The 144,179-nt window shown below is 44.1% G+C and overlaps 1 protein-coding gene across 2 annotated transcripts; it reads right to left on the bottom strand.

Annotated features, from left to right (window-relative positions):
- Positions 1-39,268: 39,268 nt before the first annotated feature.
- LOC126194893 (uncharacterized) lies at positions 39,269-106,452 on the bottom strand. 2 transcript variants are annotated; one of them, XM_049933244.1, is made up of 3 exons: positions 106,299-106,452; positions 69,087-69,313; positions 39,269-39,772 (listed from the first exon to the last, which is right to left on the bottom strand). In XM_049933244.1, exons 2-3 carry the CDS (start codon positions 69,259-69,261, stop codon positions 39,444-39,446), a joined length of 504 nt encoding a protein of 167 aa, XP_049789201.1. In that variant the 5' UTR covers positions 69,262-69,313; positions 106,299-106,452; the 3' UTR covers positions 39,269-39,443. The 2 variants fall into 2 exon arrangements, with proteins under 2 accessions (XP_049789201.1, XP_049789200.1); XM_049933243.1 differs by lacking the exon at positions 106,299-106,452 and adding an exon at positions 104,293-104,448.
- Positions 106,453-144,179: the final 37,727 nt, after the last annotated feature.

Raw genomic sequence — 144,179 nt, 5'->3', positions numbered from 1 at the left:
AAATTTGTTAATGTTTATAGTTTAACGCCTTTGTTCTTTGAGAATATATTGATGCTTCACTGTACAGAAAATCTATGCTTATTCTTTTCTTTAAATTAACCACAAATAATGTTTATGTTTAAATGAACTTTGTTACAGGTTCGCTCTTTATTGCGGTGTCTCGATTGTATTTGGGAGACCATTAATGTGTTCAATTTCCGATCTGACAACTTTTTTTTTACAAAATTTCACTGTTTTGCATTCATTTCCAATTTTTTTTATTATTCAAATAGGTCCCTTAGGTAATTTCATTGAAGAGTGAAAGCAATCCGGGTTAAGAGGTCATTTGAGAAACTATTTTCACGCAATGAATCCGTACGTCTCCTAAACACAATCGAGAACCGACGCATCGTCGATAATTCATTAATTTTTCTCTCTTTCCAAGTCGTACCAAAAAACGGCCAAGGAGAACTGCCGTGAGTACGCAATCTAGTGTTAAAAGGTGGCATTCTTTATCTTGTCGGCAAACATTGCCATGAATTATCATCATCAATGTTATATTTGGTTAAATGAGAAAAGCAAAAAACTTTTTAACGTTAGATCACCAAGATACATAGTAGTTGATGCATCACATCCCAGGTGCAAAATGGCTGTTGACTAGTGTAATGTTAGCGATTCTTCCAACACAAAACTTCACCTCCCTATCTCCGTTTTCGTCATTTCAGTTTACTTCATTTCAATTTGCATAATCGTAAAACCATTTCTTTGTAAAACTTCTGTAAAGAAAGTAAAGTTTCTTGTTTTCTGTGAGTTTTATGTTCTTGTGACATAAGATTTCAAAATGCAGCATTGTCGTTATAATGAACGGATTAGTATTTTCATTTCAAGTAGGAATTTTTATTGTTGTGAGAAAACCATCCCAATCTTTCTCGCAGTAGCTTAGCTCTACTCTAGCATATCTTACCAGGTGCGATTTCTTCAAGCTGTACTGTTGCTGCTGATTATGCCTTAATTTTTCAGATGATATTATTTTCATATTTTGTTGGTTCTTTCGTTTCTCATCTCACGTTTACATTGCGCATTTTCTCTTTGTTATTGAGATTTAAAAAGGGGCAATGAAAGGTGTGTTTCATAGTGTTGCTACTTTTCTTTTGGTGTCTCAATTTTCCGTTTCTTTGCACAGTTTGATTTTGGTAGTGGTTTTTGAGTAACAGTTTTGATTTAATTTCCTGCTAAAGCTTTATGTAAATGTGTACATTGAGACACGCTGTTCGCAATAGTAATTTCAGTTCAATCTTCTTATAACATAGGACAGTACATTCAGTTTTGAGTAAAGAGCAGGCGAACATTTAAGGCTCTTTAATGAATGAACGATCGAGTCAGAGCAAATATCTTTCACTTGTCTGCCGCTTCGTTGAATAGTCTGCTGGCACTTTTGAAAACGAGTCAGATATTTTCTTTTCTTCTTTTGCTACCCCACACAGCACAGTGCACGTTTTATGTACTAATAATTTCATGTTTCTTTCATTATAGATATTTTTTGTGTAATTGTTACACCTGAAACTTTCTATGTTTTCATGTAGTATAGCAGCCCTGTAGTGACTGAATGATACGTGTACGTATATAATGTCGTTTTGTAGGAGATTCTCGAATACAACTGGCTAACAAACAGCGCCTTGGGTATCATTTCAGTTACAAATGGCTAAAAGAAACAAATTTTTCGGGGTGGTTTTCGAAACAAAATGAATATACTAGATATTGTAAAACATGTCATGTAAGTTTTAAAGTGAAATACGACTCATTGAATGAGGTAAAGCATCATGCCGATACCGAGACTCATATTGAAAAGGTGTGGGATGTGTAAAGGAACTCCACTGTTCAAAGGTATTTCGTGCCAGCGGGAACTAGTCAGGAAGAGCAAGTGTCAGCAACGGAACTAACATTAACATATCATGTAGTGAAATATTATCACAGTTACCTTTTACAAGACGCTTGTTTCAGGATTGGAAACTATCATCCAAAATTCACTGTGGACAGACTAAAGCTGAAGATAAAGTAGAAAATGTTATCTGCAATAATCTCTGAAAAAGATGGTACAACTCCATTCTCGATTGCATGTGATGCTTCAAACAAAGGAAACGTGAAATTATTGAGAGGTGCTGTCTAGTGATTTGACCAAGAAATGGGAACGATTTCAGCTGTTTTAGATTTTTGCGAAAACGTTGACGAAACATCAACTTCCACTGTAAAGAAGCTAAAAGAGAGCGTCATTAAGACTAGTCTTTGAGGATCACAATTAGTTGCTTATGGTGCAGGCAACTGTTCCGTCAACTACAGGAAAAACTAAAAAGTTTTCGTAGAGTTGAAAAAAATGATTGAAGAACCACATCTTATTGCAGGACATTGTTACATGCGTTTACTGCACAATACTGCGAAATGTGGACTAAAACTACTGTCATACGATGTTGAGTCGTTAGTGGTTAAAGTATTTAACGAGTTAATACGATGTTGAGTCGTTAGTGGTTAATGTATTTAATGTGTTTTCTTCAAGCGCATAGAAGGCCAGTGAACTGAACAACTTTTTTTGAGTTCCTGCAGCCAGAATATTCAACACTACTCCGGAATGTTCCTACACGCTTTTGGACTCTGTTTACTGCTGTAGATAGGTTGCTCCAGAACTGGATTTTGTCGAAGTGCTATTTTCAAAGCCAGGGTAAAGACAATACCACCAAGCTTATTTAGACATTTGTACTCCATAAAAACGACAGTGAAGTGGATGATGAAGTAACGCTGCCAGAGGCTTACATTTATTTTCTCCATAATGTTATGCATTTATTTAACACAACCATAAAACACGTGAAAAGTTATTATATACAGATTGCTGAAATACACTCCTGGAAATGGAAATAAGAACACCGTGAATTCATTGTCCCAGGAAGGGGAAACTTTATTGACACATTCCTGGGGTCAGATACATCACATGATCACACTGACAGAACCACAGGCACATAGACACAGGCAACAGAGCATGCACAATGTCGGCACTAGTACAGTGTATATCCACCTTTCGCAGCAATGCAAACTGTTATTCTCCCATGGCGACGATCGTAGAGATGCTGGATGTAGTCCTGTGGAACGGCTTGCCATGCCATTTCCACCTGGCGCCTCAGTTGGACCAGCGTTCGTGCTGGACGTGCAGACCGCGTGAGACGACGCTTCATCCAGTCCCAAACATGCTCAATGAGGGACAGATCCGGAGATCTTGCTGGCCAGGGTAGTTGACTTACACCTTCTAGAGCACGTTGGGTGGCACGGGATACATGCGGACGTGCATTGTCCTGTTGGAACAGCAAGTTCCCTTGCCGGTCTTGGAATGGTAGAACGATGGGTTCGATGACGGTTTGGATGTACCGTGCACTATTCAGTGTCCCCTCGACGATCACCAGTGGTGTACGGCCAGTGTAGGAGATCGCTCCCCACACCATGATGCCGGGTGTTGGCCCTGTGTGCCTCGGTCGTATGCAGTCCTGATTGTGGCGCTCACCTGCACGGCGCCAAACACGCATACGACCATCATTGGCACCAAGGCAGAAGCGACTCTCATCGCTGAAGACGACACGTCTCCATTCGTCCCTCCATTCACGCCTGTCGCGACACCACTGGAGGCGGGCTGCACGATGTTGGGGCGTGAGCGGAAGACGGCCTAACGGTGTGCGGGACCGTAGCCCAGCTTCATGGAGACGGTTGCGAATGGTCCTCGCCGATACCCCAGGAGCAACAGTGTCCCTAATTTGCTGGGAAGTGGCGGTGCGGTCCCCTACGGCACTGCGTAGGATCCTACGGTCTTGGCGTGCATCCGTGCGTCGCTACGGTTCGGTCCCAGGTCGACGGGCACGTGCACCTTCCGCCGACCACTGGCGACAACATCGATGTACTGTGGAGACCTCACGCCCCACGTGTTGAGCAATTCGGTGGTACGTCCACCCGGCCTCCAGCATGCCCACTATACGCCCTCGCTCAAAGTCCGTCAACTGCACATACGGTTCACGTCCACGCTGTCGCGGCATGCTACCAGTGTTAAAGACTGCGATGGAGCTCCGTATGCCACGGCAAACTGGCTGACACTGACGGCGGCGGTGCACAAATGCTGCGCAGCTAGCGACATTCGACGGCCAACACCGCGGTTCCTGGTGTGTCCGCTGTGCCGTGCGTGTGATCATTGCTTGTACAGCCCTCTCGCAGTGTCCGGTGCAAGTATGGTGGGTCTGACACACCGGTGTCAATGTGTTCTTTTTTCCATTTCCAGGAGTGTATATTCTGTATTCCTAAAGTTGCGTACAGAAATGTTTGATAAACAAAGAAATAATTTCTTCGGATTCAAGATATTACAGGAGTTGAAAAAATATGATCACGCAATATTTGTGACAGAAGCTCTGAAAGTCTATACTAGTATTCAGGAATATCTAGAAACATAGTTAAGATTCATTTTTTCAAGTTTTGCTCTCAGCTAAATCTTGAAGAGCCTCTTAAAATGGAGTACATAATGAAACTTACAGATTATTTCAACAAAATATAAACAGTGAGGAACTATTTTCTGAAATACGTGCACTGAATGACGTCTTGCCTTTCATTAAGGACTTACCAGACCCAAACACTTCAAACAAATGGATGACATTTTTTAAGAACTGCAAAGTACATAATCTGCTGAAAGTTGCTGAATATGCGCTAGTAGCGCCACCGTCCAATGCGTTTGTAGAGCGGATTTCTAGTGCATTGCTAAATATGAGGAGCAATGAAAAAAGCAGACTGAAAATGGAAAGGTGAAAGCCAAACTGTTTGTGAATTTGCTAAATTTGTCAAATCCGACAACCGAAAAGAACTTGTTGAAGCTGTGAAGTCAGAAAAGAAATATAACTTCAAAATATAACTATCAGAGAAACTAGAGGCTCGCAGAAATGGCTGGATTCGTGTTAAATAAACACATGCTTCCTATTGTAGCAGCTGTAATATGTGTATTGTTTAACGTGTTGTGAATAATAATAATAATAATAATAACAGTAACATAATAATAATAATACATTTTTGAGTTTCCGGTTTTGGCTCTAGTTTTAGTTGACAACGCTAAACACAGCGAAAACATGTCTTTTAACTCATTTAATAATGAGCGGTAACCGATACAGAACGTAATCTAGTTATGCAAGTACAGGGAACTGTGCCTACAACTGAAATAGATCAACAGTCCGAAACGAGCGATAGTTGTCAAACCGAAGAAGACTCTCTAGGCGATAAGTCGCCAATTTACTATATATAAACCGAACCGCAAACAATGAATAACGCGGATGTGAATATGCAGTTGAATAACAGAGATTCAGATTTTGCGTCGTTTGTTTCCGGTAGATCAGTCTCTCTCATACTCTCACAAGAGCAAACTAATGAGCAGTTTAAAGAGACACAAGAACAGATACAAAGCTTATCAGACGAACTCAAGGAAGAAATAAAGAAAGATTTTCAATCAATGTTTGACGGTATTACTGACCGATTACAAGTTTTAGAAACCAACACTGAGGAAAATAAAAACTCACAAAGAACCGACCGAGCAGAAATAATAACTAAAATCAGCGAGGTGATCCCCAACGAAATAATTACAGAGGTAAAAGAGCAGACAGCATTATTACAAGATAATGTCAAGGAAATTACAAAAAAATTAGAAACCTGACACTTACGATCAGAAACACAGAAAGAACAAATAAGTAACATCACTGAATAAATAGCTGAACTATGCACAAAAATGACAAATTTATCTGCCAACAATGATCAAAATTCCAAAGAAACAGTGCGTGTGCACTTCGCGGACACAGCCGAATACCTATGTTTGAAATATTTCAAGGAAAATCAGATATTAATCAATAAACAACAATAGAATGGCATTCCAGTCTTACAGTCACAACTTTCGCGTGTTGAAGAAAACCTGAACAATAATAAACATAACAAGGGGTAATACGTAATAACACATGTCCACACTATGAAAACATAGACGGCAATAGTAACTTATGGCGTTGGGGAGATTACCAAACTTGAACCTTTTTACATGTAAAGTTATGACAGCGAACAGGAAGCTTGACGCAACCGCAAAAACTCTGCGCCACGGTACAAAGACACATTTGATTACAAACACTTCCTCACTGTAAGAAAGTTCAAGTTTTCTAAAATTTTACTAACTAAATTCATCCTATGTCGTGGCTTGATCAATTTATCTATGCGTTACCACCAAATTGGCCCCTTAAACACAAACTACAATTCATGTGCGAATACCTATAAAATGAACCAACAGCCAGAATGCGATCGACTATAACAAATTGTCAATCAGAAGAGGACTTTTACCAGGCATTTTTAAGTGCACACTGGTTCACTTCAAAGCAGGATAGAATCATAGTATAATCATGTTGAATAGTTGCGAACAATAGGATATCGCAAGTCCAGTACAGTACTTACAGGACATGATACGGCGGAACCAAAACCTGTACCATCCGCTCAGCCCACTTGTTTGAATTAGAATTTGTCTCAAGAAATTACCTACCGGTTTACGTCAAAAAATCATGGCAAGCAGGTGTAAGGACGATTTAGAAGAATTTCTGTGCCTTTTGCAAGAGTTGGAATTAGACAGTGATCATGCGATGACAAGTTTGATAGCTACGATTGCTCATATTCACGACATAACCGTAGGAACAACGGTGGATGATATAATAAATTTCATTGTAAAAAACAATCACGGATGTGATTATAGACCCCTTCCTTACGACACACAAGTCTGCCACCAAAACAAGTACAAAGACAGGTGACAGGTGCTATTTCAGAAGCCAACACTCAAATTCTTATTCCTGAAATAGACATCGTTTTGGAAACAGTCATAAAAATAATACAACTACAAGAATAATCACGGAGATTCATGTAATCAACAATGTAATCAGTCGGGTCAAAACATCACCTAGCATAACCATAGAAATATTGGCAACAACAGATATCATGATGTGGTGACGATTTACCAAAGTTCTACTATATAGACTTGTTTTGTTGACTGTTGATTCAACCAACGTTCTACTATATAGACTTGTTTTTCTGACTGTTGATTTAACAATCAGAAAACCACGTCTGTATAGTAGAACTTTGGTAGATCGTCACCACAATGGCAGGTAGAGATAGTGGAAGTTAGATCACTGACACCTAATGACAATCAGTGACAGGGCAAAAAGAATAGACAATGACTTCAGGTCCCAGCATCTGAAGGGAAAAGACAGAAAACAGAGGACTCTCCTGCCTTAACTATTAACGTTATGTAATTCGAAGACGTTAGGGACATTTTTCTCCAGGAAAACAAGGCTGGACCAAAACGTATTGTACATCCTGTAATCAACATTTGCATTGTTAATAATAATTTTTCCGCAGTTGTGGTCTCAGGTAGTGCAATTTTAGTTACCAGCAAGTCAATGTGTAATAACTGTACGAGAACAATACTTTGTGTGACAATATTTCTTAGGAAAATTAAGACACAAGATGCCATTTCGGGAAAAACTGTTGATGATAAACATGAGACCTTTCTGGAATTTACTTGTCAGGGACATAGTTTTGTTATGAACCCTCTCACTGCGCCGTTGCTCTCTAATCAAATAATTTTAGGTGTCAATTTCTTCAGTCAGTGCAAAGCAGCAATGAATTTTTATGACGCAGAAATTAATCTAATATTTTTGGATCAGTATGCCGTTTTAAAATTTGAAGACTTGTTAAATGGACAGGAAGGAGAGATCAACCGCCTGTATTTCCTGATAATGATTCTTTTCAATCCTCACCCAATTTTGCCGACAATAATACAGCTTATCATCAAAGAAACGAAGACAGTTACGATCAGGTAATGAATTTAAGCACACTAATCCAGCACAAAAACGAGGAAACAGAGAATTGTGATGAACATGTCAGGAAAGAACTTAGTGAAATTTTACAAGAACGTTCGTCGTGTTTACACATAGACCTGGCACCATCAAGGGATTTCAATACCATTTTTAGGTTAGAGGACACAACAAATTCTGTGTAAGACCTTATATAACACCAGTTCATTACCAAGAAAAGGTGACGGCTGAGACACAATCGATTTTCGAAAATGAGTCATTGGGCCAGCTGTCAGTCCCTGAAAACGTCCATTACACGTCATTGAAAAAATAGATGGTTCAGTTAGGTTGGTCGTAGGCTCCTGTCAGACCAATACTATCATTCTTCCGGAAACAGACACATGACGAATTGTTACAAAATTTCTATGACATACAAATATTGTCATCTGCAGATTTTCGCTCCAGTTTATAGCAAACAGAGTTCATCCTGGCTGCAGGAAGTACACAGCCTCTTTATTCTTTGGGATGTGTTACTAGTTCTGTAAATTGCCTTTTGGTTTAAACATTTCATCAGCAGCATTTATTCGTGGACTAAACACTATTCTTCCAGACCATCTAAAGAAACACACCACCACCTACGTTCATATTTTGATAGCAGAACGAACTTGGTCAACACATAACAAAATTTTAGAAAATTTGTTGGACATTTTTGACAATACAGGTTTGACAGTAAACTTATAAGAATCACAAATCGGTAAGACGAGTGTAAAATCTTTAGGCCATGTCATTCCACCATAAGGTATTGCACCTGAACCTAAAAACTACAGGCAATCAGAGAAATCCCACCACCTACTACTAAACGACAAGTCAGAAGCTTTTTAGGAGTAGTAAATTTTTACCACAGATTTTTGAAATTGAAAGTTTGACTACACCAACGTCACGTTCTATGACAAGCATACACATTTGGCACTGGAATGATGTAGCACAATTAGAATTCGATATGCTAAAAAGAGGCACTGCTCACCACACCTATTTTAGCTCATCCTGATCTTTCAGAATATTTCTGCGTATCTACAGATTCTTCCAAAATAGGACTTGGTAATCATCTTTTCCAAGAGAACATTTAGAATGGAATCATTGTCCAAAAGAGTATTGCATTTGGCAATAGTGTGTTAAGTAAATCAGAAGGAAATTACTCAGTCATAGAACTGGATACCTTAGCCATTGTCTGGACGTTTACGAAATTTAGGTATTATTTACTTGGTAATCATACAAAAGTTTATTCAGACCACAAAGTCTTACATTTGTTAACAACCTCTAAGTTCAATCATGAAAGATTACGTCATTGGCCAATGACCTTGCAGGAATATAATTTCACTATCAATTAAATTCTAGGAAAAGACACCATCATTGCTTTATCTCGTACCTCAATTGGTTTAGCAGATAACAACAGAGATACTCACAACCATAGGTAGAAGCATAAGTGGCCATAGGCTCTACTAGCTAGGGAATAACCACCTATGGCAATCTAACACATGCCCACAAGCGACAACATCGGCAAGCCCCTGCATATCAGCAACGTTGACTGGATATGCCAGCTGCTATTAAGGATACAGGGTACTTTTCTGGCTCAATATTACGTAAAAATCAACACCTATTTCTTTCAGGCACTGTTTATAATGTATATGTCTTACAGATTTATTGTTTATATCAGGCAATGAAGCACACTTTCTAAACGAATTAGAAATACTTTGAATATTTTTGAATCTGTATAGGGTTATTAAAAATTACAATTAAATTGATGCAATTTTTTCCAAAATGCTTCTTCAAATTGAAGTACCATTTAATCCAATGTTATATATTTGTAGGAGACCAAATTTTTCCCGGATATACTTGGCATGATGCCTGAGGTACTAGACCTATTTAATTCCACTTATTATGTATTTTACAAGGATAAAAAAGTCGCATCTTACATTTTAATTTTTATAATTTTTTTCTAATAGAAATGTTATTTTTTTCTGTAATTTAGTTATTTCTGTAATAAAGTTTGGTCTACTGCATACTACATAAGTACGGGTTATTTCAAGCTACAGAACAAAAATTAGAGCAAAGCATTATAAACTTTCTTCCTATCACTCCATCATTGAAACATATCACTGCATCTAGTACACCAACGTTTAATGTATTTAGTCCTACAAAAAGATTCTTGGGTAATCTTTCCCATATGCAACGGGAAAAGATTCTTGGGTAATCTTTCCCATATGCAACGGTTGAAACTTTCATTTGTATTCTGAGTGCATCCATGATGACATTTACTAAGCCAAACAGGGTCACTCAGGCCTCTAAAAATTGATTTTATTTCATTCATTGCAGGCTCAGGAATAGAATGCTTTTGATGGTATATTTGACCACTTTCTCTTTCTTTTTGGTAACCACACAAAAATCTGCTCCTTCAGGGCAACGTCCATGGACAGGGTGGTCATCTATGGCCCATACAGCTTTTCTCATTGCTGTAACATTATTCAGAGGTGCAGTTAGTCTAATGACGAGTCCATAATAACTCTGAAGAAGGTCTATTTCAGTTTCTGTCAATCTGCCTCGGCCAGACAGAGATTTTCCATCAGATAGCAACTTTCCTTTCATTTCCCTTCGTAGCTTCCTCAATCTGGCACCCATCCTCCTTTTCACAAGTCCACAACACCCCAGTTTTGTTACCAAGGTATCACCAAAAACATTGAACTCATTAATTTTATTTAAAGCTTAAGAGTCCCCATCGCCTAGGTACTTCGTATATCTAACGTTATAAACGGGCACCGACCTCTGAATTATTTGTAGAGCTCAATCACACTCCATACTTCCACTGTAACCATCATAATTCTTAGAACACTGATGTTCAATATGTCCTTCACTGTTACCATGGCAGGTGTGGCAGTACTTAGATAAGCACTCAACATCAACAACTCTTCCATTCTCCAGAGAAGTAGCACTTACAACACCATTCAGGGAACAATGACCTCGATGTTGCCATGTCTCATCAAGTGCAACAGCAATGTCCCTGCTTCCACTAATATTTACAGTTTCTTCTACTGCAGGTTTCATAGATGCGTTAGACACAGCCGTCAAGGCACCTAAAAGTATTTTTATGTAGTTGCTGAACCTAATGGGAGGAGGAGGAAGGTCCATCAAACGACATACCGTTTGAGCATCCTTTTTTCCTTTTTCTGTTGCACGCATTGCATACACTAACTTAAAATTCACATCATACGAACTATGCACAATGTTAGAAATTTTCGAGGTAGTTTTATTGCAGGATCTACACAGAACAACTTATTTTGGCGCTAACCCCTTCCTGCTACTTTGTTATTCAGTTATTTCTAGACAGCCTACACTGTCACATTGTTCACATGTCGCCATAAAGAAGATAAGAAGCCCACATCAACAACAACAAATCCACTACAAACAGCATCATTGTTAACACAAAAATTTCAATCACCAGGAGGCATGCCATATGGGAGTTTCTTCCCTGAACAACTGATACATAGGTTACTTTCAACAGTGTGACTTGCTTTGTTTGCGAACTGGTTACCACTGAATTTCCTTTTACTGAATTTCTTGATGTGTGGCATAGTTAGTATTTATTTAACACTAAAGGATATGTAATTTCACAAATATATGTAGTATTTGCGCAACAAATATTCAGTAACACGTGAACAAACTGCTTCAGCGAAACAAAAGTAAATAACAGCAAAGATAATCATTTACAAACACCTGAAACCTGCACTGTTACCAACATATACAATGTATCATCCGTATAATCGCTGCAAAACAGAAAGTTCACAGTTTTTTTCGAAATAATACTGGTTTCTGAAACAGAAATAAAGGGCGCGTGGTGGCATACATGACCATAGGTTTAAAATTTGCTATATCTAGGTCATTTTTCATTTGAAACCCTATAATGTATACACCAATGTAATCAAGAAAGACTATATAATTTAATAAAGTCATAAAAATTTCGATTTTTCCACCATTTATAAGTACCCTGTATCCTTAAAGCTGACTAATAGGCTAAAGCAGGGAAACCGACAACCTCACACACTGATGCACAAACAAACCAACAACTTTACGCTACAATGTGAATCTTATATGTGACCTGTCGGACACAAAACGATGATGAACCTAACTGTTAGACGTATGCTGACGCTGACTGAGAACCCAACACAGGCAATCAGCAGAAACTGCCGAGTAACAGCACCACACAACGTCAAAGGTATCGATCTGCAAGATACCCACTAATAAAAAAGCCTACCTTTGCGTGACCTGTCTCAGGCAGCAAGAAAACCGCTACTGCTCTTACAACCCGACCCAACTATTGCAGAGGTTTGTTTCCCTTGGTCTTGCCTTGGCACTTTATTCCCTCTGCCCTTCAAACCGCTACCTTTCGTTCAACTTTCCATCCAATCTATCTCCAGATACGCCTGTATTAATGGTTGACCTTAACCAGACTAACGCCAACATCGCAGTAGCCACATCCAGTTTAATGAAAACTAACCCTTTTGCAGAGATGGCAGTAGACGTTTTGTGTTGGCCATCAAGCTGGTGTTGGCGTGGAGGAGCTCCACATCTATTAACAAAAAACACAGATATTTTACAGGACATAAATTTTAGCTTGCTTTATCTACAAAAAGTAGCTTTCAAAAACTTTTATCTCAAATTCATTACTTGACATAGCAGAAGAGGAAAATAAAGGTCCCATTTGGAATAACGGCAAACAGAAATGGAAAGATAGAAGAAATACAGCTATCAGACAGTTTTACTTGGTCAGAAACAGTATCCTCTTTAAACATAGCACTGTATATGGTATACTTTGGCCGGTATGTACTCCAGAGAAATTCGTCAGTAAGTTGATATGATACACACGTTTAAGCTACGCGCATTTTGGCCCACGGAAGTGTTTCCACAATTACGGACCACGTTCTATTTTAACACCATAGAGAAAGAATAAAGAAAGTAGTTGCTAAGTGTAAACTCTGTCAAAAATCCAAACATTCCACCATCTCACATTTGCCCCTCAGTTTCCAGTCATACCATCCTAGATAAAAAATTAGCAGGCGTATATTTACTAGGATCACTAGTTAGATCCAGAAATGGTTTTTCTTATGTTTTCGTAGCAGTGGAATTGACGTCCAAATTTGTATAATTCACCCATTTGCATAAGGCTACAGATAAAATACTGTCCAAAGCTTTCATTAAGAACTCTTTACACCATGTAGAACATGTTGACAAGGTCATATCAGATAACGTTCCTCAGTTTTGATCCAGTGTTTAGCCACTTGCATTGAAGAGAGACAAAACGAAGCCAATATTTGTTTCATTTTATTCTCCACATTCAAACCCAACAGAACGTATAATCAAAGATATTAACAAGTTGTGCAGACTTTGTTGCCACCATTGACACAGAAACTGGGAAAGGTATATCACTTTATTTCAGGCTATCTCAAATGAGTTTCCTCATGACTCAGCCTCTTCGCTATCAGTCTTAGCGTTAAAGAATCGACGACAGCCAGACAAAATTAAAGAATTCGCACAGTTTCCTCACACAAGAAAATTTTGGCACAAAGATATCATATAGCAAGTCTTAACAAATATTGCAAATGAGTTGAAAAACTCGGGAAATCTCATAATTTGAATGGAGAAGTTAGGAAATTCCACGTGAGACGAAAAGTTTTGGTCAAATCTCATCCGATATCAAGTAAAGTTAAGTCTCTTAGCCAGAAATTTTTCCTTCTAAACAATGAACACTACAGAATTAAAAGAGTAGCATACGGGAATGCTATCTAAATTGAAGCGCTATGTACACAGAAATCCTAAGGAATACGCCTCATATCACACATAAAGCGATTTGTTGAGTAAATACTATATTGGCAATACCTGATACTGTAGAAGTGATACGTATGGAATTTTGTATAACTCATCAGGCATGCAATGAAATTTTGTTTTCTACTAAGTTGGTACATGATAGCAAACTATATTAAGAGCGTCGAATACAATTTCATAAAAAATGTGAGGTGACAGTGGTAAACATTAGACAAGTTTCTTGGTTTTGAGTGAAGAATGGAAGTAGTACTACACTACTGGCCATTAAAATTGCTACACCACGAAGACGACGTGCTACAGACGCGAAATTTAACCGACAGGAAGAAGATGCTGTGATCTGCAAATGAATAGCTTTTCAGAGGTTGGCGCCGGAGGAGACACCTACAACTTGCTGACATGAGGAAAGTTTCCAACCGATCTCTCATACACAAACAGCAGTTGACCGGCGTTGCCTGGTGAAACGTTGTTGTGGTGTCTCGTGTAAGCAGGAGAAATGCGTACCATCACGTTTCCGACTTTGATAAATGTCGGATTGTAGCCTATCGCGATTGCGGTTTATCGTATCGCGACGTTGCTGCTCGCGTTGGTCGAGATCCAATGACTGTGTACAGGATGGGCGTATATGGGCAGGCGGTGGGCGTTATGGAATAATAGGGTAATTTTTAGAGAAATGCCATTTATTGGCTAAAGCATGATGAAAAGGGGCTACATAGGCCTAGGGAGGTGAGGGTGAGCCAGAGCTTACAATTTGGCGAACATTGTTCGCGAAGCTACCGGAAGTGGTTGTCTGCCAAAACTAAGTCCACAGTGCCGCAGCACCGGGAGAAGCGGGAGATGTTCAATGCTACAGGTCGCGCATCCGACTCGCGGGTGAGCAAGAATACAAGAGAGCGGGCCCGGCGACGGGCGGGCGGGTATGTTCGACGCACCACGCGGCTTCCTCCGCCCTGATTGGTCAGGACGGAGCAAACCGTGCGGGCGGCATGGAACTTTCCAGAGCGTTGCCTGCTAAGCGACGCCTGGGACGGCGTTACCTCGTCAGCACACGAGAGAGGCGCGTGAACAAGGTGCCCTTTCTCGGTGCTGACTTCCTGTTACTAGACCGTGGGACGAAAGAATTTACAGGCAGCTAACACTGCCGGCCGTGGCTTGGCCGTAATGGAAAAATGAAGTTACCGGTTTGAGGCTCATATAATAAAGTAAAATTTTCTACTGTCTGGCTCATCCTTTACATTCCTCCCCCTTCCGTGGGAGCGGAGAACGTATGCGAATTCGCTCAATGTAATTAGCATTTAAATGTAAACAAATTTAGCTTGCAAAACAAAGTAAACATTACTTGATTAAGAATGGCGCTCACGGAAGACGGCAGGGGTCTTAATCTATGGGAGGGTATAGAGACTCTAAAGACCTCCTAAGGGTCGCAAGGGGACTTACACATGTCAACAATATTGTGTGTATACAAGAATCATCATAAAACATCAAAACATCATAAAACATCAAAACATCATAAAATATCAAAACAAAATTAGAACAAAACCTAGCAGTGTGAATTAGATAAACATGTCAAGTGTTCTTGCTGCTAAGTTGAAGTAAAAATGTCTTCTTTTTTTTTGCTTTTGTTAAAATGAGTTGAAAATGTAAACATATCACCACTGATGAGTCACGGCGTGGGCGAGTGGCACGAGGCGGCGTGGTGTGTTGTGCTCAGCGGGCAGCGCGTAGGCTGCCGGCGGGAAGGGGGCGTGGCCGTGGCCAGGTCCGTGCACTGCAACTCAGCGCAGGGGGGGGGGGGGGGTATGAGGGGAGGTCCACATGTTTCAAAACACAGTTGAAAAGGGAGTTATCACTAAGGGAACACTTCACTACACTACACTAGTTTTTCCACATTAATTGATATCTCAGTTTCACTCTTAGAACTAAGGGAGGGCACATGCCTGATAGGTTCTTGTTTTCTATTTTTTGTTTAGTTCGTGGCTGTTTGCCATTAATTTAAGTGTGCAAACAGGCGAAAGTAAGAAATTTGTCCTTTTTCAATGTTTTAGCAAGTCATCAATTGACGATAAGAGGTGATCATTTGATTTATTAGTTAAAACTTGAACGTTAGCTGACAAGGGAATCATGAATGAGCTTTCAGGTATAAAAAAAAACATAATTAAAGAGGCGCGAATACTAATTGAGTAAGTCATAGTGGCATGAAAGGTTATTAATGGTGTTCCAACAGGAACCGTTTGCTGAAGATCTGCACGGAGGCTACGTCAGAGTAGCAGCTGACTGCAAGGCCGAATCTCGCGCTACGTCAGAAACAAGCGCGGCAGATAATTTCCAAGGGCAGCGCGGCGTCAGGGCTGCACGCGGCAGCTGAGGGGTCTACGACTGTCAAATGCCGACTGTCAAATGCAACAAAATAGAAGTGGGATTACGCGTGTCATCACGCTAGATGTGCTGTTACAGCGGGTTCTGTTTAAATTACATTATGCCGTAGTAAATTACTTCATAAGTGACAGATACGTCACAACCCCATAACATAGGTGCTACGAAATCCATTTTAGCCCAAACATAATTGTTACAAAAACATGAAAATATAAAAATAAAGTACTCAAATATCATATCACATTGCCACATATGCTATATCAATAAGGAAACAAAGTTAAATGCTTCTTTGGGCTAACCATACAAGTGTAATAATGTTCACATTGTGGGAGGAAGTTTCTCATGCATCAATATATTTGCTAAATACCATAAAGTGAGATTGACAAAGAAAAATGATACCAGTTTGGTGCAGGTGGGGTGTAGATTGTGTCGTTGGATGTCAACGCTGTTGTTAACGAGAGGAGAGAAACAAAACTCAACGAGAATCTAGAGATTTCTATAGTGGATACAGAAAGCGTAAGGAATTGGATTAGAAAAGACTAAGTTGAGCGTAATTTCTGAAGGACTTTTCCTTTATGAAGGTATAGTGCACGGTGCATCGTCGACACGACGTTATCGCCTAATTAACTGTGTATATGACAATTCTGCGACTCCAAGATAGCTGCTACCTTCTTCTTCCTAAAACACGACTTCTCTCACTTAAAACAAAACTTCACTGCGCGACAAAATTCACCGTCTTTATCCTCTCAACATCTTGCGACTAACTTTAACTTTGCGACCAAATTCGCCGTCTTTATCCTCTCAACATCTTGCGACCAAATTCGCCGTCTTCATCCTCTCAACATCTTGCGGCTAACTTTACTTTGCGACCAAATTCGCCGTCTTCATCCTCTCAACATTTTGCGACTAAACTCGCCGTCTCTATAACTCCATGGTGCTGGCCTCATTGGGCCCGGCTGGTTGCTTAAAACTCCGTCTATCCTCGGTTATCTCGCAGTGTCCTGGGACACGTCATACCGTTAACTGCTACTACTTCAGTAGTCGGTATTCCTTCGGAAAATACAATGGGGAAACAAGGAAGGCTCAAGGTTTTGAACAGAGATTTCCGCTTACTGGCGTTTAGCTGCGGGCTAGACGCGGTTAGCGTCTGATGTTGCCTGATCAGCTGTCGTCAGAGAGCACGGAACACTGTTCTCGTGAACTCTTCTTCGAGATGGAAGATCAAAGTCTGGGCTGAATAGTTTTGTGTCTGTTGAAATTTGACAGATGAAAGTGGGTAGGTTGGACTATGTCGCGAAACGGAAAAGTGAAGAAACGACACAGACAGCTAAGGGACCGCGCGGGTGCCAGCCGCGTCACGTAAGGTGCGTGCCCTTGCGGGTGTGGTTCTCTTGTTCATCCAACAGACTAGGTATATGGCCAAAGCTTGCTCGTTCTGTGGGTGTGATTCACTCTGTTTACGTTATCTATCACGGGGGTAGGCATGTGGTATGTCCCTCCAGATAAACATTCAAATACAAATCAAAATAAAGCATGGTTACATCCTAAATTACCCTTCCAAAACAATTTATTACCTAAGACATCATTATTATTAAACAAATAATTGGCAGTACTCGGGAACTTACTCTAGCATACTTGCAATCCTACAAAATGATTATCCTCATCAATATAGTAACACAGTGACACATGAAAACACTAGGTTGATACAAATACTAAATTACTGGTGCTGGCAAAACTTTTGCAAAATTCTCTAAATAGGTAGTAATAAAACCGTCAAAATGAACAACAATAAGATAATACATGGACTTAAGTAATTGGACACAAGTAATTAGACATAAGTAATTGGCAACTCGTCATAGTGATCCAAGACATGGCAAAACCGCAACAAAAGCAAAAGTTTAAAATATTATTTCTTTCAAACAAAACTTCCTTATCCTCCAGTTACATTTCGTAGCAAAATGAATGTAAGCATCCCCTGGTATTCCTTTAGGCTCTCGTTTGTATTTTCATTCCAACTGATCTTTGGTACTTTTACCTAGAAGGAGACTGTCTTTACGTAATGGCAATGTTGTGTGTAATACTGTGGCATAGTGTAATGTCACATTAATACTTCCTTTAACGAGACTCTGATAAAAAGTGGTTTTGTGTCGCCTTCAATGAACAGACCAATAATTATTAAACATGTGATATGCTGTTTGCTGTGTTGATTTGTTTTTGCAAATATTTGTGATTATCAGTCACCCAGTCAATCGTTCAAGGATATGATTGTTGTTCCTTTTGTTAATTCTCTCACTTACCTGCTTCCATATAATCAATATTGGTGGCTCGACGAAGCTGGTTGCATCTCGAAGACGTCGATATGACTTACCTGTCGGTGCTTTGGTTTTTAATAAAATTAGAGTTGATTTGTCATATAAAAAGTGTGTAGGGAGCAAAGTATGTTCCTTACTATGGAAAATGTGCGCAAAGTTATTCATAGGGTTCGTTATATAATGGTTAAGAATTTCTGTGTTGAGATTCAGTGCAGCTTGAGGTGCTAAGGTGCGACAGGCGTCGCGCTCGTGAGATTGTAAGTTGCTGACAGTGCAGCTGACAGTACGGCTGCGTCCGGTTTCACTGGCTCGGCGGCATAACTGGCGTTCACGCTGGGTCCGTCCTCTTGCTACGCATGGAGTTTAGTCTCTCGGTACGGTCACAAAACTTCCTTACAGAGTTATCTTATGTTGTTCACGACAGTTATGCATGGAGGATGTTCTTTTCTAAGGGACTCTAATAACTTAAATCGCTAGAGGTCACAAAACTATCGGGTTCCAATTATTTTATTTAAGCACTCTGTTCTTCTAAAATTTAGGTAACTGGCAGGCTTCTATAGGAACTGTATTTTGCAATGGCATTCCAAACCCAACTCCTTGGCTAACGCGTTTCCCACACAGCGGTCGTTTACAGGACAGATATAGCGACAAGTGCCGGCTTCCTTGGCGCCATATAGATCCGTTTATTAACCGTGGTGGTCATACAACATAGCCGGAGATCGATCTGAAATTCCAATGTTTTCTAATCCTGATGGCTTAGACAATGCGTACCAGGAAAAGTTCTCTCTCACGATTTTGTTCCTTACTGAAAACTCAAATAGACAATACACATAGATTCCCGTCTTAGATCAGGCTAGTAAAATCTGTAGGGCAATATTAAGCTGGTGAATTTATTCCTATAACTATCACTTTAGGTTCGCCGTTTGTACGAAGGTGTGCGTGGCTGACGCACGTGGCGTGCAGGGTGTATGGAGGATGGGTGGTGGGGCGAGGGGAGAGGAGCAGAAGCTGCACGCACCAAAGATAGAGGCGGGGGGTGGGGGAAGAGGGGACTGCAGTGGCCGCTCTCTCGGCAGGCTGGTGAGAGGGGAGGGAAGGGGGCCGCGTCGCCAGCTGACAGGGAGGGGCGGGACTCGCCGCATGTGAACAGCTGTAGACAACAGCGGTGGTATTTACGCGACTCCTTCCGTGGCATTTAATATACCGAAATACGTGATACCAAGAAAACTTACCTTGTTGTCTGTTCACATCGCATCATGAAAACAATAAAATAGCACTTGAGGAAGACTCCTTTTACTTTAGAGTAACCTATTTGTTGTTTAACTTGGACATACTTATTCTTGTTATTATCGTTGTGTGATCATTTAGCAAAACATACATGTAATAGGGCGTATTTCAAAGGACAGGTAGACGGCAGCATGTAGTCATTGATCTACTGGCAGTTACGAAGGAGTATTACTATTATGTTTTTATGGTAAAGCTTTAATACCTGTGTTCGTGCACTATTCACTAAATTAACAGGTGAAATGTGAATCCCTTTGAAATATACAAGATTAACTGATTCTTTCTCTACGTGTTCTTTTGACAAGGACAACTTTCCCCTTAATTCCATGATTAAAGAATGTTTGTGTTTTTAATTCTCGACTGCTACGATAACATTACTGGAGACGTTAAATGACACAAGACAAAATGATTACATAACTTCAATCACTTCCATTAACATGTGATGTCATAAATTCTATTACCAGTTACCAATGGTTGCCAATTCTTATGTCTACTTAGAACTAACATGCACAACTTAATTAAAGCTATAGTAACGACGGTGTTTTCCGTCTTCCTGCCCAGGAATAACGGGCGGCTATTCGGCAATTTGTGGCGCGAAGGCCGTTATGACATGCCTGCAGGCTATCGTGACATTGTGCGATAATCTTGGAACGTAATTCTTTCGGGATTACTGCCTGTTTACCCAAGTGGGTCTTTCGATATAAAATTCCATCTTCAACTGAAAACTCAGGCAAAGCCACATATTTCTGACATTCGACGTCTCTTTGCTGTGCTTCCCTTAATTCTTCAATAGAAACGTCATTAGCTACGATCACTCTGACCTTTCGGCTTAATGCGTCGGCGTTCTGATGTAACTTGCCCGGTTTGTGTTTCACCTCATACTCAAATTCGCTCAATTTCAAAGCCCAACGAGTTAGCCTACTACTAGGGTCTTTTAAGCTCAACATCCACTGTAACGCGGCGTGATCAGTGATGACAGTGAATTTTCTCCCATACAAATAACATCGGAAATAAGTTACACCAAACATGAGTGCTAGAAGTTCCTTCTCAGTTGTGCTATAATTTGACTCTGCTTTATTAAGCTGTCGAGACGCATAACCAATTGGTCGTTCTTCGCCATCTATCTCTTGTGACAGGATGGCTCCTACAGCATAATCTGAGGCGTCCACTGACAGTATGAATGGTTTTTCAAAATCCGGGTACGCTAGTACAGGGGCTCTAGTTAAAACATGTTGAATTTGTTGCATAGCTTTATCACATTCCTTGGTCCAAATAAAACTAACTCCTTTTTTCAATAAATTAGTCAGGGGCTTAGCAAGGGTGGCATAATTATTCACAAAACGTCTGTAGTAGTTTGCAAGGCCTAAAAATGACTGTAGTTCTTTGACATTTGTCGGTGTTGGAAATTCCTTTACTGCGGTGGTCAAACGGGGGTCCGGTTTGACACCTTCTCCACTTATTATATGACCTAAATATTGTACTTGTGACTGGGCGAAAGCACACTTTTCTAATTTTACACTCAAATGAGCTCCTTTTAACCTTTGCAAAACATCCCTCAGTCTTTCTGCATGTTCTTTTATCGTTTTAGAAAAAATAATAATGTCATCTAAATACACCAAGCATGTTGTAGGTTTCAACCCACGCAGCAGCAAGTCTGCAAATCTTTGAAAAGTGGCAGGGGCGTTTCTCAATCCAAATGGCATCCTTACAAATTCATACAATCCTGTAGGTACAACAAAAGCAGTTTTATGGCGGTCCTGGGGTGCAACAGGGATTTGATGGTACCCAGAACGCAAATCAAGGGTGGTAAAATACTTACAGTTGCCCAATCGGTCCAATGTTTCATTAATGCGCGGTAACGGATATGTGTCTGGTGTCGTTACCCGATTTACTGCCCGCATATCGACACATAGGCGATAGGCTTTCTCCCCATTTACTGATTTCTTTGGCACAACGACCACGGGAGACGCCGACGCACTCGAGGAGGGTTGTATGATTCCTGCAGCTAATTGCTGCTGAATCGAATCTTCAACTATAGACTGCAAATGATATGGTATACGGTAAGGTTTTTGTGCAATGGGCCGAGCTTCTCCGGTCGGAATTTCGTGCTGAACCAAATCCGTAGCCGGTAGAAACTGCCTCTCTTCAAACAACCACGAAAATTCCTCTAATACTGGCTGCAACATCCTTCTCTCCTCACTGTTTAAATGACCCAACTTCTCTGCTAACTGACTCCTTAACGTCGACGCGACATATCGCACTTCTCTAACTGAACATTTCTTTCTTCTCCTTCCTTTCTCATCTTTATCTCGCTGCTTCTCAGCTCCTCTTATTCCCTCAAAAATTTCCTGACCACTGGCAACAATAGTACCCTTCGCTATCACATCTTTTACACCAAAATTATCTATACTTACTGGTATCGCAAAACCCTTCTGTCGCCTCTCCGGTCGGCAGATACTTCTCTTTATATGTACTGACTGACGATCTAAAACATCATTCTGGGTGAGCGGGTCAACCAAAATGTCTGTCTTGGGCTGTTCTTGATTTTTGACATCTATCCAGAGAATCTTTCCACTTCCGCCTTTTATCCTCACAGGGTCAGTGGTTTTTATCGCCCACATCTGCGGTTTTATGGGAGACTGCGAACGGCGCCTTTCGCAGCTCCCTCGCGTCTGACGGGGGTGCGCACTGCCAAATCGGTGAATTGCTTCGCCGAACTGCACAGTTCGCGTTCGATAATCCACTATCCCCTGATAACGGTGCAGGAAGTCATTCCCTAGTACGATGTCAAATTCACTTACATGGTGATGGAGGCGGTGCGACGCATTGGTGGCGGCGACGGCATGGTGCAGTGGCTGCGGCGCGGTGGTCGGTGGTCGGCGGGCGGCAGCGGGCGGCGGCGGCGGCGGCGTCCGGACCCTCGGGCGGCGGCAGATGTGTTGGCGGCGGACGGCGCTGGCTCGGCCGGTCGGCGATGGCGGCAGGCCCCTGGCGCGTCGGTGACAGCGGCGGGCGGCGGCTGCGGGCGCGACGGCGGCGACGGATGACGGCGGCCCGGCCGGTCGCGCAGCGCAGCGCAGGCCCCTCGAAGTCAGGCAGCGGGCAGCGCGGCGGCGTCCGGCTCACGTGGCTGACTAGCGTGGGCTGCCTCGCTGCAGCACGCGCCCTGTGCGTGTTCACTGGCGCAGCCACGGCCCACGTGCAGCAAACGTGGCGGCCGGTTGGCGCATTCCATGCGCGAAGTGTACGGCGTTTTGCCGGGAGAAATTTAGTGTAGCGACAAAGTCACTACGGGAACGTATCCCACTTCTGACACCAATTTGTACAGGATGGGCGTATATGGGCAGGCGGTGGGCGTTATGGAATAATAGGGTAATTTTTAGAGAAATGCCATTTATTGGCTAAAGCATGATGAAAAGGGGCTACATAGGCCTAGGGAGGTGAGGGTGAGCCAGAGCTTACAATTTGGCGAACATTGTTCGCGAAGCTACCGGAAGTGGTTGTCTGCCAAAACTAAGTCCACAGTGCCGCAGCACCGGGAGAAGCGGGAGATGTTCAATGCTACAGGTCGCGCATCCGACTCGCGGGTGAGCCAGAATACAAGAGAGCGGGCCCGGGACGGGCGGCCGGGTATGTTCGACGCACCACGCGGCTTCCTCCGCCCTGATTGGTCAGGACGGAGCAAACCGTGCGGGCGGCACGGAACTTTCCAGAGCGTTGCCTGCTAAGCGACGCCTGGGACGGCGTTACCTCGTCAGCACACGAGAGAGGCGCGTGAACAAGGTGCCCTTTCTCGGTGCTGACTTCCTGTTACTAGACCGTGGGACGAAAGAATTTACAGGCAGCTAACACTGCCGGCCGTGGCTGGGCCGTAATGGAAAAATGAAGTTACCGGTTTGAGGCTCATATAATAAAGTAAAATTTTCTACTGTCTGGCTCATCCTTTACAACTGTTACCAGAATATGGAATCGGTGGGTTCAGGAGGATAATACGGAACGCCGTGTTCGATCCCAACGGCCTCGTATCACTAGCAGTCGAGATGAAAGGCATCTTATCCGCATGGCTGTAACGGATCGTGCAGCCACGTCTCGATCCCTGAGTCAACAGATGGGGACGTTTGCAAGACAACAACCATATGCACGAACAGTTCGACGACGTTTGCAGCAGCATGTACTATCAGCTCGGAGACCATGGCTGCAGTTACCCTTGACGCTGCATCACAGACAGGAGCTCCTGGGATGGTGTACTCAACGACGAACCTGGGTGCACGAATGACAAAACGCCATTTTTTCGGATGAATCCAGGTTCTGTTTACAGCATCATGATGGTCACATCCGTGTTTGGTGACATCGCGGTGAACGCACATTGGAAGCGTGTATTCGTCATCGCCATACAGGTGTATCACCCGGCGTCGATCCCTGCGGAATCCTACATTTCAGCAGGATAATGCACGGTCGCATGTTGCAGGTCCTGTACGCGCCTTTCTGGATACAGAAAATATTCGACTGCTGCCCTGGCCAGCATATTCTCCAGATCTCTCACGAATTGAAAACATCTGGTCAATGGTGGCCGAGCAACTGGCTCGTCAAAATACGCCAGTCACTACTGTTGATGAAGTGTGGTATCGTGTTGAAGCTGCATGGCCAGCTGTACCTGTACACGCCATCCAAGCTCTGTTTGATTCAATGCCCAGGCGTATCAAGGCCGTTATTACGGCCAGAGGTGGCTGTTCTGTGTACTGATTTCTCAGGATCTATGCACCCAAATTGAGTAAAATGTAATCATATGTCAGTTCTAGTATAATATATTTGTTCAATGAATACCCGTTTATCTTCTGCACTTCTTGGTGTAGCAGTTTTAATGGCGAGTAGTGTATAAGTAATTTTCTTAGTAAGCAGCTAATGATGTAGTTTTTCTTATATGCTAATTTTTGAAGACTAACCAAAGAATAAGCATTCTATTGGAAAAGTAATGGAATTTAATGAGATGTGTAGCTGTTTGTGCATTGAAGCCATTGGTGCTGTATGTTAATGAGGTATGATGAAATTTACGATGAGTAGTATGATGACATATGTTGATGATATTTGAGGTAATGATGAAAAGGGACTGGTTAAGGACTGTGTTTTTTTCTTGACACTAGTTGTTGGAAGAGTGGTACTTAGTAGATTGCAAGCTAACTAGTGAGTATGTGTTGGCATCATATGAAATGTTTGAAAGATATGAAATGATTTAACACTGTATGAAAATCTTTGCTTGAACGCCTGAAAGCCATGGTAGATGAGTTAGTAAAATGTTAGATGGAATACAGTTTACCACTTAGTTGTTTTTACTTACCATCAGTACCACATTTCTTGTGAATGATGTTTTGTGTGTATGACAGCAGTATTTCTTGCAAATTTACTTTACATACATTTCTAAACTTAAAAATAGTTTTACCATTTTGTAGTAATCTTCAACGTTTTCTGCTCACCAAACCTCTTGAAAGTTTATGATAAGGAATGTCACTGAAAAATGTTTACATTCTGAAAGATCAGTAGGAGAGACTTGCTCAAAAACTATGAGAAATGAGAGATGAAATCTGTCACAAAGAAAAAAAGAGCAAATTTGTAATAATTACTAACAGTGTTTTTCAGCAAACACTTTTAACTTGCTATATAACACACATTTAGTATAAGCAGTACAATGGTACACCAATGTAAGCAAACAAGTGTAGATATCACATATTTATTCTTGTTATATATTTCGATGTCATCTTTCTTCATTTGACAGAGAGACTGATTTATGTTGGTATGGAACACAGTTTGTACTGGTTAAACCATTTTTTGCTAGGATGTGATACACTGTTGCATGCGCAATAACAACTTACTTTTCTATGATTTTGTGTTTTCGATGTTTCTTTGTCTGCAGTTGCATTAGTGATGAATTTTCCTTTAAGATGTCGTGTTGTTCAAATTTTATCATCTTGGGGTTGACACTCTTTTTTCCGTGTTTGCTTTAACAATACGTATGTTTTTGGATAGGGTCTGCCTTTAGAAAAACACAGTTTTGTTTTTTAACCCAAACATGTTTCACTGCAGTTGCAGCATCTTCAATGGGCTTTTATATTTCATCTGTTGAAGATAAAGAATGTCCTTTACTGTTTGTATACATGTAACTATTAGTTTTTAAATCGTAATTACAGATATTTGAAAAAACACATAAATTATGAATTCATACCTTTTTACCACAGATGTGGTGTTTCTACAGTGACTGTTTTGTTCCACAGTTTGTCATCTGCAACCACTTACACCTTAAAGTAGATAAATTGTTTAAGCCAAAATTGCGATTTGAAAATTGTTATTTCTATGCCTGAAATTAACTACTTCTCTCTCTCTCTCTCCAATTACGTTTTCTTTTTCCTCATCCTCATCACTGTCAAACACTGTATATTGAGTTGCTACTGTCCTGGCGCTGTCACTGTTTCACTGTTTATCAGCCATAAAAACAAAACATGGCGGGCAGTGGAACAGTTGAAGGTGTAAAAACCAGATGGCTGACATTGGAACAGTTGAAGATTTTCCTGGCGGTTGTTTTGAATCTTTCAGAGGTGTCTGTGAAATTTTTGTGTGTGTGTGTGTGTGTGTGTGTGTGTGTGTGTGTGTGTGTGGTGTGCGAGAAGGGAGAGGGAGAGAGAGAGAGAGAGACAGTAGGTTTTAGGATATTTTCTTTTTTGTTTCTGTTGGTCCCTTATCCCAGACTCCAAATACTATTTGGTATTACACTTCAAGATGAGTTTTTGCTTATCGTTTGGATGAACTCCAGCCGTCACTGGTCATTCTACTCCAATATTGGTGACGTTACTTCATGAGTGGACATCGAGAGATTGAAATATCAGCTTCATGTACAAATATAGTGATGCATAGTGATTGAGGCACATCATGGACTGTTAAAAAGTTAACTGTGATAAGAATTTATATGGATTCCAATGTCTTCTATTATGCAACGATATTTGCGTGTGACAATTACGTGTTTCATTTATGTGCCTAATCAGAACTTGACTATACCCCTTGCAGAGGTTTTCAACAATTTCTTTATGTACATGTTTTCAATTCGTATTTTTTGTTAAATTTTCTATATTTGTTTCTTGTCAAATTTTCGTAGTTTTCACATTTTAAGACAACATAAAAACATTTAATTAAAGTGGATGGAGGATAATCATATAGGTGGAATGGACGTTTATTTTCAGATGGTTTCAGAATGAGTGGGATTTTCATGTTACGTGAACAAAGCAGGCGCGTGTGACATATGTGGAATAGTCGACTTCCGGCAGTGACAGCAGTATTTCCGAAACTGTGCATCTTTGGCTCAGTTGTAGAGTAGAGAAGACAAGAGTCGAGTGTTCGACGTACAGTAAATGTAAATGTCGTGTGACTAGGGCCTCCCGTCGGGTAGACCGTTCGCCGGGTGCAACTCTTTCGATTTGATGCCACTTCGGCGACTTGCGCGTCAATGGGGATGAAGTGATTAGGACAACACAACACCCGGTCCCTGAGAGGAGAAAATCTCCGACCCAGCGGGGAATCGAACCGGGGCCCTTAGGATTGACATTCTGCCGCGCTGACTACTCAGCTGCCAGGGGCGGCGAACGTACAGTAAGCTGGCAGCACTTTTAGCGTAGGGCATATTAGAGGAGGATTTTGCTGAAGAAAATAGAAATTTTTAATCTGATGGAAGGACTTAGAGTATTTATGGAATAAATAGGATAAATCTGCGTTGTGGATATGTTTTTAAGGTAATAACTTTTGCTGATGCATACTGATAATGTTAGCTGTTCTTGTAACAGAATAGTCCACCTCCCTACCCCCATTTACGTCATTTCAGTTTAATTCATTTCAATTTGCGTAATCATAAAAGCATTTCTTTCTAAAATTTTAGTAAACAAAGTAAAGTTTTTGGTTTTCTGTGAGTTTTATGTTCATTTGAAATAAGAGCTTAAAATACAGCATTGTCATTATAATGAACGGATTGGTATTATCATTTCAAGTAAGAAGCTTTTTAGTATGCGAAAATCATCCCAATCTTCTTCTTAGTATTTTAGTTGTACTTACGCATATTTTAGCTGGTGCGTTTTCCTCATGCTGTGCTGTTGCTGCTGATTATGCTGGAATTTTAGAGGTGAGATTCTTTTCATATTTTGTTGGTTCCTTCGTTTCTCATCTCACGTTTCGATTGTGCATAATCTAGGCATTTCCTTTGTAATTCAGATTTGTAATGGGTCAGTGATTTTTTTTTTTTTTTTTTTTTTTTTTTTTTTTTGAGAGTGCACAGTTTGATTTTGGTTGTGGCTTTTGAGTAACAGCTTTTGGCAAATGTGTGCACTGAGACACGCTGTTCACAGTAGTAATTTCTGTTCAATCTTCTTATAACAGAGGACAGTACATTCAGTTTTGAGTAAAGAGCAGTCAAACATTTTAATGCTCTTCAGCGAATGAACGATCAAGTCAGAGCAAATAACTTCCACTTATCTGCCGCTTCGTTGTATAGTCCGCTGGCACTTTTGAAAACGAGTCAGATTTTTTTTTCTTTTGCTACACCACACAGCACAGTGCATATGTTATGTACTAATATTTTCATGTTTCTTTCAGTATAGATATTTTTTGTGTAATTGTTTCTTCTGAAATTTTCTATGCTTTCATGTATTTGGCGTGAGTAAAGAGCAGGCAAACTTTTTAATGCTCTTCAAAGATTGAATGATCGAGTCAGATTAAATAACTTTCAACTGTTCTCAGATAACTGTCGCACATTACAAAAGTGTATACAGGCCATTACTGCAGACGTGCTGTACAGAAAACGGCATGAATGGTGGTTACCTCGAATGTTCACTCTTTGAAACAGAGATTGGACGTCTGTCAACAATATCTTTTGCGTTTTGAGCGTGTGTTTGGTTGTGACAGATGATGGAAGTTGGGTTCATCATTTTCAGTCCAAAAAGAAGAAAGCATTAATGGAGTTCGCCAGAAAGTACCACTGAGGCCAGAAAAGATCAAGGCCATGCCATAAGCCACCAAAATCATGCTCACGGTGTTATGGGATGTTCAGTGTGTTGTGCATTTCGAATTCATGTCTAAAGGCACCACCATTAACTCTTTCAGGTACTGTGAGACCTTCAGACCCCTGGAAGCACGAATTCGAATTCACATTAAGCCATTTCTCCATCAGCATGACAATGGCAGACCGCTCATTAGGTCAACGACATCTACAAATGGTCCGACGCCTCAAGTTCACTGTCATCGATCATCCTATATACAGTCATGACTTGAACTCATCCGATTTTCACCTGTTACCAAAATTTAAAAAACTCCTTCCAGGACTTAAATTTGATACACATGAAGCAGTGCAAGCAGAAGTGAGGTTGTGGCTCTATCAAAGAGTTCAAACATTCTACAGTGAAGGTATCAACAAACAGGTCTCTCGTTGGGAGAAATGTATTGTTCCTCAAGTTGCCTATTTTTAAAAATAAATATGTAGTCACGAAGAATACAGATGAAGATTGTTAATAACATTTGTTTTGGTGAATAAGTTTTAAGAGTGTAAAATAAATTTCTTTTATTTCCATCTGTGATCACAGAACTGTTATGTCCTTAAAATAATGGTTTCACCCAGTGATGATACTCTTCAGATCTGAAGCAAAACATGAGAAAAACAAATACAAATAGTGGACTGTCTACATTAAAAACATTAAAATAGGCTATAATGAAAAGCATTACTGACATACATGGGGAAAATATGCGCTTAAAATATGAAGAGCCATACCTATTTTAAAACATGTCCTAATGTAATGAAGCCAAATACGCAAAATCAACATAACATCGTTGCACGTATTTAAAATATATGAAAGTGTCAGCAGAATCATCTTGTTAACAGCGCTACTGTTCATGACCAAGGGCACTATAGTAACCATAAAGTGTTTGCGTTGTAAGTTCATTAGATGTCGCTACTGTAAGCCTTAACATATCCGTTAGTTACGTAATTGTACAAAATGCGGTAGGTTCAGTCTATGGTGGCCTCTCCATGCGTGTACGTTATTACAGTGATGAAATGCAATAAATTGAATCCACCACTGAAGTTAGATTTAGACTATTATAGGGAAATAGTTAAGTGATCATGAGTAATACTGAGATGCTCTTGTGGCGCTTTAAATAAAAATATAATGACATAAATCTGAACAAGATTACAAAGGTAAAAGAATAATACAAAAAAGGTTAGTAAGGAAAGAACCTAAAGAATGATACAACAGACTGCGGTAACCAATCAGCACCCTCTGTTGGCGCCGCTGCCAGAATGCACAAGGGCAAGAAGTTAGAGGTACGTTACTGCTAGAGAATCTCTCGTACCCTACGCCACGCCGTTCCAAGAAAAGGATGATAAAATACGGACTGTAGTAATTAATGAGATTACATAGTTGATGAAATGAATTATAAAACTGGTAAGGACAAGTGAGCCCGACAGCAATATGCTCAACGAAAGAAAGTAAAGGCAAAACTGTAATCCACTTTATACTGTGTAAAGACAAAGGCCAGTTATACATAAGAGAGGCATTCAATGATTTAATCTGTTCCACCTCCATGATTTCTACCTCACCATTTATGGCCGTCCTATCCACCTCACTCCTACCCTCAAATACCTTGGCCTCACACTTGGCTGCCTCCTCACCTGGACTCCCCATCTCCTTACCATCCAAAACATAGCTCACAACTGCCTCCGCCTCCTGAAACTCCTGTCCGGCCGGACGTGGGGTCTGCATCCACCATCCTTCACACCTACAAATCCTTGATCCGCCCCGTCCTCTGTTATGCCAGCGTAGCTTGGATTTCCGCCCCTCTCCGGTTCTATAAAGCCCTCCAAATCCTCGAACACCATGCGCTCCGCCTCGCCTTCCTCATCCGCCTTTCATCCCCCATGCGCTTTCTCTACGACCTCATCCCCTTCCCCCACCTTCTCCTTTTCCTTGAACACATTCGCACACTATATATTATCCGCCGCCTTGATCCCCCTCACCCCATGGTGTCTCACTTCCTCTCCTCCCTCAACCAGTTACTGCGCCTTTATCGTTGTGTCCCACCCTCTCTCCATCTCCACACCCTTCATCTCCTTTCCCAACACAACTTCCACTGTCTACCCCTCCCGGACGATGAGCTTCGCCCTGACATCTACCCTTCCTACCAACTCTAACCCCATCTTCCTGCCTCCTCCTCAGGGCTCCCTCTCCTCCCCCTCCCTCCTCCTGAGCGGCTTCCCCCTCCTACTCCCCCTCCAACTCTTCTGCCTCCTTTCAGTGTCTCTGCACTCCCTCCTGCCCTGTCTTCCCTCTTCGTCTCCCACCACACGTGTCTCCTGCCTCTTCGTGTACCCACTGATGCCCCTCCTCTCTTCATCCCGCCCTTCCCGTGCTGCCTCTTGCTCTCCCCTCCTTTTCCATCCTCTCTGCCCTTTGCCTCGGCAGGTCCCGCCTGACAGTTTTATTCTTCGTCATGTGTGCTCCAAGTGGGTTTTAAGTGTGTTTTTCTGGAGTGTTTTTACTACTGTGGCCGACTTTTAACGTGTGCATGTCCATTCACTGTCCTCTTTGAGTTTTGAATAATCGCCAACTGTGTTTTTTATCTTTCTGGTGACTTTTTTTTAACTGTCCTTCATGAAAGTCTCCATGTTAGTCTACATTTTATACCTCCATTTTCTCCCATTATTCTGTTTTAAGTTCCCCTTTATCGCCTTATGTATGTACCATTTTATCCTTATGTTAAGTTCATGTCACTCGGCTGAAGAGCGGCGGATTGTGCCGCTGACAGCCCTCCTCCGCCCATATGGGGCAGGGGAATGAAATCACAATAAAGAAAAAAAATGATTTAATCTGGACGTTGTCAAATGAAGCAAACTAGGCACTGAGTATAAAATCTTCCACCCACTGAGAGCTCTTGCCGGTTCGTGTTTAGCTTGATAAATTTCAAGCTCTTCTAACAAGTTGAGAGCACGGCCGTTCTGCATCCCGTGGAGAATATGCATACTATTCACGATGTACTATGACCATTTTCTGATAAATGCAACCCCGAAGTAGTTTCGTTACGCAGCTCAGAATGCTCCTCAACCGTACATTAATACAAAGGCCGGTTTGGTCGATATAATATTTATCACAGCGATTACAGCCAATCCTGTATTCCCCAGAGCCATCAAATTTGTCACATGCACTTTTCAGTTTACGTCTTACTCAAATTTTAGGGTGTTGTTAACTTGAGAGCCGCATTTGACATTAGACTTTCTGAAATATTTCTCTGTTTGCTGAGACTGAGTGGTTTTCATTTTTTCTTTATTGGTTCTGTTTTCTGGGTATGCTGTCTGCTGTTTCGTTTCCCTAGGCTATTATAAGGACACATTTTCACATAAAACCCATTAGCTATTTCAATATTGTTTAAAATACAAAGTTATTTACGTATTTCAATTTCTGTTAACTACACTTCATTGTTTCATCCATTTGACTTCTTTCCCTGCTTATTTTATCGTTCTTTATATTATTCTGTTAGCTCCATAAGCATGTTGTGATGCATTTCATTATACATATTATCTAAATCGCCACAAGGGTGTCTCATAATTATTTTTGTCACTTAAACATTTCCTTTTAACAATCTAAAGTTAACTTCAGTCGCGTTTTTAATTTGTTGCATTTTAAGAGTGTTATAGCATATACACCCGGTAAGCCCACTGCAGACATTATCTATTGTATTTTTCTTTGAATACATTTTGTATAGTTATATAATTGTCGAATGAGCGTAGGCTTACAGTAGCGGCATCTAACGAACTTATGAACAAACATTTTGTGGCTACTGTAGTGGTCTACTTAATTTGGTGATCATAGACAGAAATAAAATAATTTTATTCTACACTTTATAGATCACCTGTTCTATTCACGACCATGTCTCAGCTTGTGAAGCTCTCACATTAAAAATTCTGAGATATTACTTTTCAGCACGTCCTAACAGTTTTTCGGTCGTCAATAGAAAGTATGGAGACATGGGATTAACTGAATAAAAATCTGTCTCAATGCTTGTATTATATCTAAGAAAACGCACACTCTTTAAAAAGTTCCATTTAAATTTGACTGGAAGTATTTGCCATTCTTAAACTACACTCCTGGAAATGGAAAAAAGAACACATTGACACCGGTGTGTCAGACCCACCATACTTGCTCCGGACACTGCGAGAGGGCTGTACAAGCAATGATCACACGCACGGCACAGCGGACACACCAGGAACCGCGGTGTTGGCCGTCGAATGGCGCTAGCTGCGCAGCATTTGTGCACCGCCGCCGTCAGTGTCAGCCAGTTTGCCGTGGCATACGGAGCTCCATCGCAGTCTTTAACACTGGTAGCATGCCGCGACAGCGTGGACGTGAACCGTATGTGCAGTTGACGGACTTTGAGCGAGGGCGTATAGTGGGCATGCGGGAGGCCGGGTGGACGTACCGCCGAATTGCTCAACACGTGGGGCGTGAGGTCTCCACAGTACATCGATGTTGTCGCCAGTGGTCGGCGGAAGGTGCACGTGCCCGTCGACCTGGGACCGGACCGCAGCGACGCACGGATGCACGCCAAGACCGTAGGATCCTACGCAGTGCCGTAGGGGACCGCACCACCACTTCCCAGCAAATTAGGGACACTGTTGCTCCTGGGGTATCGGCGAGGACCATTCGCAACCGTCTCCATGAAGCTGGGCTACGGTCCCGCACACCGTTAGGCCGTCTTCCGCTCACGCCCCAACATCGTGCAGCCCGCCTCCAGTGGTGTCGCGACAGGCGTGAATGGAGGGACGAATGGAGACGTGTCGTCTTCAGCGATGAGAGTCGCTTCTGCCTTGGTGCCAATGATGGTCGTATGCGTGTTTGGCGCCGTGCAGGTGAGCGCCACAATCAGGACTGCATACGACCGAGGCACACAGGGCCAACACCCGGCATCATGGTGTGGGGAGCGATCTCCTACACTGGCCGTACACCACTGGTGATCGTCGAGGGGACACTGAATAGTGCACGGTACATTCAAACCGTCATCGAACCCATCGTTCTACCATTCCTAGACCGGCAAGGGAACTTGCTGTTCCAACAGGACAATGCACGTCCGCATGTATCCCGTGCCACCCAACGTGCTCTAGAAGGTGTAAGTCAACTACCCTGGCCAGCAAGATCTCCGGATCTGTCCCCCATTGAGCATGTTTGGGACTGGATGAAGCGTCGTCTCACGCGGTCTGCACGTCCAGCACGAACGCTGGTCCAACTGAGGCGCCAGGTGGAAATGGCATGGCAAGCCGTTCCACAGGACTACATCCAGCATCTCTACGATCGTCTCCATGGGAGAATAGCAGCCTGCATTGCTGCGAAAGGTGGATATACACTGTACTAGTGCCGACATTGTGCATGCTCTGTTGCCTGCGTCTATGTGCCTGTGGTTCTGTCAGTGTGATCATGTGATGTATCTGACCCCAGGAATGTGTCAATAAAGTTTCCCCTTCCTGGGACAATGAATTCACGGTGTTCTTATTTCAATTTCCAGGAGTGTACATTGTCGGTGACAACCACTTCGAGACAAGCGTGGAAATAAGAGCGATGTTGATACAACAATAAGTTTGTCAAAAAATCTCTACTTACAATACATTTAAATTCTCAGAAAAAAAGGATGATTTAACGATTTCCTGAACACACTCGTGACAATCGTGAAATAGGTACTAAGACATAGATTTACTTCCATAGCACAGGCATCGGTAGAAGGATCAAAAAGTAATGAGTAATTGATTTTCTTGTTCTAAGACTTTTACGTTTGTGTAGAATGTTAAGTTTTCACTTGCTTGATAGGACTGTGAGCTACTTAAATTACGAGAGTCGTTCAATAAGTAATGATCCACATTTTTTTTCTCAGAAGACATTTATTGTTAAGAGACAGAATTTGATGACAATATACGTCAACATGTCTCGTCCATATCCTTTTTTTCTACGTAGTCTCCGTCACGTTCTATGGCGCCAACTTTGTGCTAGTAAAAGCTATTGTCCTGTAGGCGCAGCCATGTTTTCACTTCATGACCGACACTCTCATCATCTTCAAAGTGCGTTCCCCATAGAGAATCGTTAAGCGGCCCAAAGAGACGGAAGTCCGCGGGTGCCAGGCCTGGACTATAGGGTGGATGAGGCAATGGTGTCCGTCCTAATTTTGCGATGTGTTCCTGGATTCTCAGATTGGTGTGTGGGTGGGCATTATCGTGTTGGAGTAAGATTTCTGCTGGATTCTTGTCCGACCGAACACGTCCAAAACGTATGACTCTGAATTGATGGTTCAGCTCCATGACATCATATCCACGAGAATGACGCCATCACAATCCCAGAAGACCATGACTTTTTCGGCAGACGGAGTTGTCTTGACTTTCTTCTTTTGTGAGGAATGAGGATGATGACACTACATGTATGTGGTGAACCCAGCTTTCGTCCTCCGTAACGATCCGTGACAGAAAGACCTCTCCATCGGTCTTAAAACGCTCCAACAATTCAGATGATATGGTCTTTCTTTGAAGCTTGTGGTCCGCTGTGAGCATTCGTGGTAGCCATCGTGAACACCTCTTTGAATATCCAAGAGTCTCGATCACTGCAGACGCACTTCCAATACTGACTGATTACTTTAGAGCCACTTGTCGAGTTGTGATGTGCCGATCGGCACGAAAAGTGGCATCCGCACGATTCAGCATGTCTGGAGCAGTAGCTGTGGCAGGACGTCCCGAGCGTGGCTGATCATGGAACTCGGTTTATGCATTTCCTGAGGCTGTGACTTTCTTTACCCATCGCCCAACTGCACTCCTATCAACTGTAAAATCGCCAACACTGCACACAAACGTTTGTGGATGTTCACCACGGTTTATTTTTCCACGCACAAGCGCGCTGCTTACAACGTGAGTCGTATGTCGACTCCATTTAGACGCTGTAGTACGGCTCTGCCATCTGCCAGCACGGTTCGAAACTTCACCAGCGCACAGAACAAACATCAAATATGAAGCACCAACAAGGACTTTTGTCTATATATATCAATGGCTTTTAAAAAATGTGGGACATTAGTTATTGAAAGATCTACATCTAAATCTACATTTATACTCCTCAAGCCACCCAACGGTGAGTGGCGGAGGGCACTTTACGTGCCACTGTCATTACCTCCCTTTCTGTTCCAGTCGCGTATGGTTCGCGGGAAGAACGACTGCTGGAAAGCCTCCGTGCGCGCTCGAATCTCTCTAATTTTACATTCTCGATCTCGTCGGGAGGTATATGCAGGGGGAAGCACTATATTCGACACCTCATACAGAAACGCACCCTCTCGAAACCTGCACAGCAAGCTACACCGCGATGCAGAGCGCCTCTCTTGCAGAGTCTGCCACTTGAGTTTGCTAAACATCTCCGTAACGCTATCACGCTTACCAAATAACCCTGTGACGAAACGCGCCGCTCTTCTTTGGATCTTCTCTATTTCCTCTGTCAACCCGACCTGGTACGGATCCCACACTGATGAGCAATACTCAAGTATAGGTCGAACCAGTGTTTTGTAAGCAACCTCCTTTGTTGATGGACTACATTTTCTAAGGACTCTCCCAATGAATCTCAACCTGGCACCCACCTTACCAACAATTAATTTTATATTATCATTCCACTTCAAATCGTTCCGTACGCATACTCCCAGATATTTTACAGAAGTAACTGCTACCAGTGTTTGTTCCGCTATCATATAATCATACAATAAAGGATCCTTCTTTCTATGTATTCGAAATACATTACATATGTTTATGTTAAGGGTGAGTTGCCACTCCCTGTACCAAGTGCCTATCCGCTGCAGATCTTCCTGTATTTCGCTGCAATTTTCTAGTGCTGCAACTTCTCTGTATACTACAGCATCATCCTCGAAAAGCCGCATGGAACTTCCGACACTATCCTCGTATTCAAAATTACAATAATTTATATTGCAGGAAGGACTATCTGCCTCACTCTTTGTTAATTTGTCTGCTGATTGCAGGCAAAGGCTAGATGAAATAACACACGACATGACAGGCCTTTATGGAAGGAGGCTTTTTTCAAAGTAAGTGACGTTAGAACATTTATTCTGGCTAAGAGAGGCATTCAATAAGTAATGTAACACATTTTGTTCTACGGTCGCAGGTTCGAATCCTGCCTCGGGCATGGATGTGTGTGATGTCCTTAGGTTAGTTAGGTTTAAGTAGTTCTAAGTTCTAGGGGACTGATGACCACAGTAGTTAAGTCCCATAGTGCTCAGAGCCATTTGAACCACATTTTGTTCTAGGCCAGTTTTGGTTGGAAATACGCGTAATTTGTTGTGAGAAATCATGGAACATTCCCACTTCAACCATTATAGTTTCATGAGCTTCCGAAAGGTGGCGGCGCTATACGTAGCTTTCAAAATGGCGTCTGTAGTGGGTGTGCATTCAAGCAGAGAGCTGGTACTGAATTACTTTTGGCGGAAAACCATAACATTGCAGATACTCATAAGCGCTTGCTGAATGGCTACAAAGATCTTAAAGTGAAAAGAAGCATGGTGAGTCATTGGGCGTGTCTCCCGCCATCAGGGCAGAGCAAACCCGTCCGATCTCACGCGTGCCAGCTGACCACACGCAGTTGTCACTCTTGCAGTGTTGGAATGCGCGGACAGTCTTATTTGAGGCAATCGACCAATCATAATCGAACACCTCACTGCACAACTGGACGTCTGTTGGTAGTGCTGAGACACATGTCTACTAGTCGGGGCGCTCAAAGGTGTCTGCCTACAGGGTTCCCTGAAGACCATAAAGATCAACGAAGGACCTCATATGCGGAATTGCTTGTGCGTTCCTGTTGTTCTCTATCTTATTGCCGATACAGCTGTAGCCTCACTAAAATGTAGACTAGAGATCATGGACAATCATAGTAAATGTTCCTGCTGTCTGCACGATTTTCATTATCTGCGTATGTGGGATGGTGGAAAACTAAAACGTACATACATGGTGCTAAGGACTATGTTAAGTGATGGTGTTGACTGGGACAAAAGGATCTGAGCACCCATTATACCTTATGGAGATTCTCCACAGAACACATTACCTTATATTACAAGAAGCAATTTTATTGACTTTCCTCAGTATTTTTGTAAACTTACAAATCTTTCTGATTTTAAATATGTATGTAGCTAGTTGTGAAAGGAGTTTTTCAAAACACAAGATGAAGACATTCCTTAGGTCAACAGCAATACCCTAAAGTCAATAGATAATTATACTATTTTGAAAGATTTTACTGAGTTCAAGGCCAGAAAAGTTTCAGTATTATTTTTACTTAATGGGAAAATGGCCAGTATGTGTACATAATAACTGTACAAATCATACACGACTTTATTAATATTTTTCGGTTGTACTGGACACAAATTTGTGTTTTCCTTTTTAGTTTGACACATAAAATTTTGTATGTTTGCTAATTTTCAGTTACTTCCATGGAAAATTTTCTAAATTTTCCGTACTTATTTCTGAGTTTTCTTCAGATATAATATATAACTTATGCAATTAAATAATTTCTTATGTATAGCATGTCAATCTAAAATGTATATCTGCCCCAATTTTTTCGATGAAAAACTAAAGAGTTTGTAAACTATAGTTTAAAATTTTCCATTATTAAACAAATTCTTTCCGCTCAGTTTATCGGATAGCACATTCATTCAAGCTAGAATAATAAAATGACTCTAGTTATTTCTGCCTTCATTAAAAGCTTTCAAGGACCTCAGGAGGTATCTTAATGGAAATGTATTGTTTCTTCTTTGATCAGTTAGCACTGAAGATTCAGAAACTTATTTCTGTTACAGATGTACTGTGTATCACTTATTTTAGAAGAAATATCAACCCATTTCCACTGTCACTAGATTTATTTTACAAAGATCTTACCAAAAGTCCAATAACAGGGAACTGATGTCTGAGGGAAAAAGGAGGCGTCAAAGATGTGTCGCTTGTGCAGAAAAACGTTCTCGAAGCGGTCCTGGTTTTATCAGAAATTTGTGGTTTTCCTGTAGTTTTCCCGCCAGTTTTACTGTTCTTTTTCACATTATATCGTAACTTTACAGAGCCGCACTTGTGCTAATAGCCACACAGAGAATAACCCAAGAATTGTTTACATTTTCTTGTTTATTTACTCTCGCTGACGTTTTTATTTTTCAAAATAGCACATGCGCAATACACTACAAACATGTTATTGGGGCATCTTTTCTCATTTTGCAACACGCTCCTGCAGTTAACTGGAAGCTAGTAAGTGTATAAAATTGAATATCTTACCACTCCGCAGGCAAATATGATTTTATAAACATTTTCTTCCTTTTTAAGATTAAATGTAAAACTTCAGATTAAATGTAAAATTTGTTATAGCAGCAAAGGAGCTCGAGCAAACAGATGATAGTGTCATATTGTTTAAACAGAGCTTGGTGCATCGTGCTGCTCCTAATATACGACAGAAACAAACAGGTTTGAACAATATATGACTATTAAAAATTACTATATTTTTCGAGTGAAAATCCATTTTTATTCAATAATAATTTGAGAAGTTTACATAAATCACAAGAGAAAAAAGTTTACACATATGTACGTTGCATAGTTGTTATCACACTTCATTGGTGCTTCCTATCAAAGTAACATCCACATGGATCTTGGGAGATCATTTCTTTGGAAGAGACTTCACGGGAGAGATTTACTGGAGGAAGATCCCGCTTCAGGGGATTTTACCTTACCAAGAAGTATTAAACATTCCGATTCAAATTTATTGAATTCACTAACAGACATATTAGTGAGAAAAGGCTCCAATTGAGACAACAATTTCTTCACCTTTCCTTTTGCTATGGGAGAATTACCTTGGCTATCACGCCGAGAGTTTCCTGTGCTTGACTGTCCTCGATATTTACGTTCATGACCATTGTACATCTTCAAAGCAGCTCCAAGGTTATCAGGTAACTGATAACTGCCTAGATCCTTTACCACCTTGTTCCATGTTGTCTTGCACTGATTCCCTAAAACAAAGAAGTACATTCTCAATATGAAAACAGCATTGTAAATTTTTTGTTGATTAAACAACTCCATAATAACGTTATAATTAATATTAGTATGAAATAAATTTCAAATGATAAATACTTGAATTACGTAGTTTTCATTTACTTTTTTCATATTTTTAGCGACTCAACGATCACGTGTGCCTCTTTTCATCACACATTTGCAGTACTGTTGGGGGTATTGTAGAAGAGACAATAATAATTCGTAGTCTGTTGAGAAAGGAGTAAATGAATTTACGAAATCATCAGTAATGGAAAAGGACACCTGAACACGCTGAACCAATATTTTATGTGATATTGGAGTACTTTGTAATACTGTTTTAAAAGACTGCAATGTAAACGAAAAAGAGCGTATATTACCCGTATAGGACACTTTAGTTATGTTACCAGTAAGGGAAAAAACTGCGTCGGCGTGAGGTATTTTCTGGTTGCCCACTTCAGGGTCTGCTGTATCGTAGGGGCAAGCATGCAGCTTCCACGATGTTGCAGTTCTTATGACCAGCACCTCGAGCCTCCCACTCCCTTCCCCCACCCATTTAACCAATTGTATAATTGTTAACCAATGTATAAATGGCGGGCTGTACTATGGACAGAGGCATCCTGCAAGGTGGCGTTTTTTACCTTTATCGCAAAAATTTATTATTCAGTTAACACTACCCTTTTCTTTATTGCTGTAATTCACTGTCTTAATGCTTTGCATTTATTGCCTTTCTGTTATCCTCCTTATCTTCATTAGGATAACTTACAGTTGCCACATGTTATCTTAGACCCTTTCCCTAACTTCTATAATTTATTATCCGTATTGCTGATGTTTATTACACAATTAGTTTAATTTATGACACAAGATGGCGTCTAAGATGGATGAAGTTGACATCAGTATTAATCACGGCTGCCAAAAATGATGGACATGTTAACTACAACCACCAGTCCAAAATAGAATTTCAAAGGCATGTGTGCACCAGTAATTCTTTAAAAACATGCTACTGATCATACAGTACATCCCAGCATTATGCTAAGGGTAAAATTAAGAAAATCCTGATTAGAGTTCTCGATTGAGAATTGTATTTTGCATAGGCTTTTTACTTAAGAAGTTTTGGGACATTTAGACACAATGTAAGACATTACACATTATAAAGGTATGTGTGTAACTACCTTTTTGTAAACAAAGCGCACTCTTTCTACGTGATAATAAGGTGTAAGGATGCTTTCCGTGACTTTAAAATGTTTGAGGTAATGTTCCCACACTTCGAAGTATGTTGCTACAGTGCAGACAGACTACAGGCGGTTGCCATGTGCGGTGAGTACTGGCAGAGTGGCCGTTACGAAATTAGATACCTCAAGGTCATATCCGCTGCTTGTAGTTCACCAAAGCTAAGCGCTGTGATTCGCCTGCCTCATTGCCTTGTTGGCCTATGTAGACTATTAACACTGCAGTAGGTCAGTGCCCGCTGAATGTTTCCATGTGATATGTGTGGGTTCAGTCTTCCGTAGAACAGTGCATTGACTGGTATTTGGTAGTGAGAGAAATGCAGGAGCCAGGGCCTAGATGCAGTGCTTCTCTGGCCACCGTACGTAAAGGAGAAAAGACGTTGGGAAACAATCTAAAATTGCGGTACTGATGTGGCTAACAGTGAAGGAGCCAGAAATAATATAAATTTTGCTCAAGTTCATAAAATGACAACAAAACGTTGCGGTATTTTCGAATCGGCTGTATTCTGTATTAACAGTGCATTAACACTGGCAGAATCTCTATAGGTGAGCAAGTGCTCTGATTCTTCAAGAAATGGATACAAATGAAAACTAACAGAATTTGACGATTTTGAAGGAATGTTTGTGCATAGAACTGTGTTTCGATACCATAACAGAGGAGAGTATCCGACTGCTAAAAAGATACAGTGTGATCTCTGTGAAAAAATTAATTATCCTAGCACAGAGACCTCGGTTCTTTGTCTTTTCTCCACACTTGGTTTTTGATTCAGAAACTATGATGATGGACAAAAATTTTTAATGGAATACTGAGACTATGTTTTGTGTAAAATGCTCTTACTGCATCCTGAGGACGATAGTATAGTGTTATACGCTTGTATTATACTTCGATAAAACTTGGGTTACACAAAACCACATACAAAAAAATATATGAACACATGTGCGGAAAAACGGGCTAACGCTCAAATGTAAAAGCTTAGAGATAAGTGCTGCCATCTGTTGCTGGGTGCGGGAACTATCAAAATTCACACTGGTGTCACATCCCCCTAAATATCACTTACGGCTGATTTGAGAAATCAAGGCTTCGTATGAAATGTATTTTTTTTTTTAATTTCTTTTTTTTTGGTTGTTTGAGATCTCTTATTTTCCTTGCCGCTCATGAGACAGAAACAGAGTGTAAAACTGCTATAGACTCGTCTTCACTATTCCTGGAGGTTTGTTCGTATATTGTAATGAGAAGGGCCAAAATTGGTTGGCCAGGGGTATTATAAAATTGACGATGACGAATAGCAATTTGAAAAGAGAGAGAGAGAAGGCATGATGTTGTTGGACCATGGGTGTGAGGGGTAGTTGTTTCAGAGAAGCACTCTTCTTCAGACATGATTTTTAAGGTATTTAAGATATGGGAGCTTGTACCATGTTTCAGTTAGTAAAAAGCTATACAGCAGATGGGTCAATCATAATGTCAGATGGGTGGGTTGGTTATGAAAGTTTAGACGAAATTGGATACATAAATTTGGTTGTGAGTCATTCCGTTGAATTTAGGAACAAAAAAAACAGGGGCATGCACAAACAGAACTGAAGGGTATTCGGGGGGGATAAAAAGTATTATTGGATGAGGGAAAAGGAAAATCGGTTGTTTTAGATTTTTTTGGAAGGTGTGGGGAGGATGTATGTGCCAAAGTAAGAGAGTTAAATTTCTTTTTTGGAGAGGAGGTGCATTTTGCTTTTTTGTTGTAATATTTACAATTATTTTTATTTCGTTAATTTTCTTTCATTTTTGGTTTATATTAGTACTAAAGTATTACCACAGTTTTTTTAAATGGTTCACATAGCCTTGATTTCTTGGACGTCAACCTGTTGGAGATACTACTCTGCAACTGATGTGTATCCTATTACCTTAATTTTCATTTCTGTACTAGTTTTGTCTGACAGTGACTTCCTGTGTGATGGTTCTTGCACTGTGCGTTGATGTTGGCAATTGTTTGATGTTGATGTTGGCGAATTTATAAATATCAGTTGGGTAAATGTAGCAGTAGCGGGAAAAGGGAGATGTATTTTTTGGAAATATTAAAGTTCCGAATTTCCGAGAGACTGGTTACCTCGTGAGTCAATAGAACAGCTTAATGTCATGATAATAGATTGGTTTAGCCGGAGATCAAGGTTAGGATAGAATGTGACGAGTTGGATGTGGGTTGGCAAAGCCAACTTATCTTACAATGGAAAAGGTGTCTGTAGTGACTTACTGATCTGTAACATAACCTGAGGTCTAGGTTAGATCGGAATGCAACAATTAGTTTGTAAGTTATCAAAGTCAAGGAATGTGACAGCGGAAAATATTTCTACACACTGATCTGTAGCATATCCCGAGGTCTAAGTTAGACTGGAATGCAACAGTCTAATTGCGAGTTGGCCAAGCCAACGAATGTGACTGCGGAAAATCCTTTCTGAGGTGATAGACCGATCTGTAGCGTAGTCCGAGGTCTAAGTTAAGTTCTAATGCAACAGTTAGTTTGTGAGTTATCGAAGTCAACGAATCTGACAGCAGAAAAGATATCTATGGTGACACACTGATCTGTAGCGTAATCTGTGGTCTAGGTTAGGTTGGAATGCAGCAGTTTGGCTGTGAGTTGCCAACGAATCTGACAGCGGAAAAGCTTTCTGTGGTCACAGATTGATCTGTAGCGTAGCCTGAGGTCTCAGCTAGGTAATAACGTAACAACTTTCTCGTAGAGTACCAAGTGGTTTGAGTTATGTAATCTGCAAATGACGGCCAGGTGTCTAAGGAAACAAATACCAACACGAATTTACCATGCCTGGTTTATTGTACTGTATGTGATGACATATGATGCTCTTCGCAGTATCATAATTGTTTTGCGACTTTGCCGAATATTTGGACTGTGTGGTTCAGTTACGAGTTGTTAGTAGAAAACTGCAGCTGGTATTATCTACGAAAGAGTATTGTCATTGGCAAAAATGTTCAAATGTGTATGAATTCCTAAGGGACCAAACCACTGAGGTCATTGGTCCCCAGACTTAGACACGACTTAAATTAACTTATGCTAAGAACAACACACACATCCACGCCCGAGAGGAGGACTCGAACCCCCGGCGGGAGGGGGCGCGCAATCCGTGACATGGCGCCTCGAACCCGGCGACCACTCTGCGCGGCATTGTCATTGGCTGATAGCATACTAACGGTTTAACGTTATGGGTTTGTTATTGGTGATGCCTGTTTGATTTAGTTCCAAACACGACCCGGTTTGCGAGGAATTATTTATTACAGATATATCGCTGTTTTCGAGTGTAATATGTTACGGTTATTCGCGAAGCAAATATTATTTCCCAGATTCATGGGAGTCTTTATGAACAGTACTAGACTTTGGAAAAGTAGCTGAGCCTTTAAATGTATTTTTAGTTTACTTTTTGGTATGATAGTTTCGTTTCTTTCGTTTAGCAGCATTGTTTCTTTTTCAGTTACATGGGCTGAGTTTTCAGAAAATTAACATGTATTTCTTACTTAGGTAGTCTGTGATTTTCAACAGATACCGGCAGTTTTAGTTCTTGGTTATGATTCGATTTAAGTCCAACAGTTGACTTACTGAAGTGTATTTCGGAATTGTTTCCATTTTTTACCAGAATAATTTCTTTTGACTTCATATTTTACGCTTCGGCGTCCATTATAGTAGTAGAGTGTGTGTTTACGACAGGGACTACTCGGTTACTTTTTCGTTCTAGAAAGTATTTCTTTTACTTTCATTACAATATTCGTAATCGGAAGTATTGACTTTGCAACGTTGTTTTTTTTCCCTTCATTCACTGTTTCTGTCTATTACGATGAAGAAATCCACATTTATATGACGTCACTTTGGGCGTAATATTTACGACGTGTGTCGCATGTTTCTTACGTCACTCCCCAAAGCCAACATCTCGTATCGAAGACTCCTCTTTATCCCCTGAGAGCAGCCTACCAGAGACGCCATCTTCCTCACTGCTCTCCCGTGCTCCCAGCCACGCACTGCGGCAGCCAAAGAGCACAGAGCACTAGGGCCTAGTCCATCTTATTCCCTGAACTCAACTCAGCATCCCCAATCAGAGTGACACGTTTCCTGTATCCATGTGCAAATTCAACGTCACAGGCGGCGTGCTGCAATGGAGAACATTACACAGTTTTCGTCACCTGAAATACAGCTTCTAAACTGAAGGGTAATGTTATTTCACAGGTACGCCTACAACATTTACTGGACCCAAACACTATGTAATTTGATATATAATGCATAATACATTTCTATGTAGTCAGCATTAAACAGGAAATCGCAGTAGACTTTGAGAAAAAACAGATATTTTATAGGCAGACTCATTACTTACATGTACAGATTTGCGTGGCATGTCGCTGGCTATGTAGACAAGTATCACAACCGGAAAAACGTTGTTGGAATCTTATGATGCAATAGTACCATCCCATTTGATAGAAAGGTGTCTTGATCCCTTTCTTGTCACAGGCTATGTAGACAACTAACACGACCAGGAAAGTGATTCATCTCGATGTAATGTATAGTAATACTGTCGGTGATTTTCTTGGAATCTGATCACTATGAAAAATGAAATGAAATTATCGTGTGGCATTGTTGACCAGGAGGCACCATCCGAGGATGTTCGGCCACCGGGTTACAAGTCTTATTTCAAGTGACGCCACAATGGCGACTTGCACGTCGGTGATGACGGGATGATGATGAGGACACCTCCTGATAGGTGGTGTATTAAACGTTGGTATAAACAGTTTACAGAGAATTTCAGCCAATCAAGTTTTTGGTCCCTTTTTCTTCGAAGGTGCTACTGTAACTGGACTACAGTATCTGGAGATGTTAAGAGAATTGGCTGTTCCCTCAGCTCGAATAAGAAGTACAACAATTCATATTTCAGCAGGATGGAGCGCCACCACATTGGCACTTATCTGTCCGTAACTACCTGAACGTCAACTACCCGAGGCGATGGATCGGCCGCCAGGCAGCCCGTGACAGAGCACTTCATCACTGGCCTCCAAGAAGCCCTGATCTTACCCCCTGCGATTTTTTCTTATGGGGGTATGTTAAGGATATGGTGTTTCGGCCACCTCTCCCAGCCACCATTGATGATTTGAAACGAGAAATAACAGCAGCTATCCAAACTGTTACGCCTGATATGCTACAGAGAGTGTGGAACGAGTTGGAGTATCGGGTTGATAATGCTCGAGTGTCTGGAGGGGGCCATATTGAACATCTCTGAACTTGTTTTTGAGTGAAAAAAAACCTTTTTAAATACTCTTTGTAATGATGTATAACAGAAGGTTATATTATGTTTCTTTCATTAAATACACATTTTTAAAGTTGTGGTATTCTTTTTGAATCACCCTGTATATCACATGATATCACATGTTATAACATATGTTATCATATGTTATGTATTGAAGCTTGACAACTATATTACGCCACTGCACAATACTCCGATACATAGTGCTAAGTGCCTCTCTATCTGCAAGGTCTGTGATGATTTTGATCCCATGAAAAAAGAAAATAAAATTAAATGTATGCCGAGGGCCTCCCGGCGGGTAGACCCGATCGCCTGGTGCAAGTCTTTTGAGGTGACGTCACTTCGGCCTGATGAGGATGAAATGATCCCATAAGGGTGTCACTGAGTGATTGGCGAATACCTCCCCAGCCCTGTCGACTATGAAGCACTCTTAAAACGTAGTTACAAGAATCGAAGTAAAGCATTCCCTCATTATTATTTACAGATTATGGCCTTCCTACTACTGTTTCCTCTGCCTATAAAGACAATAATGACAGCATTTTTAAAGAAATGGATTGACACTGATATTTTTTTTTAAATATTGGATTTACTCCCGATACGTAGTTTCCATGCATCATACACCGCCGCAGTTGTAATTTACGAAGTGTGTAGTATTGTACTACATAACCCTAAGGTGTTCTGTGGTGTGCGTACTGTAAGACCTTCGGTACACACACCATCAGATTATTTGACTTGTCGCTCTAACGAAGTAGGCGAGTGTCAGCAATATGTCTCGTGGTCTTATCGTGGCGTGTTTATCTTCTGCCGTTAGGTCAGACGATAGAAATGCCACTTGCACGCTTAGAGTAGCAGATTGACGGTGACCAACTTTAAACAGAACTTGATTAATTTTCACTCACATTTATTAAAATAATAAAAATCATAGACATTACGTAACTTGATTCTGGATGCTGTTTACAAATGACAATCTGAAGTTCCTTTGGTCTTGGTACGTTAATCTTATTCTCACATATCTCTGATACTTGACAAAGTGTCCATTCATTTATCTTCATGGCTATGTACAGGAATATGGTAATATTATTAGGCGCAGACTGAAACTTGACTATAGACTGTTACACTGGTGCAGACTAAAGCAGACTGGTACAGACTAATGCAGACTGACTAATCGGAGGTCTGTACACTCGTCATAATACTGTGGTGTCACCGCCAGACACCACACTTGCTAGGTGGTAGCCTTTAAATCGGCCGCGGTCCGTTAGTATACGTCGGACCCGCGTGTCGCCACTGTCAGTGATTGCAGACCGAGCGCCACCACACGGCAGGTCTTGAGAGACGTTCTAGCACTCGCCCCAGTTGTACAGCCGACTTTGCTAGCGAAGCTACACTGACCAATACGCTCTCATTTGCCGAGACGATAGTTAGCTTAGCCTTCAGCTACGTCATTTGCTACGACCTAGCAAGGCGCCATTACCAGTTTATATTCAGTGTAATAATGTCTAAACAAGAGCGATGTTCTCCAATTGTGGATTAAAGTTAAGTATTCCAAGAACTACGTTCTTTTCTTTATAGGATAATTACTTTACCTTGTTCCAGACCTCACGCCAATCTGCGTGAGCTTAACGCGTGCCTTTCGGCTACCTCCGAGTGGCTTGGCTGTCTTGCCACGCCGCTACAAATACCTCGCGCGTTCAGGTATCACTGCGCGAGTGTGATCTGCGAGGAGAAAAGGTTCTACATCAGCAGCAATCTCATTGGCTGCGTTACATATTAATACACGGATTGGCAGAAGCAGAATTTGGTCTGTCTCTAAGACAGCGCCATCTCGCAGTGCGGCGACGGACGAGCGTTGCGCCTGTGCTGTTGTGCTTAGCGGGGCGCGTTCTAGTGGGAAAGTTGTGTACGCGCTGACTACGCGGAACTATGTACACAACATGTTCGAAACAAGATTATTACTGCTAGCCCAGTAGTTTGTTACTATTATTTATCTACAACATACTGATTTATGGGGTAAACTATTGGAAATCTGTTTGTTTGTTTGTAAATAGATAACTATCAGGAATCTTAATATAGTTAGTTATACGAATCTGTTATGACACAAATTCGTTGCATTCGGTACAAAGTTGCTGATTTCGCGTCTCTCCTCATGAGAAAGCCATTTTTAGCACATAATTCAGACATATTATTAGTTCACTGCTGTCAGGAACCACACTGTACTTTTACAGAATATGGACGATATTTTTAGTGTTGTATATTTATTACAGTATAGAGATGTGATATCATATCCCTCTTACATCTAATGCTTACGCTAAATACTACACCATGGCGAACTGTTTTATGCAGCGCACAACGCCTTCAAAAACCATGTATGAAGTTGTGAAACGCACACGATCGCTATGCTGAAACCATTAGTCCTGCAAAAATGATGAACAGGAGTATTCCGTACTGGGATTCGTCTTTGCTGGAGACGACGATTTTCCAGCAATTAATTAAAAACGTATTTGAATGTCACCTTGGTATGTTTCTCTCCAATAATTCGAAAACTACGGCCTCTAGCGAGGTCGTATCCCAGTATAAAACTTAACTACATCAAATTTCTTACAAAAAGCTCCCGTTAATTTTTCATGTAGCACTTATAGTTCGCACGTAGCGAGTGACAGATTATAGATATCTTACGAATGGTATTTGAAAGCATTACGGGTTGCATAAAATCCATGGATAGGGGCAGCTGAAACATCCTGTCTCTCCCGAAAGTTGTCAGGCGCATCTTCTCTGGTGTTTCAGCAGATACTTGCGATTTCGTCACGTCTTTCATACGAAGCCTACTGTCGATGGTAAGCGTCAGTTTCTTTTTCTGTTACAAACAAAATGATTTTTAAAGCTGAGTGTCCATTAGATAGAGCGATCCGAAATTAGTCCAGTGCGGGCTTTGTTTCATAGATATGTATTAACAAGGACAGAAAATGTCAAAGAACATCTCGCAATCTATCAGCAAAAGCACTCAAGCTGACTGCTACCGCCAAGAAAGTAGCGCTACTCAGTCGCTGCTAGATTGGGCCTTTATTGTCGCTGTTAATACACATCGATAAAACGAATATCGCACTACACTAATTTGGGAGGGCATTAACCAATGGACCGTTAAAACTCCGATTCAAAAATAATTTTGATTGGCACGAAAAACAAGCCAACGGGCTTGGCGCAGTGGTAACACTGTTTCCTGTCACATCACCGCAGTTAAGAGCTGTCGGACTGGGCTAGGACTTGGATGGGTGACAGTGTACTGTTTGCCTTGTGAGGTAAACTGAGGAGCTACTTGATTGAGAAGTAGCCGCTCCGGTCTCGTAAACTGACATACGGCCGGGAGAGCGGTGTGCTGACCACAAGCCCCTCCATATCCGTATCTAGTGACGCCTGTGAGCTGAGGATGACGCGGCGGCTGACCAGTATCGTTGGGCCTTCATGGCCTGTTCGGACGGCGTATAGTTTTAGTTTTCATGAGAAACAAACTGGCGCTTTCTGTTGACAATGGAGGTCGCATGAAAGACGTGAGAAGCAGTAATTATTTGGGCTGACTGCAGCTATACAACGAAAAAATAAAACTGCAAATACCTGCCGGAAAACCAGAGGAAATGCGACTGACAACTCTTAGAGGAGAAGGCCTGTATGTGAGACGTGACTCCGCATTACTGTTGCAGTGTGGGACATGCATAAAGTGTACCGAATTAATACCTGTAACCGTGAGAACAGCTGCATTCAGTATTTAACAGCGATGCGTGGTACAAAGATCAACCTCAGTATGTCGCCAAGTGCTCCTTACCCCGTGAGCTATACAAGGGGGTGTCGATATGTGCACTTTTTACTACTACAGAGCAATTAAGTTAAAAAAATAGTGCTACATGTGATTTTGTCCTCCTTAAATAATGTTGTTGTTGTGGTCTTCGTCCTGAGAGTGGTTTGATGCAGCTCTCCATGCTACTCCATCCTGTGCAAGCTGCTTCGTCTCCCAGTAAGTACTCCAGCCTACATCCTTCTGAATCTGCTTAGTGTACTCATCTCTAGGTCTCCCTCTACGATTTTTACCCTCCACGCTGCTCTCCAATACTAAATTGGTGATCTTCCCATCTAATCTTCAGCATTCTTCTGTAGCACCACATTTCGAAAGCTTCTATTCTCTTCTTGTCCAAACTATTTACCGTCCTTGTTTCACTTTCACACATGGCTACACTCCATACAAATACTTTCAGAAACGACTTACTGACACTTAGATCTATACTCGATGTTAACAATTTTCGCTTCTTCAGAAACACTTGCCTTGCCATTGCCAGTCTACATTTTATATCCTCTCTACTTCGACCTTCATCAGTTATTTTGCTTCCAAAATAGCAAAACTCCTTTACTACTTTAAGTGTCTCATTTCCTAATCTAATTCCCTCAGCATCACCCGATTAAATTCGACTACATTCCATTATCCTCGTTTTGCTTTTGTTGATGTTCATCTTATACCCTCCTTTAAAGACATTGTCCATTCCCTTCAACTACTCTTCCAAGTCCTTTGCTGTCTCTAACAGCAATAATACAGGCAGTTTTTATTTTTGGAAGGGTGGTTGAACATTTTCATTCGCGATCACATATCTATAGCTACACTTGCGTATTATAACGAGGAATACATTTTTTTTGTACTGACAAAGTTACTCTACACACCAAAACACCTACTTAGGGAGCAACTTCAATTTGCATTGCTGTTTACAGTAAATGCAGAATGCACTTAAAGGAGTAATTTCTTTCATACGGCACATTTAAAACTGTGCAATACATTTCCTGTTTTTCTGAAGACCTATGGAATATACACTACTGGTCATTAAAATTGCTACACGAGGAAGAAATGCAGATGATAAACGGGTATTCATTGGACAAATACACTCCTGGAAATTGAAATAAGAACACCGTGAATTCATTGTCCCAGGAAGGGGAAACTTTATTGACACATTCCTGGGGTCAGATACATCACATGATCACACTGACAGAACCACAGGCACATAGACACAGGCAACAGAGCATGCACAATGTCGGCACTAGTACAGTGTACATCCACCTTTCGCAGCAATGCAGGCAGCTATTCTCCCATGGAGACGATCGTAGAGATGCTGGATGTAGTCCTGTGGAACGGCTTGCCATGCCATTTCCACCTGGCGCCTCAGTTGGACCAGCGTTCGTGCTGGACGTGCAGACCGCGTGAGACGACGCTTCATCCAGTCCCAAACATGCTCAATGGGGGACAGATACGGAGATCTTGCTGGCCAGGGTAGTTGACTTACACCTTCTAGAGCACGTTGGGTGGCACGGGATACATGCGGACGTGCATTGTCCTGTTGGAACAACAAGTTCCCTTGCCGGTCTAGGAATGGTAGAACGATGGGTTCGATGACGGTTTGGATGTACCGTGCACTATTCAGTGTCCCCTCGACGATCACCAGTGGTGTACGGCCAGTGTAGGAGATAGCTCCCCACACCATGATGCCGGGTGTTGGCCCTGTGTGCCTCGGTCGTATGTAGTCCTGATTGTGGCGCTCACCTGCACGGCGCCAAACACGCATACGACCATCATTGGCACCAAGGCAGAAGCGACTCTCATCGCTGAAGACGACACGTCTCCATTCGTCCCTCCATTCACGCCTGTCGCGACACCACTGGAGGCGGGCTGCACGATGTTGGGGCGTGAGCGGAAGACGGCCTAACGGTGTGCGGGACCGTAGCCCAGCTTCATGGAGACGGTTGCGAATGGTCCTCGCCGATACCCCAGGAGCAACAGTGTCCCTAATTTGCTGGGAAGTGGCGGTGCGGTCCCCTACGGCACTGCGTAGGATCCTACGGTCTTGGCGTGCATCCGTGCGTCGCTGCGGTCCGGTCCCAGGTCGACGGGCACGTGCACCTTCCGCCGACCACTGGCGACAACATCGATGTACTGTGGAGACCTCACGCCCCACGTGTTGAGCAATTCGGCGGTACGTCCACCCGGCCTCCCGCATGCCCACTATACGCCCTCGCTCAAAGTCCGTCAACTGCACATACGGTTCACGTCCACGCTGTCGCGGCATGCTACCAGTGTTAAAGACTGCGATGGAGCTCCGTATGCCACGGCAAACTGGCTGACACTGACGGCGGCGGTGCACAAATGCTGCGCAGCTAGCGCCATTCGACGGCCAACACCGCGGTTCCTGGTGTGTCCGCTGTGCCGTGCGTGTGATCATTGCTTGTACAGCCCTCTCGCAGTGTCCGGAGCAAGTATGGTGGGTCTGACACACCGGTGTCAATGTGTTCTTTTTTCCATTTCCAGGAGTGTATATTATACTAGACTAACAAGTGATTACATTTTCACGCAATTTGGGTGCACAGATTCTGAGAAATCAGTACCCAGAACAACCACCTCTGGCCGTAATAACGACCTTGATACGCCTGGGCGTTGAGTCAAACAGAGCTTGGATGGCGTGTACAGGTACAGCTGCCCATGCAGCTTCAACACGATACCACAGTTCATCAAGAGTAGTGACCTGCGTATTGTGACGAGTCAGTTGCTCGGCCACCATATACCAGACGTTCTCAGTTGGTGAGAGATGTGGAGAATATGCTGGCCAGGGCAGCAGTCGAACATTTTCTGCATCCAGAAAGGCTCTTACAGGACCTGCAACATGCGGTCGTGCATTATTCTGCTGAAATGTAGGGTTTCGCAGGGATCGAATGAAGGGGAGAGCCATGGGTCGTTACACATCTGAAATGTAACGTCCACTGTTGAAAGTACCGACAATGCGAACAAGAGGTGACCGAGACATGTAACAAATGGCGCCCCATATCATCACTCCGGGTGATACGCCAGTATGGCGATGACGAATACACGCTTCCAATGTGCGTTCATCGCGATGTCGCCAAACACCATCACGATGCTGTACACAGAACCTGGATTCATCCGAAAAAATGACGTTTTGCCATTCGTGCATCCAGGTTCGCCGTACACCATCGCAGGCGGTCCTGTCTGCGATGCAGCGTCAAGGGTAACCGCAGCCATGGTCTCCGAGCTGATGGTCCATGCTGCTGCAAACGTCGTCGAACTGTTCGTGCAGATAGTTGTTGTCTTGCAAACGTCCCCATCTGTTGACTCAAGAATCGAGACGTGGCTGCACGATCTGTTACAGCCATGCGGATAAGATGCCTGTCATCTCGACTGATAGTGATACGAGGCCGTTGGGATCCAGCACGGCGTTCCGTATTACCCTCCTGAACCCATCGATTCCATATTCTGCTAACAGTCATTGGATCTCGTCCAACGCGAGCAGCAATGTCGCGATACGATAAACCGCAATCGCGGTAGGATACAATCGGACCTTTATCAAAGTCGGAAACGTGATGGTATGCATTTCTCCTCCTTACACGAGGCATCACAACAACGTTTCACCAGGCAACGCCGGTCAGCTGCTGTTTGTGTATGAGAAATCGGTTGGAAACGTTCCTCATGTCAGCACGTTGTAGGTGTCGCCACCGGCGCCAACCTCCTGTGAATGCTCTGAAAAGCTAATCATTTGCATATCACAGCGTCTTTTTCCTGTCGGTTAAATTTCGCGTCTGTAGCACGTCATTTTCGTGGTGTAGCAATTTTAATGGCCAGTAGTGCACACTGAAGTGTTAAATTGAAGCTGCAGAACCATAATTTTCTCGATCAACAACATTGTTTTCCACAATACGGTCAAATACACACTGATAACCCAAAACATTATGACCACTGCGCACCGCGATGTCGGATGCCGCCTGTTGGCATTGGGGGCATTTCATGCGGTGAAAAAAGTTTGTAAGAGGAGCAGACACAGACAGGGTGGAGGGGTAATTATGGGCTTCAAATGGAAAAATTCATTGAGCACAATGCTGGTGTACGCACAAGTGTTTCGGGGCACACCGTTCATCGTACACTGCCGAACATTGAGCTCCACTGCAGACCACCTGTACGTGTTGACATGTGACAACGACATCGTCAATTACGACTGCAGTGGGTAGGGGACAACTGGGATTCGATCAATCCATCAACGAAAACGTGTCGGCTCTTCGAGCGAATCATATTTTTGCTACACTGGGTTGATGGTGATTTCCACAAACGCCGTGATCGAGGCGAACGGCGGCTCGTAGCGTGCAGCGCGCCACGGACGCAAGCTGGTGATAGCTGTATTATGCTGTGGAAGACATTCACTTGCGCTTGCATGGGACCAGTAGTTGTAATCGAAGACACGCTGAAAAATGCGAATCACATGCATCCTTTCAAGCTAGACGTCTTCCCCAACAGAAAGGTCATCTTTCGCCTGTGTCTCGGAGCGAGAACCGTGCTGCAGTGGTTTGAGGAGAATTATAGCTAACTCACGTTGATGTCTCGGTGGCCAAGTTCGCTATCGGTTGCCGTCACCTCGTACCCAAATCATAGACCAGTTATTTATTATAACATGGTCTGTGCGTAGACATCTAATGTCACATACCTTCACAAACGTACCAACGAACTGTCGGATCCCTGATTCGCATAATAAGTGATGTATTTTGTTCAAAAGACGGACAAGCAAGCTGTTAAGCAGGTTGTAATAATGTTTTGGCTCTTGATTGTAGATATTACCGAATTATGATTGGGTCCCACATACAATGTTATTCCACAGGTCTTAAGAAAAAGAGGAAATGCATTGCATAGCTTAAACTATCCCCTCTTAAAGTAATTAGTCCTTTAAGTACATTTCATATGTTATGTACATTAAAAGAGAAATTGGAAATCTAATGGGTCCAAGTCAGAAAACGAGAATTGAAATACATAACGAAAAAACTTCCAACAGACGAGAGATATAAGATACTGCTGGAAACAAGAGCAGTCCTTTGCAGATGTGCTAGCATGGCTTACAAATTAACTGGGACCGTAGTGTATGGAAAAATCTAGACACAAAAGGAAATACAAGATATCTACATTGACTGTAAATACGAATGGAAATTGACCATGAATTGAAGTTTCTCCTGCAATTAAGTCTTTTGGGGTGTAAAGTAACATTGAGAATACAAAAAGAAATAATCTTGTTCCTTGTTTTAATATGCAAGAATGGTTGTATTGTAGAAATCAGATAACAAATGAAAAAGTTCAACCATCCAATAAAAAAAAAATTATCTGTATCACCAAGTAATCATTCATTCATTTCCGTGTCCGGTCAGCATTTCCAGAAGGTAACAACTCCGATGGCCTTGTTGTCTCCCTCGATAAGGTCCTGTGTTGTGCGGGGTTGTTCAAGTTGAGGACAAATTAGCAGGTGGGTCGGGTCTCGTGTTGTCCCGCACTCGCAGGATGTATCTCCATCAACGCGAAGAATGCCCCCATTTTCTCATGTTAGCCTTGCAAAGAGGAACGCCCACCCTAAGACGATTGAGCGATCTCTAAATAGGGTAGGGAAAAATAGGAGCTAGCTCTTCTTTTACAGGGATATCAGGTGGTAGCTTGCTCTTCCACCTGGTGATGCGATTTGATTCTGGTGTTCCCCCTAGTGGTTGAGTCTTGGCGATGAACCTCTTTCTCGACTGACTACAGCCTTATGGTCATACAGTGGATGTCGGGGATCATGAGTTGGCTCAGCCCTCTCTACATCAGCAGCAACAGCCCTTCTAATAGTGGTGGGAGCTATTCCAACAATCGGGTGGATTTTATCTACTGGAGTTGGCTTCATACATCCCGACAAGATTCAGACGGTCTCATTGAATGCAGTATCAACCTGTTTGGTGTGAGTGGATGCACTCCACACAGGTGAACCATAATATGCAGCGGACGCACACAAAGCAAGAGCCGAAATTCTCAGGATGTGGGGACTTGCTCCCCAGACGGTGGACGTGAGTTCCTCAAGATGTTATTCCGTGAACTAACTTTCACCCTGGTGTTATGGCAATGTTTCTTGAAGGACAGAGTTCGATCAAGGGTAACAGCCAGATATACTGGTGTTCAACAATGCTCCAGTTGTTTGCCTTGCCGTGTAAAGTACAGTTCCCGCCAAGCTTCTCTATTCTTCAAGTGAAATTCGCACACCTGAGTTTTGTTGGGATTTGGCTTTAGATGATTGGCTTTGTAGTAGGAGCAAAGCGTATCTAGCGCAGAATTCAACGTATCCTCTACTTTTTCAAACGTCTTTCCTTGAGGAGCCACTGCAGTATCGTCAGCATAGATGGAAATGGAAATACCTTGTGGCTAGGGCCTCCCGGCGGATAGACCGTTCGCCTGGTGCAAGTCTTTCGAGTTGACACCACTTCAGCGACTTGCATGTAGATGGGGATGAAAGGACGATGATAAGGACAACACAACACCCAGTCCCTGAGCGGAGAAAATCACCGACCCAGCCGGGAATCGAACCTGGGCTGTTAGGTATGACATTCCATCGCGCTGACCACTCAGCTGCCAGGGGCGGACAGCATAGATGAAAAGCCTGGAATTTTCCGTTATGGGATGGTCATTAGTGTAAAAATTGAAAAGCACAGGGGCGAGCACACTGCCTTGAGGTAAGCCATTCTTTTGTATGCGCCATCTGCTCTTCTAACCACGGAGAGAGACTTGGAATCTTCTGTTCTACGGAGAGTAACAATAAGGGATGTTATGGTAATCCTTGGTGAGTTGGTAAATTCTCCTCCGCATCTTACTGTGGTCGATAGTGTCGTATGCAGCTGTTAGATAGACAAAGGTAACTCCTGTTATCTTACCCTTTCGAAACCATCTTCAATTTGTTGAGTGAGGTCCAGTATCTGACTGCAGCACGACTTTCCAGGTCGAAAGCCAGCTTGTTGAGGGATGAACTTTTCTTCCAAGATGCCTCTAATTGGGTTAAGGATAAGACGCCTGAAGACCTTGAAACAGTGGCATAACAGTGATACTGGGCAAAAATTTTTAGGGTCGTTTGGTTCCTTACGAGGCTTAAGTAGTACAACCACACGAGCTTTCCTCCAGAGCTTGGGACTGTATAACCTTAGGTCTTTTTTAAGACCACTTGTTATGATCTCGATAAATATTGAGGGATATTCGTGTGCCAGAGAGACCAACCAAATTATGCAGGATATCGAGTATAAATAGACATGTAGCACTGTTATTGTAACTTAACTCTTCCATGGCAGTAAAAAGTACACGTGACTCACATATCGGCAATACTTGTATAACTTGGTATGTGTTACAGGTTAAATAGCACTTGTCGACAGGATGAGTTTCATCTCTGTGCTCTGAGTAGCGGTAAAACTGAATACAGCCATTTTTAGGGTTACATACATTAATTCAGTATAGTTTTATACATGTATCACACTGTATTAATAATGTGGAGTCATGTCTCATACACGCATATCGTCTGGGGATTTGTAGGGCTCCCCTTTGTAGATCAGGGGTGCACTACACAAAGTAAGCTACTACTCGTGTAGCAGAGTACTTGTGGAGTGCACATGATGGTTTTTTAGGCTAGGTGATTGAGGTACTCAGATGAACACTCGCCAGCCGATACGCAGCAAGGGAAGTCAGACCGCATTCAAAGTAAAGACACTTTGACTGTCAAAATTTTATCAGCGAATTGTAGAAGTACTCGTAACAAAGTTCCCGAATTTACTGCTCTCCATGAAAGTTCTCACGCTCAAATTATTCTCGGGATCGAGAGCTGGCTGTAACCCGAAGTGGAAAACTCTGAGATACTTAGCGACTCGTAGAACATCTATCGGAAATACAAATTAGAAGCCACAGGAGGGAGAGTGTTCATTGCAGTTGACAAAAAATATTTTCTCTATTTAGGTCGAAGTTGAGTGTGACAGTGAAGTTATGTGGTCGCCTATAACAGCTCTAGGTGAAACCAAATTAATTGTTGGATGTTTTCACCGGCCACCAGTTTCTGCTGTGACAGTTCTAGATTCATTCAAAGAATGTCTGACCAGTAGCGCCTAAATAACCAAATCATGTATTACTAGTTGGAGGTGACTAACCTACCAAGTATAGACTGAGATGCCTATAGACGCATTGCAGCGGGGTGGTACAGACAGACTTTTGAACATGTTTTCTGAAAACTGTCTTGAACAGCCAGTTCGGCAACCCACATGCAACTACTACCATCGTCATACCTTAGCAAAGATATGGCAGAGAACACGAGAAAATTCTGGTCCTTGTAGCTACAAATAGGACGGACCTAATCGACAACGTCAGTACAGAAACGGGGATTAGCTACCATCATGTCATTACCGCAGCTACGTTTACGAAAGATAATAAATCAGTCAAGAAGGCTAGGAGAGCATTTTTGCTGGGGAAAGCGGATAATCAATCGTTATCACCTGACTTCGACAGTGAACTGACATCACTTAGTTCCCGTAAGATGGACGGAGAGGAATTATGGGCAAAGTTTTAGGAGATTGTAAATTATGGTCTAGTAAGTGGGTTAAGGACGTAAAAGACCCACCATAGTTTAATAACGAGATTCGGAAACTGCTGAGGAAGCAGAGACTGTTGCACTCTCGGTTCAAAATGGGAACGCGCAAATGACGACAAGCAAAGGTTAATAGAGATTCGTGCGTCTGTGGAAAAATCTATGCGCGAAGATTACAACTACTACCATCGTCATACCTTAGCAAAGATATGACAGAGAACACGAGAAAATTCTGGTCCTACGTATACTGATTAGCCAAATAAACCGGTACACCTGCCTAATATCGTGTAGGGTCTCCGCGAGCACTCAGAAGTACTGTAGCACGACGTGGCGTGGACTCGACTAGTCTGAAGTAGTGCTGGAGAAAACTGACATCACGAATCCTGCATTGCTGTCCAAAAATCCCTAAGAGTACGAGAGGGTGGAGTTCTCTACTGAACAGCATGAGGCGTAGCGCCTTATATCGCCCCTGTCTAGAGCCTGTGTATTGAGAGAATGACTCATGTGTGCAGAGTGACAGATGGTCTGAAATGAGTTCGGTCGAGAACGTAGTTCTAGTTTTCATCCACCAGAGTCCATTAGTGCACAGAGACATTCAAGAAACAGGTCAAGAGCTTGTATTTGTGAATTGTACTGTTTATTTATTGAAGGGTTTTTATTTATTTATGTTTTTACAGTTTTATATATGCTTTTACTAGTTTCAATGATGCGTGAATGTGGTCTAAAGTGAATCTGTAGATCACTATTTTATTGATGGACGCTGTACGAACTAGAGTGAGAAATTTTAGAACAGTGTGAATGCAGACGATAGGGAATTTTTCTATCATAATATGTTAAGTAAGTTTATGGTAAAAGGAAACCTAATTTCAGTGTAAATGAAAATAGTTAATAACGTAAAGTATAAACAACATATCAGGATGTTAAGTATTTATTTCGGGAAAAAGTTCAGTTCGAAAGTGTGTTATTTGTTGATTGGTTAGTCATGAAAAAGCCGGCCGCGGTGGTCTCGTGGTTCTAGGCGCGCAGTCCGGAACCGTGCGACTGCTACGGTCGCAGGTTCGAATCCTGCCTCGGGCATGGATGTGTGTGATGTTCTTAGGTTAGTTAGGTTTAAGTAGTTCTAAGTTCTAGGGGACTGATGACCACAGCAGTTGAGTCCCATAGTGCTCAGAGCCATTTGATCCATTTTTTTTTTAGTCATAAAAAGCGCGGACTAACGCGGGAGAATAATATTTTTCTGATGGCATTAAAGAAAACTGAGAAGTCACAACGGAGTATTTTCCGCGCGTCTTTTCTCTTGGAGATAGAGAAAACTTACAGCAATCTAAAGAAGTCGGAGCCCAGCCTTTCAATGGTGCGGTCGTGTGTAGTATTAGCTCCGAAGGAATTGCCGGTTTTAGTTTCGGAAGTGTTTTAAAGTGAAGGCATATTCATTCTTGTGTGTTTTTTAAAATGAAGGCATATTTATTCTGGTGATTTTTTTAGAAAGTACAGATTTTTTAAGTAATTTTGTGTATGAGAAAGACAGTAATTCCGCGTGATATATTGAGCAGATCGGTGTGTAAAAACTTGAATGCATTAGACACTGAGAAACTTAATAGTATGGCGAGCATTTTCATTTAAGACCAGCTCGTGCTTAGTAGCTGTTCAGATTTCGGGAAATACATTACGATAAACTTGCTAACGTGAATGAAAGGGTTTGTGCATGACTGTCTTACATAAGATTAGCACGGACTTGGCAGTGAATGTGTACATTATCAAGGTTCAGAATATACCGAAGTTTTGCCAGTATTTCTACCTTTCATTCAAAATTAAGACCTTTTCGCGATTCTTGGAATAGTTACGTTGTATGCAGCCTGGTACGATTTGCAGTACGGTAGGTTTCTGCTCGGCTTTCCTACCTGCGATCTACTGCAACGAATTCAAAGGTAGGTGCAGGAATGGACGAAAGGAAGCGCGCCGCCGCAATTGCGTTGCAAGGCATCCCAGATATGCTCAATAATGTTCATGTCTGGGGAGTTTGGTGGCCAGCTGAGGTATTTACACTCAGAAGAGTTTTCCTGCTGCCACTCTGCACCAATTCTTGACGTGTGGAGCGTCGCATTGTCCTGCTGGAATTGTCCGTGTCCGTCGGAATGCACAATGGACACGAACGGATGCAGGTGATCAGACAGGATGCTTAGGTACATGTCATAGGTCAGAGTCGTAGCTAAACGTATCAGGGATCCCATATCACTCCAACTGCACACCTCCCATGCCATTACAGAGCCTCCACCAACTAGAACAGCCCCCTTCTGACATCCTGGGTTCATGCATTCATGAGGTTGTGTTCATCGCGTATGCGTCCATCTGCACGATGAAATTTGAAACAAGACTCATCCGACCAGGCAAAATGTTTCGAGTCATCACAGTGCAATGTCGCTGCTGACGGGCCCAGGCGAAGTGTAAAGCTGCAGTCATCGATGGTACGCGAGTGGACCTGCGGCTCCGAAAGCCCATATCGATGATGTTTGGTTGAATAGTTCGCACGATGACACTTGTTGATAGCCCATCACTGAAATCTGCAGCAATCTGCGGAAGGGTTGCTCTTCTGACACGCTGAACGATTCTCTTGAATCGTCGCTTGTCCCGTTCTTCTACGATATTTCTCCGATGTCGGAAATTTGCTGTTTTAGCGGATTCCTATATTCACGGTACACTCGAGAAACGGTCGTACGGGAAAATCCTCACTTAATCGCTACCGCGGAAATGCTGTGTCCCGTCTCTCGTGCGCCGACTATAATAGCACACTGAAAGTCACTTAAATCTCGATAACCTGCCATTGTAGCAGCAGTAACGGATCTAACAACTGCGCCAGACGCTTGTTGTTTTATACGCGCATTGCCGGTCGCAGCGCCGTGTTCTGCTTGCTTACATATCTCTGAATTTGAATACGCACACCTGTACCAGTTTCTTTGGCGCTTCAGAGCAAATAGGTAAGTGGGTCTAAGGCTTCCATTCAGTCTCCTGTTGACTAGTCTGGTGTGGCAGCTGAAGATAGCAAAACGAAAGTCCAAGTTTTAAACTTCAAGTTCAAGAAATCGTTCATCCATGAGAATGTGAGAAACATACAGTCGTCTGATCATCGAACAGACTCCCGTATGGAAGACATAGCAATAAGCATCCCTGGCGTAGAGGAACAGCTGAAGGAGTTGGACACAAATTCGGTTTTTCAAAGAGTACTCTACGGCATTGGCCCCTCACTTAGCTTGCATTTATCGCGAATCTCTTGCCCAGCGCGAAGTCCCAAGCGACTGGAAAAACCACAGGTGACTCCCGTTGAGTAGGGGAAACAAACCCGTAATATTAGGATACAGATTAGTGGCGTGCTTGACACAGTCACGTCATTGAAATATTTGGGCGTAACGTTGCAAAGCGATATGAAGTAGAACAGGCATGTGAGGATTGCGGTAGGAAAGGCGAATGTTCGACTCCGACTTATTGGGAGAATTCCAGGAAAGTGTGGTTTGTTTGTAAAGCAGACCACATATAGGGCGCCAGCGTGATCTGTTCTAGAGTACTGCTGGAGTGTTTGGGATCCGTACCAACCAGATTAAAGGAAGACATCGAAGCAGTTCTGAGGCGGGCTGCTAGATTTGTTACACGCGAGTGTTACCGAGATTCTTCGGGAGCTGAAATGGGGAAATGTGGAGGGAAGGCGATATTCTTTCCGAGGGACACTACTGAAAAAATTTAGAGAACCGGCATTTGAAGCTGACTGCAGAACGATTCTTTTGCCTCCAACATACAATGTGCGTAAGGATCACGAATATAAGATACCAAAAATCAGGGCTCATACGGATGCGTACAGATAGTTTCTACACTCCTGGAAATGGAAAACAGAACACATTGACACCGGTGTGTCAGACCCGCCATACTTGCTCCGGACACTGTGAGAGGGCTGTACAAGCAATGATCACACGCACGGCACAGCAGACACACCAGGAACCGCGGTGTTGGCCGTCGAATGGCGCTAGCTGCGCAGCATTTGTGCACCGCCGCCGTCAGTGTCAGCCAGTTTGCCGTGGCATACGGAGCTCCATCGCAGTCTTTAACACTGGTAGCATGCCGCGACAGCGTGGACGTGAACCGTATGTGCAGTTGACGGACTTTGAGCGAGGGCGTATAGTGGGCATGCGGGAGGCCGGGTGGGCGTACCGCCGGATTGCTCAACACGTGGGGCGTGAGGTCTCCACGGTACATCGATGTTGTCGCCAGTGGTCGGCGGAAGGTGCACGTGCCCGTCGACCTGCGACCGGACCGCAGCGACGCACGGATGCACGCCAAGACCGTAGGATCCTACGCAGTGCCGTAGGGGACCGCACCGCCACTTCCCAGCAAATTAGGGACACTGTTGCTCCTGGGGTATCGGCGAGGACCATTCGCAACCGTCTCCATGAAGCTGGGCTACGGTCCCGCACACCGTTAGGCCGTCTTCCGCTCACGCCCCAACATCGTGCAGCCCGCCTCCAGTGGTGTCGCGACAGGCGTGAATGGAGGGACGAATGGAGACGTGTCGTCTTCAGCGATGAGAGTCGCTTCTGCCTTGGTGCCAATGATGGTCGTATGCGTGTTTGGCGCCGTGCAGGTGAGCGCCACAATCAGGACTGCATACGACCGAGGCACACAGGGCCAACACCCGGCATCATGGTGTGGGGAGCGATCTCCGACACTGGCCGTACACCACTGGTGATCGTCGAGGGGACACTGAATAGTGCACGGTACATCCAAACCGTCATCGAACCCATCGTTCTACCACTCCTAGACCGGCAAGGGAACTTGCTGTTCCAACAGGACAATGCACGTCCGCATGTATCCCGTGCCACCCAACGTGCTCTAGAAGGTGTAAGTCAACTACCCTGGCCAGCAAGATCTCCGGATCTGTCCCCCATTGAGCATGTTTGGGACTGGATGAAGCGTCGTCTCACGCGGTCTGCACGTCCAGCACGAACGCTGGTCCAACTGAGGCGCCAGGTGGAAATGGCATGGCAAGCCGTTCCACAGGACTACATCCAGCATCTCTACGATCGTCTCCATGGGAGAATAGCAGCCTGCATTGCTGCGAAAGGTGGATATACACTGTACTAGTGCCGACATTGTGCATGCTCTGTTGCCTGTGTCTATGTGCCTGTGGTTCTGTCAGTGTGATCATGTGATGTATCTGACCCCAGGAATGTGTCAATAAAGTTTCCCCTTCCTGGGACAATGAATTCACGGTGTTCTTATTTCAATTTCCAGGACTGTATTTGCGCCGTTAGGTGAATTGCGGAGTAGCTGTAAGTCTTCTGACTGGTTTGGTACGGCCCACCATTAATCCCTCTCCTGTGCCAACCTCTTCATCTCAGAGTATTACTTGCAACCTACGTCCTGAATTATTTACTGGATGTATTCCAATCTCTATCTTCCTCTACAGCTCCCTCTAGTGCCATGGAAGCTGTTCCCTGATATCTTAACAGATGTCCTACCGTCCTGTCCCTTCTTCTTGTCAATGTTTTCCATATATTCCTTTCCTCGTCGATTGCGTACAGAACCTCCTCATTCCTTATCTTATCAGTCCACTTAATTTTCAACATTATTCTGTAGCACCACATCTCAAACGCTTCGGTTCTCTTCTGTTCCGATTTTGCCACAGACCATGATTCACTTTCACACAATGCTGTGCTCCAGACGTACTTTCTCACAAATTTGTTCATCAAATTAAGGTCTATGTTTGATACCAGCCGACTTCCCGTTTTCCAGAATGCCCTTTTTGCTAGTGATAGTCTGCTTTTGATGTCCTCCTTGCTCCGTCTGTCATTGGTTATTTTGCTGCCTTCATGATCACTAATCCTGATGTTAAGTTTCTCACTGTTCTCATTTCTGCTACTTCTCATTATTTTCGCCTTTCTTCGATTTACTCTCAATTCGTATTATGTACTCATTAGACTGTTTATTCTATTCAACACATTCTGTAATTCTTCTTCACTTTCACTGAGGATAGCAATGTCATCAGTGAATCTTATCATTGACAATTTTTCATCCTGAATTTTAATTCCACTCTTGAATCTTTCCTTTATTTCCGTTATTACTTCGTCGATGTATAGATTGAGCAATAGAGGCGAAAGATTACAGCCTTGTCTTACACCCTATTTAATATATAGAGAAGTAATAAGGGAAATATTACAAAATTTGGATAATAAACACATGTTGTAATCGGTAAAAGGAGTATAAATTTTATTCTTCTCGTATACAAAACTTATTATTACATTCTTTTTCATCTTTTACACAACCGTTCACCATGTTGTAACATTTAGAATAAGTACTATATATAAGAGGGAGACGAGTCCACTTAACTATACTTCAACAGAAAAAATTTCGTCCACATTCTCTAAAAGTACAAGGTGGTACATGACAGTAGCGAATTATTAAGATGTCAAAATTATGCGTTAAAAAGATCTCTCTCGTCGGTTCGAACTCGAAATCAGTGGCTCTGATGTTTCAAGGTGTACTAATTGTTTAGTTATTTTAGATTGACACTCTAATGCAATATATTTCAAATAATTCCTTAGATTACCTTAGATAATCACTTGATAAATAAATTTACTGAAGTTCTTTCAATTACAATGGGTATAAATCTGTGGTTTGCTCCACAAATTTCTGAACATTGGCCGAAAAATAGTCCAGGTCGGTTTATTGTAAATGTTCCTTGATTTAGTCGACCTGGTGTGCATCAATTTTAACCCCTAGAGCAGGTACTGCTCATGAATGAAGAACATCTGATGCTCTTGTTAATACTCGTACCTCTGTATTTATTGGTAGAATTGTTCAGTTATCTACGTCTAGAAGTTGAAAGCCGTCGTTTTCTAAATCTTGTTCTGGTGTTATGTAGGTGTCAAATTCTACGTCTATGAAGTCTGAATATTCATATCTTCAGTACCATTGTCGTCCAATTGTTTTGATTGTGATTATTGCATCTACTGAATCATCAAGTAAATAGACTAGTCTTAGTGATGGAAGAGCAATAAAAATTAGGGTAATTGCTGGTAGTGCTGTTCAGATGGTTTCAATTAAATGTCCATGAAGTATGTTTCGGTTTGTATAAGCAATAAATAATATATAACTTAGGGCATAACCTACAATTACTGTAATTAATAATAATACAACCATAGTATGATCATGGAAGAACGATAGTTGCTCCATTAATGGTGAAGCTACATCTTGAAGGGATTAATTTGATCATGTTGCCATTAAATGTTTTTCTAATAAAAGGTCAAACCTTTATTTTTAGAGCTTAAATCTACTGCACTAATCTGCCATATTAGAATCTAGAGATTAATGGTAATTCTGAGTAACTGTGTTCTGCAGGTGGGTTATTTTGTAGTCATTCTATTGATCTTCTTACATTAGCTCTAAATATAATTGCTCAGTTTGCAGTCATTCTTTCTCATATGATTACAATGAATATAATAATTCCTACAATAGAGATTGTAGATCCAATTCTTGCTACTACATGTATATGCGTCTGGGTAGTCTGAATATCGTCGTGGTATTCCTACTAACCCTAAGAAGCGTTGAGGGGAGAATGTTAAGTTTACTCCAATAAATATAATTGTGAACTGGATTTTTAATCATGTATTGTTTATAGTTAATCCTGTAAATAGTGGGTATCATTGAATAACACCTCATATAATTGCAAATACTGCTCCTATAGATAGGACATAATGGAAGTGGGCTACTACATAATATGTGTCACGTAATACAATATCAAATGATGAGATTGCTAGTACTAATCCTGTTAATCTAGCAATTATAAATAGGAACATAAATCCTAGAGCTCATAATAATGGTGGGTTAAACTTCAATTTAGTTCCATATAATGTAGCTAGTCATCTGAATACCTTAATTCCTGTAGGTACAGCAATAATTATTATTGCTGATGTGAAGTATGCTCGCGTGTCAACATTCATTCCTACTGTAAATATATGGTGTGCTCATACAATATGATAATATGGCGTAAATTATACCTAACGTTCCAAATGATTCAATTTTTCCTCTTTCTTGACATACGATGTGTGAAATAATACCAAATCTGGGTAAAATTAGAACTTCTGGGTGCCCAAAGAATCAGAACAGGTGTCGATATAGAATTGGATCTCATCCTCCCGCAGGGTCAAAGAACGATATATTTAGGTTTCGGTCTGTTAATAATATAGTAATAGCTCCTGCTAAAACTGGAAGTGAAAGAAGAAGAAGAAGGGCTGTAATGGTTCAAATGGCTCTGAGCACTATGGGACTTAACATTTGTGGTCATCAGTCCCCTAGAACTTAGAACTACTTAAACCTAACTAACCTAAGGACATCACACACATCCATGCCCGAGGCAGGAGTCGAACCTGCGACCGTAGCGGTCACGCGGTTCCAGACTGAAGCGCCTAGAACCGTACGGCCGCCCGGCCGGCAAGGGCTGTAATAGCTACAGACCAAACAAATAAAGGTGTTTGGTCTAAAGTTATGCTTTCTGATCGTATATTAATTGCTGTTGTAAAAAAGTTTACTGCACCAAGAATTGATGATACACCTGCTAAGTGTAGTGAAAAAATGACTAGATCTACAGATCCACCCCCGTGTGCAACAGCTCCTGCTAGAGGGGGGGTAAACTGTTCATCCTGTACCAGCACCGTTATCTCCTATAGAAGATGTAAGAAGTAGGGTTAATGATGGTGGTAGTAGTCAAAACTTTATATTATTTTTTCGTGGGAATGCTATATACGAATTGTGTGTCAAAACCGATTCGTGTAACAAATTAATTTACGATTCCAGATAGTTATGTCTTTAAAAATAAACAGACATAATTCGGACAGTTTACTACATACTTCGCTATATTGTAGCTAAACAGTTGTAACAAACTACTCTGCTGGCATTACAATCTTTTTTCGAACGCGTTAAGGTTATGTGCTGCAGTGCTACATCCATTATAAATTACAACTGCATCTGTGTATGTTGCATGGAAACAAAACAGCAACGGTAAATGCATGATTTAAAGTAAAAAAAAATTCTCAGTCCACTTCTTTAAAAATCGTGCCATTTTTGTCTTTTGTAGGTAGAGGAAACGGAGGTAAGGCGGCACTGATCAGTAAATAATGACGAGGGGAATACTTCACTTTGCTTCTTGTCGACGGTGGCTACGGGGAGGTAACTGGCTAATCAGTCAATGATATCTTTGTGGGATCAAAATCATCACAAACGTTACAAATAGATTGGACTTTCCCATACGTGTCGTTGTGCTGATACTGATTTAACGTAAGTGTCAAGTTAAAGTAAAACATATATACGAGAGTTGGAACTTAAACAGTGGAAACTATTTATTCACAACCGATACAAAAGAGTTACATGTTTGCGCCTGTTACTGTCCTTCAAAGTAGTCACCAGGGTTGTGTAGAATCCGTTGCCAGCGATAGAGAAGGCGTAGTATATCGTTAGCAGAGCCTGTTCTGTTGATGGTGCGAATGGAGCGGTCTACTGCCTGTCGAATCTCTGGAACAGTTCTGAAACGAATGCCACGAAGTAAATCCTTCATCTTCGGAATCAAATCAAAGTCACAAGGACTTAAGTCCGGGCAGTATGGTGGATGGCACAGTACGTCCAAGACCCATCGACCGAACAGAGCAGCCACAGCTTGCGCTACGTGCCCTCGCACATTGTCGTACAAAATGATGGGTGGGTTGCGCAGAAAGTGTCACCGCTTCTTTCGCAAAGCTGGTCGCAGGTGATGATCCACAAACGAACAGTAATACGACCGACATAGGGAGAAACGATCACCGTAATAAGATAGGGAAACTAAGAGCTCGCACGGAAAGATATGGGTGTTCTTGTTTTCTGCGCTATATACGAGATTGGAATAATGGAGAATTGTGAAGGTGGTTGGATGAACCCTCAGCCAGGCACTTAAATGTGATTTGCAGGGTATCCATGTAGATGTAGTAGAGTATCCATGTAGATGTAACTGTAGATAAATCATTACAATAAGGAATAGTGTAGTCCAAGCTGGGTTATAAAGTATAGTGATAACGATAAGCAACCCTAACCATGCAGGATGTCTCAGCCAATAAGAAAACAGCCTACTGTTTATACATTACCCAACTGACCGATTGGAAGGGGGCAGGGGGAGGGGGAATGGGAGGATGGAGGTGGTTTCATAAAAATTGCAACATTGTGAGAGCATGCTTGCGTCTGCGCCACAGCTGTCCCCAACATAGGCAACCAGAAACTGCCTGCACCCAGACGCAGTTATTTCCCTTACTTATTACCTATTGATTAATGAAATGAAAGCAACTTACCGTACCACTTACAGGTTACAAAATCTTTCCTGATTTCCGCTGCAACTTCTTTCCAAGCTTTTGTTTTTTCAGAATCGTCACCAAGTCCTTTTCTCCACAGTACCTCCCGTTTTGCTACTTCTGCTATTAATTTTTTTATAATTAAATCTTGGATCTCCTTCGTAGTGCCACTCATGATTTCTTGGAACTACGGGCAGCAGTCACTGGCGACCAGCACAGGGAATCACCTGGAATTGGTTACAAACTGGTTAATAACGAGTTTTTAGTTCTGAAACGCCATGTCGGGCTTCATATTACAATCAAACGAGAAGTGAATCCCTAACCAATCCCCGCCATTAACCAGTTACTTTTGAGTAGCTCTGTGAAAGAAATGTTCTGGTACACATTGTTTTACTGTATTTCAAAATATTCGCCTTTAAAATCTGTGTAATATCATATGTTTCCAAACTCTGGAAACATTTTCTATACGTTGATGTGGGTGATGAAATGTGCTGTCAGGCATTTTATACAGTATGTGATCAAAAGTGTCCGGACACTCCCAAAAACATAACTTTTTCATATTAGGTGCATTATGCTGCCACCTACTGCCAGGTACTCCATATAGGCGACCTCAGTAGTCATTAGACGTCGTGAGAGAGCAGAATGGGGCGCTCAGCGGAACTCACGGACTTCGAACATGGTCAGATGATTGGGTGTCACTTGTGTCATTCGTCTTTACGAAGGATTTCCTCACTCCTAAACATCCCTAGGTCCACTGTTGCCAATGTGATAGTGAAGTGTAAACATGAAGGGACACGTACAGCACAAAAGCGTACAGGCCATCCTCGTCTGTTGACTGACAGAGACGGTCGCTGCGGCCGAGCGGTACTAGGCGCTTCAGTCCGGCACCGCGCTGCTGCCACGGTCGCAGGTTCGAATCCTGCCTCGGGCATGGATGTGTGTGATGTCCTTAGGTTTAAGTAGTTCTAAATCTAGGGGACTGATGACCTCAGATGTTAAGTCCCATAGTGCTTAGAGCCATTTGAGCCATTTGACTGACAGAGACCGCCGACAGTTGAAGAGGGTCGTAATGTGTAATAGGCAGACATCTATCCGGACTATCACACAGGAATTCCAGACTGCATCAGAACCCACTGCAAGTACTATGACAGTTAGGCGGGAGAGGGAAAACTTGGATTTCATGGTCGAGCGGCTGTCTGACCCCACATCACGCCGGTAATGGCAAACGACGCCTCGCTTGGTGCTAGGAGCGTAAACACTGGACGACTGAACAGTGTAAAAACGTTGTGTGGAGTGACGCATGACGGTACACAATGTGATGATCAGATGGCAGGGGGTGGGTATAGCGAATGCCCGGTGAACTCATCTGCCAGCGTGTGTAGCGCCATCAGTAAAATTCGGAGGAGGTGGTGTTATGGCGCGGTCGTGTTTTTCACTTAGGGGCTTGCACCCCTAGTTGTTTTGCGTGGCACTATCACAGCACAGACCTGCATTGATGTTTTAAGCACCTTCTTGCTTCCCACTGTTGAAGAGCAATTCGGGGATGGCGATTGCATCTTTCAAAACGATCGAGCGCCTGTTCATAATGCACGAGCCTGTGGTGGAGTGGTTACACGACAATAACACCCCTGTAATGGAATGGCCTGCACAGAGTCCTGACCTGAATCCTATAGAAAACCTTTGGTATGTTTTGGAACGGCGACTTCATTCCAGGCCTCAGCGACCGACATCGATACCTCTCCTCAGAGCAGCACTCCGTGAAGAATGGGCTGCCATTCCCCAAGAAACCTTCCAGCACGTGATTGAATGTATGCTTGCGAGAGTGGAAGCTGTCATCAAGGCTGAGGGTGGGCCAACACCACATTGAATTCCAGCATTATCAATAGAAGGCGCCACGGACTTGTAATTCATTTTCAGTCAGGTGTCCGGTTACTTTTGATCACATAGTGTATTTTTTTGGGAGGGGGTGGGGCTGGGGGAGGGTCAAATAGCGTTTGAGTATCGACATCTTTTGGCCAATGGTCTCCTGAGTCGGGGACTCCCCAAGGAGCAGCATTTCATTTCATAGTATCAGATGCCTGAGCAGCTCCAGCGCCATTCGTCCCCAGCAGCATTTTCCATTAGTAAGTTAGCTGAGCAAAGACTGCCACGCCAGAGTCACATCACTTGTGCCCTATTACTTCATTCGAGCCGACCGCAGTGGTCGAGCGGATCTAGGCGCTTCAGTCGGGAACCGCGAGACTGCTACGGTCGCAGGTTCGAATCCTGCCTCGGGAATGGATGTTTAAGTAGAGCTAAGTTCTAGGGGACTGATGACCTCAGATGTTAAGTCCCATAGTGCTCGGAGCCATTCGAACCATTTGAACATCATTCAACGTCGGCAGTACTGTGGCAACATCCATAAACTACTTACTAGCTGTTACATTGTAGCTAAATGGACACTCTGGAGCAGGGCAACAGAGGGAGAGGAGCAGACTGCAGCTATTTGGTAACAATGAATTACGCTAAGTCACGTCACTCGAGTTCTTTTACATCATTTGAGACACCGGCAAGTATGTAAGTACTCCCACAATTTTTTTACGTATTTTTTATCAACGTCGCGTCATCGTCATAATGCTCACAACCAATCACAATACGGGATTTATTTATCATTATTCTAACAACAAAAAATAAACAGATAAACGATAAACACAGCTTCACAAACAATACACACTTACTTCGTCCTCCCTGGATTATACTTCACAGAAACACATCACCCCTCAGTCCACAGCCTCTTTCTGCCTGCATAGCTCTGGCTGTCGTATCACAGCCGGCTTGTGTTCACTTTGCAAACACTTTGCTTAAAAACAAAATACGTTGAGGCGTGGTTGTCAACGAGTTAGCTGAGCAAAGGCTGTTGCTGCTGCTCCAGCCTCCGATCAGAAACAAAAAGAACAACGTCTACATCTACATCTACATCCATACTCCGCAAACCACCTGACGGTGTGTGACGGAGGGTACTTTGAGTACCTCTATCGGTTCTCCCTTCTATTCCAGTCTCGTATTGTTCGTGGAAAGAAGGATTGTCGGTATGCCTCTGTGTGGACTCTAATCTCTCTGATTTTATCTTCATGGTCTCTTCGCGAGATATACGTAGGAGGGAGCAATATACTGCTTGACTCCTCGGTGAAGGTATGTCCTCGAAACTTCAACAAAAGCGAGTACCGAGCTACTGAGCGTCTCTCCTGCAGGGTCTTCCACTGGAGTTTATCTATCATCTCCGTAACGCTTTCGCGATTACTAAATGATCCTGTAACGAAGCGCGGTGCTCTCTGTTGGATCTTCTCTATCTCTTCTATCAACACTAAGTGGTACGAATCCCACACCGGTGAGCAGTATTCAAGCAGTGGGCGAACAAGCGTACTGTAACCTACTTCCTTTGTTTTCGGATTGCATTTCCTTAGGATTCCTCCAATGAATCTCAGTCTGGCATCTGCTTTACCGACGATCAACTTTATATTATCATTCCATTTTAAATCACTCCTAATGAGTACTCCCAGATAATTTATGGAATTAACTGCTTCCAGTTGCTGACCTGCTATATTGTAGCTAAATGATAAGGATCTTTCTTTCTATGTATTCGCAGCGCATTACACTTGTCTACATTGAGATTCAATTGCCATTACCTGCACCATGCGTCAATTCGCTGCAGATCCTCCTGCATTTCAGTACAATTTTTCATTGTTACAACCTCTCGATATTCCGTAGCATCATCCGCAAAAAACCTCAGTGAACTTCCGGTGTCATCCACAAGGCCATTTATGTATATTGTGAATAGCAACGGTCCCACGACACTCCCCTGCGGCACACATGAAATCACTCTTACTTCCGAAGACTTCTCTCCATTGAGAATGACATGCTGCGTTCTGTTATCTAGGAACTCTTCAATCCAATCACACAATTGGTCTGATAGTCCATATGCTCTTACTTTGTTCATTAAACGACTGTGGGGAACTGTATCGAACGCCTTGCGGAAGTCAAGAAACACGGCGTCTACCTGGGAACCCGTGTCTATGGCCCTCTGAGTCTCGTGGACGAATAGCGCGAGCTGGGTTTCACATGATCGTCTTTTTCGAAACCCATGCTGATTCCTACAGAGTAGATTTCCAGTCTCCAGAAAAGTCATTATACTCGAACGTAATACTTGTTCCAAAATTCTACAACTGATAGATGCTATAGGTCTATAGTTCTGCACATCTGTTCGACGTCCCTTCTTGAAAACGGGGATGACCTGTGCCCTTTTCCAATCCTTTGGAACCCTACGCTCTGCTAGAGACCTTCGGTACACCGCTGCAAGAAGGGGGGTAAATTCCTTCGCGTACTCTGTGTAAAATCGAACTGGTCATACGCTCTGGCTTCGTCCTCCCGGGATCATCAGCCACAGAAAAACATTACCCGTCACGTCGAATCCTCTGCTCCACCCAGCGCCGTATAGCAGCCCGCCCGAGTGATCAGCTGCAGCTCGAGACACACCGCTGTGTCTCCCGCACCGTAGTATGGGAAATAAAACAAAATACGTGTTTTTTGCCGTCCTCAGTGACCAGTCTGCGATCTGCCTGCAGAAAGAGAGAGGACTGACGCTAGAGGCTGCCTCGAGCCAAAGTTCTTTCCCAGAGACATGGGTCACCCACGAACCGGGGACCAAGCGATACGCATTTCTCGGAAACGATTTCCAATGCTTCCTTGTCAGTATTACCGTATATTCCTCGTGCTAACACATTGCCTTTCTAATAGAGGAGAAACGGTAGCTTTGCCTTAACTCCACGTCTCGCAGGGACCCACTTGGAGAAATTACTAGGTAAATATCACTTAAACGACCCACGTATCTCCTTCTTTAACGTTAGTGACCGTCCATATCCAATCGCTACTCACAGTCCACTCGAGCATAGATTTTTGAAGAAGCGCAATGTTATCACAAAACGTATCTGTAATGTGTGTCGGCACTTTTAAATTCTTCTTTATGTTAGGGAGTGCACCACTTGAGAGTTGGCATGAGCCGCCTCTCATATTTCTGTCTTACTCTGAGTAATTCGATTTTCGTCTCTAATTGCATGCGGTGAAAAGTTGCTATTCCTTCACACGTGGACTTCCCACGCAGCGTCTCCCGCCACCCGGGTGGTCTGGTGACAGGCGGGTCCTGCTGATCTTGAGAGGGTTAAGCCGACAGCTGTGAGGGGCCAAGTGGATGCTTTCCAGACGCCGACATTGTCATAAAAGCGGGGGCGACACGCCCCACAGGGGCCTGACGGAGCGGCTGGGCTAGAGATTCCGTTAATTCGTAGAAACTTAGTGAAAACACTTTCTGCCGGGCTACCAGCAAGACGTGGGAATGATGTGGGAATGACTTGTGTTCCCACGCAGTCTTGGTGGGCAAAATCCCGCGTTTTCTGCAAAATCATAACTGTGATTGGTTTGCTCAGGAGATAGCTCCGTGACGTAGCAAAATCGGCACAGAAATTGGCGCCAAGTATCTCCATTGGTGGAATAGTAGTGCTCTGGCAATAGAGGGGAATTTTCCGCCGGTTTTCGAGTTGCTGATTGGAACGTTTAACCATGGCCACTGTCATGGGGGTGGCAATGTTCTGTGTTCGGCTTGTACAGGTGCTCTTGAGAGGGTCGGCTCTCGGCTTTAGGTCGGAGTAGGTTACAAGACTGAGCTCTCGCTGCTCTGGACAGCCTGCCTTCCGTTGGCTGTCTAATACACTTTCATTTAATTTTTAATTGTAACTGTTTGACGAAGTTGCTGAAGTTTCGAGTTCAACGTAACTGTCCGAGTACAGTTGGCAATTGAGCGTTCTGTGTACAAGCGGCCTATGTTGTCCGTCTTGAGCAGTTTTGGCTAAAGTTGACTGTACTGGAGTTACTGTGTGACTTCTCTTGTTAAAATCACTCACTGTACCGTCAGTGATTGTGTAGGGAGCCTTCTTCGTCTCCCTCAGAGGCGTATTGGTGCTGCCAGGAACAACCAGACCAGGAGAATTTGTTTCGGGCTAAACTCACGACATTATCATCACCACGATGGGACGTCGAAGCAACCAGCCATCGCCTCCGGTATGCCAGATCATGTCCTTGCAGTTAAGAAGACAGCTTGTTAATGTACGCCTGCAGCACCGGAAAATCAGGGAATGTTGCTAGGTGATAATCAGAGCTCAGGAGAGCGCGCCTGTTCTGTTGTCTGAGTTATCACTACTGTAGCACCAATTAATGTTTCTCTTAAGATTTAAGTCGCAAGGAATTGGCTCCACATACCACTTGGTCATAAATGTCACAATCTAGTTTATGGACAACTTCACTCTCACAGCATTTAATTGAGTATCCAATTTGATGTATTGTAAATGTTTCATGTGTTTTGTTTATTATTTTGAGTTTAGTCATACTAAATCAAATTGTTATTTTGGACAGATCTTTCATTCTGTTAATCGGTAGAGCAGCCTTTTCATTTCTCACTACGTTAATGAAACTTTCTTTTATCTAATTAATTTCTATCCAATTAAATTATTGCAGGTGCCAAACTCTTTTCTACTCCACTTGCAGGGTCGATTACAGTTAGTTCGCGTTTCTTCTTAATCCATGTGCAACAGCAAAAGTCGGAGTTAGAAAAGGGGGGGGGGGGGGGGGGCTCTTCAACTGTCGGCGGTCTCTTGTCAGTCATGGGACGAGGTCGGCCTCTACGCTTCTGTGCTGTACGTGTTCCTTCAAGTTTCCACTACACTATCACATCGGAAACAGTGGACCTAGGGATGTTTAGGAGTGTGGGAATATCGCGTACAGACGAATGACACAAGTGACACCCAATCACCTGACCACGTTCGAAGTCCGTGAGTCCATGAGTTCTGCTCTCTCACGATGTATAATGACTACTGAGGCCGCTGATATGGAGTACCTGGCAGTAGGGAGCGGCAAAATGCACCTAATATGGAAAACGTATGTTTTTGGGGGGTGTCCGGATACTTTTGATCACAGAGTGTATGTGATGGTACGTATTATTATTAATCCACAGATAAATTTTCATAGCAAACACTGTAGTGAGCAGCTTGTGTCTTTGAAATTCTGTAGATCATTCGAAGTTACGTTAATAACGATGGTCATAATCGAATGTAACGGAAAAGCCGGCCGTTGTGGCCGAGCGGTTCCAGTCGCTTTAGTCTGGAATCGCGTGATCGCTACGGTCGTAGGTTCGAATCCTGCCTCGGACATGCATGTGTGTGATGTCCTTAGGTTAGTTAGGTTTAAGTAGTTCTACGTTCTAGGGGACTGATGACCTCAGATATTAAGTCCCATAGTGCTCAGAGCCATTTGTGACGGGAAAGCAAACGAGACGCAATACAGAGAGAGAGAGAGAGAGAGAGAGAGAGAGAGAGAGAGAGAGAGAATATGTTCAACGTGGACTGTGATTACATTATGTCAACGCCTTCGTGCATCTGGCACAGCGATCATACGAGGGATCAGGCTGAGCGAAATGAACTAGATGTAAGAATATGAGGCGACCTAATGTTGGATACGTAAAGCATATTCTGGATTCAGATTCGCATTCAGTAATGCACTAGCGGTGCTAATACGTTATTAACGCTTCATTTTGCTCGAGGTAATTGATTGTAATAGTGAGTCCACTGCTCGCTGCTGTTCTTAGACGGGGTGGCAGATTTCCGACGTGCTTATAACCCGGCTCCTGACATGCGGGTGACTCATGTCTGTGTGAGAGAACTTTGGCTCGAGCCAGCCATTAGCGTCAGTTCTCTCTCTTTCTGCAGGCAGATCGTCCACTGGTCACTGGGGACTGGAAAACACGCACATTTTGTTCAAATAAAATGAGTTTCCTGTCCTACACTATGGTGTGGGAGACGTAGCGGAGTGCGTACAGCTACAGTCGAGTACGCGAGCGTGCTGCGATGTGACGCTGGCTGGAGCAAAGAGCTCGACATGACTGGTTGGAGGCTGTAGCAGCACCAGTCTTTGCTCAGCTAACTCGCTGACAACCTCGCCCCACAAAATTTTCTAAGTATCTGTACTATGGCTGGGGGTGGGGGGTACATAGTGGTGAACACAGGCCAGCTACGATGCGACAGCCAGAGCTGTGCGGGCAGAGGGAGGTTGTGGCCTCAAGCGTGATGTCCTCTACATCTACATCTACATGATCACTCTCTAATTCACATTTAAGTGCTTGGCAGAGGGTTCATCGAACCACAATCATACTATCTCTCTACCATTCCACTCCCGAACAGCGCGCGGGAAAAACGAACACCTAAACCTTTCTGTTCGAGCTCTTATTTCTCTTATTTTATTTTGATGACCATTCCTACCTATGTAGGTTGGGCTCAACAAAATATTTTCGGCTTCGGAAGAGAAAGTTGGTGCCTGAAATTTCGTAAATAGATCTCGCCGCGACGAAAAACCTCTTTGCTTTATGACTTCCATCCCAACTCACGTATCATATCTGCCACACTCTCTCCCCTATTACGTGATAATACAAAACGAGCTGCCCTTTTTTGGACCCTTTCGATGTCCTCCGTCAATCCCACCTGGTAAGGATCCCACACCGCGCAGCAATATTCTAACAGAGGACGAACGGTTGTAGTGTAAGCTGTCTCTTTAGTGGACTTGTTGCATCTTCTAAGTGTCCTGCCAATGAAACGCAACCTTTGGCTCGCCTTCCTCACAATATTATCTATGTGGTCTTTCCAACTGAAGTTGTTCAAATGGTTCAAATGGCTCTGAGCACTATGGGACTCAACTGCTGAGGTCATTAGTCCCCTAGAACTTAGAACTAGTTAAACCTAACTAACCTAAGGACATCACAAACATCCATGCCCGAGGCAGGATTCGAACCTGCGACCGTAGCGGTCTTGCGGTTCCAGACTGCAGCGCCTTTAACCGCACGGCCACTTCGGCCGGCAACTGAAGTTGTTCGTAATTTTAACACCCAGGTACTTAGTTGAATTGACAGCCTTGAGAATTGTACTATTTATCGAGTAATCGAATTCCAACGGATTTCTTTTGGAACTCGTGTGAATCACCTCACACTTATCGTTATTTAGCGTCAACTGCCACCTGCCACACCATACAGCAATCTTTTCTAAATCGCTTTGCAACTGGTACTGGTCTTCGGATGACCTTACTAGACGGTAAATTACAGCATCATCTGCGAACAACCTAACAGAACTGCTCAGATTGTCACCCAGGTCATTTATATAGATCAGGAACAGCAGAGGTCCCAGGACGCTTCCCTGGGGAACACCTGATATCACTTCAGTTTTACTCGATGATTTACCGTCTACTACTACGAACTGCGACCTTCCTGACAGGAAATCACGAATCCAGTCGCAGAACTGAGACGATACCCCATAGGCCTGCAGCTTGATTAGAAGTCGCTTGTGAGGAACGGTGTCAAAAGCTTTCCGGATATCTAGAAATACGGAATCAACTTGAGATCCCCTGTCGATAGTGGCCATTACTTCGTGCGTTGCACAAGAACGATGTTTTCTGAAACCATGCTGATTGCGTATCAATAGATTATTCCCTTCAAGGTGATTCATAATGTTTGAATACAGTATATGCTCCAAAACCCTACTGCAAACCGACGTCAATGATATAGGTCTGTAGTTCGATGGATTACTACTACTACCCTTCTTAAACACTGGTGCGACCTGCGCAATTTTCCAATCTGTAGGTACAGATCTACCGGTGAGCGAGCGGTTGTATATGATTGCTAATTAGGGAGCTATTGTATCAGCGTAATCTGAAAGGAACCTAATCGGTATACAATCTGGACCTGAAGACTTGCCCGTATCAAGCGATTTGAGTTGCTTCGCAACCCCTCCTGTGACGTATCATCCAAGGAAAGCGAAGCAAGTGTGTATTGTTTTTGACGCTGTGCTTCTTGTTCGTCGGTGCATTTCTTGTTAGAATAATGATAAATTGACCAGCCAGAACAAATTACCTCCGACCTACTATCGATATAAACCCATCCAGGCAAAAACAACGTCAACTGGCGAGGAATCACTGCTATTCACACACGCACGGCGTATCTAATTCCAGGGAGCTTGCTGTCCGTGCGAACAGTGGTGAAGGCGCGCAATCTATCTGAGTTTTAATCAAGTTAACATTGTGATGGGCCAGAGATTCGGCAAGAACATTTCGGAAACTGCATGACTTGTCGTGTGTTCAAGGCGTGAAACAGGGCTGAAACCACATCCAGACATCGTGGGCTTGCGTGGCCACCCCCTGTCGTAGGCTGGGAAGACTGGTAAAATGGTAAAATAGGACATGCGGCGGACTGTGGCAGACCTAACACCAGACTTTCATGCTGGGCAGAGTACGAGTGTGTCCGAATACACAGTGCACCATTTACAATAAACGATTGCCTCCGCAGCTGACAACCCAGGCATGTGCGAATGTTAGCACCACGACATCGGCAACTATGAACGAAATGGGCACATAACCATCGGCATTCGACGTCGGCACAGCGGCAGAGTATTCAATGGTAAGATGAATTGCGATACTTTCTTCAACATGCCTTTTTTTTTTTTTTTTTTTTTTGGTTTTAGGGCGCAAAACGGCTATGGTCATTATCGCCCGGTCCGTGACTGAGGAAATAATAAAAACTGAAAATGGAAAACAGCAAAAATGGGAACGAAACTCAAAAAATTGGAGACACTAAAAGCAGAAACAAGGCTTAAAAGTCCACTACAGAGAGGGGTTGATGGTCCCCGATAAAACTTCAAATGACTGGCGTCATTTCACTGTCACTAATAAACTGGAGAACGCGGTCGGCTGAGCGCGTGTCATCTGCTAAAATTGACGATATATCAGGCGATAGCTGTAGACGGGAGCGTAACGGATTAAAATAGGGGCATTCAATTAAAAGGTGTCTTACCGTCCACAGCTGAGAGCAGTGGGGACAGAGTGGGGGAGGATCGCCGCTTAAAAGATGTCGATGGCTAAAAAGACAGTGCCCTATCCGGAGTCTAGCTAAAATTACCTCCTCCCGACGACGCGTTCGGGAGGAAGAGGTCCAAGCGCAAGGAAGGGCTTTCACTTCCCGCAATTTATTTCGGGGAAGTGTTGACCAATGCGCATGCCATAAATGAGCAACTTGGCGACATAAACCGCTCCGTAGATCGGTGAAGGGAAGCGACTGAATAGCTGGCCGAGGAAGAGAAACTGCAGCCTTGGCTGCTATATCAGCCGCCTCATTCCCACAGATACCAGCGTGTCCCGGGAGCCAGAGGAACGCCACCGAGACGCCCCCCAGGTGCAGCAAGCGCAGACAGTCCTGAATCCGGTGGACCAGAGGGTGCACAGGGTAAAGAGCTTGGAGACTGAGGAGAGAGCTGAGAGAATCTGAGCAGATTACGTACTGTATCCGCTGATGGCGGCGGATGTAGTGGACAGTCTGGAGAACAGCGAAAAGCTCCGCAGTATAAACCGAACACTGGTCGGGAAGCCGAAAGTGATTTGGGGCGTCGCCAACAATATAGGCACTCCCTACACCCAACGATGTTTTCGAGCCGTCGGTGTAAATAAATGTGGCGTCCGTCATTTGTGCACATAGAGCAGCAAATGCCTGACGATAAACAAGTGAAGGTGTACCATCCTTGGGAAATTGACAAAGATCACGGAGCAGACAGATCCGGGGACGGAGCCAAGGCGGTGCTGTACCCCAAGTTGTCGAGAAGGTTTTAGGAAAGCGGAAGGAAAGAGAATGGAGCAGTTGACGGAAGCGGACTCCCGGGGGTAGTAGGGAGGAGGAGCGGCCTGCATACCCTACATCAAAGGAGGCGTCGAAAAAAGGGCCATGAGCTGGATTAGCAGGCATGGAAGACAGATGGTTAGCATAACGGCTCAGAAGGACCGCTCGCCGATTGGACAGCGGAGGTTCTGCAGTCTCAGCATAAAGGCTTTCCACAGGGCTAGTGTAAAAAGCTCCAGACGCTAAACGTAATCCACGGTGGTGGATAGAGTCGAGACGCCGAAGAATAGACGGCCGAGCAGAGGAGTAGACTATGCTTCCATAGTCCAATTTCGAGCGCACTAAGGCGCGATAGAGGCGGAGAAGGACCACTCGGTCCGCTCCCCAGAAGGTACCATTCAGGACACGGAGGGTGTTGAGCGTTCGCAGACAGCGAGCCGAAAGATAGGAAACGTGGGAGGACCAGCACAGTTTTCTGTCAAACATAAGACCCAAGAATTTAGTGACGTCTGAAAACGGAAGGTTGACAGGACCTAGATGTAAGGAGGGCGGAAGAAACTCCTTACGTCGCCAAAAATTAATACAAACGGTCTTACTGGGAGAAAAACGGAAGCCGGTTTCGAGGCTCCAAGAGTGGAGGCGATCGAGACATCCTTGAAGACGTCGTTCAAGAAGGCTGGTCCGTTGAGAGCTGTAGTAGATCGCAAAATCGTCCACAAAGAGGGAGCCCGAGACATCAGGAAGGAGACAATCCATAATTGGATTTATAGCGATGGCAAACAGTACAACACTCAGCACGGAGCCCTGGGGTACCCCGTTTTCTTGAGAGAAAGTACGGGAGAGAGTAGTGTTCACCCGCACCCTAAATGTTCGCTCTGCCATAAATTCGCGAAGAAAAAGGGGCAGCCGGCCTCGAAAGCCCCAAGAGAACAGTGTGCGGAGGATGCCTGTCCTCCAACAGGTATCGTATGCTCTCTCCAGATCAAAAAATATTGCTACCGTTTGGCGTTTCCGGAGAAAATTGTTCATGATATAAGTGGAGAGAGCAACAAGATGGTCAACTGCAGAGCGATGCTTTCGGAATCCGCATTGGGCAGGTGTTAAAAGACTGCGGGATTCTAGCCACCAAGCTAAACGGTAATTCACCATACGCTCCAAAATCTTACAGACACTACTCGTGAGAGAAATGGGGCGATAGCTAGAGGGGAGATGTTTGTCCTTTCCAGGTTTCGGAATGGGAACGACGATAGCTTCCCGCCATCGTCTGGGAAAAGTACTGTCGGTCCAAATTCGATTATAAAGGCGAAGGAGGTAACGCAGACTATGGGTTGATAAATGCAGCAACATTTGGACATGGATACCATCCGGTCCTGGGGCGGAGGAGCGAGAAGAAGAGAGGGCATGTTGGAGTTCCCGCATGGAGAAAACAGTATTGTAGCTTTCGTGATTTTGAGAGGAGAAAGCGAGATGTCGCACTTCCGCTGCACGTTTCTTCGGGAGAAACGCTGGCGGGTAATTTGAAGAGCTCGAAATCTCAGCAAAGTGCTGACCCAATGAGTTAGAAATTGCGACGGGGTCCACTAAGGTATCATGCGCGACAGTGAGCCCAGAGACCGGGGATAAACTAGACGCGCCTGAGAACCGTCGAAGCCGACTCCAAACTTCCGAGGAGGGAGTGAAGGTGTTAAAGGAGCTAATAAAGAATTGCCAGCTTGCCTTCTTGCTATCGCGGATGACGCGACGGCATCGCGCACGGAGCTGCTTATAGCGGATACAGTTGGCCAAAGTAGGATGGTGACGGAAAATGCGAAGAGCACGTCGCCGCTCACGTACTGCGTCACGGCATGCCTCGTTCCACCAAGGAACTGGGGGGCGCCGGGGCGATTCGGAGGTGCGTGGTATTGAACGTTCCGCAGCTGTAAGAATAACGTCGGTAATATGTGTGACCTCATCGTCGACGCTGGGAAAGCGACGGTCATCGAATGTCGCTAGAGACGAAAAAAGTATCCAATCGGCTTGGGAAAACTTCCAGCGTCGCGGGCGCATATATGGCAGTTGAGGCTGCAGCCTAAGGACACATGGAAAGTGGTCACTCGAGTGTGTATCATCAAGGGCGAACCATTCGAAGCGCCGAGCTAGCGGAACAGTACCGATCGCAAGGTCCAAATGAGATAAATTTGTCGTGGAGGCAGAAAAAAACGTGGGGACCCCAGTGTTGAGGCAAACTAGATCCGCTTGGTGGAAGACGTCTAGCAATAGGGAGCCACGTGGACAAGGATGTGGAGATCCCCAAAGCGGGTGGTGGGCATTGAAGTCCCCAACCAGCAAATAGGGGGGTGGAAGCTGACCAAGAAGATGAAGGAGATCAGCTCGTGCCATTGGTGTGGACGATGGAATGTATACAGTACAAAGAGAGAACGTGTATCCAGAAAGGGAAAGACGGACGGCGACAGCTTGGAAGGAACTGTCTAAGGGGATTGGATGATAATGGAGAGTATCATGGAGAAGAATCATGAGTCCTCCATGGGCTGGAGTGCCTTCCACAGAGGGGAGGTCATATCGGACGGACTGAAAATGAGGGAGAACAAAGCGGTCATTAGGACGCAGCTTTGTTTCCTGAAGACAGAAGATGACCGGCGAGTAGGATCGTAAGAGGATCGACAATTCATCCCGATTGGCTCGAATGCCGCGGATATTCCAGTGGATAATGGACATAGGGTGAACAGAAAATGGAGGATTGTGACCAAGGGTGCTGTCAACTCAACTACTGCTCAGAGCTTGCGACCGACAGCATGGAATGGCATTCAGCCGAAGGCAGAAGATCCTGATCCATAGGTTGGTCAGGAGCAGCTCCTGCCACCAGCGATCGGCCGGTTGACCGGCCACCAGCAGTGCGCCTCGGCGACACAGAAGACGGCCGAGGGCGATTTCCGCCAGGTGGCGCTGTAGATGGGACACGCCTTGGCGGAGAAGGAGAGGAACTGGGTTTCTTTGTAGCCTTCTTGGAAGTATGAGGTTTAGATGAAGGAGGAACCGATGGTGGTGAAGTTGACATACGTAAAAACTCTTCACGAGTATGCTCTTTCTTCGAAGACTTGGTGTCTGACTTGTGGGCTCGAGATTTAGCAGAACCCGACGAAGGGTGAGCCATAGAGTGGGCAGGCGAAAGTGGTGAAGTTGAACGGGCGATCTTTGCGCTGGCCGATCGGACGACCGTGGCACTAAAGGTGAGGTCGCAAGTCTGCGTGGCCGCCTCCTTTGTTGGCCGAGGAGAAGCAAGGACAGTGCTGTATTTGCCTGTCTGAGGCACGGTGGGGTTGGAATGATCTTCGTGTCAACCCTTTTCGCAACTCTATGAACAGCCGTTACGCGCTGGTCAGACAGGTAGTGCTGAATTTCTTCATCAGACAATCCATCGAGGGAGCGTGTATAAACGACTCCACGCGAGGAATTTAAGGTACGGTGCGGTTCCACCCGGACAGGGAAGGTGTGGAGCAGAGAAGTACGCAGCAATTTTTGTGCCTGGAGGGCACTGTGTGTTTCTAGCAACAGGGTGCCATTCCGTAATCTGGAACAAGACTTTACGGGACCTGCAATTGCGTCGACACCTTTCTGAATAATGAAAGGGTTGACCGTGGAGAAGTCGTGACCTTCATCAGACCGAGAAACAACAAGGAACTGTGGCACGATGGAAGAACTGTCTGTGGCTGAGACTCAGTGAACTTACGTTTGTGAGCAGACATAGTGGAAGGTGAGGAAACCATTGCGGAAGAATCCCCCATGATTACCGGCGTCTCCGATGGCGCGCTCCTCCCTTGTGGGGGCCCTCACTGGGCACACCCGCCTTAGGTGATTGTTCACACCTCAGGTCACACCTCCCGACAAACGGACGGAGGGACCAATCGGCACTTTCGGAAGGTATCAGCTCGGGTAATCACCCCTCCCTGGGCCTGGCCGTTACCAGGGGGTACGTACGTGTCCTACCTGTCTACCCGGGGCGGGGAATTACGCGTTACCCCGTCACCGGCTACGCATGGGAGTGCGTGGGTCGGCCTTCAGACACGCACAGGAAGGAAAAAAGAGAAAGGGAAAGGGAAAGGAAAGAAGAGGGGGTCTCAAACGCCGCAGCGGAGAAAAGGGCAAAGAGAAGAGGGAAGGAAAAGAGAAAGACATAGGAAGGACAAGGACTTGCAAGCGTAGAAAGCAAGGAATTTGGAACAGTTTCGAGCGTCCGTCTCCGGACGTAGGCACAAACTATACTCCCATAGGGGGAGAAAGGGAAGGAAAGAGCCAGGGGTGGGGGGGGGGGGCGAAGATGGGGAACGGGGAAGGATGCGGAAAGGGAAGGTATGCAGCCCGGAAAGGAAGGATGGCCACATTAGCTCGGGGTCCCGTGCTCGCTACGCACGTATCCACAAAAGAGTTGTGGATCCCCTGGGGGGCTTCAACATGCCGATGAAAGGGCGCGAATTCATCAGAACAGCTGCTTGGCGCATACACTACTGGCCATTAAAATTGCTACACCACGAAGATGACGTGCTACAGACGGGAAATTTCACCGACAGGAAGAAGACGCTGTGATATGCAAATGATTAGCTTTTTAGAGCATTCACACAAGGTTGGCGCCGGTGGCGACACCTACAACATGCTGACATGAGGAACGTTTCCAATGGATTTCTCATACACAAACAGCAATTGACCGGCGTTCCTTCGTGAAACGTTGTTGTGATGCCTCGTGTAAGGAGGAGAAATGCGTACCATCACGTTTCCGACTTTGATAAAGGTCGGATTGCAGCCTATCGCGATTGCGGTTTATCGTATCGCGACATTGCTGCTCGCGGTGGTCGAGATCCAATGACTGTTAGCAGAATATGGAATCGGTGGGCTCAGGAGGGTAATACGGAACGCCATTCTCGATCCCAACGGCGTCGTATCACTAGCAGTCGAGATGACAGGCATCTTATCGGCATGGCTATAACGCATCGTGCAGCCACGTCTCGATCCCCGAGTCAACAGATGGGGTCGTTTTCAAGACAACAACCAACTGCACGAACAGTTCAACAACGTTTGCAGCAGCATGGACTATCAGCTCGGAGACGATGGCTGCGGTTACCCTTGACACTGCATCACAGACAGGAGCGCCTGCGAAATGGTGTAATTAAGGACGAACCTTGGTGCATGGCAAAACGTCATTTTTTCGGATGAATCCAGGTTCTGTTTACAGCATCATGATGGTCTAATCCGTGTTTGGCGACATCGCGGTGAACGCACATTGGAAGCGTGTATTCGTCATCGCCAAACTGGCGTATCACCCGGCGTGATGGTATGGGGTGCCATTGGTTACACGTCTCGGTCAACTCATGTTCGCTTTGACTGCACTTTGAACAGTGGATGTTACATTTCAGATGTGTTACGACCCGTGGTTCTACCCTTCATTCGATCCCTGCGAGACCTTACATTTCAGCAGAATAATGCACGACCGCATGTTGCAGGTCCTGTGCGGGTCTTTCTGGATACAGAAAATGTTCGACCTCTGCCCTGGCCACCACATTCTCCAGATCTCTCACCAATTGAAAACGTCTGGTCAATGGTGGCTGAGCAACTGGCTCGTCACAATACGCCGGTCACTACTCTTGATGAACTGTGGTATCATGTTGAAGCTGCATGATCAGCTGTACCTGTACACGCCATCCAATCTCTGTTTGACTCAAAGCCCAGGTGTATCAAGGCCATTATTACGGCCAGAGGTGGTTGTTCTGGGTACTGATTCTTCAGGATCTATGCATCCGAATTGCGTGAAAATGTAATGACATGTATGTTCTAGCATAATATATTTGTCCAATGAATACCCGTTTACCATCTGCATTTCTTCTTATTGTAGCAATTTTAATGGTCAGTAGTGTATACTGTGGGATGGCGATCTGCTGGCGGCAACTTTATTATGCTCCAGGGAACATTCACGTGGAAATCCTCGGGTCCAGTGGAACTCGTGCAAGGCACCATGGAGGCCAAACACTATCGTACACTGGTTCCAGACCAAGTACAGCCCTTCATGGTGATCATGTTTCCCGACGACAGTGGCATTTTCCACAAGATAATGCGCCATGTGATGAGGCCAGGAGTGTGATGGAGTCATTCGAGGAACACCGTGGCGAGTGCCAGTAGATGTGCTGGCCCACCAACTCCCCAAGATCTAAACCTGATCACACACACTTGGGGTGTAATTGAAAGTGCCGTCAGAACTCATTGCCGTCCTCTCTGGAATATCTGGAAATTAGGTGATTTGTGTGTGTGCAGCCAACTCCCTCCAGCGACTTACCAAGGCCTCATTGCTTCCCTGACACGCGTCGCCGCTGTTATCTGTGCTAAAAGTGAACATACCAGCTTTAAGGTAGGTAGGTGGTGAGAATGTTCTGCCTGCCCAGTGTAAATTGCACATTGTGATTGGTGCAAGCATAATGACGACAAAGCGATGCTGGAAAAAATACGTAAACAATTTTGGGGGTACTTACATTTCAGCCTTTGTCTCGAATGACGTAACAGAACTCAAGTGAAGTGACTTACTGGTGTCTGAAATGACATAATATGCCTGAAATGAATTGTCTTAGCGTAATTTATTATTAACAAATAGCTGCAGTCTGATCCAGTGCCTATGTCATCCTGCTCCAGGGTATCCTTTTAGCTCAATGTAAAGCTAGTAATTCGTAGGTGCTGCGTCGAATAATGCGTTAGATCAGAAGTGATGTGAGTTTGGTGAGGCAATATTTGCTGGGCTAACTGCCGATGGAGAATACGGATAGATATGCACCAAAGTGTTCGAAGTAGTTACATATGTTAAAGGTACGGCTTCCGCATTGCAACTGAAACTCGTTGATGTTCCGGGGGAAGATACACAGCTATACTGCGACGTTTCTCGCGCCGGACCTCGTCCCTTTATGACGCCGGCTTTTAGAAGACAAGGCTTTGATACGGTACATGGATTGTGCCATCCAGGGGTACGCCCGACATTCCGCCTAGTATCGCAACGTTTCGTGTGGCCGGCCATACAAAAAGACTGCCGTGAGTGGGTCCGATCTTGCCTTCAGTGCCAACGCTGCAAGATTAACCGCCATGTACACGCACCGATCGGCGATTTTCCTGATACCACCGCCCGCTTTGCCCACGTTCATTTGGATGTAGTTGGACCACTTCCACCTTCGAACGGACAAAGATATCTGTTTACAATGATCGGCCGTTTTACACGTTGGCCGGAGGCAGTGCCGGTGGATAATATCACAGCAGAGACATTAGCTTCCGCTTTTGCAATCACTTGGTTGGCAAGATTTGGATGCCCACTACATATTACCACTGACCGCGGACGGCAATTTGAATCAGACCTGTTCTCACAGCTGGCCAAGTTCTGTGATTACATCCACCATAAGACCACAAATCATCACCCAACAAGCAACGGAATGATCGAACGCTGGCACCGTCGTTTGGAGGCCGCGCTGATGTGCCACGAAGAAACCTGGACAACCGCACTACCAGTGGTCTTGTTAGGCTTACGGACGACTTTCAAACCAGACCTGGTTCAGCGGCAGAACTGGTTTATGGAGAAACACTGCGCCTTCCTGGTGACCTTGTAGACGCTGATGCCACAGAGACAGTTGCTACTGGCCAGCCGGATTTCTTGCGACGCTTGAGGGACCGAAAGCCACACGTCATGGCAAGCCGCCCACTTTCGTGCACCAGGACCTGGAACAGTGTCGTCACGTCATGCTCCGCACTGAGGGCGTTAAACTGCCTCTACAAGATCCTTATTCTGGTCCATATGAAGTGCTACGGCGCAGTGCCCACACGATGGATATCCTAGTGAACGGCAAAACCACGACTGTTGCGTTGAATCGGGTTAAACCTGCGTATGTTTTTCCTGACACCCCACTAGCGACACCTCGTCGTAGGCATCCACCTACCGCTGTTCCAGACACTGACGCCACATCTCCGGCGCCGGCTCTTCAACATCCGCCTCCTGACGCTGTTCCTCCCCCTCCGACGCGGACGACCCGTTCTGGACGTCTGGTGCACTTTCCGACGCGGTATCTCGAAGCCGACGCTCCGCTTCCGCCCGGGAGGCTGATGCAGCGACGTTGCCGCGCGCTAATTCAAGCTCGCCGGTGTGTGTGTGTGTGTGTGTGTGTGTGTGTGTGTGTGTGTGTGTGTGCAGTGCTGTGCGGTCGTAATTACTGTACACGACATCTGTGTAGTTCCGCGCCCAACCTCTAGAGGCGCTGTGTTTTCTAGCTTTTATATACGTTCTGTTTAATATTATTATTATTCCTTGTTTCTTGAGAATTGGTAGTTCCGTGCCTCCTGGCTTGTTTGGTCGAGTACTGTTTCCTCTCCAGTAACTACGGAAGTTTTCCCAGGATTAAGGATCTTTCTGTAGAGGCCGGAAGCAAATTTTATAACTCCGATCAGTCCATGCATGCCGGGCGTCGTCAGATACCCGCTCGCAATAAAGTTATTGTTGCTGAACTGAAGGTCTTTATTCTTCTGAATCACGTTAAGCAAAGGTCGGGCAGCCGCCAGTTTAGCTGAACCCACGAATAACATAATGGAGCTCAAGTGGTGTGATGTGATGTAATTTTTTACTAGCGAACAGACTGTCCGCCTATATGCTGGACACACAGCGCCTGTATTTTGATTTCAGCTATAGTCTGGCTACTGCCATCACCGTGTTGTCGAACAGACTGTCTGCATTGGAGAGCAGTACATAATAATGTTAGACTGGCATTGTGGTTTTAATCCTACGCACCAATAATTATTTCTTTGATCTACACCACTGTGAGTGTATTGGCGTTGCTGCTCAAGACAGATAAGGAAATAATCTTTTCAGCTACCTGTCAACGCCAATGCATGCTTGTAGAGATCTACTGGATATATGCTGGCTTGGCTAAATTGCCACTGTCCGCCATGTTCACAATACAGGGTGAAAAGTATTTAAACCGACAAACTCTGGGAGGTTGTAGGGGACATCAAAACAAATATTTTTCCCTAATGTCATTTTTTCCTATGAGTATTATTTAAACCAGTGGAGGCCGTATTACGATCTTCATTTGTTAGAGGGCGTATTACGCTCTTCAGTTGTAGGCAACTGCTGCCCACCAGTGTACTGTCCCTGTTTACTAATGGAGCGATACACCTGGAGTGAGTACAGTGATATGGTTGGTGTGTATTACGTAGCGCACCACAATGGACGAGCTGCACAGCGGGTTTATCAACAACAGTATCCTAATCGCCGTGTCCCGCCTCATACGACCTTTGCTTCTGTGTACCAACACCTGTGTGAGACCGGGTCTCTTAGCAGATTACCTGGGCAGGAATGCCGTCGCACGGTAAGAACGCTGCAATTTGAGGAATCTGTCTTGCGGCATGTGGCGAGGGATCCTTCAATCAGCTCTCGTGCAATTGCATGTAACATGGGGACGAATCAGACGAATGTACACTCCTGGAAATTGAAATAAGAACACCGTGAATTCATTGTCCCAGGAAGGGGAAACTTTATTGACACATTCCTGGGGTCAAATACATCACATGATCACACTGACAGAACCACAGGCACATAGACACAGGCAACAGAGCATGCACAATGTCGGCACTAGTACAGTGTATATCCACCTTTCGCAGCAATGCAGGCAGCTATTCTCCCATGGAGACGATCGTAGAGATGCTGGATGTAGTCCTGTGGAACGGCTTGCCATGCCATTTCCACCTGGCGCCTCAGTTGGACCAGCGTTCGTGCTGGACGTGCAGACCGCGTGAGACGACGCTTCATCCAGTCCCAAACATGCTCAATGGGGGACAGATCCAGAGATCTTGCTGGCCAGGGTAGTTGACTTACACCTACTAGAGCACGTTGGGTGGCACGGGATACATGCGGACGTGCATTGTCCTGTTGGAACAGCAAGTTCCCTTGCCGGTCTAGGAATGGTAGAACGATGGGTTCGATGACGGTTTGGATGTACCGTGCACTATTCAGTGTCCCCTCGGCGATCACCAGTGGTGTACGGCCAGTGTAGGAGATCGCTCCCCACACCATGATGCCGGGTGTTGGCCCTGTGTGCCTCAGTCGTATGCAGTCCTGATTGTGGCGCTCACCTGCATGGCGCCAAACACGCATACGATCATCATTGGCACCAAGGCAGAAGCGACTCTCATCGCTGAAGACGACACGTCTCCATTCGTCCCTCCATTCACGCCTGTCGCGACACCACTGGAGGCGGGCTGCACGATGTTGGGGCGTGAGCGGAAGACGGCCTAACGGTGTGCGGGACCGTAGCCCAGCTTCATGGAGACGGTTGCGAATGGTCCTCGCCGATACCCCAGGAGCAACAGTGTCCCTAATTTGCTGGGAAGTGGCGGTGCGTTCCCCTACGGCACTGCGTAGGATCCTACGGGTTTGGCGTGCATCCGTGCGTCGCTGCGGTCCGGTCCCAGGTCGACGGGCACGTGCACCTTCCGCCGACCACTGGCGACAACATCGATGTACTGTGGAGACCTCACGCCCCACGTGTTGAGCAATTCGGCGGTACGTCCACCCGGCCTCCCGCATGCCCACTATACGCCCTCGCTCAAAGTCCGTCAACTGCACATACGGTTCACGTCCACGCTGTCGCGGCATGCTACCAGTGTTAAAGAGTGCGATGGAGCTCCGTATGCCACGGCAAACTGGCTGACACTGACGGCGGCGGTGCACAAATGCTGCGCAGCTAGCGCCATTCGACGGCCAACACCGCGGTTCCTGGTGTGTCCGCTGTGCCGTGCGTGTGATCATTGCTTGTACAGCCCTCTCGCAGTGTCCGGAGCAAGTATGGTGGGTCTGACACACCGGTGTCAATGTGTTCTTTTTTCCATTTCCAGGAGTGTAAGAACAGTCCGAGAACAATTGTTACGTCCATTTCACGCCACGTGAGCCGGACGCCGCCGCGCTGCCCGCTGCCTGAGTTCGAGGGGCCTGCGCTGCGCTGCGCGACCGGCCGGGCCGCCGCCATCCGCCGCCGCCGCCGCCGCGCCGCCCACCGCCGCCTGCCGCCATCGCCGACCGGCCGAGCCAGCGTCGTCCGCCGCCAACACATTTGCCGCCAACACATTTGCCGCCGCCCGAGGGTCCGGACGCCGCTGCCGCCGCCCGCTGCAGCCACTACACCACGCCGTCGCCGCCACCACTGCGTCGCACCGCCTCCATCGCCATGTAAGTCGCCGCGATGCCTACAACTATAGCTTCGACGATCTTCCGCCGCTGGATTGAGAATCTTTGTGGCCATCCTTTTTTTTTTGTAACAACCATTACTTTTTTCTGGTCACTAGCGTCCCATACATTTGTAAACATGCCGATGGGAACACGAGCGACGGAACGGGATACTCCCGCAGAGGCACCCGCCTCGCAAGACCCACTCGAGGCCATAAATGCGCAAATGCGCCAGTTATTCGCACAAAATCAGGAGCTACTTGAGCAAAACCGCGTCTTGAAACAGACGCTGGAAGCTAGTGCGCGAACTTTCATACCTGTGGCTAGCTCCACCCCTGTAACAAATGCTCAAACAGAGGCAACTAACACTAATTCTGTCTCTAATACAAACGCCACAATTTCTGCTAACATGGCGACTGTAAGCAATTTTCCTGCGGCTGATTTCTTTCCCACCTTTTCTGTGAAGTCCCGCGAAAATGTGGCTATGTTCTTACAAAATATTCGTGATGTGGGTCGCACGTGTGCCTGGCCGGACGATCTATTAGTCAATGTAGCCAGACTGAAGTTGACAGGGGAAGCCCGAATGTTTATAGAAACGGTGGACGAATTGCGTGACACGCACGAATTTGATGTATTGGCCCGCGGATTGACTACGCGTTATTCCGATGCCAGAGGTACCGCATATTACAGAGATCAATTATCAACCCTTAGGCAGAAGCCTAATGAGGATTTTGATGCCTTCGCAGACCGCATACGAGCAGTATCTTGTCGTACCTATAAGCTAGGTGAAAATGCCAGTGAAAACAGAATTTTGCGCTCAGAAGCGGAAGCGCGTGCAATTGATGCATTTGTTCGCGGTATTGACCCCCGCATCGGAGGAGAAGTCAAAGCAGCCTCCCCCACTTCTCTGTTTGAAGCTGTTCGTTTGGCAATGTTACGCGAAGAGGTGTTGCGTTTTTGTGCTGCCGCCCCGCGCCCATCGGACCCAGTACCGGTCCCAGCAAAAGAAGTATTTTGTCAGCGTTGTGGGAAGCCCAACCATACGGCAATGCGCTGTCGCGCGCCGTATTGCACTATTTGCCAGACAGTAGGTCATGCTAATAATGTTTGCCCCACAAAGTCTCCATTTTCTAATCAGATGCGCGGCCACCGCCGCAACGCGGGGTCGAATCAGGGAAACGCTTGGGGGGCAGGTTCCGCCACCCACCCGCGCCCCCGACAAAAATAATACACCCGGTTAGGACTGAAAAATGTAAAGAGGTGGAACACGTTAGTCTAGTTGGCGTACTCGGGAATAAATTAGTTAGAATTTTAGTTGATACTGGTGCTCAAGTTAGTGTACTGTTTGTGGAGAAAAATGATCGAAGGGCGTTACAGCCACCCCGGTACCATATCAGTGGCCTTGGAGAGGAAGTAATTGTCCCTGCAGGTTCGTGTGTAGTGAATCTGCAAATAGACGAGGGTAAATACAGAGGATGGAAGTAGTAAGGCTAAAGAAGGGTGAATTTGATATCATACTAGGGAATGACTTCCTGCACCGTTATCAGGGGATAGTGGATTATCGAACGCGAACTGTGCAGTTCGGTGAAGCAATTCACCGATTTGGCAGTGCGCACCCCCGTCAGACGCGAGGGAGCTGTGAAAGGCGCCGTTCACAGTCTCCCATAAAACCGCAGATGTGGGCGATAAAAACCACTGACCCTGTGAGGATAAAAGGCGGAAGTGGAAAGATTCTCTGGGTAGATGTCAAAAGTCAAGAACAGCCTAGGACAGACATTCTGGTTGACCCGCTCACCCATAATGATGTTTTAGATCGTCAGTCAGTTCATACAAAGAGAAGTATCTGCCGACCGGAAAGGAGACAGAAGGGTTTTGCGATACCAGTAAGTATAGATAATTTTGGTGTAGAAGATGTTGTGATACCGAAGGGTACTATTGTTGCCAGTGGACAGGAAATTTTTGAGGAAATAAGCGGAGCTAAGAAGCAGCGAGATAAAGATGAGAAAGGAAGGAGAGGAAAGAAATGTTCAGTTAGGGAAGTGCGATATGTCGCGTCGACGTTAAGGAGTCAGTTAGCAGAGAAGTTAGGTCATTTAAACAGTGAGGAGAAAAGGATGTTGCAGCCAGTATTAGAGGAATTTTCGTGGTTGTTTGAAGAGAGGCATTTTCTACCGGCTACGGATTTGGTTCAGCACGGAATTCCGACCGGAGAAGCTCGGCTTATTACGCCAGTAGTTCCACCCAAAAAAGCAAGAAAGAAGGTAATACAACCGCCTAGACAGCAACGTAGATATGCTCTAAGGTCAAACCACTATGATTTGCGTTCCAGGAGGTAGATCTGAGATGGTATGTAAACAGTTGGAAAAGTCCTGTATGCAGAAAGAGAATTAATTGACGGAAAGCACCGTAGTTACTATACCTTTAATTAAGTTTTGCATGTTAGTTATAAGTAGACATACGAATTGGCAACCATTGGTAACTGGTAATAGAATTTATGATGTCACATGTTAATGGAAGAGATTGAAGTAATGTAATCATTTTGTCCTCTGTCATTTAGTGTCTCCAGTAATGTTGTCGTAGCAGTCGAGTAGTAGAAACACAAATATTCTTAATCATGGAATTAAGGGGAAAGTTGTACTTGCCGATAGAATACGCTGAATTATGAATCAGTTGCTCTTGTATATGATAAATGGATTCACATTTCACCTGTTGCTTTAGGAATAGTGCACGAACACAGCTATTAAAGCTTTACTATAAAAACATGATCGTAATACGCCTTCATAACTGCCAGTAGATCAATGACTACATGCTGCCGTCTACCTTCCTTTGAAATACGCCATATTACATGTATGTTTTGCTAAATGATCACACAACGATAATAACAAGAATAAGTATGTCCAAGTTAAACAATAACTAGGTTACTCTAAAGTAAAAGGAGTCTTCCTCAAGTGCTATTTTATTGTTTTCATGATGCGATGTTGAACAGACAACAAGGTAAGTTTTTTGGTACCACGTATTTCTGTATATCAAATACCACGGAAGGAGTCGCGTAAATACCGCCGCTGTTGTCTACAGCTGTTCACATGCGGCGAGTCCCGCCCCTCCCTGTCAGCTGGCGACGCGGCCCCCTTCCCTTCCCTCTCACCGGCCTGCCGAGAGAGCGGTCATTGCAGTTCCCACGTCCCCACCCGCCGCCTCTGTCTTTGGCGCGTACAGTATCTGCACCTTTCCCCTCGCCCCTCCTCTCCTCCCACCATTCGCCCTGCACGCCACGTGCGTCAACCACGCAACACCTTCGTACATTCGTACGTTGTCAGCTTAAACAGTAAACCTAAAGTGATAGTTATAGAAATAAAATCACCAGCTTAATATTGCCCTACAGATTTTATTAGTCTAATCTAAAGACGGGAATCTATGTGTATTGTCTATTTGAATTTCAGTATGGAACAAAAATCGTGAGAGAGAACTTTTCCTGGTACGCATTGTCTAAACCATCAGGATTAGTAAACGTTGGAATTTCAGATCGATCTCCGGCTATGTTGTATCACCACCATGGTTAATAAACGGATCTATATGGCGTCAAGAAGGCCGGCACTTGCCGCTATATCTGTCCTGTAAACGACCGCTATGTGGGAAACGCGTTAGCCAAGGAGTTGGGTTTGGAATGCCATCGCAAAATACAGTTTATCTGGAAGCCTAACACCTGCCAGTTACCTAAATTTTAGAAGAACAGAGTGTTTAAATAAAATAATTGGAACCCGATAGTTTTGTGACCTCTAGCGATTTAAGTTATTAGAGTCCCTTAGAAAAGAACATCCTCCATGCATAACTGTCGTGGACAACATAAGATAACTCTGGAAGGAAATTTTGTGACTGTACCGAGAGGTTAACTCCACGCGTAGCAAGAGGACGGACCGAGCGTGAACGCGTTATGCCGCCGAGCCAGTGAAACCGGACGCAGCCGTACTGTCGGCTGTGCTGTCAGCAACTCACAATCTCACGAGCGCGACGCGTGTCGCACCTTAGCACCTCAAGCTGCACTGAATCTCAACACAGGAATTCTTAACCATTGTATAACGAACGCTATGAATAACTTTATGCACATTTTCAATAGTCAGGAACTTACTTTGCTCCCTACACACTTTTTATATGACAAATGAACTCTAATTTTATTAAAAACCAAAGCACCGGCAGGTAAGTCATATCGACGTCTTCCGAGATGCAACTAGCTTCGTCGAGCCGCCAATATTGATTATATGGAAGCAGGTAGGTGAGAGAATTAACAAAAGGAACAACAATCATATCCTTGAACGATTGACTGGGTGACTGATAATCACAAATATTTGCAAAAACAAATCAACGCAGGAAACGGTTTATCACATGTTTAATAATTATTGGTCTGTCCATTGAAGGAGACATAAAATCAGTTTTCATCAGACTCTTCTTAAAGGAAGTATTAACGTGACATCACACTATTCCACAGCATTACATACAACATTGCCATTACTTAATGACAGTTTTCTTGTGGGTAGAAGTACCAAAGACTATTAGTTGGTATGGAAATGCAAACGACAGCTTAAAGGAATACCAGGGGATGTTTACATTCATTTTGCTACGAAATGTAACTGGAGGATAGGGAAGTTTTGTTTGAAGGAAATATTATTTTGAACTTTTGCTTTTGTTGCGGTTTTGCCACGTCTTGTATCACTATGACGAGTTGCCAATTACTTATGTCTAATTACTTGTGTCCAATTACTTAAGTCGATGTATTATTTTACCATTATTCATTTTGTCCATGTCTCATTTATGCTTTAATCAAATGTTTAGACAGTTTTAGCTAGAGTCTGCCAGCACCAGTAATTTAGTATTTGTATCAACCTAGTGTTTCCACGTGTCACTGTGCTACTAGATTGACGAGGATAATCATTTTGTAGGATTTAAAGTATGCTATAGTAAGTTCCCGAGTACTGTTTAATAATAATGATGTCTTAGGTAATTTGTTTTGGAAGGGTAATTTAGGATGTAACCATGCTTTATTTTCATTTGTATTTGAATGTTTATTTGGAGGGACATACCACATGCCTACCCCCGTGATAGATAACGTAAACAGAGTGAATCACACCCCCAGAACGAGCAAGTTTTGGCTATATACCTGGTCTGTTGGATGAACAAGAGAACCACACCCGCAAGGGCACGTACCTTTGACGCGGTTGGCTCCCGCGCGGACCCTTAGCTGTCTGTGCCGTTTCTTCACTTTTCAATTTCGCGGCATAGTCCATTCTTTAATCTTTCATGTCGAAGAAGAATTCACGAGAACAGTGTTCCGTGCTCTCTGACGTCAGCTGATCAGGCAACATCAGACGCGAACCGCGTCTAGCCCGCAGCTGAACTGCCAGTAAGCGGAAATCTCTGTTCAAAACCTTGAGCCTTCTTTGACACTGCTTTGCCGTTGTATTTTCCGAAGGAATACCGACTATTGAAGTAGTAGCATTTAACTGTATGACGTGTCCCAGGACACTGCGAGATAACCAATGATAGACGGAGTTTTAAGCAACCAGCTGGAGTTATAGAGACGGCGAGTTTAGTTGCAAAATGTTGAGAGGATGAAGACGGCGAATTTGGTCGCAAAGTAAAGTTAGTCGCAAGATGTTGAGAGGATAAAGACGGTGAATTTTGTCGCACAGTAAAGTTTTGATTCAAGTGAGAGAATTCGTGTTTTAGGAAGCAGTAAGTAGCAGCTATCTTGGGGTCGCAGAATTGTCATTTACAGTTAAGTAGGCGATAACGTCGTGTCGACGATGGCCGTGCACTATACCTTCATAAAGGAAAAGTCCTTCAGAAATTACGCTCAACTTAGTCTTTTCTAATTCAATTCCTTACGCTTTCTGATTCCACTACAGAAATCTCTAGATTCTCGTCGAGTTTTATTTCCCTCCTTTCATTAGCAACAGCATTGACATCCAACGACAAAATCTACGCCCAACTTGCACCAAACTGGTGTCATTTTTCTTGGTCAGTCTCCATATATGGTGTTCAGCAAATATATTGAGTTACGAGAAAATTCTTCTCAAAATGTGAATGTTATTACACTTGGATGGTTAGCCCAAGGAGGCAATTAACTTTTTTGTTTGTTATTGATATGGCATTTGCAACAATTTGATATGATACTTGTGTGCCTCATTTCTACATTTATGTAATTTTAAACAGAACCTACTGTAACAACGCGTCTAGCGTGATGACACGCGTAATCCCACTTCTATTTTGTTTGTCATCGGTGAATAAACCATATCGATTACGCATATCTATTTCCCTTTGGAGAGGGTGTAAAATACAGACAGCGCAATGAACAGCGTCGGTAAGCTTCATCGCTCTCTCTCGCTCTTACAACTGGCGCCTGTCCGCATCTCGTGGTCTTGCGGTAGCGTTCTCGCTTCGCGCGCAAGGGGTCCCGGGTTCGATTCCTGGCGGGGCCAGGGATTTTCTCTGCCTCGTGATGACTGGGTGTTGTGTGTCTTTCATCATCATTTCATCCCCATCGACACGCAAGTCGCCGAAGTGGCGTCAACTCGAAAGACTTGCACCAGGCAAACGGTGTACCCAACGGGAGGCCCTAGCCACACGGCATTTTTTTTTTTCTTTTGCTTCGCTTCTCAGCTGCCGCGTGCAGCTCTGACGCGGCGCTGCCCTTGGAAGTCATCTGCCGCGCGCCTTTCTGACGTAGCCCGAGATTCGGCCTCGCAGTCAGCTGCCGCTATGGCGTAGCGTCCGCGCAGATCTTTAGCAAACGGATCCTGTTGGAACACCATTAATAACCTTTCATGCCACTACGGCTTACTTAGTATTCGCGCCCCTTTAATTACGTTTATTATACCTGGGAGCTTATTCATGATTCCCTGCTTTATCTAATAAATCAAATAATCACCCCCTATCGTCAATTGATGACTTGCTACAACATTAAAAAGGACAAATTTCTTACGATCGCCTGTTGGCACACTTAAATGAATGGCAAACAGCCACAAACTAAACTAAGCAACTACGCAGAAAACCCTGTCAGGCATGTGCCCTCCTTTAGTTTTAAGAGTGCAATTTTGATATCAACTAATGTGGAAAAACTAGTGTAGTGTAGTGAAGTGTTCCCTTAGTGATAACTCCCTTTCTAAATATGTTTGGAGCGTTGAATCTCCCCTCTTACCCCCCCTGCGCTGAGTTGCAGTGCACGGACGTGGCCACGGCCACGCCCCATTCCCGCCGGCAGCCTGCGCGCTGCCCGCTGGGGATAACATAACACGCAACCTCGCGCCACTCGCCCGCGCAGTGACTCATCAGTGGTGATATGTTTACATTTTCAACTTATTTAAATAAAAGCAAAAAAAAAAGACATTTTTACTTCATCTTAGCAACAAGAACACTTGACATGTTTACCTAACTCTCACTGTTATGATCCGTTCTAATTTTGTTTTGATGCTTTATGATGTTTTGATGTTTTATGTTTTGATGTTTTATGATGTTTTGATGCTTTATGATGATTCTTGTATACACACAATATCGTCGACATGTGTAAGTCCCCTTGCGACCCTTAGGAGGTCTTTAGAGTCTCTATACCCTCCCATAGATTAAGACCCCTGCCGTCTTCCGTGAGGGCCATTCTTAATCAAGTGATGTTTACTTTGTTTTGCAAGCTAAAATTGTTTACATTTAAATGATAATTACATTGAGCGAATTCACATACGTTCTCCGCTCCCACGGAAGGGGGAAGGAATGTAAAGGATGAGCCAGACAGTAGGAGATTTTACTTTATTATATGAGCCTCCAAACGGTAGCTTCATTTTTCCATTGCGGCCAAGCCACGGCCGACAGTGTTAGCTGCCTGTAAATTCTTTCGTCCGACGGTCTAACAACAGGAAGTCAGCACCGACGAAGGTCACATTGATCACGCGCCTCTCATGTGCTTACGAGGTAACGCCGCCCCAGGCGTCGCTTAGCAGGCAACGCTCTGGAAAGTTCCATGCCGCCCGCACGGTTTGCTCCGTCCTGACCAATCAGGGTGGAGGAAGCCGCGTGGTGCGTCGAATATACCCGGCCGCCCGTCGCCGGGCCCTCTCTCTTGCATTCTTGCTCACCCGCGAGTCGGATGCGCGCCCTGTAGCATCGAACATCTCCCGCTTCTCCCGGTGCTGCGGCACTGTGGACTTAGTTTTGGCAGACAACAACTTTCGGGCCCGCATCTCGTGGTCGTGCGGTAGCGTTCTCGCTTCCCATGCCCGGGTTCCCGGGTTCGATTCCCGGCGGGGTCAGGGATTTTCTCTGCCTCGTGATGGCTGGGTGTTGTGTGCTGTCCTTAGGTTAGTTAGGTTTAAGTAGTTCTAAGTTCTAGGGGACTGATGACGATAGATGTTAAGTCCCATAGTGCTCAGAGCCATTTGAACCATTTTTGAACAACTTTCGGTAGCTTCGCGAACAATGTTCGCTAAATTATAAGCTCTGGCTCACCCTCACCTCCCTAGGCCTATGTATCCCCTTTCAACATGTTTTAGCCAATAAATGGCCTTTCTCTAAAAATTACCCTATTATTCCACAACGCCCATCGCCTGCCCATACCCGCCATCCTGTACACAGCGTTACTGGCACCACACATCCGTCAAAGTACAAAACGTTATAATACTTAGCCTTTCTTTTCAAAGTAAAGTGAAAGAAAATTAAATAAATCTAAAAAACAAAATTACATTGAGCGTTCATACATTTCACAATAATTCATTACTGAGTAGCATCTGAAGTCAAACTTTTAAGTTCATCAGTCACATCAGTTTTCTCTCTTGCCATGCAGGTCTCTGTGAGGCTATCATCCAGTTCACTAGCTGTGGTGGTCTTTGATTTCTGATAACTGTCTTAGTCGCTTCTTTTCAAACTATTATTTATACTACACTTTTAGTCTCTTTTTGCGTGAAAGATTTGTGGCGCTGGTGTTCTTTCTCGATATACTACTATTTAACCTTTGCACATTCATCCATGATTAATCTGATTAGTGTATTCTTTCAAAGCTGCAGTGGACACGTGGTTTACAACTCATTTTTGTTTTAGATTCCAAATGATTCTGATTGTAGTAGAAAATACCCGAGATGTATCATAACAACTATTTTTACTTTTCTGAAATAATTGAGGACATGGAATTATACATTTTTCTTCATATAGCAGAGTTCTAATAAAAGGGCTGGATGGACTTTATTGTAAAATGAGTATGAAATTTAAAGCATGATCTTAGCAATGACACATCGCACAAGTTTTCTTTCTACGAAATTGTTATAATGAAATATGATAAAAACTGCAAATACATTCATAAATATAGAACTATCGCAATCGATTCTGCTTATGATTGACAATGTGTATGGGAATCAGAAACATAAACGCAGGTAATGTGCTCGGAAAAAGTTACGTACTGGGGGCTCAAAATTTAAATTTTAGTATTAGTCTTGGAATTAGGAAGCCTGTTTCCACACTTTCGCAGAAAAACCATGTTATGAATTTTAACACCCGAAACTAAGCGAACAAATTTCATATAAGATATTCTGTAACTACAAACTAACATCAGTAGTTTATTATTTCCATGGCAGAAATAACAGCTGAAACAAAAGCACCTAAAATATGAGTGATAGGCACTGGTTTTTGTACAGAAAATGAAGCATTTACAGACAGTGTATTGTTGATAAGTAAAGTTTATGTGCATGTTCTCTGTGACATCAAAAAATTAGAAACATTTACTCTAATGCACCTATATATAAGTCTTCTGCTTTGCGACGGAAAAATTCGTGCTATTTCTTCGGGGCCATCTGTTTTCTAGATACTATGGAATGACATCTGGCGATTTGTATAATTTCCTCGAATGTTTAAAGGCTCTGTAAAACAGGTCAACACTCCATCCAACATGCAACCGAACTTGTACCGTTAATAATGGCTCGATGATACACGTGTACATACTACCGCGCGTTCTGGTTCAATTTATTGCGCAATGAACAACCGTTAGTTCTCTCGAATTCCGTCGGCATTATGTTGTGCAACGTATAGTGCCACTGTATAGATTGCGTTTGTGAACGTATGTTTACTATTTAATAAGAAGCTATATTTATTGTATATTTCATCCGAATTAGTATTTTTTGTGTATTTCCAATCTTCCCTACATTGTTACACATAAAATTTGATTGCTGTATTAAAGATAGGCCCAATTACACATCATGCTCCGATCTCAGGCGTAGCTCGCAGCGGCCCTGCTGATGATTTATAGATGTTTCACAAGCTTAAGCGAAACCATATGTAGCAACACTACGCATAATAAATATATAAAGATGGTGTCTGTTCTTTCCGACATGTTCCGAAAGAACAGATACCACCTGTGACCATTCAACTCTCTTAGAATGAAATGATAATTAAATCAAAACCCTAAGCTGTCGACAGGCGTTGATACACATCAACGGGAACAGTTGAAAATGTGTTCTCCGACTGGGACTCGAACCCGGGATCTCCTGCTTACATGGTAGACGCTCTACCCATCTGAGCCACCGAGGGCACAGAGAATAGTGCGACTGCAGGGGTGTATTCCTTGCACGCTCCCTTTGAGACCCACATTCCCAACTTAATGTCCACACACTAATGGGCAGGGGCACTATGAATGTGGTGTGTCGACATTAAGTTGGGAATGAGGGTCTCACTGCGAGAGTGCAAGGGATAAATCCCTGTAGTCGCACTATCCTCTGTGCCCTCCGTGGCTCAGATGGATAGAACGTCTGCCATATAAGCAGGAGATCCCGGGTTCGAGTCCCGATCGGGACACACATTTTCAACTGTCCCTGTTGGTGTATATCATCGCGTATCGACAGCTTAGGGTCTTGATATAATTATCATTTCACGTATAATAAAGTACTGTAGTGCTGAAAATAGTCTTTGTACTGACAAATGGCGTCCTCTCTTACTTGATCAAATAGAGTAGCAAGAAAGATTTGTCTGTTATTAAACGTAATTTAAGACAGAGTTGAAGTGCATAATTACTGTTCTCTAATTTGTTTGTCGAAAAAGGAAGAAACAAATGATGGAAAATTTCAAATAATATAAGTGTAGACGGGGAAATGCCATTTAAGTATGTATAGTCTGTAGAGCAGCTTCAGATGAAAATAAGCAAGATTTAAAAGAAGTATTGGAATTGGTTTAAAATTTGAGGATAAGGAGAAATATACAAAAAAATAATAAAAAAAGAGTAGTAGATAGAGTAGCACACTGCTTCACAGAAAGTGGGGTACAATAATTTAAGGAATTCTGCCTTCTGCGATGCTAGATTTCCACAATATGAAATTTTTCTTGAATAGATGATCAACACTGGAAACAGATATTTACATGCAACTGAGGAGGAAGTTTGTTAAGGTGTAGATATAGATTTCAAGAGTACTGATTGAAAAGGATTAACGCAAGATCCTAAGGTTAAGGCATACAGTTAACGATAATAAATTTATTCTAGAACAGGAACTAAGTATACGATAAAAGTTATTAAAATGATAGCAAAGTTAGTTGAACATACGCTAAGGTGCCCAGAAATAGTTATCTTGTCACTAAAAGGAGCAATAGTGGGGTGAAAGTTTCTGGAACGGAGGAACATCAGACTACGTCGAAATTACAGGGATGTTAGTTGTACTGGAAATTAAGAATGGTAAAAATTATCACGAAATAAAAAGTTGACATACGAAGTACGAAGCAAAGAAATAACACAAAAAGTCTAGGAAAACCTATCAAAAATAGAATGGATAATGTACCGGGACTTCCGTAATGGCATCCTTGAGCGAATCTGATACTCGAAGTAGCGAAAGACGGGCCAGAGCAGAAGAGCAAATAAATGGTTCAAATGGCTCTGAGCACTATGGGACTTAACATCTGAGGTCATCAGTCCCCTAGAACTTAGAACTACTTAAACCTAACTAACCTAAGGACATCACACACATCCATGCCCGAGGCAGAATTCGAACCTATGACCTAGCAGTCGCGCGGTTCCGGACTGCAGCGCCTAGAACCGCGTGGCCACCGCGGTCGGCAGCAAATAAAGAGTAAGTTTCTTAAAGTAGAGTATTAAGAACACTGCCGGTGGCAGGCACGTAGATATAACTTTAAAAAATTGTAACAGGAATAATCAAACTCGGAAATTGACAGCCAGATACATAATGGTACGGCTAACACAGACTATTTGACCATTCTGAGATGAAGAAGATAGTCCATACCTGTGATAAGTGTTATGACGATGCTTAAAGCTGTTCAATGGCAGTTGAAAGCACTAAAGTGACGCATGGAATGGGACTTCTATTGACCGTCCTTACGGCGGAACAGGCAACCGTAAAACTAGTTTTCCCGTCTGTCAACAGATGTCGCAGGCGACGCTACAATGCTAACTGACCCGTCCATGTCGCGGAATTGGCAACACTGTATCTTCGGTCACGTGAATGACGATGATTTGTGTTCAGCTAGAGCGCTGCGCGCGAATTGCATTCGTCACTCAGCTGACTGTAGACCGTGATTGGCTATGGTTTTTCCCTAGTTTTCAGTAGAAGAATGTAGATTAGCTCCTGTAAATCTACAAACCAAGTTTATTTCTACTGTAGGGATACTTCTCACAATCATATGCGAAATGAAATAAATGGAAATTAACACACAAATATTTCTCGTGAGTTACTGTTTAAATGCAGACTGTATTGCAGTCGCATAGGTTTTACACTCGCCTTCCATGCCGTCTATTTCCTCTTTGTTATACAGCTCTTCTGATACGGATTATGGTGGTAAAAAAGATCTCCACGTGCAGGTTAACACTAGAAAATTTTCAAAATCTTCTCAACGTCTTTGAAATATAATCCGTTAATTTACTGACAAATATTGCACTGAGCTGTGGGTTTCGCGTCCTAACATTACCGACATATTTTTTTCCTACGTCACTTTGTTTGCTTTGTCAAAACCAGCGGGCAAAATAATCTTATCTCAATATCAAAGATTTACATCGTAGCTGTAACTAGAAGTCTGCGCGGACAGGAAAAATGCCGCCGTCCGTATGTGCACCGCATCCACAAGATCATTATCCACATCTGCCAAGTTGCTTACCCGCATTCTGAGATATTAACGTTTTGTAAAGCAGTTTAACCCACCACTGCTCTGAAAAGAGACTTGTGCCTGGCCTGAATTTTTCTGCTGATGTCCGCACTCGGTTGTGATGCGAATTAAGGCTTGACATATTTCAGTGACAGTCATTTCAAATTTAAATTCTTTTACTTTGCATGTAACTTCTCGTAAATGATATAAGAGTGGCACAAAACGATGAATTTCGGATTGTTGTTGAAAGGGGGCTGGAAACACTGTAATATACAAATGAAAGCGTGTTTTTCGAGCATAGTTTGGAGTGTCAACTATGAAGAGCCACAGGTGGCAAACCATAATTATGTTAAAAATTTACTTTGTACAGTTTAAAGATAACCCGCAAATATTCGCAACAGACGTACGCTTTTATCTGCAACACAGTTACTACTACGGATATCCGCACTCGCGCAGACCTGTTACTGTAAAAAGTGTTGTTTTCGAGTGAAAGCTGTGTGAGGAATATTAGCGCAGAGATAAAAAAAAATTAAAATATGCAGCGTCTATTGTTTGCATGCTATGCTCGTTCTCTTCTATTCTCTTCCCTTCATTCCAGTATAAACACTTGTTCACACGCATAAACGAATGGCAGTGAACATTGGCGAATTATCTATGAATACTCATTTGCAGCAGTGTAAACGAGGTTTTACACTCTTTCACTTCGTTCGCTCTAGTATATACCAGGATTTAGAGGGACCGATGACCTAGAAGTTAGATGGTGGCTATTATTCATTTATTTCACTGTTGCGATTTCAGCTCTAGAGCCATTTTAAAGTACCAAGGAAAAGGTAAGGTAATGCTTCTTAAATTGTTCACCAAATGTTACCACACTATGCTTTGCATTTTGTTATCCGTATCTTACATTGGTTTCAGTTTTCACATTGAACACAAAAATGCCTCTACAGCCAAAATTACGACAGTGAAGTAAATAAACAGTTTAAAAAAGTCCAAATCGCAGCAAAGATTTCATTTAAAAATTATATGATATGATTCTTGTACAGGAAGGGCTACCACGTTATATCAGAATATAAGATCGACAAAATTTACATAGGATCTAATGCTTAGGGCTCTTTATTAATTCTTACTCGTAACTAATTTATTTATTTACCTGAATTTAAAATCCACTCCACTTTATCTTTGACGGGAAATCTGAACATATTTAGTTCAGGATTTGTCCGTCTACTCCTTTCACAGTTGATATACTTGCAAGCCTTCGGCATGACGACTCGATCCACTACAACCGGTATGTCAGAAACAGCTGTACTTCACAGACGCCAAATAGTGGAAAGCTGCACGCGTTAGGCCGATGTTGCCACATATTTCACAGAACGGAGTGCCATCTAGTGGTTGATTCCACAAGTAAGGGTGTGACGCTGTTGCTGCCTGGTGGCCGTTCCCTGACAAGGGTTGCCTGCTAGACCATGCGATAGGGCAATTGTTTCTTATGTGATCTGGGGTCATACTTTTCTCAGGGCTATGAGGCGTATTTAGTGTGTCTTCCGACTCGGAAGTAGTACTAAATCACGAAACAACGCCGGTCATAGGGAGAATTATTGGCACTTCTGTATAATTTCTCCGTGCTTACATGTAAACGACAACAGTGTCCCGTTCCCGCATCTGCTGCCGATGTTGGCAGCTCCGAACATAGCCGTTAGCCGGCGAAACGCACACTTGGTTTCGTCGAATAAGTGAGCCTGAACATAACACAGATAACATGCGCTGCACTTAGAGGATAGAGCTCACTGTTCGCGAAAGGTCTCGTCCGGCGTCATGCGGTCACACGAAACGAGACGTCACCAGGCCGCTACGGCTGCTTCCTGTGAAAGGGTCGATTATCGACTGCAATTCGGAATCCGTGGTATATTTCACTACCAAATGAGATTTTAAGGATCTCGTAAATTCCGTGCACCATTTAGCGAGGAAAATGTATCAAACGCGCCCATTACGCTGTTGTTAAGTGAACTAACTCAAGGCGTGGTTTACCGTCGTTTCCGGACAGACGTGCAAGTCCAATACAAAGGGCTCCCTTGTCGTAAACGACAAGACAAAATTAATGTCAATAACGCAAGAATTTGATCCAAACATTTCTGTCCACTTACTGTAAAGGGGAGTTTCAAATTGAGCTGTTGGGTGGACATACTAGTTAGTTGCTAAAGCCGTTTGCAGTTTCTGCTTGTAAGGAATGGTAAAAAATTTGATAGTGGAAGGTAGCAAAACACAAGATAATCTCGTAAAAGAAAGAGAACTTCCTTTTCATGTGCTTTTGTGCCGCATGGACGCAGGGTCCGCTTGATTATTTACTGATTTGACCGTACGAAAAATTTCTCAACCGCTATTGAAAGTCTGTTTGAGCGAAACCGAAATTGCCTAGTCGATTAATGTGGAATTCCCTTTTGATCCGATGGTTTTCATTAATTATCAAGGAACTGAAAACTGAAGAAAGGATTGACTGTCGCAATGAACAGCGTTACTATACCAGTAACTGTTTCTGTGAAGAATATCCGAACACAAATACTGTATTCCAAAACGCACAAGAAGAAAAAGTGAGGTATAATTAAGGGTTGGAGAAACACAGGTCAAATTCGGCGACAGCACATGTGCGGTGAAACTGAGAGGATATAGCAAATATTCGTAGAGGAACACTTGTGCTTTCAAAGTTATATGTTCATCTGAGAAGGTAGTTCTATCTCGTACATGTTGGTTAGTGCCTTAGATATGAACGAAACTTTGAAATGAGTATTCAGTTCATTTAGAGCCAGGTCAGGAATTTTTATACAGTTTGAGGCAACGGTTGCTCTCATCTTTGATGGAATGAACATCGTGAATTAACGATTCAAATAACGCGAATAGGGCTGTGACGTCCGAATCAAACGACGCAGGCAACAACATATTTGTGAACAAACATTATACTGCGCTACGGAAACCAACAGAATGGAAACACTGTTTCACCTACAAGAAGCGCGGACACATACGTGCATAATGTAACGAGTAGCGACACTCTCTTCACCGACGTTGAAGGCACAGCGATAGGACGCTGGACTCGCATGCGAGAGGACCGCGTTTCATGTCTCCGTCCGGCCAATCGTATTTTTGACTGTCGTGGTTTCCCTGAATCACTTAAGGCGAAGGCTGGGACAATTTCTTCGGAAAGATATCGGCCGATTTCCCTCCCCCTCCCGACGCCGTCCTTCTCTAACCGAGCCTGTGCTACATATTCAGTGATGTTCTCGTCGACAGGGCCTTAAATTCCAACCACCTTTCTTACACACCACCCACCGTTTCGTTTTGCATGTTAATCATTCCGAGGCACGACGCAACTATCAGGGGCGATTCTAGAAAAGGGGGGAGGGGGGGGCTAATGGCAGGGCGGTTCAAATGGCTCTGAGTACTATGGGACTTAACTGCTGTCGTCATCAGTCCCCTAGAACTTAGAACTACTTAAACCTAACTAACCTAAGGACATCACACTCGTCCAAGCCCGAGGCAGGATTCGAACCTGCGACCGTAGCGGTCACGCGGTTCCAGACTGTAGCGCCTAGAACCGCATGGCTACTACGGCCGGCGGCAGGCGGGATAAGGTGGTTTGGGGGAATGGAATATCGCTAAACAAAAGGAGAGTTGGGGTCCGCCACCGACAAACTGGTAAAATTTGGTGTTGCTTAAAGTAGTTTTTGGTAACTGTTTTGGAGTTCAGGGTAAAAACGTGTTTACAGAATGTGTGTGCCGGGGAAATAATACGATTTGACAAGTCTGGGATCAGCAATTTAAGTGTTGGTAGGCATACCCGGCATATTTAGCTTTCTTGATTATTGAAAGTGGTACTCATACATTAATATACATACAATGTATATTAATAAATAATTACTCGTCCATTTTAAGTTAAATGATATTTACTGGTTTAGATAGTAAGCTATTTGCCGCTCTTATTCTCTTGATAAAATGAGTTTGAAATACATTGCAACCTATATTGGTACATAATTATAAAAAACAATGATTGAATCTGTTGAAGTAATATATTCGCTGATTTCTGAAGTAATTTTATCCAGTGTAATATGATACTCCATTGGGGGGGGGGGGGCTGTAGCCCCCTTAGCCCCCCCACCCTGCGCCAATCCACCATCCCTGGCAACTATTACGACTTTCGTTTCATCATTATTCTACCTGCAATGTGCTACTCGCAAACTAACAGCACAAGTATGTTGAAAACTTTGCGATTTCCCTACAACAGAATTTAATCATATGAAAACCTTGAACTAAATGATATATAACCGTATATTACAAGCAATGACAGGCTCGCTAAGTAAACACCAATCAGAAAATCGGAGAGAAGTGTAACAAATAGTTTTAGGGGACAAAACGTATGCCAGTGCTGAAAGGTCAGCTCCATCTGTAAATATACGTCGCACTGAAAGAAGTGGTGAACATGGAAAGACGTGATCACAAAAACTAACGAATGAAAATGAAACAAGATAATATAAGTAACAATTCATTTCATTCACTGATTGACAGTGATTCGAAATAGGTTACAAGGCCAAAATGAGACCTTAGTATCATAATATCTTATTTTAGAGAATGGCAAGTGTACTAAATAATGCCGTATTGTTTTCGCCAGATCATAATAGCCACCAGCGGAAAAACGGTCCTTAACGGACAATAAAAAAGGCGGTTATGCTTTAAAAGACTGACTGAGGAGTGGGTACCAGCTGCTTCATTCTTCGTTCCTCAGAATGTTTAAAAATTATCCCAAAAATGTTGGAATGCAAACATACTCGCACTCTTAACATACAGCTCACCTCTCACTATTATAAGCTCTCCTAACTGTAAATCGCTCACATCCACTAGTCCGTCGCTCATACCCCTACACCTGCCCATTCTCACTCACAGATTCAGCCCAACTTAATGTCATTATCTCTTTGTGTCTCTCTGTCACTGTCTCCTATCCCACAACACAGTCTCTTTCGCTCTGTCCTACTACTATTCTCTGTCACTGTCTCCCTCTTGCTCCGGCTTACTGTTGCTGTCTCATTCATTCCTTCCCAAAGCTCCTGTCTCTTCTCACTGTCACTATTTCTCCCTTCTCCGTTGTTATGGCCATAGTATCTTTCACTCATTATCATTGGCTTTCAACCACTAACACTTTGTCCTTCTCTTTATTCTTCTCCCACCGGTACTGTCTCCTTCACTCTTTTCCCAGCACTGTTCTTTCGCTGTCAACTATATCCCTCTCTTTCTCTGACACTGACGCTGTCGCCTTCACTCTTTCTATGCCACAACAACGTCTACCATCTTCCAGTACTTACTACTTTTGTGCCTCTTTCCCACTGCCTCTCTCTCTCTCTCTCTCTCTCTCTCTGCAGAAAATAGCGCGAATGCGTTCCAGCACCAAATTTTTTGGAAAAATTCTTAAAAGTGCTGAGAAATGTCAACTGAGACAGCTGACACCTCACTTTTCAGTCAGAGTATTTTAAACAGGAATATATTCGAATTTTTTGTGCTCCGATTGGAACATTTTTCCGCTGGTTCCCATCTTTTCCCTGCCACAGCAGGGCATGTCACTCATGTGAAAAGAACAGTAAGGTCCAGTGAAATTTTGATAGCCTACTTACATTACATTGGAACAACACAAAACAAATTTTACACCTCAAACCGGATTTTAAAGGCACAAAAACTTTGCATGTACCGCAGTACTAGAACATGGGGTTTCCAGAATCCTTCTGATGATAAGGAGACACTTCACAAAATATTTCTCTGAACTACGTTACTTCATAAACTACGCATTTGCCTCACACCGGATTTTGTGTGTGTAGGTAGCATAACTTCGAATCTCTGTATCTCGGAAATGAATAAAGATATCAACAAAATTTTCAAGGTTATTCGAGATCGGAACTTTGGTAACATAGTATAAAAATTACTCCTATTTTCTGCGTATAGCCGTCCTGGAAACTCTGGCTCGGTTTTGGTGCAAAAAAAAAATGATAAAAAGACTTTTTTGTGGGTTTTCTAAAGAACCGCCTAAGAACTAATAAAGTTTATGAAAGCGGAAAGGTGGCACTTCTAGATAAATAACTAGAGAAAATACCGTTAAAATATGAGCAATTGGCTGTGGTTATTTATTATTTAGATTTCCCTGACACAGGTTTTTGTGTATTTTACGTATAGAAGTTGGGTAACTTCGAACCTCTGCATTTCGAAAGTGAATATATATATCAAGAAATTTGGGTCTTAGGAATACACGGTAAAAATTTGAGCCATTTGCTGTGCATAGCCGTCTTGGAACGCGCTGCTCGGTTTTGTTACGAACACTTGGTAAAAAAAAAAGAAAAAACCTTTTTTTTGGGGCGCTTTTGTAAGGAACCGCCCATTAACTAATGGTGCTTCTATAAGCCCCTTAAGGCCGACCCTACACCACATGAAATGCGAAACGAATCTGATGTGTTGACAGAAGGTGCCGACACAGTGTGTTTGAGGGGGCCGAAATGCACGCTATAAGCGCACGAAGGATGGCGTGAGGTCTGAAACAGGATACGTAATGAATGCTATAAAGAAAAGTACGTAGCTCCTGGAATACTTAACTTTAATCCATCCTTGTGGTACATCGCTTTTGACGATACAAGTGAGACTCTTTATATACAAGCTATGTTACTAATGGCGCCTTGCTAGGTCGTAGCCATTGACTTAGCTGAAGGCTATTCTAACTATCTGCTCTGCAAATGAGCGAGGCTTCGTCAGTGTGCATCGTTAGCGACGTTGTCCGTACAACTCGGCGAGTGCTAGTCAGTCTCTCGGGACCTGCCGTGTGGTGGCGCTCGGTCCGCGATCACTGACAGTGGCGACACGCGGGTCCGACATGTACTAATGGACCGCGGCCGATTTAAAGCTACCACCTAGCAAGTGTGGTGTCTGGCGGTGACACCACAGAATCAACCGATTTGCTCCATTTGCCTACTCAAAAGGAAATGAGTAAATATTCGTGCTTCTACCCTGTACTAAGGCTATCCTTCTGTTTGGGTCTAAACCAAAGGCTATCCAAAGCAGTTGACCGTATGTTTTTATTGGTAATAGGAAACGAAGTATGAGCTCCGGAAGAATCCTGTTTTTAGGTGCGGAGTTTTGGAACACATTACGTAGCGCATGCTGTCTCATTCCTACCGATTGTAATCAATGTTTATATTGTTACATTGTTAAAAGGCAGGTGAAACCAGTGGCGAGGTTTCACATATGCCATGCTATCTACAAAGTGCAGTAGGCCCTCATCTGGTAGGAGTAATGTTGACTTTTAGCACGTTTTGAATCAGCTATCGCGTAGGAAGTGCTCATGCGCTATTGGTAAGATTATTCAGTCGATACAGATGTAACCAATAAACAATTGGTGTGAGCTTTGATTGAAATGATCTTTGTAGTTAAAAAGGAGAGTGTTATTGGCTGAAGATATCATACGAAACGTCAACGATGAGTGTTAAATAATAGACCGATAAATTACAAAGAATAGTATGTTTCTAAGGCTAGTCATGAGTAAACGTTAGTCTTTCGTTGATAAACAGCTTCTGCGTTTAATTATTGTTTACTACCGCTTCGTATGAGGGTTTTTAAACTTGGCGAACAGAAAATGACCAATTTGGTGTTTTTGTTGTGTCTACTATTTACCGAGTTACACACGCTTCTGTATTTAAAAATCATTATTCAAACCAATATAAAACTCAGTTCGCATTCGCTAGAGGCTTCAGTCAACAGTTCAACTTGTCTTTCGCTTGGAGCGCTGCTATCGCAGTGGGTTACTGAATTTATTATTAACCACAGTCCAACTGCGGTATAAACTCAGCCCTAGTTAGGATAGTTCTGGTCTTGGTACGAATGTCGATACTTTTGTTTCGATAGAAATGGTATAAGTACAGGCAAGAAGTATTCAAGAATTTTATAACTGTTGTTGCCACCTTGACAAGGTGTAGTATTGTAAATTTCTGGTTTTATTATACCAAGGTCATCTTTCTCATTTCTCAGAAGCCCTGTTATTTTGGTACCGTACGTGGACAAAACACAGATTCAGTTGATCTTGGCAGAATTGGATCTCGTATATGACAGGGAAGCAACTGTCTTTGCTTCATCTTGCTCTTCTTCTCTAGCATGTGCCAGAGCGCTGGTTGGAAAGCCTTCTGACCGTATTTGAACGTATATCCATTTTTGCAGAATACTGAGAGTTGATGCTCTCTTTCTGATGTTAGACAATGTTGGTATGGAAAGGTGTGTGCGCTTAGAACTCCATTCTTCTGCATTGGGTGATGGTAGCCACTAGCTTTGCAGGAATAAAACCATTGTGTGTTGGTTCACGATACACACTGTGGTCAAACAAACCCATCTGTTCTACTTTTGATCACTGCATCCAGATATGGCAACTGACCATCCTTTTCCCGTTCCATGGTGAACCACATAGTTGAATGACGTTACTTAAGATGTTCCAAAAAGTCAGTGATCCACTCCCTACAAAGAGGCCAGATCACAAATGAATCCTTCACGAACTGAACAAGCATGTTGGGTTGTATCTAGCCATCTCTAAACTTGCCCCTCAGATTTCTCTATGAGCAGATTGGCAACCGCTGGGGACAAGGTGCTGCCTACAACCAATACTTTTGTTTATTCATACATGCCAATGGCCTTGTCATATTGATCACCCCATTTACCATCTGATGAACAAAGGTAAGCAACGTTGGCTGTACCTACTACTTGGATGGGCAAATCACGTTCCCTTGGTTTTAAGGACATGCAGGTCATCGTAGTGGAGTCCAATTCAATTACTTGTACCAGACAGTGGTGGCACACTACATTTTTTTTTATTGGCCCCCAAGCAGATAATATGTTGCAGTATATGCCTAAACAGGTCCATCAGTACGTTTTCAAATTTATCTACAATCAGTTACAGTCAGTCTGTCCTCTTGTTTTCTGTTCCGTTTGTCAGTCAAATGCTTTTCCGTAGAAGGCTACACTCCAGACCAACACACACACACACACACACACACACACACACACACACACACACACACACACACACACACACTATATTTCATAACATAGTGTATTAGATATTGACTAATGTTGCTTTTCAACTAAGCTTTTCTTCACTGCGGGTTGCAAGTGACTTGAGTGAATCTTGCTGCAGTAATTATGATTTGGTATAAAATTGGGGGTGACCATGTCATGTCCATAATTTGTTGGTGTAACTATAAGGGCTATTCAGAAAGTAAGGAACGATAGGTCACGAAATGGAAACCACAGTGAAAATCAAAACTGTTTTATTTGCAACAGTTAGCTATAACCTTCAAGCTACTTATTTCCATAGTCGCCGATCCGACTTAGACGTTTGTCATAGCATGGTACCAACTTTCCAGTGCCCTCGTTATAGAAGGCAGCTTCCAGTGCTTTCCTCCAATTCTCTACGCTGGCCTACAGCTCATTGTCTGTGCCAAAATGTTGTCTTCGTAGCTAGCGGTTTATATGAGCAGAGATGAAATTCAGAGGGAGACAATTACAGGCTGTATTGTGGGTAGTAAAACATTTCCAATTGAAAAAGATGAAGGAGCATCTTCATTGCCCCTGCAGAATGTGGCTGAGAATTGTCTTGAAGAAGAAAATGCACGACAGTTATGTAATGTTGGCTGCATAGCTTCGGGCGAAATTTCTCACCAGGCCCTCGCACTTGGCGGGAGACACCATTGTTCTAGGTATCTTTATGTGCTCCCTGTGCGCTCAGAACTAAAAAGAACGATGTAACACTATCGGCGTGAATACTAGAGACACTGCCCAACACACCTGTCCAAAATTTCTTTGGATTTTGACTGTGGTTTCCATTTCATGACCGATCGTTCCTTACTTTCCAAATAACCCTCGTATAAGTTGTAGATAACTTTTGGGGCTAACTCTAACATTCAGGTAACTTCTGTTAGGAACTTTGACTTACGCGAAGAGATTATGATTTATGAGATGCTTCTGTGAGTAATGTGGATACACCGATTCCCATGAGATCACCGAAGTTAAGTGCTGTCGGGCGTGGTCGTCACTTGGATTGGTGACCATCCAGGCCTCCATGCTCTGTTGCCATTTTTCGTGGTGCACTCAGCCTCGTGTTGCCAGTTGAGGAGCTACTCAACTGAATAGTAGCGGCTTCAGTCAAGAATACCATCTTACGACCGGGCGAGTGGTGAGCTGACACCACACCCCTTCTATCCGCATCCTCCACCGAGGATGACACGGTGGTCGGATGGTCCCGGTAGGCCACTCGTGGCCTGAAGATGGAGTGCTTTTTCTGTGAGTAACAATGGATGCATATTGCAACTATTATTTTCATGTGAATTGCAGGAGTGACTACAATTTCTGGGAAAATTGCAGGATTAACTACGATTTGCAGATAACTTATAGGTCTAAGAACAACTTCAACAAATTCATAGAATTAATTATGAATTGCAAGTAATTTATTGGAATGACTACATCTTAAAAACAAAAATTATGAGTAATTTTATTTGTGAGCTACTTGCAGGTGTAAATACAGCATGTGAGCAGCTACTAAGACTAAATAAGACTTACGTGTACCTTTTTCACATAGCTATGACTTGTGACTAACTTATACCGAGCGAGGTGGCGCAGTGGTTAGACACTGGACTCGCATTCGGGAGGACGACGGTTCAATCCCGCGTCCGGTCATCCTGATTTAGGTTTTCCGTGATTTCCCTAAATCACTACAGGCAAATGCCGGGATGGTTCCTCTGAAAGGGCACGGCCGACTTCCTTCCCTAATCCAATGAGACCGATGACCACACTGTCTGGTCTCCTTCCCCAAAAACCCAACCAACTTTGTGACTAACTTAAACAAATAACTATGTTTTGCAAGTAATTTGTGTAACTATGACTTGCCACTAACTTGCAGGAGTTACATTATGCACAGAAGCCAGGAGCTAAATGAAGCAGAGCATGTTAAATTCTTAGAAATGCAATTGGACAGAAACCTATCATGGTCCTCACACATAGAGTATCTAAAAAATAAACTAAACAGCCTGGCATTTGCTATGCAATATTAGCCAATGTCGCTAGTATAGGCACAAAAAAAGTAGTATACCATAGTTACTTTGAGTCAGTAGTGAGACATGGTACTGTCTTCTGCTAGCAACATGACAAAAATATTAACTTTGCAGAAAAAAATTATCAGAAACATATGCTGTGCAAAGCCAAGAGAATCTTGTCAGCCATTATTAAGAGATCTTAAGATACTAACAGTTCCCTCACTGTATCTGAATGAAATAATTCTTTTCACATATAATAACCCTAAACTCTTTTTGTCAAATAATTTCCAGCATAGTTATGAAACTAGAAACAAAGAAAGCTTCATGCTGCCTACACACAGGCTTAATCTTTTTTGCACAGACTCCACACTATATGGGAGTGAAAGTATACAGTAAACTGAAAGACACAAATTTTAGAAAGGTCCAAACTGAGGCAGTAAAAAGAGAATTGTATAGCACCCTGGTGCAGAAATGTTATAACTCTGTTGATGAATTTTTTAATGATCTGACCATCTGAGCAGGATAAAAACAACAATAATAAATAATATTCAGATTTTATTGTGATTATATAAAAAAAATATTGTATTCCATGTACAATTTATCAACATTATAAGCTGACGGGTCTCCTGTACATAAAAATCAATGATTTAATTTGTATATTATGAGACAGTAAAATTCTGATTCCGATTCTGATTACTAAGAACTGTAACAGTTCTGAAGAGGTAAACTATGAGATGAGAGTAGCCATGACTTGCAAGAAACCTGTGGGTGTAACTATGAATTACTAATAACCTGTGGGATAACTATGACATGTGAGTAACCTGTGGGAGTAGCTATAAACTGCTAGTTATCTGTGGGAGTGATTATGACTTGGGAGTAACCTGTGCCAGTAGGTATGACTTGTGAGCAAGCTGCAGCAGTAGCCACGACTTGCGAGTAGCCTGTGGAACTAACTATGTTTTTCGAGTAATCATGTGGGAGTCACTATGACTTGCAAGTAAGTTTTGGATGTAGCTATGACTTGCAAGTAGACTGTGGGAGTAACTATGACTTACAAGTAACCTGCGGGAATATCTATGACATGTGAGAAAACTGTGGGAGCATCTATTACTTTTGAGTAACCTTTGGGAAATACTATGGCATTCAAGTATCTTGTGGTAGTAACTATGACTTGTAAGTAACCTCAGGAGTAACAATAACTTGCGAGTAACCTGTAGGTGTAACTATGACATGCAAGCAACCTGTGGGAGAAAATATGACTTGTGGGTATACGGCAGGGTTACTATAACTTGCTTGTAATCTGCAGGGATAACCGTGGCTTCTGAGTAACCTGCGGGATTAACTATGACTTGTAAGTAAACTGCAGGAATAACTAAACTGTGTGAGTAAATATTGTGGTGTCACCGCTAGATACCACACTTGCTAGGTGGTAGCTTTAAATCGGCCGCGGTCCATTAGTACATGTCGGACCCGCGTGTCGCCACTGTGTGATCGCAGACCGAGCGCCACCACACGGCAGGTCTAGAGAGACGTACGAGCACTCGCCCCAGTTGTACGGACGACATTGCTAGCGACTACACGTACGAAGCCTTTCTCTCAATTGCCGAGAGACAGTTAGAATAGCCTTCAGCTAAGTCTATGGCTACGACCTAGCAAGGCGCCATTAACCCTATCTGGAGAGAGTCTCACTTGTATTATCAAGAGAAATGTACCACAATGAATTAAAGTTAAGTATACGAGAAGCTCCGTTCTTTTCTTTATAGCTTTCATCACGTATCCTGTTTCAGACTTCCCGCCAGTCGGCGTGTGTGTACGCATGCCTTTCGGTTACCCGTCACTGTGGACTGGCTGCCTTGTCAGTCCACTACATTGGCGACGAGTGTCAGCGTGTTCTTTCTAATTTGCACTAATTTGCTTGTGTCATGGCTTCGCCACAATCTCCAGATGTACTGTCCGAATTTTATCGCTTGCAGAATCAGCAGACGCAGGCGTTATTGGATGCCCTTGGACAGCTCGTCCAGGGTCAACGTGCGCTGCACAACGATGCGGCCGCCGCCGCTTCATCGCTACCGCATCCACAACCCGCAGTTGCACCACCGTTCCGTGCTTTTCGTCCGGACGACGAAAGCTGGACGGAGTGGTCGCGACAATTTGGATTTCATCTCGCCGCCTACAGAATTCAAGGTAATGAGCGGCAGCCGTTTTTGCTTTCGTGTGTAGGTGTGTCCACCTACCGTGTGATAGTGAAATTGTTTCCCCAACGCGACATAGCAACTCTGTCATACGAAGAAATTTTGTCTGCTTTAGATGCCTATTTCAAGGAAACAGTCAATGTCGTTGCTAAAAGGTATACGTTCTTTCGTACAAAACGTATGGCCGGTCAAACTAATCGGGAGTGGGTTGCTACTTTGCAAGGCCTTACTAGGGATTGTGCGTTTGAATGTGAATGTGGACTCCCGTATTCAGATACTATGGTGCGTGATGCAATTGCACTGAACGTTTCAGATGTTCGTATACGGGAACAGATTTTGAAACTACACTCCTGGAAATAGAAATAAGAACACCGTGAATTCATTGTCCCAGGAAGGGGAAACTTTATTGACACATTCCTGGGGTCAGATACATCACATGATCACACTGACAGAACCACAGGAACATAGACACAGGCAACAGAGCATGCACAATGTCGGCACTAGTACAGTGTATATCCACCTTTCGCAGCAATGCAGGCTGCTATTCTCCCATGGAGACGATCGTAGAGATACTGGATGTAGTCCTGTGGAACGGCTTGCCATGCCATTTCCACCTGGCGCCTCAGTTGGACCAGCGTTCGTGCTGGACGTGCAGACCGCGTGAGACGACGCTTCATCCAGTCCCAAACATGCTCAATGGGGGACAGATCCGGAGATCTTGCTGGCCAGGGTAGTTGACTTACACCTTCTAGAGCACGTTGGGTGGCACGGGATACATGCGGACGTGCATTGTCCTGTTGGAACAGCAAGTTCCCTTGCCGGTCTAGGAATGGTAGAACGATGGGTTCGATGACGGTTTGGATGTACCGTGCACTATTCAGTGTCCTCTCGACGATCACCAGTGGTGTACGGCCAGTGTAGGAGATCGCTCCCCACACCATGATGCCGGGTGTTGGCCCTGTGTGCCTCGGTCGTATGCAGTCCTGATTGTGGCGCTCACCTGCACGGCGCCAAACACGCATACGACCATAATTGGCACCAAGGCAGAAGCGACTCTCATCGCTGAAGACGACACGTCTCCATTCGTCCCTCCATTCACGCCTGTCGCGACACCACTGGAGGCGGGCTGCACGATGTTGGGGCGTGAGCGGAAGACGGCCTAACGGTGTGCATGACCGTAGCCCAGCTTCATGGAGACGGTTGCGAATGGTCCTCGCCGATACCCCAGGAGCAACAGTGTCCCTAATTTGCTGGGAAGTGGCGGTGCGGTCCCCTACGGCACTGCGTAGGATCCTACGGTCTTGGCGTGCATCCGTGCGTCGCTGCGGTCCGGTCCCAGGTCGACGGGCACGTGCACCTTCCACCGACCACTGGCGACAACATCGATGTACTGTGGAGACCTCACGCCCCACGTGTTGCGCAATTCGGCGGTACGTCCACCTGGCCTCCCGCATGCCCACTATACGCCCTGGTTCAAAGTCCGTCAACTGCACATAAGGTTCACATCCACGCTGTCGCGGCATGCTACCAGTGTTAAAGACTGCGATGGAGCTCCGTATGCCACGGCAAACTGGCTGACACTGACGGCGGCGGTGCACAAATGCTGCGCAGCTAGCGCCATTCGACGGCCAACACCGCGGTTCCTGGTGTGTCTGCTGTGCCGTGCGTGTGATAATTGCTTGTACAGCCCTCTCGCAGTGTCCGGAGCAAGTATGGTGGGTCTGACACACCGGTGTCAATGTGTTCTTTTTTCCATTTCCAGGAGTGTAGTTAATCCCTCCCTTCAACAAGTGATAGACATATTGGATAGGCAAGACACACTTGACTTTGCTCAGGAATCATTTGCCACTTCGCCAGCAGTGTGTCACATTAACCGGCCCGCCGGGCGCGCAGCACGGGACGCTAAGCGGCCCTCGCGCACGTCCGCGCAGCTGCGGCCTAGCTCGCAAACACGTGTCCCACGCAAGCAAGCAAATGCAGTGAAATCATGCCCACGGTGTGCAACTAGACATTCGCGTGAGAACTGCCCGTCACGCCAAGCTATTTGCTTTTACCGTAATAAGAAAGGCCATGTTCAAAGTGTTTGCCAGAAGAAGCTCAGATCAGATCATCACAACCATTCCAGGCCCTTTGCTTCGCGCCGGAATCGGATCAAGGACACACAGGCTCGGGAACCTTCGCGCATGGACATTCATGTAGTTAGTGCCACTCCGCCCAGTGTTCCTCTCGCTAACAGTGACTGTGTTCGTCCCACAAAAAGTGTGCGTCGACGTCAACGGAAGTCCCGTCACGTCGCACGTGCTTCTTTACCAGTGTCTGTTCACGTTGCACGAAACAGTCGCTCTTGTCGTCAGCAGGAAAATAAACTTTTTGTAGATTTGGACTTTGCCGGACAAGTGATACTGTTCCAGCTCGATACCGGAGCTGCAGTTTCATTGCTCAAACACGCCACGTACAAACAACTGGGCGCACCTCCGTTGCGTGTCGCAAATGTTCAGCTCACTAGTTATTCCGGACAGAATATCCCTGTGTTAGGACAGTGCAGCCTTCTTGCAACATACAAGGGACAGACAAAACTGGTGTCATTTTACGTACTTCGTTCTTCTACTGCAGTGAACTTGTTTGGTTTAGATTTATTTCAGTTGTTGAACTTGTCTATCGTAAATCAGGTCCTATCAGTGAACCAGACTGTGCCTTCAGCCAGCGTTTCTCTTCTATGTGAAGAATTTGCAGACATTTTTGCACCGGGCCTTGGTTGCGCTAAGAACTATGAAGCACATTTGGAACTGAAAGTGAACGCGCAAACGAAATTTTTCAGAGCGCGCAATGTTCCCCACGCATTGCGTGATGAGGTCGCCTGAACATTACACGATTTAGAATCACAAGGTGTGATTGAACGTGTGCAGGCTTCTCTCTGGGCCTCACCCTTAGTAATTTTGCAAAAACCTTCCGGAAAATTGAGACTTTGCGTGGACTTCAAGGCAACTGTGAATCCACAACTTGTGACTGCTACTTTTCCTTTGCCCTGCCCGGAAGATCTTTTTGACAAACTGTGCCCGGGAACGTATTTTTCAGAGTTGGACCTAGCAGATGCGTACTTGCAAATACCGGTGGACGAAGAATGCCAGTGCGTATTGGTGGTTAAAACGCATCTTGGATTGTACCGATTCAAAAGACTGCCATTCGGGTGTTCATCCACCCCTGCATTGTTTCAGCAATATTTACAAACTGTTTGTGCGTCGGTCCCTACTGCTGCGAACTATCTGGACGATATTGTGATCTCCGGGAAGACAGAAGCCGAACATTTTGCAAACCTACGAACATTATTTCAGGTCTTGCGACAAAATGGTCTTCGCTTGCGGAAGGACAAATGTGTGTTTTTTGCTCGTGACTTACCATATCTGGGACATGTAATCAATGTCCACGGCATACATCCGAGTCCAGAGCACCTCCGTGCCATACAGGACTTGCCTTCGTCACAGAATGTGAAGCAGCTACAGAGTGTGTTGGGAAAAATTAACTATTATCATAAATTTGTGCCGCGCGCTTCTTCCATTTCAGCTCCGCTTCATCGCTTACGCCGTAAAGGTGTTCCGTTCGTCTGGTCGGCGGAATGCGAACGCGCCTTTCGCCAGTTGAAATCGGCGTTGCTTTCTAATACTTGCCTTACGCCATTCGATCCCCAGAAACCACTTTTGTTGATGGTAGATGCATCGGATTTCGGGATCGGTGCTGTGCTTGCGCACAAAGATGGTTCGCATGATCGCCCTATTGCCTTTGCGTCCAAATTGCTCTCGTCAGCGCAACGGAATTATTCACAAATAGTGAAAGAAGCTTTGGCTCTCGTGTTTGGTGTTACAAAGTTTCACGATTTCTTGTATGGTCGTCACTTTACCATCATCACAGACCACAAACCTTTGACATCGCTTTTTTATCCGCACAAGCCTGTACCTCCACGTACAGCGCAGAAATTCATTCGCTGGTCAATTTTCCTCTCGCAGTACCGCTACGATATCTTGTATCGGTCCACTGCTAAGCAAGGAAACGCTGATGCGTTGTCCCGTTTGCCTGTTGCTGAGGATAAAGCATTCGATTCTTCCGAACTTGCTTGTATGTTCATTGATTCGGAAACCGATGGCGTGGTCGAATCGTTTCCGATTGATTTTCGTCGTGTAGCTGCAGCCACAGCAGCTGACCCTGTCCTTGCTACCGTTTTGCGTTTTGTTGCTGCGCAATGGCCCTTGTCAAAGTCGCGGATCGAGGATCCGTTGGTTCGCCGATTTTTTTGCTCACAAGGAGAGAGTTTTTGTACGACGTGATATTTTGCTGTTGCGTTCTGATAATGATCAGTCTAGGGTCGTGGTCCCACGATCGTTACAGTCCTCTGTCTTAAAGCTTCTCCACCAAGGACATTAGGGTATAGTGTGTTCGAAACAATTTGCTCGTCAGCACTGTACTTGGTTCGGAATCGATCCTGCGATTACGAATATGTGCTCTTCTTGCATGGCGTGTGCCGAACAACAATCCGCCCCACCGCGGACATTCTTTGCATGGCCAAAAGCCACTTCCCCTTGGCAACGCTTACATATCGATTTTGCTGGTCCATTCTGGAATGCTCGATGGTTGGTTGTGGTCGATGCTTTCAGTAATGTTCCTTTTGTTGTCCGGATGTCTTCCACGACGTCCTCTGCCGCAATCCAAGCGTTGTCTGCTATCTTTTGCATTGAAGGTCTTCCACAGACTATTGTTTCCGACAATGGCCCACAATTCATGTCTGCAGAATTTCAGTCATTCTGCAAGGCCAATAGTATTCAACATCTGACATCCGCGCCGTTTTCGCCTCAGTCAAACGGTGCCGCTGAACGATTGGTCCGGAATTTCAAGTCACAGATGTTGAAGTTGAAAGAGTCGCATTCTCGGGAGGACGCGTTATTGCTCTTTTTGTCCTCGTATCGCTCTCAGCCCCGCGATGGTCGCTCGCCGGCTGAGTTGCTCCATGGTCGTCCTCATCGGACCTTGATGCCTTTGCTGCATCCGCCGCATCTGGTTCCTGTGCAGCGGCAGACTCCTGCTTTTGCTCCTGGCGACGTTGGATTCTATCGCAACTATCGCGGTTCACGGCATTGGCTCGCAGGGCGCATTCTTCGCTGCCTCGGTCGCGCGAGGTATTTGGTTTTGGGGGCCTCTGGTGAGGTGCGTCGGCATCTCAATCAGCTGCGCCTCTGTCGTCGCACGTGTTCTGCCGCTCCCCGTCTGCTTTCAGCGACGGTGCCGTCCGGTCAGCACCCTGGGGACCCATCTACTGGCTCGCCTCATTCCCAGGTATTACCGACGATGCCTTCCATTTTGCCCCATGGCGTCGCGCCGCAGCCGCCGCCGCCGCCGCAGCCGCCGCAGCCACCGCAGCCGCCGCCGGCGCCGCCCGCAGTGGACGCTTCGCTGCAGCCGCCCAGCGCCTCCCTGGGTCACGCGCCGCCGCTCGCTTCCCGTGACCAGCTGTCCTCCGCCATGGAACTCTTGCCCGCTCCGGACCACATGGCGTCATCGCGCGTCGGATACCCCGACACAATGGAGGTCGACACTTCGGCCCCTCCTGTCTCATTACGGGCGCATACACCGCATGTTGACGTGCACCCTGGACTAGGTTTTCAGGCGTTTCCTAACTCCCCTCGGACCGAATGGCCGGGTGCGGGTGGCACAGCCTCGCCTGTTGTTAGGCTCCCCACCTCATCGCATACGTCAACATGGGGTCCTCCCCACGGCGGGCGGAAGCCTTATCACACGACCGTTCTCCGATTTGCGGGGGAGGAATGTGGTGTCACCGCTAGACACCACACTTGCTAGGTGGTAGCTTTAAATCGGCCGCGGTCCATTAGTACATGTCGGACCTGCGTGTCGCCACTGTGTGATCGCAGACCGAGCGCCACCACACGGCAGGTCTAGAGAGACGTACGAGCACTCGCCCCAGTTGTACGGACGACATTGCTAGCGACTACACGTACGAAGCCTTTCTCTCAATTGCCGAGAGACAGTTAGAATAGCCTTCAGCTAAGTCTATGGCTACGACCTAGCAAGGCGCCATTAACCCTATCTGGAGAGAGTCTCACTTGTATTATCAAGAGAAATGTACCACAATGAATTAAAGTTAAGTATACGAGAAGCTCCGTTCTTTTCTTTATAGCTTTCATCACGTATCCTGTTTCAGACTTCCCGCCAGTCGGCGTGTGTGTACGCATGCCTTTCGGTTACCCGTCACTGTGGACTGGCTGCCTTGTCAGTCCACTACATTGGCGACGAGTGTCAGCGTGTTCTTTCTAATTTGCACTAATTTGCTTGTGTCATGGCTTCGCCACAATCTCCAGATGTACTGTCCGAATTTTATCGCTTGCAGAATCAGCAGACGCAGGCGTTATTGGATGCCCTTGGACAGCTCGTCCAGGGTCAACGTGCGCTGCACAACGATGCGGCCGCCGCCGCTTCATCGCTACCGCATCCACAACCCGCAGTTGCACCACCGTTCCGTGCTTTTCGTCCAGACGACGAAAGCTGGACGGAGTGGTCGCGACAATTTGGATTTCATCTCGCCGCCTACAGAGTTCAAGGTAATGAGCGGCAGCCGTTTTTGCTTTCGTGTGTAGGTGTGTCCACCTACCGTGTGATAGTGAAATTGTTTCCCCAACGCGACGTAGCAACTCTGTCATACGAAGAAATTTTGTCTGCTTTAGATGCCTATTTCAAGGAAACAGTCAATGTCGTTGCTAAAAGGTATACGTTCTTTCGTACAAAACGTACGGCCGGTCAAACTAATCGGGAGTGGGTTGCTACTTTGCAAGGCCTTACTAGGGATTGTGCGTTTGAATGTGAATGTGGACTCCCGTATTCAGATACTATGGTGCGTGATGCAATTGCACAGAACGTTTCAGATGTTCGTATACGGGAACAGATTTTGAAACTACACTCCTGGAAATAGAAATAAGAACACCGTGAATTCATTGTCCCAGGAAGGGGAAACTTTATTGACACATTCCTGGGGTCAGATACATCACATGATCACACTGACAGAACCACAGGAACATAGACACAGGCAACAGAGCATGCATAATGTCGGCGCTAGTACAGTGTATATCCACCTTTCGCAGCAATGCAGGCTGCTATTCTCCCATGGAGACGATCGTAGAGATACTGGATGTAGTCCTGTGGAACGGCTTGCCATGCCATTTCCACCTGGCGCCTCAGTTGGACCAGCGTTCGTGCTGGACGTGCAGACCGCGTGAGACGACGCTTCATCCAGTCCCAAACATGCTCAATGGGGGACAGATCCGGAGATCTTGCTGGCCAGGGTAGTTGACTTACACCTTCTAGAGCACGTTGGGTGGCACGGGATACATGCGGACGTGCATTGTCCTGTTGGAACAGCAAGTTCCCTTGCCGGTCTAGGAATGGTAGAACGATGGGTTCGATGACGGTTTGGATGTACCGTGCACTATTCAGTGTCCTCTCGACGATCACCAGTGGTGTACGGCCAGTGTAGGAGATCGCTCCCCACACCATGATGCCGGGTGTTGGCCCTGTGTGCCTCGGTCGTATGCAGTCCTGATTGTGGCGCTCACCTGCACGGCGCCAAACACGCATACGACCATCATTGGCACCAAGGCAGAAGCGACTCTCATCGCTGAAGACGACACGTCTCCATTCGTCCCTCCATTCACGCCTGTCGCGACACCACTGGAGGCGGGCTGCACGATGTTGGGGCGTGAGCGGAAGACGGCCTAACGGTGTGCATGACCGTAGCCCAGCTTCATGGAGACGGTTGCGAATGGTCCTCGCCGATACCCCAGGAGCAACAGTGTCCCTAATTTGCTGGGAAGTGGCGGTGCGGTCCCCTACGGCACTGCGTAGGATCCTACGGTCTTGGCGTGCATCCGTGCGTCGCTGCGGTCCGGTCCCAGGTCGACGGGCACGTGCACCTTCCACCGACCACTGGCGACAACATCGATGTACTGTGGAGACCTCACGCCCCACGTGTTGCGCAATTCGGCGGTACGTCCACCTGGCCTCCCGCATGCCCACTATACGCCCTGGTTCAAAGTCCGTCAACTGCACATAAGGTTCACATCCACGCTGTCGCGGCATGCTACCAGTGTTAAAGACTGCGATGGAGCTCCGTATGCCACGGCAAACTGGCTGACACTGACGGCGGCGGTGCACAAATGCTGCGCAGCTAGCGCCATTCGACGGCCAACACCGCAGTTCCTGGTGTGTCTGCTGTGCCGTGCGTGTGATAATTGCTTGTACAGCCCTCTCGCAGTGTCCGGAGCAAGTATGGTGGGTCTGACACACCGGTGTCAATGTGTTCTTTTTTCCATTTCCAGGAGTGTAGTTAATCCCTCCCTTCAACAAGTGATAGACATATTGGATAGGCAAGACACACTTGACTTTGCTCAGGAATCATTTGCCACTTCGCCAGCAGTGTGTCACATTAACCGGCCCGCCGGGCGCGCAGCACGGGACGCTAAACGGCCCTCGCGCACGTCCGCGCAGCTGCGGCCTAGCTCGCAAACACGTGTCCCACGCAAGCAAGCAAATGCAGTGAAATCATTCCCGCGGTGTGCAACTAGACATTCGCGTGAGAATTGCCCGTCACGCCAAGCTATTTGCTTTTACCGTAATAAGAAAGGCCATGTTCAAAGTGTTTGCCAGAAGAAGCTCAGATCAGATCATCACAACCATTCCAGGCCCTTTGCTTCGCGCCGGAATCGGATCAAGGACACACAGGCTCGGAAACCTTCGCGCATGGACATTCATGTAGTTAGTGCCACTCCGCCCAGTGTTCCTCTCGCTAACAGTGACTGTGTTCGTCCCACAAAAAGTTGCGTCGACGTCGACGGAAGTCCCGTCACGTCGCACGTGCTTCTTTACCAGTGTCTGTTCACGTTGCACGAAACAGTCGCTCTTGTCGTCAGCAGGAAAATAAACTTTTTGTAGATTTGGACTTTGCCGGACAAGTGATACCGTTCCAGCTCGATACCGGAGCTGCAGTTTCATTGCTCAAACACGCCACGTACAAACAACTGGGCGCACCTCCGTTGCGTGTCGCAAATGTTCAGCTCACTAGTTATTCCGGACAGAATATCCCTGTGTTAGGACAGTGCAGCCTTCTTGCAACATACAAGGGACAGACAAAACTGGTGTCATTTTACGTACTTCGTTCTTCTACTGCAGTGAACTTGTTTGGTTTAGATTTATTTCAGTTGTTTAACTTGTCTATCGTAAATCAGGTCCTATCAGTGAACCAGACTGTGCCTTCAGCCAGCGTTTCTCGTCTATGTGAAGAATTTGCAGACATTTTTGCACCGGGCCTTGGTTGCGCTATGAACTATGAAGCACATTTGGAACTGAAAGTGAACGCGCAAACGAAATTTTTCAGAGCGCGCAATGTTCCCCATGCATTGCGTGATGAGGTCGCCTGAACATTACACGATTTAGAATCACAAGGTGTGATTGAACGTGTGCAGGCTTCTCTCTGGGCCTCACCCTTAGTAATTTTGCAAAAACCTTCCGGAAAATTGAGACTTTGCGTGGACTTCAAGGCAACTGTGAATCCACAACTTGTGACTGCTACTTTTCCTTTGCCCCGCCCGGAAGATCTTTTTGACAAACTGTGCCCGGGAACGTATTTTTCAGAGTTGGGCCTAGCAGATGCGTACATGCAAATACCGGTGGACGAAGAATGCCAGTGCGTATTGGTGGTTAAAACGCATCTTGGATTGTACCGATTCAAAAGACTGCCATTCGGGTGTTCATCCACCCCTGCATTGTTTCAGCAATATTTACAAACTGTTTGTGCGTCGGTCCCTACTGCTGCGAACTATCTGGACGATATTGTGATCTCCAGGAAGACAGAAGCCGAACATTTTGCAAACCTACGAACATTATTTCAGGTCTTGCGACAAAATGGTCTTCGCTTGCGGAAGGACAAATGTGTGTTTTTTGCTCGTGACTTACCATATCTGGGACATGTAATCAATGTCCACAGCATACATCCGAGTCCAGAGCACCTCCGTGCCATACAGGACTTGCCTTCGTCACAGAATGTGAAGCAGCTACAGAGTGTGTTGGGAAAAATTAACTATTATCATAAATTTGTGCCGCGCGCTTCTTCCATTTCAGCTCCGCTTCATCGCTTACGCCGTAAAGGTGTTCCGTTCGTCTGGTCGGCGGAATGCGAACGCGCCTTTCGCCAGTTGAAATCGGCGTTGCTTTCTAATACTTGCCTTACGCCATTCGATCCCCAGAAACCACTTTTGTTGATGGTAGATGCATCGGATTTCGGGATCGGTGCTGTGCTTGCGCACAAAGATGGTTCGCATGATCGCCCTATTGCCTTTGCGTCCAAATTGCTCTCGTCAGCGCAACGGAATTATACACAAATAGAGAAAGAAGCTTTGGCTCTCGTGTTTGGTGTTACAAAGTTTCACGATTTCTTGTATGGTCGTCACTTTACCATCATCACAGACCACAAACCTTTGACATCGCTTTTTTATCCGCACAAGCCTGTACCTCCACGTACAGCGCAGAAATTCATTCGCTGGTCAATTTTCCTCTCGCAGTACCGCTACGATATCTTGTATCGGTCCACTGCTAAGCACGGAAACGCTGATGCGTTGTCCCGTTTGCCTGTTGCTGAGGATAAAGCATTCGATTCTTCCGAACTTGCTTGTATGTTCATTGATTCGGAAATCGATGGCGTGGTCGAATCGTTTCCGATTGATTTTCGTCGTGTAGCTGCAGCCACAGCAGCTGACCCTGTCCTTGCTACCGTTTTGCGTTTTGTTGCTACGCAATGGCCCTTGTCAAAGTCGCGGATCGAGGATCCGTTGGTTCGCCGATTTTTTTGCTCACAAGGAGAGAGTTTTTGTACGACGTGGTGTTTTGCTGTTGCGTTCTGATAATGATCAGTCTAGGGTCGTGGTCCCACGATCGTTACAGTCCTCTGTCTTAAAGCTTCTCCACCAAGGACATTAGGGTATAGTGCGTACGAAACAATTTGCTCGTCAGCACTGTACTTGGTTCGGAATCGTTGCTGCGATTACGAATATGTGCTCTTCTTGCATGGCGTGTGCCGAACAACAATCCGCCCCACCGCGGACATTCTTTGCATGGCCAAAAGCCACTTCCCCTTGGCAACGCTTACATATCGATTTTGCTGGTCCATTCTGGAATGCTCGATGGTTGGTTGTGGTCGATGCTTTCAGTAATTTTCCTTTTGTTGTCCGGATGTCTTCCACGACGTCCTCTGCCGCAATCCAAGCGTTGTCTGCTATCTTTTGCATTGAAGGTCTTCCACAGACTATTGTTTCCGACAATGGCCCACTATTCATGTCTGCAGAATTTCAGTCATTCTGCAAGGCCAATGGTATTCAACATCTGACATCCGCGCCGTTTTCGCCTCAGTCAAACGGTGCCGCTGAACGATTGGTCCGGAATTTCAAGTCACAGATGTTGAAGTTGAAAGAGTCGCATTCTCGGGAGGACGCGTTATTGCTCTTTTTGTCCTCGTATCGCTCTCAGCCCCGCAATGGTCGCTCGCCGGCTGAGTTGCTCCATGGTCGTCCTCATCGGACCTTGATGCCTTTGCTGCATCCGCCGCATCTGGTTCCTGTGCAGCGGCAGACTCCTGCTTTTGCTCCTGGCGACGTTGGATTCTATCACAACTATCGCGGTTCACGGCATTGGCTCGCAGGGCGCATTCTTCGCTGCCTCGGTCGCGCGATGTATTTGGTTTTGGGGGCCTCTGGTGAGGTGCGTCGGCGTCTCAATCAGCTGCGCCTCTGTCGTCGCACATGTTCTGCCGCTCCCCGTCTGCTTTCAGCGACGGTGCCGTCCGGTCAGCGCCCTGGGGACCCATCTACTGGCTCGCCTCATCCCCAGGTATTACCGACGATGCCTTCCATTTTGCCCCATGGCGTCGCGCCGCAGCCGCCGCCGCCGCCGCAGCCGCCGCAGCCGCTGCAGCCGCCGCCGGCGCCGCCCGCAGTGGACGCTTCGCTGCAGCCGCCCAGCGCCTCCCTGGGTCACGCGCCGCCGCTCGCTTCCCGTGACCAGCTGTCCTCCGCCATGGAACTCTTGCCCGCTCCGGACCACATGGCGTCATCGCGCGTCGGATACCCCGACACAATGGAGGTCGACACTTCGGCCCCTCCTGTCTCATTACGAGCGCATACACCGCATGTTGACGTGCACCCTGGACTAGGTTTTCAGGCGTTTCCTAGCTCCCCTCGGACCGAATGGCCGGGTGCGGGTGGCACAGCCTCGCCTGTTGTTAGGCTCCCCACCTCATCGCATACGTCAACATGGGGTCCTCCCCACGGCGGGCGGAAGCCTTATCACACGACCGTTCTCCGATTTGCGGGGGAGGAATGTGGTGTCACCGCTAGACACCACACTTGCTAGGTGGTAGCTTTAAATCGGCCGCGGTCCATTAGTACATGTCGGACCCGCGTGTCGCCACTGTGTGATCGCAGACCGAGCGCCACCACACGGCAGGTCTAGAGAGACGTACGAGCACTCGCCCCAGTTGTACGGACGACATTGCTAGCGACTACACGTACGAAGCCTTTCTCTCAATTGCCGAGAGACAGTTAGAATAGCCTTCAGCTAAGTCTATGGCTACGACCTAGCAAGGCGCCATTAACCCTATCTGGAGAGAGTCTCACTTGTATTATCAAGAGAAATGTACCACAATGAATTAAAGTTAAGTATACGAGAAGCTCCGTTCTTTTCTTTATAGCTTTCATCACGTATCCTGTTTCAGACTTCCCGCCAGTCGGCGTGTGTGTACGCGTGCCATTCGGTTACCCGTCACTGTGGACTGGCTGCCTTGTCAGTCCACTACAAATATGACATGCAAGTAACCTGCAGGAGCAACTAAAAATTGTGATTAATTTGCCGAAGTGACTATGTCTCACAAGGAACTTGTAGGAGAAACTGTGAATTTGTAACATTAGTAATTTTCGCCTCACAAACATTAATATACGCACAATAGTAAACGCCTGATGGCCTAAAGCTATCGAACAATTGTAAAGTAAAAGAGATGAACCATCGCATAGCAGCGACAGAATCTATTATTCTTTATCATTGCCGTTCTTGAGCGGTGCCTGTAAATCTCTATGTACATGATCGATTAATGGTATAAAAAAGAATTCTGTTGTTTCAAGACAAATGAGGCTTTTGGCGCCTCACCTTTTACTGTTTGTCTTCTATGAAAGGCGGACTCGGACTTGCTGCGTTCCACAACTGTATTTTATATTTTATGTGAAAATATTGAGTGAATATGCTAATTGTTATTTTTTCCAATCAGAAAACATGTAGTTTCTTGTAACTGATATCGAACAGACAGCGTCAAGAGGATATTTTGACTGTTATGTATAAAGTATTTAACCACAATGGTCATCTATTGTAATTTAATATGAAAAGGTACGTAGCATTAAAAAAAAGTGTGTTAAAGATAAGTGTGCTTATTTTCGTAAATTAACCTTGATGATTCCATCTCCTTATTTAACTGAATGATAATTATTGTTTGTGTTACTTCATCATCAGAAATTACGATCACGCTGATGGACCGAACGCAGCATGAGGCAGAAGGAACATTATCGTTTTCCTATTATTTCTGAACCAACTTTTTTGTGTAGTGTTGCATTTCTTTCAAAGTCTATAAATCTTCTGGTCCCTTAGTGTTGATCCGGGTATGACTACCTACATCGCGACTATCAAAATAATGCACAGAAATGATAATGTTTCTTCCGAACGATCTCAAATATATATATCAATATGCTGCTCTTATTCAGGTATTTAATGGTCAACGTATGTTATTATAATAGCGTAATAAATCCTTGATTCTGTTGCCAAGTGGCCCACCAAAATATTCACTTTTTCGACATTAAAAAAAAAGTAACTTCTTTTTATTTTCGTCCCCCAAGAGCAACGCTACACTTGGCGCCCGAACAGGGACTTGATCAAAAATCATTTCATGTATGTGTCTAAAAAATTTTCAGTGCTTGTTCTAGTAATTGTTCCATTTTTTCATGTGGATGCAATTCAACCGAGAAAGAGAGGTGGGAAAACCTTTTAATTAATTCAGAAGAACGATTGATGAAATTACCAAAAAACGCGAGTGTTCATCCGTATCACCATCAAGACAGCCATAGTAAGTCAAATTTTTATACGCAGTAGCCAAGCTTTCGTAGTGACGTAACGTCTTTCGAGTTGATCAGAACGTAAACCTGTCTTTCCTTGCCTTGAAACAGCTTTATTTCAATTTGTCCATAGTCCATTCTTATGTAGTGAAAGTGTACCATTGTTGTCAGTGCATAAAAAAAATTACGATATGGCGGATGATTACGCTCAAAACTGGTAAAACGTGTGATATTTCATTTGTTTGTAATTAGTAGGAACCATCTTGTCTTCTTGGCGTACATGAACGTCAGTTGTTACCCAGAGTTAAAATTTCATCTTTGGTCGCAGTAAGCCATAGCACTACGTCACAGACAAACGACTGACGGCAGTGACAAACAATATCTGTAGCATTTTGACAAATAATTCATGAACATGGCTGACGGTAAACAGCGGTCACAAACAAAACCAGACGACAGCGGTGATGCGAATGGACCTCACTATCCATTACGATCACGCGCGATAGGTACACGAGCGGAGGCAGAAGCAGCCTCGACCGAAGTTTTAGAAGCTGGTCCTAGTGTGCAAACTATTCCCGCTTTTGAAAAAAAAATGACTTGGCTGCAATGATCGAAGCAATAATGGAACGCAAGTTCGAAAGCCAAAAACAGGAAAGATTAGATGAAAAGGCCCGCGAAGAAAAAGAGAAGGCCGAAAGACGGCATAATAAAAATCAGGTCCTTACAAATCTGTGCAACTCAGTAAAAGCAGACATAAATTCAGTAAAAACAGAAATAAATTCGGTAAAAACAGACATAAATTCAGTGAAAACAGATCTGCAAACGGAGATAAATGACCTAAATAAACGGTTAAATTCGGTAAAGGCCGAACTAAAGGCAGACATAACAGCTGATTTAAATACCCTGTTGGGTAATGTCCAAAGACAAATCAGTAGTCAGATCACGAACATGAGGCTAGAAATTGACACACAAGTAGAGTCAAAAATAGAGGATATTTCAAAACGGTTAGATAAAAAAATCGAAGCAGCCAAGAGAGAGATAAATTCAAAAGTGATGGAATATCAAAAACAAGCTGCGACCTTAAAAGAAGATTATACTGCAATCTCTGATGAGGTCAAAGGAGATAAAACCGCAGTAGACACGATCGAGAATGTTGTTGATGATCTTTCCAAACAGATTGAGACTCTTAATGTAGAGGATCAAATAAAGAATACTGTTAAGCCACATGCTGAAGCATTGTCCGACCACTACCAAGAGTGGATTAAAAACAAAAACGGATTCATAGAAAACAAGGTCAAGAATGAACTCAGGGAAACGGTCAAAAACGTGACCTTTGAAATATTGGCAGCCCCTGGAAAAACAGGAGACATGGTGATGTCAGAATTAGGCCAGATAAGACGAACGTTAGCTCAAGATTTACCTGAATGGCGTCAACAGATAGTTGATGAAGTTCGTACACTAAAATGTCAATTTGAAAATTCCCCACCTCCCGTGTCAGGAGACGAATAATTCACCACGAAGTAATGAACAACTGCAGGTACATTACCGTTCACCATTTGATAACGCTCAAACTCATAGTTCTATAGAAGCACAAGTTAACCAGAGTACCAGCCCACCCACTTTATTCATCCTACTGTGTTCCTCCGAAATTTTTCAGGAATTTTCCCGAATAGCTGGAGTGACCGCCAGCGAATTCAATTCGTTAGTGGATATATCGTAGGCGATGCTACCTTATGGGGAACCGAAATGGTCAACTCTTGTAAAAGTTACAAAGAGTTTGAACAGATGTTTTTAGCTAAATTCTGGACTTCTGGTGTGCAGCAGCGCCTGAGAAAAGAGGTTTACAACGCCGAAGTTTTTAACAGTAAGCGCGGTAGTTTGAGAAGATATTTTGAAAAGTATTTAGCGAAAATCAAGTTCTGGGATTCGCCGATCACCGCCAAAGACGTTATTATGATTCTAAAAACTAAGCTACCGATTGCGATCAGAGAAAAGTTAGTAAACGTGTCTGAGGACGATACGGACACTTTCCTATCGTGTTAGACTCGTTAGATCTGATTTACGAGGACGCTAGAGTTGATGTTGGCAACGCCCACTTCAGAGCAGGCGGCCAGCACAATACAGAATACGCAGGCAACAATGGTGGCCGAGCGAAAGCGCGTCACAGCGACAGCCAGTACCAACCCCACAACGGTTTCAAAAATAAACACACTACGTACTCCCAACAGCAAATACAAAAATAAGTACAATAACGGCCAGAGATACAATCCAATATATAATTCGTCACCACCTCAGTACGAAAATGCACATTATAACACACAGCCCCAGCAATATGGAAACACGCAACCGATCAACGGTAATTATCAAAACGATCAGTCTTACGATTCAAATCGTCAGTGGAAAAGAAATAAATGGCATAATCAAGGTGGAGACCAATGTACACCTTTCAGTAACGGTTACAATCAACACAAGCCACAGCAAAATACCTGTCAGCCACAAAATATACACTTCACGCAACATGCGAACGGACCTTTGGGAAGTCTGAAGCTTAAACGCCCGCATAATACGCAAATTTATTATGCGCAAGCGAATACGCCAGGACAACAAGATCCATTTCCAACCGAGTTCGTACCACAAAACCAACACCAGTTCCAGACGGAAGAAACTTTAAGAAATATAAATCAGCAGGAAAGTAAGCGTCGAGCGGAAAATTAAAAGCAGCACATTTGAGCCTCCTAGAGGATGTTGCAGGTTTGAATGGGGGCACCCTGTCCCTTAGTCCACACGAAATTAAAGCAATTAGGTATGACAAAGAGACAAACTTGCGGGATGATCTAGTAGCAGACACTGAGACGAAAGACAATGATGACGTACGGGACGAACAAGTTCAAGCTTCCATAAGAGTATCAATTGCCAACATACCAGTAACAGCTATTGTAGATACAGGAGCTAATATAAATGTCTTATCTTTATGTTTATTTAAGCAAATATCCTCTGTATGCAAAGTTTTATCACTTCCAATTCAAGGTTGCACCGTATCGGGAGCAATTGGTCCACTAACACAACGTGTAAATCTTCAGACTCAGCTTCAAATCCAGATAGAGTCTATTTCAGTAACGTGCATTTTTCTTATTGTTAAAAACCTGTCAGTGCCATGTATCCTGAGTATGGAATTCTTGAGGCAGACGAAAGCTAAAATTGACATCGAGTGTGGAATCTGTACTCTAGTAGCGAGCCAACAACAAGTAACTGTAAATTTGTTAAGAAGTAAGGTGAAGACAAACTTTGGGGTGCTTCAAATAGCAGTACGGCCATGGACTAAAAGACAACAGTACAGTCAGACAGAAGACGTGACAGATCCTGAAAGTGTTAATGACGATGAGTATAAAGACCTAATTCCCGGTCAGAATGAATTATACTGTAAAGCTAGTGAGTCCACTGAATTATCCAAACAACAGAAGAATTAGCTTTACAATTTGTTAACAGATTACGTTCAAGTATTTTCTAAGAAACCTGGACTAATAAAAGGCTTTGAATATCGAATGGATGTCCTGCCCCATTCAACCTACTGTAGAACAAGCTATTCCATTCCTTATGCGAGACGCGAAGCTGTCAAGTGCGAGATAAGGAAAATGTTACGCTGGAATGTGATAGAAGTATCTCATTCACCTTATTCGAGTCCTTTATTGTCTGTACTAAAATCAGATGGTAGCGTAAGGCTAGTCCTAGATGCAAGATTAATCAATAAAATTATAATACCCATAAGAACGAGACCAGAGGCTCTTGAAGAGCATCTGCAGAAGTTTCATGCAGTTAAGTATTTGAGCACCCTTGATTTGAAAAGCAGTTACTGGCAAGTAAAACTTGCGTAGGAGTCTAGGAAGTACACTGCGCTTATATTTGCAGGTAGATCTTACCATTTCAAAGTTGTACCGTTTGGACTAAATGTGAGTTCCGGAATTTTTATTTCTGCCCTTGACTATGTACTAGGTCCTGAACTTTTAGATGAGGTAACAGTCTAAGTGGATGGCGTTCTTGTAGCATCGAAAAATTGGGAAGATCATGTGGCCCTTCTGCAAAAGATATTTCAACGATTCAGAGAGTATGGTGTTACAGCAAATCTTAAGAAATCCAAGTTTGGAAAAAGTGAAATTAAATTTTTAGGACACATCATCACCCCTGAAGGAATTAAACCCGACCCGGAAAAATTGTCTGCTATAAAAAACATTCCAACCCCTGTTACAAAAAGGCAACTGAGAGGATTTATCGGTCTTACGTCATTTTTCAGACGTTTTGTTCCCAATCAGGTATTGATCAATCCCGCTCTTCACAACCTTTTAAAAAAGAATTCACATTGGAATTGGACGCCGGAATGCCAAGACGGATTTAAGAAAATTAAAGACAGTCTGGTTAACAGTAACATTCTCCATCATCCTCAGATGGATAAGGAATTTTGTATTACTGCAGACGCTTCCTTTGTGGGTATCGGCGCTTGTCTTTTTCAGATTCAATTAGTAAATGGACGCGAGCAAATCCAAGTGATTAGCTTTGCGTCGAGTGTTATAAGAGTGTGAGAAGTCTTATTCGGTTACGGAGTTGGAGGCACTTGCCGTAATATGGGCTTTTAGGCGATTTAACTATTATATCTATGGAAGAAAAATTAAAGTCTATTCAGACCATCAAGCCTTATCATTCCTCCTTACATGCAAGTTGCAACACCCTCGTCTTACTCGATGGTGCTTATTCCTGCAGGAATATGACTTTGACATTGTATATATAAAAGGTAAAGATAATGTGATTCTTGAGTTTCTCCCGGCGTATTTGATAATCAAAATGTCCACGGGTGTACTGCCGGTCTACAGTGTCCAACGGGCACAATATTTCGGCGATCATACATGTCGCCATCATCAGGTGAACTGACGGACTGAGCTCCTGTGAACGTGCCGGCACGGAGATCCGTACACTATGGATGCTCAGGGGGAACTGGGTTCGGTCGCGGCGGCGGCCGATTTAAATACCCTCCGCCCGCGGCGCCCATAAGAAGGCAACGGGACGTCAAACAGCTAAATTCTCACGTCTCCTTGACAAACCATCTCTGCAGGTTCCGGGCAAGACTGTCATCAATTTGAGTGGCATGGTGTTAAGTGATGATGCGGTCTCGGTTTTGCAGAACGGTCTCAACTTCGCTCCCACCCCCAAGTTCACTCCGGTCGCAGAAATTGTTAGTGCTGTTGAACAGATTGCAGCTCGACTTCCGCCTGAATCAGCTGAGGAAATACGTCGTGAAACTTGTCGTGCGTTGACGAAATCCAAGCCGATGAAGTCAAATATCACTAGTAAAGAGAGGGCGGCCATTCGTGATCTGAGGGAGCGCTCTGAAATTGTTGTCTTACCGGCTGACAAAGGCAATGCTACAGTTGTTGTCTCCCATAAGGACTACACTGATAAGATGCACAGCCTGCTAAATGACGATTCCTACCGGAAGATCAGCGTTGACCCTACAAAGAAGGTGGACAACAAGACGAGGTCGCTTCTCAAGGACGCAGATTTACCGGAGGGTGACGCTAAGAAATTGTTACCCCAAGGTCCGGTACCGCCTAGACTATATGGACTCCCGAAGGTTCACAAAGAGGGGGTACCATTACGCCCCACTGTCAGCAACATCAGGGCACCTACATATTTGTTGGCCAAATACCTGACGGGAATTTTAAGTCCTTATGTGGGTAAATGCCCTCATCACATCCGTAATTCCGTGGATTTTGTTAAACGCCTTGATAGCTTCACGTTGGGTGAGGCAGATATCATGGTGAGTTTTGACGTCGTTTCCTTGTTCACGAGGGTACCCCTGCGAGAGTCACTAGAATTGATTAGTCAGAAGTTTGACGAGAAGACCACTGAACTTTTTAGGCATGTCTTGACTTCCACGTATTTTCTTTTTAATGGAGAATACTACGAGCAAACGGAGGGAGTCGCCATGGGTAGCCCACTCTCACCGGTGGTAGCGAATTTGTACATGGAGAACTTCGAGGAGGAAGCCCTGTCGTCATCCGAATGGAAACCTACTTGCTTTTTCCGTTACGTGGACGACACGTTCGTCATCTGGCCACATGGTATGAATAAACTCCTTGACTTCCTTACACATCTAAACTCCATACACCCCAACATCAAATTCACTATGGAGACTGAAACGGAGGGTAAACTACCTTTCCTTGACGTCTTGGTCAAGAGAAGGCCTGACGGCACCCTAGGCCATGGGGTGTATCGGAAGACAACGCACACTGATCTGTATTTGCACGCAGACAGCTGCCACCACCCTTCACAGAGGAATGGGGTGCTTAAAACTCTAGTACATAGGGCGCGCACTATCTCTGACGCAGAGAGTCTACCCCAGGAATTGGAACATCTGAGAACTGTATTTCGAAGAAATGGGTAGTCAGAGAGGCAGATTCAACGTGTTCGCCGCCCAAACACTACAGCACAACCTGTGGAGATGGATGAAATCACGAGGGAGGAGGTAGGCACTGCGTTTATTCCATATACAGGCGCACTCTCGGGGAAAATCGCCAGCATTTTGAAGAAACACCGGGTCGGAACTGTGTTTTGTCCTCCGAATAAAACTCGTGCACTGGTGGGGAGCGCCAAAGATGACCTCGGTTTTAGGAAGGCCGGCGTGTACCAGATTCCGTGTCAATGTGGCAAGTCGTATATTGGTCAGACGATGCGTACCGTCGAGGATCGATGCCGTGAACACCAGAGGCACACTCGACTGATGTATCCGAGCAAGTCGGCGGTCGCTGAACATTGTTTGTCGGAAAATCACGCTATGGAGTATGAACGCACGAGGATTCTGGTACAGACGTCGAGATACTGGGACAGCGTTGTAAGAGAGGCCACCGAAATTCGCACCAATGACGACCTCATAAACCGTGACTGTGGCTATAATCTTAGCAAGGCTTGGGAACCAGCGATTGGGTTAATCAAGAGTAAATCGAGCAAATGTATAGTTGTGACGACCACGGCGGACAGAGCCATCACACCGACGTCATCTCAGACGCCGTCGCAATCTGTTTCACCACGCGACCGTGGCGCGGGGCGCGGACGACGGAGTGAGCGCGCCGCGGGCGGAGGGTATTTAAATCGGCCGCCGCCGCGACCGAACCCAGTTCCCCCTGAGTAGCCATAGTGTACGGATCTCCGTGCCGGTACGTTCACAGGAGCTCAGTCCGTCAGTTCACCTGATGATGGCGACATGTATGATCGCCGAAATATTGTGCCCGTTGGACACTGTAGACCGGCAGTACACCCGAGGATATTTTGATTGGTAAAGATAATGTTATAGCAGACGCACTTTCTCGCTCACCTGAGGGCTTACCAGAAACCAGCGAACTGATGGAACAAATGTCTAATTATAAAGTTTTGTTAATGAAAGATCCAATTCACAGAAAGTATTTTCTTCAGTTATGTAGGCAGATTCAGATTCTTCAAAATACAGATCCAAAATGGAAAAAGGTTATACAAATTCTTCACGGAAATCCAGCCCACAAGTTGTCCAAGTTTTATAAAGTTCATAACCAAGTGCTATTTCATACGACGTCTGAGTCATCTGAGAGGTGGTGTGTTTGCATCCCTCGATATTTCATTGAACATCTTCTGTGGTACACTCACATTTCATGGGGTCACTACGGACCAGAAAAATGTAAAAGGAAAATCTCGACTTACTGTTATGTTCCGAATCTACACCAGAGAATCCATAAATTATTGAGAAACTGTGTCATCTGTCAAAAGGCAAAATCCTTAAACATTTCCACTTCAATCCCACTAAATCCAATAATTGCTGAAAGGCCAAACCAGCTTCTTAGTATTGATTTGGCAGGTCCACTACCCACCGATAGGGGAGGCGCTAAATACTTAGTATCCTGGACAATTTTCCTAAGCACATAAGACTGTACGCAGTAAAATCTTCTTGTGCAAATCCAATAATTCGTCGCATTGAAAATGATTATTTCCCACGATTCGGGGTTCCAGAATCAATCATGTCTGATAATGCTTCAAATTTCACATCACGCCCGTGGCGTGCATTTCTTGTTCGCCATGGAATCAAACAAATTTTGATATCCCTGTTTCGACCGCAATCGAATCCGACAGAAAGAATCTTCAAAGAATTTAACAGATTTATAAGGACGTACATTCCGAATAAGCAATCTAAGTGGGTAGACTTCGTAACACCTTTCGAACAGATTGTAAACCACCTTCCTCATCTGTCGACCGGATTCACGCCACATGAGTTAATGTCAAGATCAAAAGAAAGGAATGAATGGATAGACCCCCTTCCAAAGTTACAAGACAACGAATTGGACCTAGACGCAAAAATCACGCAAGCTCTCATATCATTGACAACGTATGCTAACCTCCGAAAAAAGGCATTTGATAAGAAGGTAAACAGAGTTATAGATTTCAAAGAAGGAGAAAAGGTATTAGTCAGGACTCACTTTAAACCATCCCTGTTGTTAAAGAAGAATCGTAAGTGGCAACACATTTATGAAGGTCCCTTTGTGATAATGGGGAAACCACACATTGGTTGCTATTTGTTATCTGACCCTGCCACGAATAAAATCAAAGGATTGTTCCACCATCATGATTTAAGAAAATTTTATAACGCCAGGAATTAAGTTAATTTAAGCTGTAAGAAAATTCTAAGGTATTGGAGATCAGGATTAACCAATGAGTAACAAGAACTGAACTGAACTGACTACCGACGTTAACCGGTGCTAAAAGGAAACCTTATGTATCAAAACAACGTGTCTGGAAAATAAAATACAGAATAAGTTGTAGACAAGTATTTACATGAATAATCTTTATGTAAACAGGAGGACATGTCCTAGAGGCGATTTTCAATTTTAGTTATAAGTTAGTATGTAAGAAAAATGATGTACTCGAGAGGTATTAATTAGCCCCGAGGTACTAAAATGAGGAAAGAGGAAGGAGCGAATAATACACTTCTCTCGCTAAATAGTAATTTGAGAATGAGCAGGAAGGAGCGAATAATGCACTTCTCTCACTAAATAGTAATATGAAAATGATGATTATATGTGCTTAGTATTAGTAAGTGAAATTTAATCGAGGACGAATTAATGACCTGTTTTAAAAGGAAATACTTAAACGTCCAGACAAAAGAGGAAAGTTGTGTGAAAAGATTCGATTCCATGAGGTTATTCCCTATTTTCAAATGTGACGTAAATAAGGCACCACCTGTTACCGCAAAACAGTCGGTAGATTTAACTTGTAAGTTCCAGCACAGTGCTGTACCAGTGATGAAATAACATCTCCTTGAAGTAAACATATATCTAGGATTAAGCATGAACAGATTGATAACGCAGTGCAATTGTTCTAAAAAAGGCCTGACGTTAACCTTAAGTAAAAGCGTGATGGAATAAAAAGGAAGTTTATTATATAACGCAAAGTAAGATGAGTCCAGGCTATAAACATGCTGAGTAAAAGAACATATGAGTAACATGGTTTATTATGGCAACTTCACGGTACTATTGAGCATTAGCGATACTGCAAATTCACAAGCTAGCAGCAGATAGAATAAGGATCTCGCCCAAGCTTCACAGGTCGCGACAGCAGCAAACAACAACACTCTAGTGAGAGGCTTATATATACAAATGATGATTAATACCCAAATGCGTAATGCATAAACTTGACTTAGTCTAAGAAATGAGCAAAGAGTAGTAAGCAAGCTGCAGCAAGATACATATTAGATATACATGCTTGAAGTGATAGATTTTATTTTAAGTGCGCACTGCAATATTTATTGTTTTCTCTGTGATTATGTGATTATTGAATCCCTTTCCTAAGTGCAAATCCTTTAAGATCCTTGATCCTATCCACTCCTCAGGATCAACTTGTAAAGATGCACGTGTGCTTAGGAAGTGAGGCGCTACATATAAAAATGAGTAGGTTCGCGACGCGCATATTGCTTTTGTAATGCGCAATGTAAATTAAATTTTCGACCTGGTTGAGGAGTAATTTAAATTCTGTCGACGATCCGCGAGTAGGCCCGCTTTTCACACTTTTCTTTTTCGACTGTTTGTATTTCTACACGAAATTCAGAGGCGGAATTGCTATTTTCAAATCTGTCCTCGAACTTTCTTTAAAGACAAGCAATTACGAGAAAAACTTTTGACATAAATGAAGCTCCCCTCACAAGTCACTAAATAAGACGAGCACTAAAAAAAAAAAAAAAAAAAATGTATTGGGCCTACAAAATGAATAAGCAAGCGTGATAAAGATTACTATGAATGAAATTAATTTGCAAAGGAGATTGGAATGGATTTGGTCAAAGAAAAAGGACTTATAATAGTCTACCTGTGACCGTAGGCATAAATAAAAAAAAGACTAATTAAGAAACAATTGTTTTGATTCAAAGTGGTCAATTAGATTATTTCTCGATTTAAATGAACTCTTGTAAACAGAAAGGAATTAAATTGTGGATTGTTTTTAGACTTATCAAAGGCCTTTGATGTCATCGACCATAAGTTACTGCTTAGGAAGTTATATGCCTATGGGATACGTGGAGTTGCCCACAAATGGTTTGAATCATATCTGTCAGACAGGTATCAGAAGGTGGAGATAATCCAGGCAGATAGGACATATTCATCAAGATTCGAGAGAGTTTTGTATGGAGAACCCCAGGGATCTGTATTAGGGCCATTACTGTTTTTAATATTTATCAATGACCTACCAAGTCAACTATCTGAAGCAGAGGCAGTACTGTTTGCTGATGATACAAGTTTGTTTGTTAAAGCAAATAGTGAAGCTGACTTACAGGAAAAAGTCACATTAGCAACAGACGAAGCAGACAGATGGTTTAATGAAAACAGACTCATTGTGAATGCCAAAAAAACAACGTGGATCAACTTCAGACATATTACAAATAAAATAAAAACTAACCTTACAGTAGAGCTGGGTAAGTGTAAGATTGAACAAGCATCATATACTAAATTCTTGGGAGTATGGTTTGATGAACACTTAAGATGGGAAAAGCATGTAATATCATTGAACAAAAAATTAAGTCAAACATGTTATATACTTAGAATGCTTAAAAGCTCATGTAATATTAAAACAGTGTTATGTGTTTATTTCTCATTCATGCACAGTTTATTAAGATACGGCATACAGTTTTGGGGGAACATCAGTCTAACAAAACACTCATTTAGACTACAAAAAAAGGTAGTCAGAATAATAAAAGGTATAGGATATAGAGACTCTTGTAGGCAAGCTTTCAAAGAATTAAAAATCATGACACTACCATCTTTATACATATATGAAAGCATATGCTACTTAAAAGAACACGAGGAATTTTCTACATTAAACAGAGAATTTCACAACTACGAAACAAGGAATAGGAATGATTTCCACAGAGAAATTCATAAAACAGCTATGTATCACAAAAGTGTACTATACCAACCCAAAATCCTCTACAGTGCTCTCCCCAAAGGACTAAAAATAATACCAAAACTGTACATATTTAAAAGACAATTAAAAAACATGTTATTGA

Source organism: Schistocerca nitens, chromosome 7, assembly GCF_023898315.1.
Source record: "Schistocerca nitens isolate TAMUIC-IGC-003100 chromosome 7, iqSchNite1.1, whole genome shotgun sequence".
In the NCBI taxonomy this organism is placed as follows: domain Eukaryota; kingdom Metazoa; phylum Arthropoda; class Insecta; order Orthoptera; family Acrididae; genus Schistocerca; species Schistocerca nitens.
Note: the sequence above shows the minus strand (reverse complement) of the source record. Positions and strands in the feature narration are given on the sequence as shown.

Bases quoted from the DNA above. Each gene is read 5' to 3' on its own strand.
- LOC126194893 (XM_049933244.1), bottom strand. From the start codon at position 69,261: ATGAGTGGCACTACGAAGGAGATCCAAGATTTAATTATAAAAAAATTA. The intron at 39,773-69,086 runs GTAAGTTGCTTT...TCTTTGTTTTAG, and splicing joins TGTAACCTGTAAGTGGTACG to GGAATCAGTGCAAGACAACA.